Source organism: Coffea eugenioides, chromosome 4 (assembly GCF_003713205.1).
Source record: "Coffea eugenioides isolate CCC68of chromosome 4, Ceug_1.0, whole genome shotgun sequence".
NCBI lineage: Eukaryota > Viridiplantae > Streptophyta > Magnoliopsida > Gentianales > Rubiaceae > Coffea > Coffea eugenioides.
Window position 1 is genome coordinate 1,200,399 of NC_040038.1, and position 139,510 is coordinate 1,339,908.

At 37.9% G+C, this 139,510-nt stretch overlaps 14 protein-coding genes across 27 annotated transcripts in view; 7 read left to right on the forward strand and 7 right to left on the reverse strand.

Annotated features, from left to right (window-relative positions):
- LOC113767698 overlaps positions 1 to 5,186 on the reverse strand; it is a 7,158-nt gene extending 1,972 nt beyond the window's left edge. The window contains exons 1-7 of the mRNA XM_027311876.1: positions 4,709 to 5,186; positions 3,773 to 3,816; positions 3,220 to 3,352; positions 2,385 to 2,511; positions 1,683 to 2,269; positions 599 to 929; positions 33 to 306 (exon numbers count right to left, since the gene is read on the reverse strand). Coding sequence (XP_027167677.1) covers positions 33 to 306; positions 599 to 929; positions 1,683 to 2,269; positions 2,385 to 2,511; positions 3,220 to 3,352; positions 3,773 to 3,816; positions 4,709 to 4,889 — 1,677 coding nt within the window. The 5' untranslated portion in view covers positions 4,890 to 5,186. The remainder of the gene's footprint in view (positions 1 to 32; positions 307 to 598; positions 930 to 1,682; positions 2,270 to 2,384; positions 2,512 to 3,219; positions 3,353 to 3,772; positions 3,817 to 4,708) is intronic.
- A 2,993-nt stretch (positions 5,187 to 8,179) lies between these two features.
- On the reverse strand, positions 8,180 to 12,032 carry LOC113768786 (protein Brevis radix-like 2). The gene is made up of 5 exons (XM_027313271.1): positions 11,892 to 12,032; positions 11,350 to 11,747; positions 9,487 to 9,622; positions 8,859 to 9,253; positions 8,180 to 8,505 (listed from the first exon to the last, which is right to left on the reverse strand). Exons 1-5 carry the CDS (start codon positions 12,030 to 12,032, stop codon positions 8,427 to 8,429), a joined length of 1,149 nt encoding a protein of 382 aa, XP_027169072.1. The 3' UTR covers positions 8,180 to 8,426.
- Positions 12,033 to 20,782: 8,750 nt separating this feature from the next.
- LOC113768067 lies at positions 20,783 to 23,459 on the reverse strand. 4 transcript variants are annotated; one of them, XM_027312298.1, is made up of 3 exons: positions 23,254 to 23,459; positions 21,249 to 21,705; positions 20,783 to 21,093 (listed from the first exon to the last, which is right to left on the reverse strand). In XM_027312298.1, exons 1-3 carry the CDS (start codon positions 23,259 to 23,261, stop codon positions 20,938 to 20,940), a joined length of 621 nt encoding a protein of 206 aa, XP_027168099.1. In that variant the 5' UTR covers positions 23,262 to 23,459; the 3' UTR covers positions 20,783 to 20,937. The 4 variants fall into 4 exon arrangements, with proteins under 4 accessions (XP_027168099.1, XP_027168101.1, XP_027168098.1 ...); XM_027312300.1 differs by having other exon boundaries at positions 20,783 to 21,090; positions 23,254 to 23,401; XM_027312297.1 differs by lacking the exon at positions 23,254 to 23,459 and adding an exon at positions 22,602 to 22,740.
- A 9,561-nt stretch (positions 23,460 to 33,020) lies between these two features.
- LOC113768835 (phospholipid:diacylglycerol acyltransferase 1-like) lies at positions 33,021 to 39,467 on the forward strand. The gene is made up of 6 exons (XM_027313341.1): positions 33,021 to 33,715; positions 35,484 to 35,706; positions 35,815 to 36,098; positions 37,173 to 37,506; positions 38,014 to 38,273; positions 38,485 to 39,467. The coding sequence occupies exons 1-6, from the start codon at positions 33,264 to 33,266 to the stop codon at positions 38,969 to 38,971; spliced, it is 2,040 nt and encodes a 679-aa protein (XP_027169142.1). The 5' UTR covers positions 33,021 to 33,263; the 3' UTR covers positions 38,972 to 39,467.
- A 932-nt stretch (positions 39,468 to 40,399) lies between these two features.
- LOC113767921 (polyadenylate-binding protein-interacting protein 4) lies at positions 40,400 to 49,322 on the forward strand. Of its 4 annotated transcripts, none has more exons than XM_027312124.1 (15): positions 40,400 to 40,596; positions 41,804 to 42,010; positions 42,075 to 42,230; positions 42,325 to 42,458; positions 42,689 to 42,879; positions 43,457 to 43,634; positions 43,724 to 43,951; positions 45,079 to 45,203; positions 45,311 to 45,356; positions 45,476 to 45,509; positions 47,250 to 47,572; positions 47,698 to 47,844; positions 48,145 to 48,237; positions 48,330 to 48,395; positions 48,796 to 49,322. In XM_027312124.1, exons 2-15 carry the CDS (start codon positions 41,872 to 41,874, stop codon positions 48,823 to 48,825), a joined length of 1,890 nt encoding a protein of 629 aa, XP_027167925.1. In that variant the 5' UTR covers positions 40,400 to 40,596; positions 41,804 to 41,871; the 3' UTR covers positions 48,826 to 49,322. The 4 variants fall into 4 exon arrangements, with proteins under 4 accessions (XP_027167925.1, XP_027167926.1, XP_027167927.1 ...); XM_027312125.1 differs by having other exon boundaries at positions 42,084 to 42,230; XM_027312126.1 differs by having other exon boundaries at positions 41,804 to 41,962.
- A 3,272-nt stretch (positions 49,323 to 52,594) lies between these two features.
- On the forward strand, positions 52,595 to 58,975 carry LOC113767497 (nuclear transcription factor Y subunit A-6). Its single transcript, XM_027311615.1, has 6 exons — positions 52,595 to 53,102; positions 54,501 to 54,799; positions 56,971 to 57,074; positions 57,164 to 57,235; positions 58,242 to 58,409; positions 58,524 to 58,975. Exons 1-6 carry the CDS (start codon positions 53,044 to 53,046, stop codon positions 58,893 to 58,895), a joined length of 1,074 nt encoding a protein of 357 aa, XP_027167416.1. The 5' UTR covers positions 52,595 to 53,043; the 3' UTR covers positions 58,896 to 58,975.
- Positions 58,976 to 61,560: 2,585 nt separating this feature from the next.
- On the forward strand, positions 61,561 to 65,919 carry LOC113768642 (PHD finger protein ALFIN-LIKE 4-like). Its single transcript, XM_027313082.1, has 5 exons — positions 61,561 to 61,915; positions 62,045 to 62,077; positions 63,380 to 63,608; positions 64,980 to 65,115; positions 65,363 to 65,919. Exons 1-5 carry the CDS (start codon positions 61,825 to 61,827, stop codon positions 65,606 to 65,608), a joined length of 735 nt encoding a protein of 244 aa, XP_027168883.1. The 5' UTR covers positions 61,561 to 61,824; the 3' UTR covers positions 65,609 to 65,919.
- A 1,008-nt stretch (positions 65,920 to 66,927) lies between these two features.
- On the reverse strand, positions 66,928 to 68,745 carry LOC113768087 (solute carrier family 25 member 44-like). Its single transcript, XM_027312322.1, has one exon. It carries the CDS (start codon positions 68,130 to 68,132, stop codon positions 67,083 to 67,085), a length of 1,050 nt encoding a protein of 349 aa, XP_027168123.1. The 5' UTR covers positions 68,133 to 68,745; the 3' UTR covers positions 66,928 to 67,082.
- Positions 68,746 to 69,787: 1,042 nt separating this feature from the next.
- LOC113768428 (midasin) lies at positions 69,788 to 103,521 on the reverse strand. The gene is made up of 51 exons (XM_027312778.1): positions 103,417 to 103,521; positions 102,971 to 103,314; positions 100,506 to 100,590; positions 99,215 to 99,486; positions 98,600 to 98,794; positions 97,676 to 97,836; positions 96,478 to 96,587; positions 96,283 to 96,402; positions 95,835 to 95,913; positions 95,031 to 95,153; positions 94,870 to 94,954; positions 94,668 to 94,764; positions 94,452 to 94,580; positions 94,317 to 94,373; positions 94,045 to 94,221; positions 93,841 to 93,966; positions 92,002 to 93,753; positions 90,474 to 90,623; positions 90,179 to 90,283; positions 89,783 to 90,088; positions 88,624 to 88,817; positions 88,478 to 88,532; positions 88,165 to 88,315; positions 87,889 to 87,962; positions 86,858 to 87,011; positions 86,342 to 86,440; positions 86,085 to 86,185; positions 85,878 to 85,967; positions 85,741 to 85,797; positions 85,432 to 85,596; positions 85,082 to 85,289; positions 84,104 to 84,999; positions 82,487 to 83,995; positions 79,082 to 82,386; positions 78,808 to 78,964; positions 78,453 to 78,619; positions 78,253 to 78,344; positions 77,947 to 78,167; positions 77,584 to 77,838; positions 75,711 to 75,926; positions 75,464 to 75,622; positions 75,162 to 75,386; positions 74,741 to 75,046; positions 74,499 to 74,639; positions 73,982 to 74,185; positions 72,201 to 73,871; positions 71,592 to 71,873; positions 71,188 to 71,367; positions 71,001 to 71,099; positions 70,771 to 70,896; positions 69,788 to 70,640 (listed from the first exon to the last, which is right to left on the reverse strand). Exons 1-51 carry the CDS (start codon positions 103,519 to 103,521, stop codon positions 70,608 to 70,610), a joined length of 16,170 nt encoding a protein of 5,389 aa, XP_027168579.1. The 3' UTR covers positions 69,788 to 70,607.
- Positions 103,522 to 112,147: 8,626 nt separating this feature from the next.
- LOC113767445 (threonine synthase, chloroplastic-like) lies at positions 112,148 to 114,426 on the forward strand. The gene is made up of 2 exons (XM_027311547.1): positions 112,148 to 113,873; positions 113,974 to 114,426. The coding sequence occupies exon 1, from the start codon at positions 112,252 to 112,254 to the stop codon at positions 113,845 to 113,847; it is 1,596 nt and encodes a 531-aa protein (XP_027167348.1). The 5' UTR covers positions 112,148 to 112,251; the 3' UTR covers positions 113,848 to 113,873; positions 113,974 to 114,426.
- A 3,699-nt stretch (positions 114,427 to 118,125) lies between these two features.
- On the forward strand, positions 118,126 to 126,554 carry LOC113768854 (aminopeptidase M1-like). Of its 2 annotated transcripts, XM_027313360.1 has the most exons (19): positions 118,133 to 118,611; positions 118,714 to 118,859; positions 119,116 to 119,218; positions 120,187 to 120,376; positions 120,460 to 120,553; positions 121,038 to 121,191; positions 121,377 to 121,481; positions 121,585 to 121,701; positions 121,782 to 121,895; positions 122,800 to 122,982; positions 123,088 to 123,409; positions 123,754 to 123,875; positions 123,951 to 124,048; positions 124,510 to 124,687; positions 124,759 to 124,873; positions 125,193 to 125,260; positions 125,359 to 125,436; positions 125,734 to 125,811; positions 126,188 to 126,554. In XM_027313360.1, the coding sequence occupies exons 1-19, from the start codon at positions 118,384 to 118,386 to the stop codon at positions 126,368 to 126,370; spliced, it is 2,676 nt and encodes an 891-aa protein (XP_027169161.1). In that variant the 5' UTR covers positions 118,133 to 118,383; the 3' UTR covers positions 126,371 to 126,554. The 2 variants fall into 2 exon arrangements, with proteins under 2 accessions (XP_027169162.1, XP_027169161.1); XM_027313361.1 differs by lacking the exons at positions 125,359 to 125,436; positions 125,734 to 125,811; positions 126,188 to 126,554 and having other exon boundaries at positions 118,126 to 118,611; positions 125,170 to 125,252.
- Positions 126,555 to 128,941: 2,387 nt separating this feature from the next.
- On the forward strand, positions 128,942 to 131,619 carry LOC113767331. Its single transcript, XM_027311383.1, has 6 exons — positions 128,942 to 129,449; positions 129,550 to 129,597; positions 129,660 to 129,717; positions 129,857 to 129,994; positions 130,773 to 130,940; positions 131,046 to 131,619. Exons 1-6 carry the CDS (start codon positions 129,379 to 129,381, stop codon positions 131,118 to 131,120), a joined length of 558 nt encoding a protein of 185 aa, XP_027167184.1. The 5' UTR covers positions 128,942 to 129,378; the 3' UTR covers positions 131,121 to 131,619.
- Positions 131,620 to 131,919: 300 nt separating this feature from the next.
- On the reverse strand, positions 131,920 to 134,250 carry LOC113767473 (protein enabled homolog). The gene has a single exon (XM_027311580.1). The coding sequence runs from the start codon at positions 133,984 to 133,986 to the stop codon at positions 132,235 to 132,237; it is 1,752 nt and encodes a 583-aa protein (XP_027167381.1). The 5' UTR covers positions 133,987 to 134,250; the 3' UTR covers positions 131,920 to 132,234.
- Positions 134,251 to 134,882: 632 nt separating this feature from the next.
- Positions 134,883 to 138,730, reverse strand: LOC113769542 (60S ribosomal protein L18a-like protein). 7 transcript variants are annotated; one of them, XM_027314017.1, is made up of 6 exons: positions 138,558 to 138,727; positions 138,379 to 138,432; positions 137,546 to 137,616; positions 136,292 to 136,418; positions 136,090 to 136,207; positions 135,214 to 135,693 (listed from the first exon to the last, which is right to left on the reverse strand). In XM_027314017.1, the coding sequence occupies exons 3-6, from the start codon at positions 137,553 to 137,555 to the stop codon at positions 135,589 to 135,591; spliced, it is 360 nt and encodes a 119-aa protein (XP_027169818.1). In that variant the 5' UTR covers positions 137,556 to 137,616; positions 138,379 to 138,432; positions 138,558 to 138,727; the 3' UTR covers positions 135,214 to 135,588. The 7 variants fall into 7 exon arrangements, with proteins under 7 accessions (XP_027169821.1, XP_027169818.1, XP_027169817.1 ...); XM_027314016.1 differs by adding an exon at positions 137,868 to 137,908 and having other exon boundaries at positions 138,379 to 138,727; XM_027314015.1 differs by adding an exon at positions 137,833 to 137,908 and having other exon boundaries at positions 138,379 to 138,727.
- Between the last annotated feature and the right edge of the window lie 780 nt (positions 138,731 to 139,510).

Genomic DNA, 139,510 nt, shown 5'->3' on the forward strand with positions numbered 1-139,510 from the left:
TCCATACTAGACTGTATAAAAAATAAACTCACCGAGAAATTTGGCAATTCAGAAGTATCTTGCTGCTGTTGTGAGTCTGGTGGAACATAAGATGCACTGCTGTCTTGGACCAATCCAACATCTGGATAATTTTCCAAGTTCTGTGCATTTGAAACCTCTTTCTTATCAAGGAGTTGATGGTCAGACACTGAAACTGATGCTGGTGAACCAGATCCTGAATTTCGAACATGGTCATCTATCAAATCTTGGGGCCTGCTACTTGCAGAGTCATTGGTCGATGATTCGGGAGCAGAAGAGGCTGGTAAACTGCCATTGACATAATCAAGTAGATTTAGGCATGAGGAAACTTTTCACAAATCTTTCCATAAAAATAAACAATTATACTGAAAATTGTCTTTAAGTGCCATTACTGCTTTCTACCCTGCAGTTAACTTACTTGAAAGTTGATTTTCATAAGCAACTCTAGAGAAGTTTTTCCATAATAATGTTTACTTTTCAGAACTATGAAGACAAAATATATGTATATTAATTTCAACTTGTAAGGCTAAAGCAAATGAGAACATGCCGAAAATATATTTAAGTGGGTATAGAAACTAACCATCCAGAAGGCTCCATGTTAGTTTCTTCTGCACTTGGAACTGCTTGAAAGCCAGACTTTGTGGTCTCAAAATCAGCCCCCAAGCTGCCAAAGGTAAGCCGACAGCGGTCAGTCTCAGATACACGAATATGAGCAGCTATGATGACATTCTGGTTGTCAGACATGTTTACATGTGACAGCTTATCTTCCAACTGAGCTGCTTCACTTCCCACATCTTTGGAGCTGTCAACTGGAGAAGCAGCAGCACTAGTAGGCATTCCAATAATTCCAGGATCATTAACAGTTGGTTTCCGGCTTGATTTTGGTTTCCACTCCTTATTAGGCTGAGGGGCTACAACAACACAAGATCAAGAAAGTTTAAACATTAGGGCAAGGCACATCCAGTACTCAAACAGTAACATGTGACAAACATAAACCAGTGGGAGCTCAAATTACAAGCAACTTGAAACATGGAGGAGAGACAGGGTTCTCAATCTTCTAACAGCAACATCTTAGAGAGATTAACCATACTTGTATGACCATATGACAGCTACCATATCAAGATTTATAAGCAATAAGCATACAGGAAACAATAAACATCCACTGGAATACATTCAATAACACAATACTGTCTTCAGATAATTTATAAATCATACCAAAAAGACAACATAGTCAAATTTAAAGATGTACATTCTATGCCAATTGTTGATAACAGATTCTTTTAGATTTTAGAAAGAATAAACAAATAGTGAAATATAGTCAGACCTAGTATTAAACAAAAAAAGTAGTGATAAATAAAATAGTGAAAAGTAGCTGCCCAAAGAAAAAAAAAACTAAACAAAGATTGTAATGTTCAACTTTATAAAATTACTAGTAGTAAAATACTTTCCAACAGATGTCTTTTAGTGTATTTGCTTCTAGATTGATATTTCATTTTAGTTGGAAAAGCTTCTAGATGGATGAAAAAAAAACCATAATCACCACAAAACATGAGATTTTAACACATGATGTCATTATAAAAGTAACAAATCAGCACCAATTACCACTTAAATATAAGTATAACCTCTGAAATAAGGCAATCAATTATGCTTGTAAAAATGCATACCTTTTTGATGACCCATAAGTTGATGGCCCCTGCCAGTATATTGACTGTTTGGGAATGACCTAGTCATAGCTGCCGATTCAGGTAGTACATTTTGACTAGATTGGTCACCTTTAGATACATTACCAAAAGAACGTGGTGATTCTCTTGAGGAGGGGCCTTCCCGTCCCAGATGCAAAGTTGAAAAGGAGCTGTTCTGGGAAGATGAAAATCTAGCAGAAGGATCAGAATTCTGACGCTGAGCACCCACAGCACCAACTTCACGTTTTATAGCCCCAATCTTAGAAGCTGCTCTGGAATCAGGAGATGGCACATGAACAGGGTCCGAAGAAGAAGAATAAACCCCAACTACAGAATTATTCAGTGATGCTGTAGAAGGTATCTCGGAATCATTTGGCTTCACAGACAGCACCTGTAGAGCAGTATTAGGAACTGTTTGCTGCCTCTCCCCAAACAAATCTTTCTTCACAGGGACACTCATAATACCATCCTTGGATTGCCCAGATTGTAAATCAGTAGGGCCATTCGAAACTTGAAATGCTTGGCGTCCAAAATGTGGCTTTTGATTCATAGAAGCTCCTGCAGAGGTACTGCATTGCAACAGACATTAAAGGCTTGGGATGACACCAAAATTATTTTTCCACCTTTATGAAGTCACTATGTGAGAGAGTGTGTGTGTGTGTGTTCAGTAACACACAACTTTACCTCTTTACAGAAGCATTATTAACCGTTGGATCACTGATAGAAGTTGAACTTTGCACAGGCTTTGAATCTTGGTAAGAATTCTGATTAACTCTGTTGTCACGTACAACACGAAACTCACGACTGAATCCTAGATGCAGGCAAGTCCCAATGATCAAAAAGCAGACCACTTAAAAATCTTTTAGTTGTGACAACCCACAAAGAATATCTCAGCTTTAACATGAAGAATAAAAGTGAGATATAGCACCTTGCATATACAAAATGATGATAAATACATAATCAAAAGCGGGCAGAACCATGTGAACAAGTGAACAAGAAGACCAAAGCTAACCATGTAAACTTAAAGGAGCACATTAACTTGAACCAGAAAATATATAAACAGCTACCAGTTAAGCTTGACCAAAACAGCCGTAGAATCATATTATCTCCACATGGACGAGCAACAGCCTATCTAGTAGTAAATGAACAGCAAGATTTATACATTCTACAGGAATTAAAATGAATGTACGACTCTGTCTGACCCCAAAACCTGGAATAAACAATATGAACCCTCTCCAATTTCCATCAGACACAGAAGGCTAAATAATGTTTTGAGTGAGATTTCTGGCACTATTTTTACCCCCACAAAGGGAAGATAAGAGAAACAGATGGATCTTAACATGCAGTATCAGTAAATTACAGAAGAAGAACACACCAAAAATTTTTGAACTAGATGTACCATATGATCCTCATTTAAAGAAACAGGTAATCAAATATGTGAAAATCATACATGGTACAAGCTAGAATGACAGAAAATTAAAAATTCAAGTAAAACTGGATCAACTTAAGCTCATATTACCCGATGAAGTATTGCGAACATGGGTAAGTCTTCTCATATTGCGGTCGGAATAAGTATTCAATTTCACTGCTTGACCTCCATGCTCAAGATATCTTTTTGGTTCTGCAGCTGCAGAACTCGTGTATCCTGGATTCTGATTAAAAATGCAAAGAGCATCCTAATTTCAGTGGTTACAACTCAATAATAAAATTCAGCTGATTTGAATAAGAATTAACTCAACTAGGATCCTGACTTAATCATCAAGTCATAAATGGCAAAAAAAGTCCTTTCACTTTTTCCAAAGGAGGTCTAACAAGATTTAAACGTGCTTGGATAGGAGATTATTTGAAATAATTACTGTAGCACTTTGGTGGTTTAATGTATGTGAGATAAAAAGATGTGTTGGAAATTGTGTTTGTGATGCAAGCAAATAATTTTTTGCCAAATCATGGTTATCCAAAGAGAAGAGAGTGGAAGACGAAATATCATATAGGGAGGGGAGAAAACTTCTCCTGTTTTAGCCAGCAAAGATATTCCTGTTATATTCAAAAGAAGCAATGTGAAAAATGCACACCTCTTTCTTCTTGTCCTTTTTTCTCTTCACTTCATGAAATGGATCTGAAGAAGAGATTTGACAAGTTAAGCAATGTTTTTAGCAATAATCAAGGAACAAAAAACCTTTACATAAGGCAAACCCACAAAAATGGATTCATAATTGTTAAAAAGAAATGAACCAGAAGGTCATCAAAGAAAAGAGTTTGAGAAAAATATTAATAACCACCAACAGAGTGCAGCACATCAACCACAATGGAAAAGCACAAAACAAAAAATGTGTATAAAGCAACTGAACTGTGGTGCACAGGAAGAAAAATAAAAAATAAAATTAACATTTAAACAAAAAAAACTGTTTATCTGCAAATTTCCATATTTAGACCAGGAATTACTAACAAAGACTTTAGAATTGAATTGTGCATAAAACACTAGAAACCAAAGAACCAGGCAATAAAAAAAAAGAAAAAAAAATGCCCCACTAGATATCTTGATCATCCACCTAACATGATTATAATGCCTGATACTCCAAACTCTTTCTACTCATTTGATCAGATGAAATTTGACAAAAGCTGGGGACGAATAGCTTTTTGGCATCTTTCAATTGAACATGGATTTTAGCGTTTCGACACCCAACTGCTAGGTTGCCTAAAAAGCAATAGGGCTGCACAAGCTCCCCAAGTGCTGCGACCAAAGGGGCCTTAAAGTACATATAAAATTGACACCGCAAGTGTCAATATTGCTAACCGAAGAAACATCAAAAAACTGAGAAGAAAAAAAGGGCCATAAATTCACTTCAGCAACTAATTTTGCCAATGACAAAATCACTGCAAACTTAACACTATTAAGAAAACACAAAAGAAAAAGGAAACAGGCAAAAAAGGGTAAAACAAGCCAAAGAAAAGGTAGAAGAAGTATAACACAATGAGGGCATGATTAAAATAAGCCAAAAAGAAAGGACCTTGATAAAGCAATTTTTGAGCAGCGTCGTTAGGATCCATATTGGTCTCTTTAAGGGCAGCATATATGTCACCATCAGTGTGATTGCCCACTATTTCTTTGATTGATTGAATGGTTTTCATCAGCCCTGCCGATACAATTTGCGTCGTCCCTCCTCCATCGATTCTCGCACCGGAGACCATCTCAATCAAATTATAGAGTCAATATATATATGTATACTGTTATAGTATTTTGTAGTAGTACGAATTAGAAAAATGTGCGTATAGGTACGATATGACAAAAATGAAAACCCTAGATTATTTCACCCACTGGAGACAGAAAGGAGAACGGATGTGGTTTTAACTTTTAATTGAAGACGAAGGGTTTTGTGTTTTAAAAGATATATTGATGAGTTGAGAGAGAGAGAGAAGGGAAAGGCAAAGCTGAGAACGGCTGATTAGATGACAGGGGCTGGGGCTGGGGCTGGAGAGAAGGAGATACATAGAGACGGAGACGGGTGGGAAATAAGGGGGTTTGGGAGCGAGGGTTTTGGACACGTTTTCATATTTTCAGTTCTCAATTTTTAGGGCTTTACAGTAACAGCATGACACTGCGTTGCTTCCAATCCAAAATTGGCCATAATTAGTGCCAAAAGAAAATTACGCAAATACAAATTCAGTTGAGAACAGAATCAAAACCAAAAGCTTATTCGAGCTTGTAAATCAAAAATTACCAAAGTGGTGATCTTTATTCATCCTCGGTCATTGTTACATGAGGAAATATGAATTAAATTGATTAAGATTTATACTGACTGAATTTCAATTTTCGAAAAATGTATGTTTGTATTGATGATTATTTGTAAAAAAAAATATTTTCATAGATACGCTTTTTAATCATTTTCTTTTACGCTTTTTGAACCACATTTTTGTCTCGCATATATCATATTACGAAAAGTACTATCATATTATTCTGAATAAATTTTCTAAATAATCTCTTATCTAAAAATTTTGGAAAATGTAATTCTACTTAATTATAATTTTTACAAATAATCTTCTATCCATACAAATTTTTATCTCACAAAATTATGACTTTATCAAAAAAAAAATCTAGATACATGTAGGGCTGTCAACAGGTCAGGTTTGGACCTGGACCCAATAGTTTTTTAGAGATATAGATTAAGCAATAATTTCATTACCCGAACCCGAATCCGGACCCGTTTACTCTCATAAAAAAACAGGTCTGATACAGAATATATGATTTCGATTCGTATTCGACTCGGACCCGTATATCCGTTTGGATTAGCTGTTTTTGGGGATATTTTTGAAAAATTTTGCTGTAGCAAAGTTTTAAGATTATATTTTGGGATACTATAAGAGTAGAAGAGTTTCTAAAATATATTTTGAAATAATTTTAAAAATTTTAAACAAATTTTTAGATTACCTTTTAGAGTACTTTTTAAAAATTTTTATTGTATTTGAAAAACTAGTTTTTAAAAAACAGTTCCATCCAAACAATTATCCTTTACCAAATTAACAAATCCTAATCTTGTTGAGGCCATATTTTTAAATACAATAATATTTCTAAATACATTATTTTTGTTGGGTTTTATTTTTTTAGGTAGACTCGGATCCGATCTGGGATCCGTCGACCCGATTCTGGAACCCTAAGCACAAGATTCATTGTGTATACGGGTTGGGTACGAATTGGCACATTATAACGAGTCTGGGTTCGGAATTTTTAATTTTGACCCGTTGACAACCCTAGATACATAGTCTCGTTCATATTGCAATTTTTTTATAGTTTTTATTTAAAAAATACATATGTGAGGTAGAAGAGGTTGTTGAGAAATGTGTAAGGAAAATTTTCCAAAAAAATGTAGCAATCCAAATATGCTGATTTTCTCTTGAAAATAATAAACCTACTTAATAGGTGATCATGCAAATACGTCTCCAAACCTTTGTGCAAAAGCAAAAGAAAGTCGAAAATAATTTTTAAAAAAAGTGAAAAAAAGGAAACGCTCGTTGTATGCTTACAGAGCGATCAAAACTTGCATGGGCCAAGTGGATCCTGTTGGTTGTTTTACCAGTCATTCAGGCAGCGAGGACTACAAAAACAGACTTCTATTGGAGCAAAGAGCCTGGTCCAAAATCCACTTGCCCAAAATGGACAAGCCCTACGTTAGAATATGCGTATATTGGGAGAGTACAGAATTACTGGCGGAGTCTTCTTATATTTTTCCTTTACTTGGAGAAGCTTCTTGCGGTCTGCTTCTGCCTACTATAGTATCAGATATTTCTTCAAATATGGTAGTAGTAATTACTCCGTGAATTTTCATTTGATTTCAAATCTTTCTAAATAGAGTTTTTTTTTTTCCAATAACGATACATTGTATAACCTACTCTAGGATTAGTGGGTAAACAGACCCAACTAAATTAAGGGAATGCTATGACACTACCTTTAGATTTTTTTTTTGCTGCAGGTGAGGTTTGAACTCTCACCTACAATCCAATGAGGGATTTAAGTCTCTCTCTTGTGGCCACTGAGCTAAGCTCAATGATTTCTAAATAGGGTTTGCCTTGACAAACCATTATAGCATGACCCGCCTATTTTAACTTTCACGAACTCCTTTGTCCTATGACATTTTGCTTCTCAATTTGAATCTACCTCGCTGTTAACTCTAATGTCTAATCTAAAACAGCAAGAAAGTACAAATGACACAGATGATTGTTTTCACTGAAAAAAGTACTATGAAAACAGTAAATTATACTTTTCATTTATATTTATATGTGAAAGTTAAATTTTAAATTTAAATTTTGCATAATTATTATTTATCCAACACTTACACCGTCAATCCAAAAAAGATTAATCCTTATATTTTTATATGTAGTAGTTTATCCGAAGTATTAATCCTTATATTTTTATATGAAGTAGTTTAACATTAACAGTGTAGGTATAATATTCGACCAAAGCCTCTAATATTTTTCACTAATTTCTTTATTTATCAAACAACTCCTTTACTAAATGCATAATGAAAACTGGACTACTTTTGCATCTCATTCGTTGTATATAATTAATAGATAAGAAAGCACTGCGTACTATTATTACTTGTGATCATTGTTGAGTGATTAGAAAGTGCTCCTTCTTGGGAGCTTAGAACATTTTTTTTTTTTTAAGGCAAGAACATGAGAAAGATGAACTTGTATGAGCCACGCCAGAACGCCTGTACAGCTTGGCCAAGACGTCAAGAGACCACGAGGTCATTTTGGAACTACAAAAATGTCCAGAAACAAAATTGCATAATGCCATCGCCATTGCTGAGGTACATCCCGCTACTTGCTAGGCTTGCGGTTAATTATTCGCCAATGTGTTTTACTTTTCTTGGCGCAACTTGTTGGTTTGCAGATTGAGAAATTACCGTGTTGGCGAGATACAGCATTAGTAAAAGTACAGCCAGAAACATTTACTATGAGTCGACTTCTAAACCACTTTTTCTCATTATACACATTGGCTTCTATAAACCAACCACCACTTCAATCATTACATAAACCAATGAAATTAAAAGTAGCGCAGAGGAGGGGAAAAAGAAAAAAAAAAACAGCCGGTGAAGAGAAAATCAATCGCATAGACACATAACAAACCTAATTGAAGTGGCAGCATCACATATATAGCAATTTGTAGATAGATTTGACGACCAAGCAGTAGAAGAATGTAATTGTCTGCCCTCGAGGTTTATTGCTAAATTACAAGTATTGTTCTTGAATCCTGGCTCTATTTGCTTCCCACCACAATCTTGCCTGCATTTCTCCAAATCTTTCTCGGCTGCACGCAAAGAATTACAACCAAATAAGATTACAACGCCTGATGCTTCTGAATGTGAATTGTATCATCACAACCACCAGATAAATGTCCAATATTTGATCAGAAAACATATCAGGAAAAATTTAAGCCCAAAAGATTGTCCAGTCTGAGGGATGGTTCCTCTTCTTATGGACTTGTCAAATAGTGTAGTTGATCTAGGTATGCACAGCATTTGCAATGACTTGTAAGTCATCCGGGTGTTCTAGTTCAAAAAACATGGCACACAATGTTCCAACGAAGACATTTTGTGCTAAAGGCCGATTGTTCTGACAAGCAGTTCAATGTGGGTGAAAGTGTAGAGGAGAACCACTTACCTAAATCGGACCCGTCTAAGTTCTCTGTTTCCACCTGGCAAGGCCCTGATTGTTATGTAAACCCCAGGCTCATCTTGCTCAACCCACTCGGATTCCATATCACTGGCATTGCTAACTGAGAGCTCTCCCGAGCAGTCAGCTTCTCTAGATAAACTACTCCGTGCAGAAGCATCGATGGATGATGTCTCAGTTCTTGCAGCACTGATGCTTGAAAGTTTTGGGGTTGAAGTAAGCCCCGCTGACTCGTAGTAAGTACGAGGATGCATAGGGTGGTTTTCAAGTGAATCTGACGAATAATGGCCCATCCCAAGTGCACGGTGGAAATTTCTGGGTAAGCGTTCTTTGTTTAGTGGTGGTGTTGCAGGGCTGTCTTCAGCAGATTCCATTTTTGAGATCTGAATCAAAAGAAATTACTCAACAACCAATGCCATAGATATTACATACATGAGTTGCATGCTGTGAATGGCACATAATTGCTAATGTTTACAACTGCGAATAAAAAACTGTTCAAGTTTTCATTTTTTATCTTTAACTCAATATAAAACCAAGCAGTTATTAAGCTCTAAAATACACATGTCCAAGAATACGAGGAACACGGCAAGATCACTAATAGGCCGAAAAGATGCACCTCATCTTCAGATCTTGGTGGAGTTGGCAGCGGTACTGCTTGCTGATTGAACTTCTGGACATTGTATAGCTCCATTACCTTGTCATAGTTCTCCGCCCACCATCGTTGAGCTTGCCATTTGTTAAACATCTCACGACTGACACCATCAACAAAGCAATAAGATACCATATCAGTTACATTTGACATCAAAGAATCCAGAATGTTTACCATGCAACTGATCATAACTTTCGGTCCCCAGAAAGCAAAATGATAAGGAGAAGGAATACACTATTCTATTGGGAGGGGAAGTAAAGTAACAACATTCAAGGATGTTGTGGTTGATGTCTGAAAGGTACCAAACTAGCGAACTTTACTGTCCATCACTTGAGATTCAGCAAGTCAGTTATTTGACAGTTAAATACATTTCGGTCGAATTAGGACCGTCCATTGGAGGATGTTGGTGTATATGACATGCTACATCCTCTAAGATATCTAATTTGTCCTTATTTATTGATTACGCTTATTGCCTATTTCATTGATCATAGTTGACCACTGCATTTATCAAGCCAGTTACGGCAAGTCTTGGAAGGAAGCAAGCTGCTGCTTTGACCAAGAAATAAAGCCAAGAGCGAGCAAACTAGTTAGAGTGTTTGCAGTATTCCTTTTATTACGGTAATCTAATAGCTGAAAAAGGGGGGGGGGGGGGGGGGGAACCAAGGAAATGAAAATACTTAAGAATATATGAAGCTACGCAGCTTGGCATGATGAAAGGAATTAACGTCCTTAGCAGAATTTCTTGTTCTATTTAGGCCTTAGGGACAATACGAAATTAAGCAGGATCAACATAAGCTCAAGATGGTCACATTCATCAGGATCAGCAATAATAGGCTCCAGGTGTCACCATTATTGATTGGGCCTTTGGAACCAGGATCGGCAATAATTGGCATCAAGGCCGACATTTCAAATCAGAAACTTGTTTATGCTGCATGGTTTAACACGAGAATAATTTTTACTACAAATTCTGTTCATAAACAGGACAAGAGTTTCATGAATGGAACACAAAATTGGGTTCTGCATTTGATTTATGACTCTGTTTCTTTATGATTCACTCGATTAATTCAACTAAATAAGCTGCACTGAGCGCAGCAGTTGAGGGAAGACTTTAGTTACCAGTTGACCTCTTCCTTTTTTAAGCTTTTGGTGCTTACAATAATGTAAAAGTTAACCTCTTCCATTAGGAATGAGACTTGAGAGCGAGAGACTGGTCCCCGATGCTTTAAAAGTTTCCTAGCTTTAGGATTCAATGCCGGCAGATTTCGAAAGTAGGGCAGCCGAAGAAGTGAATTTTTATATGTCCAGTCATAGCCCCTTACCCCCTAAATTAAGGGTTAAGACCCACTTCTCCGGGGGCCGGCCCGCTTTCCATAAAACCGGGACTGGTGGATCACAATAATGTGCCTTCACATGCCATATTATTCGATCAACCGCATCGCTGTTAAAACAATTAATACAACTTCCCAGTCCCCTCCACCCCTGACCTTCTCTGAAGCGAATAGTAATAGAACCCGACAATATTTTATTGACTGCCCCAACATAATTCATGCACTATCATCATTATCACCGCCAGTATGCATCACTCTCCAACAAATAACGACATTGATAATTAGATCCAGAAAACTTTTGTTACCCACTTTTATGACACCGGTGAACCAGGGTTCTGTTCCCGGGTTCCGTTCTGTTCTTCGCAATTATTGACCGTAGACGGGGATTTCCAATGTTGCACCAGACGAGCCTAAACTATATATTTGGAAAAAAAAAGAAAAAGAAAAAAGAAAGAGTAGAGAAGCTAAACAAAGAAGAAGGAAAACTGAAAAGTTGCAGTACCTGAAGCGAATTCGTTTGAGATCATTCCCTCCTTGAGGAAGCGAAACAAATGTGATAAGGACGCCAGGCTCGACCTGAGCGACCCATTCCTTGGGCTCGTCTTCTTCCATAAACACGGCCGACTCGGTCCGGCCGCTGACGGAGGCGGGCGTGGTTTCGCCGCTGGAAAGCACTTTCAATCTGGATTCCATTTCCCTCCCCCAGGGCCGCCTAGGCGTAGAATTGGAGCTACCAGCAGCAGCAGCTGCTCTAGCGTAGGAGAAGTGATAGCGGCCGGAGACAGAGCCGGGTTCGGAATCGGCGCAGTCATCCCCGCGGTTATTGTGGTGGTTGGAAGAGCCAGAACAGGGCTTGCAGTTCTTGTACGCACCCGAAGCCTTTATTGCAATGTCCTTGATCTAAAACACAATAATAATAATAATAATAATGCCTAATGATCAACAAATGTAAAACTGGAATGAAAATATTACTCCGTAGAGAATTATGTAGCAGAATGAAAAGGGCAGAGTAATGGATGGATTATGGATATCAGACTACAGTACTTGAGAAGTGAGGGCTTTGATGGCTTGTCTAGTGGAGGGAGTGGAAATAGCGGCGGCGGCGGCGTCGTCGTCATCATGCTGGGGTTGGGGAAGAGATGCGGCATTGAGGTGTTGCTTAGAGCAAGCGATACAAGTCAACATTATTTATTTGCTGCTTGATTGGACCAGAGCTGCGCGCCGAGGAATTGAGAATGTAGAATAGTTTTGCCTTTTGGGTGGGGGATCTCCCCTAGTAAATCAAAGTTTAGCTTTCGCCCCCGGGGCCCGGCCGGGGGGGGGGAATCTGAACAAAAGCAGGCAGCCAACTCGTGGTACCGGGGGAAAAAGTGGGTCAGCAAATCAATGGAGGAGTACATGTACTCGGGAATTTGATCAGGGCATGATCAAGTGCGAAGCAAAAAAGACGAGGACGACTCAAGTTATGTTATGAAGCATGAAGGGTCGGTTCAGAAAATTGCAGTAGAGGTTGGAGAAGGAGAAGATTGGAGAGAGAGAGAGATGGCGGAGGCGTTAATTGCCGGGGAAGTAATATAGGAGTAATAGTAATACAAATAGAATAGGCGCGGAGATTAAGAGGGGAAGGGAGGGGGTGTTGGATGGATGGTCTGGGGCGATTAATTTAAGAGAAGAAGAAGAGTTGTTGGGTCAAGAAGACAGGAGAGAGAGAGGAGTGAGATTAGCATTAGACATATAGACAGTCTTAAGAGAGGTGGATCGAAGTTGCCGTTAGCTTCATTTGCTGCAGGATTCCTTCCATTTATTAATTATTATTCTATTCTCTGTCTGTCTACTCTCCCTCCATCACACTGCCTCGTTGGATATCATCTCATCATCTTTCATTAAAAATCTAAAACCGAATCAAATACTACTAGTTACTGGCTGGGAGGAGTTCATCACAACTACATGTATACGCATAGAATTGTTTCATGTGATTCTTTTCTATCTGCTTCTACTTCCACGTTGTTGACTGCTTTAAAAGAAAAAAGAAAGAAATAATAATAATAAATCAGAGCTAATAATACTAATAATAATAAAGAAAGAAAGAAAAGAAGGAGAGAATGTGGAAGGGCGAAGATGCAGAGAGAGAGAGCAGTGTGAAAGAAAAGCTGTTGAGATTTGTGGGGTTTTGCATGCTCTCTCCGTGTGGTACTGGTACAGTAGGGAGCATTTCTGCAAGGTTAAGATCATAAGAGAGGCGGCAACGGGTTCTGCTGCAAGCCGCAAGTTTCGAGTTTTTCGCGTCCGTCTTTGTCACAGTTTGGGTTTGAGTTTCCGAGGGAAACACTTCACTCACTCGTGGGGGCATGGTGGACCTGCACCCACCAAAGTACGTCTCCCTTCTCCCCTCCCTCCACTTGCGTAACTTCTATTTTCGAACCGAATTCGAGCCGCTTGCGGTCTAAAAAAAATAGAGCGCAACTCAAGTTGACGATTCAAATTTCGAGCTACTTGCGACCCAAAAATCGAGATTCAGACAATGAGCCTTTTGACTCGAGTTCAATCCTGTCTTTTCCTTGATCGAGTCAAGATTGAACCCTAATTTTTTGTTTTGCTGAGCTCGATTTCGGACTCAATTCAATACATAAACAAGTCAAGCTAGGTTTAATAATGTCAAAACTAAACTCGATTCGCTTTGTTTTGCAATCCTATCCCCAACCCCTATATAATTCTCTCCACAGATTAGAAGTAAAAAAAATTTTTTTTTTTTTAGATTTAGGCATCATCTAACGTTTTACTAGTTATATATATGGGTTTGATTAAATTAAGGACTTCGTCGTCAACGGACGCTTTTTGAGAGGAATTTAATTTTTTTAATAAAAATAAAATTGGTTTACAAAGTCTCTACATGCAAGGAATGCATTAAATTTGAGTGTAGTTGCGAAATTTAGATATACTAAAGGACACCTATGAGAAAAGAAAATTATATTTTTAATGCATTTCTTAGAAACAATAATATAAAGTGCAAGTACGTACAAGAGCTTTATTTTTATTTTTTTGGGGGAAAGCTCCATTACACATTTTAATCCAAATTATGTATGGATTGGACAGTAGCATCGAGAACAGATTTTTCACTTGTTATTGTATTAAATTTAATCCCCTGCACCGAAAAGATTATTATTCAACAAAAACGAGATATTAATTCTTTGAAAACAAATCACGAATCATGCGTTGTAAGTAATTTTTGGTTAAATGCGCTCTCTTTTTTAACTCAAATTTTTTTTTAAAAAAAAAAATGACACTTCGCGCCTTGCACACTTTTCTTTTTTCCTTTTCAAATGAAGGCAACCTCTATTGAAATTGAAATTGTAAATAACGACTAGGTAATGTTGCAGTTATCGATATGCAAGTTTATAAAAGCATGTTCTGAAGCATGACAAAAAAATTAATAATATCCTTGTGTAGAACTAGAATTAAGATTCTTTTTTTTTCCCCAAAGGATAGAAATACGATTCTTGTAACTTAATCGAGTACGGTCATTTTAATTTCCCAATTAATTAATATAGTAAGATATGTATTGAATAGTTCAACTTCATCAATTCTAGTAGCAAGATTTATACTATTATGCGTAGAGACAGTAAAAAATCAACCGTAACAAACACATTCTTCAATTCCATCAGGGCCAGGATCTTTTCCTCTTCTTTCCATGCAAAAGCAATTTGCTTTTCAGTCCCAAAAAAAAAAAAAAAAGTAAAAAGAAGAGAATAGCAAAATCAGGCACTTAATTTTAGCTAAATCTGAGATTTTTAGAGGGGAAGGAAAATGGCATGTACAAACGGCTCTTATAAATAGGCGGGGACTTCTCCGCTGAAGCTGCATACCTGAGGTGTCAGTCGTTACTACAAAAAATTCAATTGGATCACAAGCCTTAGTACCCTCTCGATCGAGAAGCAGATACAATGAACAACCGTCCTTTAATATAGCTCAAGGTACTCACTCACTCACGCCGTTCATCCACATTCCTTTAAATGATATTTTGAAAAAAAAAAAATTTCCAATAAAGGAGAGGTTAGATTTAAAAAACCAGGAAGGAAAAGGGAATTTTAAATTCAGAGCTTTTATGTCTCGAGATTTGAACCTTAGTCACTAGACAAATATCCTCTCGACCTTTTTAAACTAGTGTGAATACCCGTACGCACGGTACCTACATTATTAAAAAAAATTACAATGTATGGAGGAATTTAAAAATAGTAAAATATTATAATCACGGGCACATGAAAGTATATTTAAAAAAATGAAACTTTGTAACAATAGTTCAATATATGATAAAAACATTTTCATTATTTATAAACGATCATTTCGATGAAGGTTGGATCTTGAAAAAAAATAGAAATCTATATCATAAATTGAGCGACATAAGGGTCCAATTAAATATAATTGAATATTTAATTTGATAAGTAAATGAGATACTTACAGACATTTTGCCTTCGATTTGATAATCTTCTACGAAAGTGTGAACATTCTTCACACTAGTCAACTCTGAGTACGAACGCCAGTATTTGGGGTTTAATTAATTCTGTTGTTTTTTGTGGAGTTCGCACTATAAATGAGAATGCACGATTTTTGCATGAATTAATGGGCCTGTTTGGAACCTGAGTTTTTAGGGAGTTTGTCTAAAACTTTGGGCTTGTTTGGCACCCTAGTTTTTTACCAAGTTTTTTAGCTACTAGTTTTTTAACAACTTTTGCTACAGGAACCCCAAAAAATTTTTCAAAATTTTTTACCTATACACTTCAAAAATCTATACACAAAAAATTTCTCAAAAACTTTTCTTCCTCCCTCACCCAACCCACCACACCAGACACCGCCTCCACCACCTCTCCCGGCGCCGGTAACCTAAAAAAAAAATTTTTGAATTTTTGAGTCCCTCACCCTCAAAAATTTATTATTTATATATATATATATATATTATATATATTATATATTTATTTAAACATATTATAAATATTTTATTTTATTTAAAATATTTTTTATATATTTATATAAATATTATATACCATATAAATTAATATTAATTTAAATATGTAATTATACATTTATATAAATATTATATACAATATATTTAATATATATAATACATATTATATATATTACACATTTATGTATATATATTTATGTATATTTATATACAATTATATTATGTATTATATATAATATAATACATTTATACATAATATTATATATTTATATATTTATAATATATTAATTTATATATTTATATAATATAAATTTATAATAATATACAATTATTACATTTGTAAATATATTTATATTATGTATTATATATAATATAATACATTTATATATTTTTAGATACCTATATAAATATATTTATTTATAAATGTATTATAAATGCATAAATATATATAAATATTTAAACAATAAAAATTATAAATTATAAACAATATTAATTATACATTTATACATTTATATTAATTATATTAATACAGTTATACATAATCATTATATATATTTATAAATTATAACTTATACATTTATATAATATTCATTTATAATATATACATTTATACATTTATAAATATATGTATATTATGTATTATATATAATATAATACATTTATATATTTATATATTTATATATAAATATATTTATTTATAAATATATTATAATGCATAAATGCATATAAATATTTAAACAATAAAAATTATAAATTATAAACAATATTAATTATACATTTATACATAATATTAATACATTTATACATTTATATTAATTATATTAATATATTTGTACATAATCATCATATACATTTATAAATTATAATTTATACATTTATATAATATTCATTTATAATTTATACATTTATATTAATTATACATTTATACATTTATAAATATATGTATATTACGTATTATATATAATATAATATATTTTTATATTTTTATATAAATATATAAATATATTTATTTCTAAATATTTATAAATGTATTATAAATGCATAAATGTTTAAAAATATAAAAATTATAAATTATAAAATACTCAAAAATATGTTTTAAAAATATCTCTAAAAATAATCCAAAAAACGTCTACAGTAACATTTCAAAAACTTCTACAAAAAAGTTTTTCACCTTACAAAAACTTCTACAAAATTTTTTCAAAAACTTCTAAAGTGCACTACAATAAAGTTTTAGACAAACTCCCAAAAAACTCAGGTTCCAAACAGGCCCTTTACTGTAGTGCACTGTAGAAGTTTTTGAAAAAATTTTGTAAAAATTTTTGTAAGGTGAAAAACTTTTTTGTAGAAGTTTTGTTAAGATAAAAAATTTTATAAAAGTTTTTGTAAGGTGAATTTTTTTTCCTTTTTTTTTTTTTTCTTTCTCTTTCTCTTTCTTTTTCTTTTTTTTTTTCCTTTTTCTTTTCTTTCCTCTCTTTCTTCTTCTTCTTCTTCCTTCCCCCTCCCGCCACCCCTCTCCTCCTTTTCCCCTTCTCCTCTCCTCTGCATTTCCCCCCCCGCCTCCTTCTCCCGCCAGCCTCTCTGCACGCCACCCCCTCCCCCCGCCAGCCCTGCCCCTTCCCCTCCCCTCTGCACGCCACCCCCTCCCCCCACCAGCCCTTCCCCCGTTGCCCCGCTAGCCCCTCTGCCCTGCCCCTTCCCCTCCCCTCTGCACGCCACCCTCTCAGCCCTGCCACCCCCTTCCCTATTCCCCTGTTCCCCTATTCGTCCCAGTTCTTAATCATTTGGAGGTCAGCACCTGCGGAGTAGCGGACCTCACTCCATCCTTTGGAGATGAACGAGAAAGCCTTCTCCGCTGTAACGATTGAGCGGGACGGCGATGATGATGAAGACGACGTCGTCCGGGCCTCCGGGGAGGCTTTCATATTAAGCATCATCTGGAATTTTGGAAATTTAATGCAAAATTTGATTTTTTTTCCCGCCTGGGGGTTTGCATAGAATTGCAGGATTGAGGTGCTTATGACTTGTGAGAGAGAGCAGAGTTAAAGGAGCAAAGGAAAAAAGTTTTTTTTCCCGCCGTTGGCTAAGATTTTGGAAAAAAGTTTTTTGTGTATTATTTTAAAGTGTGTAGGTAAAAAATTTTGATAAGTTTTTTGGGGTTCCTGTAGCAAAAGTTGTTAAAAAACTAGTAGCTAAAAAACTTGGCCAAAAACTTCACTTCCAAACAAGCCCAATGTGTTGGTCGAACAATGCATCTTCATTTTTCTGACAATTAAAAGCATACATAGTTCAAAATTATCTTTTGTTTTAGACAGTTTGTAAATAATATTGTGTAAAAAAATATACATATAAATAATGTATACCTTTGTTTTTAAATCTCTAAGATAAGAAGCATCACAACGAAACATGAATCGTGCATGTCTGTCTTAAAGAGCGAAGTATAGTACCGAAACTTGTAAACAATGGAAACAACAATCATATTATAATATTGAAAATATTAGTAATAATTGAAATTACAATGAAAATGTCAATATTCAAAGAATAAATAGTACCGAAACTTCTATTTTGATACATAAGATTACTGTCCATAAGATTACACCTAAAAAGTATATTAATTTTTAAGTGCCATTGTCTCATATGTTCTCGTAAGCAATGTTTTGCAAGATTCTTAGGTGTCATTGTTTCATATGTTTTTGCAAGAATTATTTTTTGAATCTATTCCCTTTTTTTTTTTTTTTTGCTCTTTCTCTCGATCGTCAACATTTTTGTCTTGCACGATTCCAACTTTCCACAGCAAAATTACAGCATAATCCAGATTTAAGCAGCCCAAGGACATGTAATGCAGTAAGACACAAAATCTGCCAAAAAAAAAAACCAAAACACAAAAAACGAACCTACCCGCTAGTAGTAATCTCTTAATGTCAACCTTCAGAACATCTTATTTCAAAGAAACGAAGAAACTCCAAAGATCACAACTCATAATTAATAGTACTACTATTTTTCGTGATCAGAATTAATAGTACTACAACAATATGCTATCATATTAACAGTTTGGGGGGAAAACCTACATAAGTCACATCATGAGCACAGCTCATGATATGATCAGTTTTTCAGCCATAATGTGGGACGTAGTATATTTTTGGGAATTACTCATTATCTTTGTCAAATTTAAAGGGTTATAGTGAAGCACTAAATGCCTAAACTCACATAAAAGCCATAGTACCATACTTTGTTGATTGAGCCAGCAAGGATTAGTATGAAAACAACAATAATATTACAATGTTGAGAATATTATTAATAATTGAAAATACAATGAAAATATCAATATTAAAAGAATAAATAGTACCGAAACTTCTAATTTGATTGGCGCGGCGTTTGAATCGGTGTAGTCGAGATTTCATCCATCGTAGTTGATGTGAGATTTCTCTTTCGTCGAGGCAAAGTTGTTGAAACTGTTCCAATTCTTGTGCGGGACCGTTGTGGCGTCCTTTTCGTTTTGTTAGCAGATGTTTCCTCCTTTGCAATTTGCGAGTTTGAAATTTAGGCATTGTTGGCATGCCTGTAAACGGGCATGTTCCATTATGAAGTTAATTTGAGAGGTTCGAGAAGGAAGTTGATTGGAAGGGTTTTAAGAGTAATTCCCAAAAGTAGTACCAAGTATATTGTTGCTCCATGGCAGTTGGAAAAGATCATGTGCTATCTTCAATTCCGTTGAATTATGGGCTATCTTTATTCTCGTCAATGCTCTTCAACTCGCTGGGAAATGGGAATCAGTAGTGGTACCACAACCATCTGACGCACGGGTAAGTGGAAACAGTTTTAATGTAAGTGGAAGTTAAATTTTTGTTTGAGGGAACGTGGGAGTGTTAGAGTTTTAATGTAAGTGGAAGTTAAATTTTTGTTTGAGGGGACGTGGGAGTGTTAGTTGAAGTTAACTCCTTATTTGAAGGAAACGTGGGGATGTAATGTGCCCATGATATTTTTTACAAAATAAGATAAATGTGAAATGCTAGGAAAATAGGGTTGAGAGTGGGAAAGGTTGTGGAGGCTTGTTCCTAAAAATCCCTTCTCAAATTTATATAGATATAGATGATACACATGCATTGTTATTCATCACATTTTTAATGTATTCTGGTTCTATGTATATATGTGTGTGTTTTGTTCTGATGTGAACTGGGGAGTTCTTTTCTAAGGTCCTTTTAGAAGGAGAACTGTTGTATGGCGAAAAACCTTGGATAGGACATCAAAATTAATGCTTCAGGTCAGTTGCAGAATTAAGGGTGGGGACGGATGCAAGTCTGCCACCACAGCCCCCAAAAAAAAAAAAAGTCTGAATTCGTGTATTTATTGACAATTAATTCATTATTACGTGAATTTTGAGAAAATTAACATTTTATCACCTGAAAGTTGCTTACCCGAAATCGAGGGAATCTCTAATAGCTAGTTTGGGAGGATGGAAATGAAAAGAAAAAAAAGGTTTTGAAGGAATAAGAAAATTTTTCCATCGTTTGGGAGTTAAAATGAGAAGGAAAAGAAAAGAATAGGAAAGATTCCATTGCCCTCAATCTTTTGGAAAACTTTCCGCTCAAAGGAAAGGAACGGACAGAAGTTTAAGTAAATTTTTTAATATGACCAAATTACCCTTAAAATCCTATACAAAATATTTTAATACCCTATGAATCCCTCTCACATTTGTTTATAGAAAGGGCATATTTGTAAAATAATTTGTTTAAGTATCTTTTCCTTTCCTTTGCATTCAACTCCCAAACAAAAGAAAATTACTCACTTTCTTTTCTTTTTTAAAACTCCCAAACAACTTAGATAGAAACTTTGATCCTTTCTTTTCTTTTCTAACTTATCATTTCTTTTCTTTTCTTTTCATTTCCATCCTCCCAAACTAGCTATAAGAAAATAACACAACTATTTATCTCTTTAAGTTCCTTACCTTACTGGTTGCAACAAACTACCAATCCAACAATAAGCACAAGCCTGCAACTAATCTAAGCTCTTTTAAGATTGCAGTGAATGCCAAATCACCTCCAGTGACAAAACTTATATACAAAACGAAGCGCAAACAGCATATACAGCTACCACAAATGTTCACATGCTAAATCAAATTGAAGAGGAACTCTTTCAAGCATCTGAAAGAGGTATCCTGTATCGATCTGCTAATTTCTTGGCAGTATTGTCAGATAGGACACCATCTATCAACTCATATTTCTTATAGTGCGCTTTCAAGGTCTCCAGCTGCTGGTTTGCAAGGTTTTCCTCCTCCTTGAGTTGATGCTGCTTCAAGGAAATGCCACAAAAGAAAAAAAAAAGTATTATTCAATTGGACTAATGGAACAAAGTGGGCTTAAAATTGAAGACTGTAATACGTGTCAGCTCAATGTAGTACAAGGATAAGAACATTTATCAAAAAGGCAATAACATAAGAATCTTACATTGAGCAGGAATTCGGTTTCAGCAGCATGCTTTCTGGTCAAAACCTTAATCTTCCTGGCAACCTCAAAATCAGGATCTTCGTGGTCCAGCCACTTGTAAGTGATCTTCCTGCCAGGTTTCTTTGGACGACTGTCAAACATTTCTACTTCTGCAGCGCATGCTCTGACAGGTCTTGGCATCCCAAGAACCATAAAAGGGGAATCAGCAATCTCAGCAATGATCGCAGAGGCCTGATTCAGAGTTTCCATCTCCACCAAAGCAGCTCGTGGGAGGCTCTGTGGGTTGATATAGTTGGGAATGAATTGGACATTTACGACATTGACAAATTGATCCAAAGCGGCTTTCAGAACATTCTCTGTCACCTGAGGTGACAGGTTATCCATATAGACTGTTCTTCTCACCCTTTCTTCAAACGCCGCATATTCTTCAGCTGAAGCTGCCATCAGTAATCTTCTCCTATTAAAACAGTGTTAAAAACAAGTCAGACTATGCTTAAGGCATATAATAGTGAAATCTGGACAACAGGAAAAAACAAAAACCATCATCCACACACCAAATGCACATGGCATCATCTATTATCTATTGATCTAATTTAATATTATTATCTTGCAGTAACATCAGCCCCTGCAGCTAAACTAGAATAACAACATCAACAGCCAATAACTTCACATTCCATGAAGCTAGCTAGAAAAAGGTTTGATAATTTACATCCACAACACTCAATATCTTTTTTTTTTTAAGAGTTGTTCCACTATGGTGGGTTCCCTTGAAGCATTAAAAGTTAATACTCTTCCACAAAAGTGGTTACCTATGTAATTTTTCTTCCAGCAAATTGAAATATGAAAATAGTAATAAGAAACAATATTGCATAAGAACCCAATAAAGTTATCAATGTCATACGTGCTCATTGACAAGCAGCAATCTGAACAGCCAAAACTATTGTCATCAAATGATGGATGTTATCATGGGCTTCACTTAACCTTTGGCATGTTAACTAAGCCAAACCCCTTCAACCAGCTTAGTCTTCTATTATCAGAGCAATTTTGTCATTTGGCAACAGAAGTAATGTCTCCAATAAAACCATAAAAAATTGACACTAGTTCTTACTGATTAAGAAGCAGGTTGAAACAATATATATGAATCTCCTTCTGACATTATCTGGAAAAATCTTATTCAGCAGAAAGCAAAAAAGAATAACTTATGCTTTAAGCTTGGTATAAATTTCTATTCACAGAAAGTCAAAAGGAAAAGAACAGAAGTACATTTCCTGTAAATTCTAATATTAAAAATCTGTATTAGGCAGGTAGCTATGTAGCTTCAAAAGAAAAAGGAAAGAAAAGAGGATAATTTGCCTAGTCAAGCACTAGTTCCCAAGTGAAGGAGAATTCATTTCTGAATACCACAGGGTATGATCGAATCAACATTTCTTTTGAGTTCCTGTGCAGCTGAAATCATCTCCACATTGATTATATTAACAAGCATTGAACCTACAATCCAGAACCTGACTACTTCCTTTTCTTTTTGGGAGGGTCGGGGGAGGGTGTTCCTTTTCAATCATTTCAAAAAATATCAGCTAAACACCAGGAAACATGCAGAAAGCAAAAAAGTGCACAAGCAAAGTCTCCAGCAGAAAAATATTCTATTGAATGCTTTGCAGTCAGTTCGAATCTAGCAATAGAATTGTACTTATTACAAGACTCTAATTATGTCAAGCATCATTCACTCCTTGTCAAGTTCCGCAAAAAATACAAAAACCTGACTATACGTACTTGACACTAACTGGACATGAATGTAGACTTTTGCTTCTTATCTTAACAATCGTCTTAAATCTATCAACAGAGTCCATGCCTAACTTGAATACAGTAAGAAATTAGCATTTTGAATTGTTGAAAGAATACACACACACACACAAAGACACATAAACGGTGTATACTCATTAATTAACTAAAGTAGAAGAACATTTAGGACAGCATAATCTTCACATTCAATATAGTAGCAAATTCCCAGCTCATTCAGCAGCAAATGTTCAAGTAAAACAGCTCGAGCTCAACTTCATTTGTTTGAGTACTTCAAAGTTCAGCTTGAGCTCATAAGCCACAAACTTGACTCGACTTCGCTTTATTACACTGCTGTTCTTAATGAAACACCTGTTAACACTTTGTGATATAAAAGACACTATAAATTCACAAGGAGCTTCTCCTTGTAATGTCAGACAAGAGAATAGCAGCAACTCATAAGCTTACACTAATTGTTCAAGTCATGGCGTTGCAATTTTTATAGGTTTTCAAGTCGACCACCTTAAAAGGCAGCTCCCACCAGTAAATGGTTAATTTGAAGATATCTAAAGTATTAAACCACTCAGGAAATGCAAGACCAACGAACCAACATTAGAAGCAAAGATAGTCTCTCAGCTATTCATTTGAGTCTAATACTGGCTGAAAATCATTGTAAACACATAGAATAAATGTAACAGATATAATCATTAGAACTGTAATCAAATCAGAAGGAATACTTTGGATTACACAAAAATAATCTAATCCTATCTATGGTTCAAAGACTAGTCCGAGCCGGAGTTTGTCACAGGAACTTGGCTGGCCGTTCGGGGGAACGATACCGTACAAGTCGGAGACTCCATAATCAGCAGTGACTCCAAAAAAAAAAAGCCCAATCTCAAAAACCTTTATGCTTTAATAACATTAATGACAACAAAATGACGATCCCCCGAGAACATCACGAAAAGAATTGATGACTAAAATGCATTGGACAAAATCAATTTGAAATAAACAAACCAAAAATAAGAATAAGATGCTAATTTTCACATACCTATTTCTCCTCAAAAAGCCTATAAACGAACAGCGGAGGGGAGGATTGTGTTGGTGTGAGGAGACGGAAGGTGGCCGCAGGGTTCGAGTGCGGTGCGAATTGGGATTGGGGCAGTGGGCTTGTTGTTTAAAGAAGGTTGTCAAAAAGGCATTTTGCTGGGCTTCCGGTTAGGTGGGCTTAGTACTGATTTTTTTTTTTTTTTTTTGGGATCTTTTTAAAGTACCCTTTTTTTAAAAAAAAAATCTTCTATTGTACTTACCAACTACCCTGTTAAATTGCATATTATTATAGTTAATGATTTTATAATGTTGTAAAGACAATCTCTTTTTCTTTTTCTCTTGCAATGAGGGTGGGATTTGAATCCTGGACCATTAGACCAAGCTCACCTCAAAGTTGTAAAGAGAACTAAAAACATATAACATTTTGGCGTATGTATAAAACATTTGTTTGATCTAAACATTTGTATTTGCTCTTGTATATGCTCTAAACATTTGTTTGATCCAAACATTCCTCTTGTATATGCTCCCATGGGCAGGACTCAAGTGGTGTTGTGGGCATTTTTAACATGAATTTTAAACTCTCCTGCGTGTGGTATCATACTATTAATGAATGAGAAATTTTTGAACTGGTAGATTTCGGTGAATCTGCCATTGTTATAAGACTTTGATTGGAGGTGGCCCAAGTTAAAATTTATTATGCTCCGCTGCTGCTTCGGGTCTTCATATATTTCTTCATGTTGGATTCAGTTGAGAGGAAACTTGCCTAGTTTATCTGGATGCATATTTTATTGTCTTTCTCGCCTACTCTTCCAGATTATATCGATTGTAAACAGGTCCTTTGGGGTTGTTATTCCCTATTATTGATGAAACGGACTGTTTTCTGTCTTCTTTTGTTTTCGTTCATGAGGAATTTTGTCTGTGTTTGTAGAATTCTTTTCTAGGTTTTCTTGAGTGCATCTGAAAGAGGAGATAATATATGGGTCCAGGTTTACTGTCGGATGGCGCTCTGAATTTAATTTTGTCAGGGCAGATACTATACTGTAAACAGCGTTCCAAGCTCCTGTTACTCGTTTACTTTAGTGGCTCATGGTTTTACAATTTTTTTTTTTTTTGGTAGGAAAGACTTGCATAAAATAATAAGGAAAGGTTACAACTTAGCAATGTATCTGGGGAAACAGACTCCCCTCAAATCATCAGACAAAATAGATCCTAAACTGGGCGGACAGGAATCTAGTAGTGAAAAGGGACACAAAAGCTTTTCACCCAACTTTGCTAGTGCATCTGCTCCTCTATTCGCCTCTCTGTAGATGTGCTTTACTTGCACTTGCTGGAAATTAGAGAGAAGGTGCCTGCAATCATTTAAGATAGGAGCAAGGTCATGACCTTCTGGAATTGAATTGTTTAGCATGTTAAGGACAACTTCACAATCGCATTCAACAATCAGACATTGAGTATTCAATGATCTTGCGATTTCGAGTCCATCTCTGATGGCCCAACATTCTGCAATCAGGTTGTTGGTGTGGCCGAGCTTTCGAATCGACCCTTTAATCCAAGTACCAAGATGGTCTCGTATCAGGGTCCCGCATCCCCCGAGACCAGGGTTGGGTGAGCAGGATCCATCAGAATTCAATTTAAGCCATCCTCTGGGTGGTGGAGTCCATCCAATGAGGACCTGGCTTTTGGGTAGGGGAAGGGGAGAGCGGCTTGGACCAATTGCGACAAATTCAGCAGCAAGATTTAGAGCCTGAATGTGAGGAAATTTCCATGCTCTAATAGGTTCGAGCAAAAGTTTGTTTCTATTGTTCCAGAGAACCCAACAAGAGAAAGCAAGAATAACGTTCCAAGAAATGGAACCGTAAGGGGAGGGGGAGGAGTTTTTGCAGTTCTGAAGGAGCCAAATGTTGAAAGGTTGCCAAGGGTGGTGAAGGAAGGGGGCCTGGATTTTATCCCAGAGTTCTAAGGCTCGGGGACATCCTCTCACCACATGTTCAGCATCTTCTGAGAAATGGTTACAGAAAGAACAAGAGGTGTCAGGGATGATATGTCGATCGAAGAGGTGTTGCTTGGTGGGAATCCTTTGTTGAGCTAACAACCAAAGGAAGTGTTTAATTTTTGTGGGGACGTGCAGAGACCAGATCCACGAGAGATTAGGCACGGTTGGGTCTGGGTATTTTTGGAGAAAAGCTAGGGAGTAGGCAGATTTGAAGGAGAAGCTACCATTAAGGGAATGCCCCCATCTAATGGTATCGGGAGTGGGGTTGTAATTCTGCCGTGGGATGGCAGAAATCCTTTGGCTAAGATCCTGGGGAAGCACCATAGATAAGGCTTCCAGATTCCAGTCATCAAGGGAATTGAATAGGTCATTCACAAGCATGGAGTGGTCTTCCAAGGTCAAAGGCCCTTGGATCAAGGATCTGAGGGTACCTTGGGGGAGCCATTTATCATGCCAAACAAGTGTATTTGCTCCACTTTTGATAACTTTAGAGCTGCCAGCTTTGAACAAGGGGAGGCCTTGTTGAATGCATTTGAAATTTACCGAGCCTCTGCGTCTAACAGGATTCCAATCAAGGAATGGGGTGGAATGGAATTTGGGAAGGTATTTGCGGGAAATGATTTGTGCCCAAGGCTTCTTGGTTTCTGTTTGAAGCTGCCAACAGAATTTTGCCATTGAAGCCTTATTAATTAAGGCAGTTTGCTTGACTCCCAATCCTCCCAGGTCATTAGGTTTGGTAATATTTTTCCAGGAGACCAGGTGAAGCTTCCTTTTTTGGGGAGTAGAGCCCCAAAGGAAGTTTCTTTGCTCCTTGTCAATGTCATTACAGAGAGAGGCAGGTAGGGGGTGCATTGGGAGTAGAAAACAGGAATGGCAGCAGTAGTTTGCTGGATTATGGCTTTCCTTCCAGCAAAAGAGAGGAGGCTTGCCTTCCATCCTGCGAGTTTTTTTTTTAATCTTGTCTAAAATGAAATTTAGCTGGTTCCTGCTAACCCTATCCCCGGAGATGGGGAAATCAAGGTATTTTCCAAACTCATGAGATTCAGAAAAGCCTAAATGATTGACTGTAGACAGTCTAAGATCCAGGGGGGTATTAGGAGAGAAGAGAATTTTTGATTTCTGACGATTGATTGATAAGCCAAATCGAAGGGAAAAATCTTCCAGGATGTTGTGGATGGAAAGAATGGATACTGGGTTGGTTTCAGCAAACAAGGTAATGTCATCAGCAAAAATGCAGTGAGATAATAGGGGAGTGTTGGGACCAAAAGATAGAGGCTTCCATCTCTTTTCAGAGATAGCTTTGTTTATGGATAAAGAGAGATATTCCATGCACATAATAAATAAATAAGGGGAGATGGAATCTCCTTGCCTAATACCCCTTGAAGGAGAGATCCAATCAATAGGCTTACCATTATGAATGACAGCAAGCCTAGGAGAGGAAATGCATTGGAGGATAACTTGAGTGAGAGCTTCAGGGATGCCAAAGAAGACCAGGGTTTCCCTAATGAAGTGCCACTCAAGTTTGTCAAAAGCCTTTTCAAGATCAATTTTTATAGCACAAAGACTCTTTGTGCCTTTTTTTGATTTAATCTTGAAAATGGCTTCCTGAACTAATTTGACATTATCGGAGCAGCTCCTTCCAGGCAGGAAACTGGATTGAAAAGGGGAGATAACCTTAGCCAGGTAAGGTCTGAGTCTGTTTACAATCACTTTAGAGAGGATCTTGTAAAGTGAGTTGCACAGACTAATAGGCCTAAAATTTTGAATGAGTTCAGGGCAATCAGTTTTGGGGATTAAGCAAATGAAAGTATCATTAATACCTTGAGGAAAAGGTAAAAGGTTGAAAGCATCATGGATAAACTGAACAATAGAGTTTTCCAGTAGGGTCCAGAATTTTTGGTAGAAGAAGGCGTGGAGTCCATCTGGTCCCGGAGCCTTAAAGGGCTTGAAATCTAAGCAGGCTTTCCTGATTTCTTGGCTGGAAGGGATACGGCTAAAAAGCTGGGTTTCACTAGGCGAGAGGGTAAGAGGGGGTGCAGGAAATGGTTCAGGGTAGAGGCTGACTTCAACAAAGTCAGAGGTGAAAAGGTTGGTGAAAAAAGAGTGGATGTGACGTTTGATAGCAAGATCTTCAGAGATCCAGTTACCAACAAGGTCTCTAATAGCAAGAATTCGGTTTGTTTTCCTCTGCACAATGGTTGTGGTCTGCAGAAATTTAACATTCAGGTCATCCCAGATGAGATGATCAGTTCTTGACTTAAGAAGCCAAAGGTCTTTTTCCATCCTTAAAGTGACTTCCAGCTGGGCTGTGAGAGAGCTTTCCAAAGTGGATAGAAAGACGGAAGGGTGATATTGAAGAGATTTTTGGATCCCTACTAGTCTATTGAGGATTTTCTTTTTTTGTGGAAGATGTTTTCAAAAGAGACTCTACTCCAAACCCTGGTGGCTTCAGTGAAACATTTAATAGACTCAGTAATAGGGCTTGGAGGGGAAGACCAGTTATTTCTGATGATATCCGGAAAAGAAGGGTGAGAAAGCCAAAATTTTTCCAAATGGAAAGGCTTAAAAGAAAGGTCTGGAGGTTGAGGATAGAGGTTGACTATGAGTGGGCAGTGGTCAGATCTAGTGCGGGCTAGGTGCTGGATCGACGCTTCAGGAAAAAGGTTTCTCCACAAAGGGTCGCAGAAGGCTCTATCTAATCTTTCATAGATGAAAGAATTATTTTTCTTACAAACCCAAGTGAATCTTGGGCCCACAAAGCCCATATCTAAGAGATTACACGCTTCAATCACAGAGCAGAAAGCTGAGGCTCTAGATCTGTTAATAGGGTTACCTCCTAATTTATCTTGTTGAGCAAGCAGTTCATTAAAGTCACCAATACACATCCAAGGCAAATTATTTAAGGAAGACAGATTTTTAAGGTGCTCCCATAGAAGCAAGCGTTCCTCGAGTCTAGGACTAGCATAAATGCAACTAAGCAACCAAGGGGAGGTGTTAGGAGATACCTTAATGTTTGCATGGATGACTTGGAAATTGCTGGAGATAGGCTCGACGTTGACCTCAGCCCCGTTCCACAGGAGCCACAGTCCACCCTTGAATGTATTTGCATCTTGGATTCGGAAGTTGGTGAACGGGAGGCTTTCACAAACTTCTACAGCCCTGCTTCCACTTAATCTAGTTTCCACTACCAAGACAATGCCAGGTTTGTGAGTGTTAATGTGTTGAAGGAGATGGTCACGAAATGCAGAGCTACCTGCACCTCTCACATTCCACATTAAGAGCTTCATTTCTTCCAGACTAGGGTGAAGGGGCAACAGAGGGCTCTGAGGGAGTATCCTTTCTGCCAGGTTCGGAGTGCAGCTTGCAAGGACGCGTTCTCCGTTTCTGAAGTACCTGGGTTGTATTTCCACTTCGAAGTCTAGACTTCCTGGTTTTGGACTCGGAAAGGAGTTGATGAAAAGTCTGAATCCTGTGAGATCTCTGGGTGGTGGTAAGACCACCACGGACTCTTTTACGGCGAAGAGTCTTAGAGGCAGCGGGTATGGGGACAGACGCTCCAGGACTACTTCTATTGGTGGCTGTAGGAGATAGGCTAGCTCCATGTCTCTTTCCATGTTGCCCTCCAAAGGGTTTTTGGGGAGTGCTGGGGGAGCTGGAGAGGCTGTCGGTCTCCCCATCATTGGTATTGGGGGGATCCAATGATCTCGGCAGATGGGATATCTTAGGCCCAGGAATGTTGTTGGGTCGAACTCCATAGTCGTTGCCATCCCTGATGGGTGGCTCCAGACTAAGAGGTTTCCCAAGATGTTGCAGTCCCTCAAACTGTTGAAATCCTCTGTAGGAAGATGGTTCTGATACGTGAGAAGAGGGTTGTAAATTTTGTGGGAGCTCACCTTCTTCCAAGCCAACGAAGTGGCCGGTGGAGTCGAAAGTGGGTCGCTCATGTCGGTCTGGTGCAGCCTGCGGGTAGTTCTGGAGAGGCGGGGTGTCGATCTGGATCGATGTATTTGCGGGGTTGAGGAGGAGTTTCGGGAGCTTGGTGGAGACATGGGAGGACAGCCTTTGTTGCTTGCGGGGGGAAGGAGGATTTTTAGTGTGAGGACTAGGTTGCACGATTGGAGAAATAGAGGGGGAAAGAGGCTTTATCATCTGAGGATCCAAAGAAGCTGAGGGATGATCACGGGTTGGTGCAGTTGTATTTTCTGGGTTCATCTTTTTAGGATTTTCCAATATGGTGAAAGGAAGAGAAACCAGAGAACTGTCTTTGGAAGGTCGTTCCTGGGTTGTATGCAAAGGGGGAATAGGTTGACCTCGGGAGAAGTTTCCAGAGTGGGGTGGCTCATGGTCTAGGTCTGCAAGGGGTTTAAATGCATTGTCTAGGGTCAACGATTTGTTCGAGAGTAACAAAGAAGAGGAAATTTTTGGGTGTTGGTCTTTTCTTGGTGGATGAGATGTGGCAGACAGGCTTGAAAGGTTTGAATTTGAATTTTTTGTTGAAGGGGGTTTGGGCCGAATCCGGTCAAAGGGTCTGCCTTTGGTTTTTGAGTGGTGGTTTCGAGGAATGGTCATCCAAGGCCCGGAGGAGCTGTCATGAATATGGGCATCGTCTGGCTTCTGCGGCGGCGCGGAGCAATTTCGATCAGCTTTCCCCTGTTCGTACTGATGAGAAGAGGCGGATCGACGAGCAAATTCTTGACATTTCCCGGAGTCATGCCCCACGTACCCACAGTCAAAACAAAAGGATAAGCCCTCAAATTGTAATTCTTGGACATACCTGCCAAATTTGAGAAAAGTGGGGAGAGGTTTGGAGAGGTCAATTTCTATACAAAATCTGGCATAGCGCCCCCTTTCCGATTTTGCTGTGCGTGCATCCATGGAGATTAATTTCCCGATTTTATTTCCTGCTCTGGCAAGGATTTCCCGATCATAGTATTCTAAAGGGAGTCCCGGGAGACGAACCCACGCTGCCGTAGTAGTGGGTTGACCATTCTTGGAGTTGAAATTTGGTACCCATTGTTGAATAGATACGAAATACTTAAGAATGTACCAAGGCCCTTCCTTTACAACTTTGAGGAAATCTTCGGGAGAATCAAATTTTGCTATGTAGAATCCTTTTCCAATGTCTATAAGAGACATATTTCCACACGGTTTCCATAGCTCTCTGATCTTTTGATCGAAGAATTTGAACTCTAAGTGCTTCTTGAATACTTTGACAATCAAAGCATGTTTCCATGGTTTCCTCATTCTACGCTTATCCGATTTGTGGATGGGGATAGCTAAGTCTTCTGATGATTCATCTTCTGAATCCGAGCAGTCATCATGACAAGAGGAAATGAAGGATTCATGAAAAGAGGAGATGTGGTCAGAGAGGGATTTGTCAAGGCTATCTTTGTAGGAGGTAACAAGGGAGGTTTGGAAGGAGGTTTTTAGTGTGTTGCTAAGGGGGGGTGGGGGTGAGGTTGCAGCGGGTGGTTGAGGGGAGGAGATCAGGGGGGGCGGCTGCAGATCTTCAGTCATCTGCAGTGGCTGTGGGGGTGGTGGTTGGGGCGGTGGCTGCGAGGGTGGTGGCTGCGAGGGAGGTTGCGGTAGCTCCATGGAGCTACTAGTGCGGTCGCTGTGTATCATCTGCAGTGGCTGTGGGGGTGGTGGCTGGGGCGGTGGCTGCGAAGGTGGTGGCTGCGAGGGAGGTTGCGGTAGCTCCATGGAGCTACCATTGAGGCCAATTTGCTTCCAATAAATCCTTATGTGCCAATGGTGAAAGTAAACTGAAATATCTGATTGGTCGAATTGCCGCAAGTGAGAAGTGTCTTTTTTTTATAACCTCTCATCCTAAATTAATACCCACAATAAAGGGGAAAAAAAACCTTATTGGTTAATAAACATAAAAGTGGCAAAGTTTATCTTTCAAATCGTTTACTCAACTCAAGAAATTGATATTCTGGTGGCCATTCCGCTTTTTTTTTTTTTGGCTGTTGCGTGTTTCATCTCAATTGAAGCTCATATATTTATCAAGTCAAATTTGGACGAGCTTCTATCTAACCGAAGTAGGGCTGCAAACGAACAGAGTCGAGTCGAGCTTTGAGCTAATCGAGCCGAGTTTCGACTGAAATTTACTAAGCTCGAGCTCGAGCTTGACGAGCCGGCAATTTTCAAACTCGAGCTCGACTCGAATCACTCGAGTTTGAGCTCGAAAAAAAAAATAATTATTTTATTTTTTAAAAAATAAATAAAATAATATTTTTTTCTTAATAAATAATAAAATATTAAGGATATATACGTAATTTTACTATAAAAATAAAAAATAAAAAATATAATATACGTAATTTTATTATTAAATAAAAATAAATAAATAAATAAATAAATATATATATATACTCAAGCTCGCGAGCTAACGAGCTTAATATTCTGAGCTCAAGTTTGAGCTTGAGTTTGACTCGAGTCGGCTCGAACTCAAGCGGCTCGCGAGCGGCTCGATTCGTTTGCAGCCTTAAACCGAAGTAACATTATGCTAATTAAGCTAAGCTTGAATCGAGGTTAAAACTTCAAACTAAATCCAATACAGAATGTAACCTTGCTTAAACTTTAATAAAATCAAGCTTGAACGAGTTTATTCATACACAGATGAAATCATCATATCATCTAATGAGTAATGACTCTCCGGGACCTTTTTCTGTTTGTCTCTGTCCTGTGATCGATGATCCAAAAAGTATTACTAATTCATTTTTTGATTTATCTATTTATACTCATCTAATTAAATAAATATAAATAAATACTCATCTTATTTATATTCATTATTCATTTTAACCGATCTAAACTCGCTCAAATCACCTATTTTGACGGCTCGATTCTTGATACTCACCGTGTAATGAAATCATCAGGTCATCTAATGACTCTCCGGGGCCTTCTATCTGTCTGTCTCTGTCCCGTGATCAATAATCCAGAAGGCAATCGTCAAGTAAGTCAACCGCCACCCACGCGGAAGACTCTTCCACTCTGGGCCCCACATTAGCTCCTGGGCCAGCCAATCAACTGATCAAAGCATCCCAAGCCCCAAAATTCCACAGCCGACCTCCCTCACTCCCATTTCCGACCACGACCCTTGCTCCTCTCCCCGCCACCAGCGGCCACCTTCCCCAACTCTCTCCAGTCCACCCTACGGATAAAAAAGAAAAGAAAAGAAGAAGCAATCCAAGTAAACGATGTCGTTTCTTAGGAGGAGAAAACCACCAGAAAACCAAAAGCCTACTCATCCTCAGCCAGAACCAGAACTGGAAGAGGAGGACAACAAGAAAAAGGAGCTAACACCAAACAAGAAAATCCCCAAAAAGGCTGAGGAAAGGGTAAAATGGTCGTGCTTGGACAACTGCTGTTGGTTTGTTGGCTGCGTCTGCACGGTGTGGTGGGGCTTGTTGTTCTTATACAATGCGATGCCGGCGTCCATCCCGCAGTTCGTTTCGGAGGCAATCACAGGGCCGTGGCCGGACCCACCTGGGGTTAAATTGCACAAGGAAGGATTAAAGGCCAAGCATCCGGTGGTTTTTGTACCCGGAATCGTCACCGGCGGACTCGAGCTTTGGGAGGGGCATCAGTGTGCTGAAGGGTTGTTTCGAAAGAGGCTATGGGGAGGCACTTTTGGAGAAGTCTACAAAAGGTATGCTTGGTAAAGTTTGGCATTTTACCAGTTTCTATGACTTGATTTATTCTGTTTTCCCATCGGTTTAGCTTCAGCTTCAGTGGATGATGAGTGGCACTGTTCTTCTCGTGAATTGTTGTAGTTGGCGACCCTTTTTTTTTTTTTTTTGCAATTTGCTCTGTGCCTGTGAAAAGGTGAACTTGGATTCAATATGGATGTAGTGAGGATCTTGGAAGTAAACTTTTATCCATTTTTATCTTATTTTTACATGTTTGGAGACTGTACTCGGTTGAGCTTGGAATATAGAAATGCATAGTTCATGTACTGATTTGTGAAGTAGTTTGACTGATAAGGTGGATTGTCAACATCTGTCAGTATTATGCATAGTTAGGTCACACTAATTGCAAATTTCATATAGGTGAGTATTTTTCCTTTCTTTGTTTATTAAAAAAATTATTAAAACGAGGTCTTTTATTAACTGGTTTTATATACAAGCTTGGTCTTATTTACTGCTGGAGTTGCCATTCTGGAATGAAGCAAGATATGAAAGTCCAAGGAAGATTTAAAATGTTGAAAATTTAGAGTACCTTTTCAGTGTCATTCTTTTACAGTAGGCCTGGGATGACTTTAGCTTTGAGTTTGCTTTTCAGGTTCTGCAAATAAGACTTTAAGGCAATTAGAAGTTGTAGTTTAATCAATCTAGGACACCTCACTGGATGAATTCGAGTGTCAGAACCGTTAAATGTAAATCCCCATTCAACCTCCTGTTGATTTCCGGCTTTACTTATGAAAAACTCTATATATATGTATGTATGTATGTGTGTGTGTGTATATATATATATATATGGATCCATCTACTATAACTGCAACAAACTTAATGCACCTCCCTCCATCACAAATTTCAATTTGCATAATCCACATTTTTGCTCTTTAAGATCTGAGTTTTGACTTGTGCAAGTATTTTTTTTGGCATCATTGTTGAGTCATGGCATTAAGGATGTCTTTAATCTTTTGTGGAAGTTCAGAACTTCCAAACAAGACAGATAGTCTGTTCCTATCTATTGTTGAGATAGTCTGTTCCTGTACTCATTGTCATATTTTTTTTTTATTTTTTCTCAAAATGAATAGTGTAGAGGTTCTGCTGGGAATTGCCGAGCAACTAGAGCCGAACTACCTGCAAGACAAAAAGGACGGGGCTATCCCCCCACTGTCTCTCCAATGCTTAAGCTAGCTCCGGTTTAATAAGTGATTGTAGCAAGCTTTCTAGTAATTTTCGTACCTGAAAATGACAGGGAGAATTCCCCTTTTATAGGAGGAGAGAAGCGCCCCTTTATTGGGTCTCGTTCTGTCATAGGGAAATAGGGGAGACAGGTAGGTCGGCGATTGGGTGGCTCGAGCGCTGTCTGTGATAATAGGGAGGACAGTCGTATGTCAGAGACCTCGTTATGTGTGCCAAGCACGTGCTTATCATGTGGTACTTCCCAAGCTACATGTATTCGGCATCTTGCAAAAAGGGGTTGGGAAATACCCTGTCCCCTACACAAATAGCATTACATTTTACCCTAAAGTACATAAGATATCTACTGATTTAAATTTCTTAATGCAGTTTCGGAAGCAAAGCAGTGGTAAATGACTTCTATTTTCTTTAACTTTGTTTATTTATGGCTCAAAATATTTGTTGGTAAATTTATTTCTTTTCTTGTGAGGCGTTGGAGTTGCTTAAGGAGTAAATTGCTTTCGCACCAACAATCCATGCTTATCAGTCTTATATTTCTTTCACTTCCAGACCTTTATGCTGGGTCGAGCATATGTCTCTGAACAATGAAACTGGTTTGGATCCTCCTGGTATAAGGGTCAGGCCTGTCCCTGGACTTGTTGCTGCAGATTACTTTGTTCCTGGATACTTTGTCTGGGCTGTTCTAATTGCTAATTTGGCTCGAATTGGATATGAGGAGAAAACCATGCATATGGCTGCATATGATTGGAGAATCTCATTTCAGAACACCGAGGTACACACTTATCTTAAGGTTTGAGCCTTAGAATGCAAAATCGAGGTTTGACTGGATGAATTGTGTGGTTAATTCTGATTCTGAAGTTTGGTATTTAAACCTGATCAGGTGCGTGACCAGACACTGAGTCGGATTAAAAGCAATATAGAACTAATGGTTGCTACAAATGGTGGCAAAAAAGCAGTTGTAGTTCCACATTCCATGGGCGCCCTATACTTTCTGCATTTTATGAAATGGGTAGAAGCACCAGCTCCAATGGGTGGTGGTGGAGGACCAGATTGGTGTGCCAAGCATATAAAGGCTGTCATGAACATTGGAGGACCATTTTTAGGTGTTCCTAAATCTGTCTCTGGGCTTTTCTCTGCTGAGGCCAGGGATATTGCTGTTGCCAGGTATATTGAAATGTTCATGTTACATTTATTTTTGACAGACTGAACACTGAGAACCGCAACCAGATAGATGGAAGGAATAGTTCCAGCTAACTTAATCTATTTATCCTTACAAGTAAGACAGATAAGGGAAAAATCCTTTGCTTTTTTGCTATGTACAAAGACGATATCTTTTGGAAGGCAAACTTTGTCACAAAGTTCTGATGGACTGCATCTTGTTTGCTGTATAATTAGGTGTTAGTTTTATATGTGATGTTGGTTGGCTTAGCCCTTCCGAGAAAGCATTCTTAACCATATCATTCTTGTCTTTTTGGGGTTTCTGATTTTTCATTTCTTGGGGACCTGGAAGGGTGGGGGGAGGAGGGGTGGAAGAGAAGACTGAGATTTCCTTTAACGCTGACTCACAAAATTGGAGACAGCTAAGCTTCTTATTTTAAGTATCATTCTAAGAGAATACTACTATTTTCTTTATCATCGCAGACATCTATGAATTTGTTTCAAATGCATTCTCACATGTTTTTACTTCACTTGATTGCAACACATGATTTTAATAAATGCTTTTGTATTTGTATTAATGATCTTAAGAAACCTGTAATAACAGTGATGTGGCATATCTGAGCATTGGATGGTGCAATTTGTGTTTAGCACCTGCTGTTAGATAACCACAAATTTGATTTAGTCTTACTAACATTAGTTGCACATGTACAGAACTTTGTGCATTTTGGGATGGATAGTGATTGCTTTATGGACATCATTAGATTTTCAGTCGGCTACTAGTTGTATATCAATTTGAAGCTGCTTCTGCTAGTTGGTGACAACTGAGGACATCTTTTCCTTTTCTTTGCTGATTTTTAGATATCGTTGAAGGATTTGTGCCTCTACATGACATTATCAGTGTTTTGTTAGGGTTTACAGAATGACTCGTATGAGTGCAATGGAGATTTTTATACATGCCAGACATTCCAATGACTTCATGTTCACATGCCAATAATTAATCCCATAAACATCTTTGCTTAGTTATTTGTGCGAATACAAATACAATGATGAGACTTACTCTTATTGTTGCCTAAAATGCAGGGCCATTGCACCAGGTGCTCTTGACAAGGATTTATTTCACATTCAGACCTTACAATACATAATGAAGATGACACGAACATGGGATTCAACAATGTCAATGATTCCAAAAGGTGGTGACACCATTTGGGGTGGCCTTGATTGGTCACCTGAAGAAGGCTACCGTCCCAGTAAGAGGAAAAAGCACAGATCCAACGCTGCTGACTGCTCAGCTGACAATGAGAATGTCAGCACAGAATCTAAGGCAAGAAATATCGTCAATTACGGAAGGATAATATCATTCGGAAAAGATGTGGCAGAAGCACATTCTTCTGAGATCAAGAAGATTGACTTTAGGGTAATCTCTCTTGAGTCTCCATGATCTTTGTGAGGATTCCTGGTCACTTTGTTTCATGCAATTAAAGTTGATATACAATTTTCTTTCTCCAGCCCTTAATATCAATATGCACTGCAAGTGGTAATTGAAACCTCGTCTTGTTCTGTACAGATTGTTGCAAGCTTTTCAAATTAGGCAAATACTTCTGTTCCATCTTAAATTATAGGAGTTAACGTGATTCTCATCCCAACTATATTAATATAAAAAAGAAAAATTACAACATCGTATGTAATTACATCACTTGGAGATCTAGAGATGTGTGGTCTGTGAATCAACATTTCATCCAGATAATCAGAATATAATGAATGGAGTAATTTGTCTTTTCAAGCCACAGGTAATAATTAGTAAGATATTTTCATTTTTTGAACTTGTATCTGTTCGAATTCTGTTAGTTAGTGTGCTTACTTGGTTACTCTTGCCATAAAACTAGTCTAGCATTGAACTGCTCACATCGTTGTTTCCATGCAGGATGCAGTTAAAGGTAGCAATACTGCAAATAATACTTGTCGTGATGTCTGGACAGAGTATCATGACATGGGTTTGGTTGGCATCAAAGCTGTTGCAGAATACAAGGTTTATACAGCTGGAGAAGTTGTAGATTTGTTAAATTTTGTTGCCCCCAAAATGATGGCACGTGGCAATGCGCACTTCTCCTATGGAATAGCTGATGACCTGGACGACCCTAAGTATGCACACTACAAATATTGGTCAAACCCATTGGAAACAAAGTAAGAACACATAATATTTTCTACTCTTCAAACAAAGCATGTCTGCTCTTTCCTGAATGTAACTTGCTTCTGGTTTTATGCCACATATTCCTTAAGCAACTAGATTCAGGAAGTAGCGGAAACTTGTTCAAGAATATTGTTTTGCTATAGTTTTAGCGATTTCTCATTATCCTGGATTTTTGGCATTTTCTTTCTTTTTTGTGTCATCCAGGTTGCCAAACGCTCCTGAAATGGAGATCTACTCAATGTATGGAGTCGGTATCCCAACTGAGAGAGCATACGTTTATAGGCAGTCCCCTTCCTCAGAATGCTATATTCCCTTCCAGATTGATACGTCGGCAGATGAAGATGACAAAGATAAGTGTTTGAAAGATGGTGTTTTTACTGTGGATGGGGATGAGACAGTGCCTGCTTTAAGTGCAGGTTACATGTGTGCAAAAGGGTGGCGGGGGAAAACTAGATTCAATCCTTCAGGAATCAAAACTTATGTAAGGGAGTATGATCATGCTCCACCGTCTAATCTTCTTCTGGAGGGTCGTGGCACCGAGAGCGGTGCGCATGTTGACATAATGGGTAATTTTGCTCTTATCGAGGACATTATCAGGGTTGCTGCCGGGGCTACCGGCGAAGAGTTGGGAGGTGATCAGGTGTACTCAGACATCTTCAAGTGGTCTGAGAAAATTAAACTACCTCTATAAGATGACATATATATGAATGCAGGCGAAGACGAATTTAAATGCCCTTAGCATCTGTGGTTGTGATTTTACACTGGAATTCATGCAGCGGTCTTTCTGAGATCAGGCTGCTCCGTGGCGGCATTCAGATTATCAAGTCTGAATTGGCAAGTCTCTTGCTATAGTCCAGAACTTAGATTCACGCAAGTGTTTAGACTTCGCTTGGACAGGCACCAAGGCTTGGATGTGAAGATTCAATGTGTGATGCGTGATTAAATTGTGGGGTTTATGAATAATTTGATTGGTTTGCATGAAGAATTCAAGGGAAAGAAAGGCTTAAGGGGGAATATCAAAAGGTTTGTAACTTCCAATTGTTTTTAAGAGTTACAGACTTGTGCAAGTGGGTAACTTTTTCTTAGCCATTTTCAGTATATTATACTTTGTAATATTCTGAAGTAATTATTACAGTGTCTAAATTATGAAATTTTACAGTTTTTGTGGTAATCCAAATTTCTTCCAATTTGTATGCCCAAGGTACTTTTTCATTCAAAGCTTCACACAAATATTCAAAATGTTATGCAACATTTATTTATTATGGTCCTTCTTAATCTTGAGTCGTTTGAAAAAATTAGTTTCAGTATTTACTTAAGTGTGTACATATTCAAAATATTAGCATTTAGCATGCCTTTTGCAAAAAAATTTCCCTATCAAGTATAATAGTTAGGTAATAAAATTTAGCGATTAGACATAAAGAACGGTTTAAAAGTCTTTTAGAGCGCGGCACCAGTTAAATTCAACTTGTGCTTTGAAAATTAGTACCTCATTGGTATGGAGCAAATAAGCTGAAAAAATCCCAGTGTTGGGTAAGAAAATGTAAATTTGAAAACTTAGAGAATGATTCACGTAATTTTCATAAACTCAAGGGAGGCATGTGAAATTATCCTGAGATAAAACAAAATTCGACCATTTTTAAGAATTATTTTCTCGAGAGCAGAATAGCAGCAACCCACACCAAGCAATAAATAAGTAAATAACAGATGCATGTTTGCAAATTCAATTGAACCAATCTTAGGTTTAAAATTTTTTTTTTTTTTTTTGGCTTCTCGACTTTTTAAAGTCCACCTTTCTTTGTTTAATAAATAAATACATAAATACATAAATTTAAGTGAACCCATTTGGATCGCAATGATCTTCTCAATTCGACGACTAAGCAGAATGCCGCATCATTTGGCTGGGGGTGGGGTGGTAAAGAAAGGAGGGAATTGTGAGCGGAAAATCTTACAAAAGAAAATTGTTTTTTTTTTTTTTTTTTTGGGTTTCGGGTCCTTAGTTTAGGATGTACCGTGTACGTAGCTTCTTTTGGGTCCGAACCCGAAACTCAAATTGAATTCAATTGAATCCAGCCTGACAAACCCATTTCATTCCATTTTCGATTACCAGAATTTGGAGTTGGGAATTATATTTTATCATTATTATTAGCACATAATAGTAATTGAAGAGGAGAGTGGCGTCTTCGTTATTGCGGGTCGCCTTGTCTCTGATCAAACCCTTCTCCACCTCTTCGACTGCTCTTCTACTTCTTCTTCTTCTTATTGTTTATTATAATCCCAATCGACCAGATCGGACCTTTTTCCTGTTTCCTCCGCCGAGTAAGCATCCTTGTCTCCCTCTCTCTGTCTACACGCACCCGCAAACACATGCACAAAAAGTGTAAAGCTGCTCCGTAGATCATAGGGTTTTAGGGCATTTATTAGTAACCAGAATTCTCCCTAGGGTTTTGAAATTCTTGCTGCAGTAGCAATTTTTTTTTTAATTTTCTCGTACCACTATGTATTTAATGTTGTGAATTCATGATTGCCTGATGTTGTTTCATGTTTAGATACTTCTTCATAACATGTCTGGTGCTTTTCTTAATTTTGCAGCGATGAAGTTACATCCTATGCTTAGATTTTTTTTGGTTTTTAGTCTTGATTTTTTGTGGCATTGCTCTGTCCTTTAGATAACTGAAAGTTGTTATCTGGTATGGAGTCTTTTTTTTTTTTGTTGTGGGGATTGATACAACTTGTGGGAGCTTGTCAGGAAGTTTGATAATGGAAAGAAGCGATCGTGATTTGGAATAGCCAGAGAAAAAATGTACAGCGGTTTGAGAGGTTTGAGTGATTAGAGTTGGTCTTTTTACTTGGTTGTTTGTAATTGCCTGTTTTAATGAGCATTTCCTTTCAAAAGAAGTTGGTGGGGGCACGAGGGGGCACATTTTGTTATACTGCTGTTGTTATGTTGGACCTGTGCAATTGGGCGTAAAGTGGTTTTTGGCTATTGTGATGTCTAGACTGCAACTGATATACTCGTCCTATACGTACGTGTATTATGTTTATGCTTGAGCCTTAGAGAACTTAGTCCTTGTGCCTTAAAGAGCCTAACCTTTTGTTCATAAATCAGCATCATAGACATGGATGTATTCAAGATTGAAAGGGGTAGCAGTATTTCTTGCAATAGTTGCATCATAAGGTTGAACTAATAGGAAATGAGCTTACTAAGTGGATAACAATGTATGACGGTGCTATGCTTGCTTATGATGATCCCTTTTTCAACCTTGCCTGGAAGCATGGAGAAAATGATTGCTTAATTGATGTCATGTCTAAAAGCTGCTAAGTAACTACTGTCAAACGGAAATGTGAGCCAGGCGGAATATTGTTCGAGTTCAGTATACTGGTCTGATAAATATCCTTTTTGGCTTCCCACCACCTTGCAAACTTACTACACGAGGAATTGTATAATTTGTCCTTAAGATTAGCTAAAGTGACCTTCTTTTTACAATAAGAAGTCGTCTATTCATGATATTTTTCTAATTTTCAGCACAATCACTGAATCTAAGTTAAGGGCCTACTGATCATCCTGCACTCGTTAGAGGACATATCTTCAGAATGAGTTTGCAGCAAGCTGTTCAGCCTCGGTCTGCTGCTAATGGTTTTGGCCGTCGTAGAACTGAGAAAGATGGTGGCCCTAGATTAGATAGTAAGTTGCAGACTGTGAAAGCAAATCCAAGTCGCTCAAGTAGTGTAGGTGAGAATGCTAATTTAAATTTGTGTAGATATGCTTTTTCTCCTTTTTTAGCTGTTAGCTTCAGTTGTTTCAGGCAAAGAGGGAGGATATGCAAGCCCTTCACGGGAACGTCTAGTTTATTTGACTACTTGTCTTGTTGGGCATCAAGTAGAAGTCCAGGTGGTGGATGGCTCAGCTTTTTCTGGAATACTTCATGCGACGAATGCTGAGAAAGATTTCGGTACACTCCCAGAATTATTAAATTGCTTTTTAGAGTTCCACTTTTTGGTTTTATAGTGCTTACTTGATTATGCTGCTTGCTCCATCTTGCATAGGGATTGTTCTGAAAATGGCTCGTTTAGTTAGAGATGGCTCAAGAGGACAAAAGAACATGACAGATTCTATTAACAAGCCACCTTCAAAGACTTTGATCATACCTGCCAAAGAGCTTGTGCAAGTTATAGCAAAGGTTTTCTTCATTTATTTGCTCTTTTGTTTTCGATAACTACTGTGTCATCTTCCTGGGTGATAACTCTTTCATTAATTAGAAATAGCAGCAAGTATAAAAATATAATGCGCTTTCCAGTTGTTCTGGATTTCTGGGTGACAACTGACTTGTTGGCTTTATCCCTGCGTGGTTGATATCTCTCGTCCCAGCTCCTACGATGTACTGACCTTCACCGGTCTTGTTGGTAACAGGGTGTCCCTGTGACTAGGGATGGATTGGGAAATGAGCTCCAACGTGAAAAGCATCAGGAGATTCTGATAGATTCGTTCATATCACAATCACGGCGTGCTGAAAATGATAGGGAGTTGGAACGCTGGGTCCCTGAAGATGATGATCCTGTCTGTCCAGAATTGGAGAACATATTTGATGGTCACTGGGATAGGTTGTTGAATGACTTAATTCTTTGTTTTCCTATAGTTTCTAACTATCCTCCCCTTTCCCAAAACGGAAAAAAGTTTTGTCATCTATCATGGTTTGCATTGAATCCAACATCAGTTGGATGAAATCACGCAGTTAGAACGATTAATTTTGGGCGGTTGGAATGGGACTAGGATAAGCTAATAGTAAAGGTTTTCACTTTTGCTTCATAGTGAATTGTACAAAGGTGCCCATTTATATCTTCTGTTTGGATGACTGCGACATTGTTATTGATTAAGTTATGTTTGATGAATTGTTACAGTTTGTTTGAAATATGCTTTTTATTTTTAAAACGGAATAGTTGACTACAAGACATTCTGACATCCATTTTCAACTTCTTTCCTTCTACATAGCCTGATCCAACTCCAAGTTTGTTGCGACATTGTTATTGATTAAGTTATGTTTGATGAATTGTTACAGTTTGTTTGAAATATGCTTTTTATTTTTAAAATGGAATAGTTGACTACAAGACATTCTGACATCCATTTTCAACTTCTTTCCTTCTACATAGCCTGATCCAACTCCAAGTTTGTTCTTTTTAGGGGCTGGGATCAATTTCAAGCAAATGAAACTTTATTTGGAGTGAAAAGCACTTTCAATGAGGAACTTTACACAACAAAACTTGAAAAGGGTCCACAGATGAAAGACTTAGAAAGGGAAGCTTTAAGAATAGCTAGAGAAATAGAGGGAGAAGACACCCATGATCTCCATTTAGCTGAGGTGGGAATATTCTTTCTTGATATTTTGTCTTTTCTTTCTGACTAGTCCATTTCTTGCTCTCTTCCATCTAAAACATGTTTTCCTAATAGGAAAGAGGATTACAACTGCATGAAAAATTTGAAGTTGACGAAGAAACCAAATTCTCGTCAGTTTTTAGAGTGGTTGACGACAGTGGATGTGATGACATTTTGTTGGATACTCACAATAATGAAACATTTGGAGGTGGCTATGTTTCTGGAATTGGGAAGTCATTTGTTGACTTGGCTAGTGTCAATTCTAGTAATGGAGCTCAACTGTCCACAAGATCTTCACCTTTGGTAGGTGTCCAGTTGTTAACATTTCTCTCTTATTTGGAGCCTCTCTTACACTTGCTTCATATTTGGAGGCTATCTTCACCTTTGTTTTACTTTTTGGAATCTTTTTTTTTTTTAATAAAACTTCAGGAGTTTTGTGCATTAACGGATAGCTGTGGCCTTGATTGTTGAAACATTCTTTAAATATCTTGGAGGTGCATTGTAATGCATAGTTTGGGATGCGCTGTGAAATTATATTAGTAAATTGGAAAGCTAATTTGTTGTCCTATTATTGCCTTTTAGTACCTACTTTTTTTTCCTTGTTTTTGTTTTCAAACCTGTACTCAAAAATATGCGTTTGGATGGTGTGGTTTTTGGGAGTTTGTCTTACTGTAGTTTACTGTAGAATTTTTACAAAAACTTGTGTGTATTTGTTGGGGAGTGGTTGAAAAACTTTCCTATTTTTCTTTTACTTCTCTTTTTTTCTTTTTCTTTTTTTGTTCTTTCTTTCCTCTCCTGCCCCTCCCTGCCACCCGCCTTTCCTCTCTCCGATCGTCCCCCGCCCCTCCTTTCTCTTTCCCTCTGTCTCCTTATCCCTGTTTCCCTCCCTCCCTCCCTCCCTTCCTTCCTCCACGTCCTCCTTCACCTGCCACCCCCTCTCCCTTCACTCTGCCCCCCTCTGTGCTGGTTGCGTGACCAGAGCAAAAAGAGGGGGAGGCGGCAGTGGATGTGGTAGCAGGCTGTGGTGGGCTGAGGTGGGGGTGGCAGCAGTGGAAGTGAAAATGGTTAGGGAGGGTGTGGTAGAAGAGGGAAATGGGTGTGTTTTTTGGGTATTTTGGGGTGTGTTTTATTAAACTTAGGGTGTTTTTACAAGTTGCTGTAGCTAAAGTTGGAAAAAAAATTGTCTTTGGATTAGCTGTTTTTGGGGGTGTTTTTGAAAAATTTTACTGTAGCAAAGTTTTTAGAGTATATTTTGGAATATTTAAGAGTAGTAGAGTTTTTAAAATATATTTTGGAATATTTTTAAATATTGAAAAAAATTTAGATTGCTTTTTAGAGTACCTTTTAGAGTACTTTTGAAAAACTAGTTTTTGAAAAAATGAAGGATCCAAACAGTGATATTTTTCTGGTTTGTTTTGTCGACTCTCCAGGAGGAAGCACACTCAGCTCAGTCAAGTACCAGTAGGGAAGTACATCAATCTGGTTCGGATGATCATTTTAGACAGTTATCAGCTGGACATTTGTCTAAAGATTCTTTAAATGTCGGAGATAGCAGGTCTCTGTCATGTCTGATGCCTAACCATTTAGTGTTATACTGTGGTTGATATAGTTACAGACTTTTCTAAATAATATGAAGTTTGAATTGAGAATACTTTATTTCAGGGCTTACGAGAACCAGTTTGCTGACCATGATGCAGGAAATGAAATGGTAAATGTTTACTCTCAAATGCTTAGGAAATCAATGTTCACCATTGCTTCATGTAATATCCTTATGATGTTGCTGCAGAATACTTGTTTACAAACACAATCCTGTCTACTTACATGCAGGTGTCTGAGGAGGCTCAAAGTTCAAAACCTGAGGGTGAGTGGACCTTTGTTTCTCCAAAATTATCTGGGGATGGTAAAGCTTTGTAGTCCAGATATATAATTTCCTGGAATTTGATTGCTGTTTAGGAGAAAGGTTCTAGCAGCTAGTTTTACATTTATTTCTCAACTTTTATTTCATTATCATGTTCACTTGGATGCAAAATTCTTCTTGCATCAGGAGTGTTACTATATGGAGCATCTTACAAGAGGTAAATAGGGTAGGTAAATCCTGCTGAATTTAAATAAAAGAGGAACAAGAAGGAAAATTTTATGCTCTGTTGTTTCTTCCGGTGTTGTACAGTCTAGAAAAACCAATCTAGTCTATGGAGCATGGGGTTTTTACCTTGGTGTTACTTGTAGGTTTACTACTTAGTCTGCGAGCTGGCATAAGTCATTGTAGAGGTTTGTAGGCAGCACGGATATGGATGCTGCTTTTGGGAAACCATTTTTGGTAGGTTTTCCTGTTGAAGGCTTGATGCTAGAACTAGAAGGAAGAAAAAGAAGTCTGAACTGGTAAATGATTTGCAGTAGTAGTTTTAGACCTAGTTTGTGAGTTTAATAGAGGAAACAAAAGAAAAGAAAAGAAAACTTAAATTAGGAAAGAAGATAAGGGAAGGGAAAGGGTCATGTTTGGGAGTTGTAGAAGAGAAAATATCATTATTGTGTTGGACTTTGCCCATTCACCATCAAACTTCAAAGTTTTTGGTGTTTTTGATGGTGTATGTTATACAGCAAAACCTTTTAATGAAGCAAACCAATTTTGTCCTACTTATCTCCACTTCTGGAGAGAGTTTCCTACGTTTTCTTCACCCCATTTCTCTCCACATTCTCTTTTTTTTCTCTCCACTTGAAACTCTGAAACAAGAGAAAGCCTCAAATTTCCTGTATCTCATAAATTATGTTCAACCTTGAGAACATAAAATTACAGATGGATCACAATTTTCATGAAGGGGTAGTATGAGTTTTTCCAGAATTTAAGCAGGAGCAAGTGTAGTGTTGTTTTTGTTATCTTGGAAGTCCTTTCCTAGGGCTTTTTGGTGTTGTGGTATTTTAACACATTGACCTTGTTTCCCAGTTCACTCTTTGGTCTACATTGGCAAAATTGCATGCTGCAGCTTTAACGTTGAAACTGGATACTTCTGAACGTCACATATTTTTTCATTTTTTTAATCATCAGACTGCCTTACCCTAGTAGCTTTTTGCAATGGAGATTGGTTTTATCTGTGTTGGGAGTTTGTTAACATATGATTGAAATGTTGCACTATATCATGTGTGGACATCTAGCGAGGAATAATAAAATCTAATTTTTGAATGCTTTTGACAGACAATACCATACATCCCTTGTTCTTCCATGAACAGTAGAAAGGTCCATATGTTGTGGCTGCTCTAAACTTATCTTGATCATTTGATGTGATTCCTGAACTTGGTGACTAAACTTATCTTCATCATTCCCCTGTGAAGTGTATGGCTAGTTGGAATAGGATCTTGCCTGTTCCCAAACTCCGGAAGATGATCTCTCCATCTTTTTTTTTTTAATTTTCCCCACTTTTTTGTTAGAGAGAAGGGGAAGTTTAATGGGTTGCTGTAACCTACTAAAAGGCAAAACCTCCTTTTCTTCAGGGTAGACTTTTTTGAAAGTTCATTTCCTTGGAAGCCATGTCTTCGAATGCTTCTTTTGTCCTTTTTGTGTGTGTGTGTGTGTGTTTGAACATCTAGGAGATTTGTTGTTTTGCAGACTCACGGTCATCACAAAGGTCAAAATTAGAAAGCAGTGACAAAGGTGGCTTATCTGCAAATGCCACTGCATATGCTCCATCACGTGTATCATCTAAAAATCAGGAAAAGGCAAGTTCTAATGAACTCTCAGATGTTATCAGTTCTTCGATGGCACATGGCACGGTACAATCTGTCAGCTCTCGGGTACGTCCTAGCAGTTCTGCCTCATCCAGTTCAGACTTTGGAGGTGGTGCGTCTGCTTCTGGTGGTCCTGGATTATCTCCCAGCTCATCAATGGGTTCACTGTCCTCTGAAAAATCAACACTGAACCCACATGCTAAGGTAGTAATGCTCTATCTTTCTAATTTTCCCTGATATTTTTGCAGCACATATTGTTTCTGTCTTTCTGTTTCCTCTCTTTGTTAGTATATTTTAACTTTGTTCCTTAAATCCATTTCTTATCTCAGGAATTCAAACTAAATCCGAATGCAAAGAGTTTCATACCTTCTCAGACGCCATTGAGACCTCCATCTCCGGTATCTGATGGTTCATTTTATTATCCAACTAGTATGGCTGCTATACCGAACATGCATGGCATGCCTGTTGGCATAGGGGTCAGTGTCTTGTCTTTCTTGATATGAATTATGATTTTTGTACTTGACTTAGTAGCATTTTTTTCGTTAAGATATCCTTAAGACGCTTACCTTATGCCATTTTCAGTGATTTCTCCATTTATTACTACTTTATGGCATGGCCTCAGACTCATAAGCCTGGTTTATTGCATTGGTTCTTTTGTTTTATGTGCATAGGTGTTCTGAATTTTGCTCCTTGTGTTTTATCCTCAGACTAGTTTTTGATTGGGTTGAGAAATGATAGTCATGTTTTTTATCCTTGGAAATTTCACAATCTTGCAGATTGGCCCCACATTTACTTCACACCAGCCTGTTATGTTCAATCCACAGGCTGCTCCAACACCGCAACCGTATTTTCATCCAGGTGGACCTCAGGTGCAGTTTTGTGGTGATATTCCAATATATAATGTACTTTCACTGTTTAATGGTTAGTAAAATGATTTTTGTATTGTCTATTATCCTTGCAGTACGGACGACAAATGATGATTAGTCATCCTCAGCAAGTCGTGTACATGCCAACAACTTATAACCCTGTATGAATGTTCTCAATTTATCTGTTCTTTAGAAGAATCAATTCTTCAATAACAATAGTTTATTATTTGCTATAGTAGGAGAGGTATTGTCTTTGGTGTGTGCTGTTTACTACTCTGCTTATTGAGCGCTTGATCTAGTGTCAAATTTGTGTCACAAGACCCCTTGGTTCATGACGTCCTCATCATGTTTTTGCTGCGGTTAGCGAGGTGCAAAGTTTGTGCAATAACCCAGAGTCATATTTTACTGTTGCAATACAGTATCAGATTGGTGTTTTGGATATTTGATCACTTTTTCTGTTTTTGACTTTTGGATATTTGATGATATTCTTCTCTGTATTTTTTGAATTTTGGATAGACAAGATCAAGCAACTCATGTTACTTAATGGTCTGCATTTGACAGGAAATGCCGTACAAAGGAAGAGAGTTTTAGCTTTTTGGTTGAAAATTTGTTTGAAGTTGTTCATCCATCTGATGATAGGGAATAAATTTCTGACACCAGTCTGCTTGGAACTAAACTTTTTTGGAAAATGAGCCCGGCAGCTGACAAAAAGATCCAGTAGCCTATAAAAGCACATTACTGAGCAAGGAAATAGTAATCATCTATCGTTTCCGGGAAAAAAAAAAAAAAAAAAGAGAGCAAGGAAATAGTAGTATTAGTTACGAGGATTTAATGCAGTCTTGTATGACTTGTCCTTTTACAGTGTCTGAAAGTCGTGTTCTTTGACCCTTTGTTTTCCTCTGTTTTGGCTAGGTGCTTTTTCTGACAAATTTTACTGTCTTCTTTGTTTCTTGGCTGAGACTTTGGCATTGTATTACTATTACGTTCTCATTTTTTTTCTCCCGCCTTTCAATCTATACAATGTCATGACTGTGGTAGATAGGGAATTGATGATCGTGGAAGCATTTTTTCTGTTGCTCGGTGGGGAATTTTGCTTGTTGATTGATTGCCAATACAACAGTTGAGGGTAAAGTGTAGTCCAGTGATAGTTGCTCGTTCTAAAACTAGAATTTGATTCTGTTCATATTTTTCTTTCAGCCTTCCCCTTTGAAAAAAAAAAAAAAAAAAGAATAAAAAGGGACTGTAACAGAGCACGCTCGACACAGGCAGCCTGCTTTTACATCACTAACTCTTGAAATTAAACTTCGTAAATGTATGACACAAGAAAATGAATGATCTGAGAATAAACTGAGTTTGTTCTAACTCTTCTTCCCGTGCAACTAAAGGTTGTGTGTGCGTTCTGAAGATTCTCAACCAATATTATTGGTGGATCTCTTTTCTTTTTTTTTTAATAGGTATAAGAACCTAATTAGATCAAAGAGGTGTTTTGAGCCTTTTGCATCTCATTTGAATTTTTTTCACTGTAAGCGGAGTTCGAACCCTCAATTTATAGTCTAAAGAAGGATTTAGTCCAGTTTTGGTGGTCTCACTCAATGGTTCTATTGGTGGTTCTCGCATTTATGTTTGACCATAATTGAGAATTAAAATTGCAGTCACATACGTAACGTCTCATTTTCAGGTAAATGAATTTAGGGATAATTTCAGAAACCTTCCCTGAGGTTTTTGACATTTACACTCACCTCCCCTGTGGTTTGAACAATTACACTGACCTCCCCTGAGGTTACTAATCCTTTACAAAATCAGTTCAAATGATTAAAATATTTTTTTAGAGAGTGAAATTAGAATTTTGTACCTGATTTGTCCTTTGTGCTACATGTTTAAGTTAAGGAGTAAAGAAAGATTTAGTCCAGTTTTGGTGGTCTCACTCAATGGTTCTATTGGTGGTTCTCGCATTTATGTTTGACCATAATTGAGAATTAAAATTGCAGTCACATACGTAACGTCGCATTTTCAGGTAAATGAATTTATGCTACTTTAGAGTAGAAAAGGGGAGTATAAAGTTCCTACTTTATACGTACATATATCTTTATAAATGGGCTGGAGAGCCCACGAATCAATTTATGGCTTGAGAATGGGCCACGTATAAATATAGCTGCCGTCTATACGAGGTTTTGGTTGGCGCAACTTGGACGCATACAAAGATCGACAGCACAGCACCCTTCCAAAGTGATTTGCCGCCCCCTTTCCCTTTGTGGATTAGCGGGAACCGTTAAGCTCTCTTTCCTTTCCTTGATAAAAAAAATTATTTGAGATTAGGTGCTGTGGCTCCAACGCTGTTCTAACTCTGTACGTATCCAATGATTGATGACTACAGTACAGTGCAGACAACCTCGGAGAAATTAATTGCGACGGCCTCCATCTCCATCACACAGATTCCAGTTGTTAGGGCCGTAAAAACTTCATAGTATTAGTAGTATTACAGCTGAATTCACTTGTCCGTCCTCATTTGTTTGTCAATTAAACTAACGACAAGAAAAATTAACGCTACTTTAGAAGTTAAAAGCTACTATAAAAGATCTGGCGGTTTAGCAGCGGCAGTTTCTAATTCTGCTTCTCTACTAGCACGAAACACGCTGCAAGCGAAAAGTAGCAGTAAATATCAAATTTCGATAAACCAAGAAACAAGCTCGCAATTCACAATTGAGTGGATGAAAATGAGTTCATCAACATTATCCCCCGGGGTCCCATCATCTCTGCTACGGTCTTCTCCTTTTTAATTCCTGTGCCTCTCCAAATAATTGTTTGTAATTTTGGACTATTTTGCTTGTATATGTTTCGCCAGATATGATGCCTGAAATTAACCCATTTATTTACATTAGCTTTGAATATGAATGAATCTGTGTGTTCGAGTCGTTGCATTGCATGTAGATTCTAACGTCGTCTGACCTAGTTTGTTTTCATGTCTTTTCACCTCAAAACATGAAGAAAAAAACCCATAATCCAAATGCTGACGCAGTCTGTAAAAACTTTTGTCGCTGATCCGGCGGATAGCAAAATTGAAAGCACTGCTGTTATCGAATCAGGGAGGGATTCCAATTTCCATGGATTTGACGACGAATTCACTTCGCTGAGAGAATCAGCAGTCGATACAGTTTTGTTTAATCCATTAACAACAATGGAATGGAGTTTATTGCTTGTTGTTCGCTGATGCATTTTCCCGATACCTACAAAGACTAAAAGACAGCAGCGAGACGCTGATATATGTATATATGCATGTATAACAAACACATCTCCCAATAGATAATTGTTGTATACTTCTAAATATGAATGCTATTAATGGTAAAAATGTAACTAATCACCACCTTAGATACGTTCATGGGGTCCTACGATCGAGCAAGAATGCATGTTATGATGCATATTATAGAATTCAAAGGATAAATTGTCAAAAAAAAAAAAGAATTCCTAAATTCACACTTTCATATTAAAGTTATAGTAATACCAATCGTACAAATGAATGAAGGTGTAGAGCAAGGCTGAAAGGATGTGATGATTTCAATTCAGTGATAGAAGAACTTGATCATATCTCTTCTGGCCATGGCCATTGTGGGGTCCAAGAAGGAAAGGTGAAGCAAATCAAATTCTGACAACCAAATCAAATTCTGACAACCAAATCAAATTCTGACACTGATCGTACAAGATATTATTTAAAATAATTACTATAACACATTTTATGATGTGACGAGAATATAAAAAATTGTGTTGAAAAATGTGTTTGTAGTACAAGTAAATAATTTTCTTACTAATAAAACACCACGTGTGCGCTTAACATGTAGGAAGTATTGGTATTTAGTAGTACTCAACCCCATGACCCCCAGAGATGGAAGCAACCATTCATGAAGGTTCATAGCTAAGATTTGATTATTAAAAAAAAAATGTAAAGTTCAGATTGCATCTTGTACATCATTTTTTCGCATCATGTGTGTAGTTCATAAAATTTTGTTCTATAATTACACATTGTTAAAAGTAAATTACATCACGTCCATGCAAAATTATGTCTCGTGCATTTCACACAAAATTGACCCAATCGGTTTGCGACAGCCGTTCGAACCCCATTTCCCCGAGAGATAGACACTGCACTGCAGATTTGGATAAGAAATCTAGTCCAGCACTAAGTACATTTTAATAAATAAACAGAAACTCTTTCCACAAAAGTAGTAGTACTACGCCTACCAGCAACAGAGTGCCATGGCTGTGGTGGTAGAATTAATTATGAGGGTCGGCGGCTTAAGGGTAATGTCACAATATATTACTACTAGCAAATTCACCTGCGGGGCTTTTGAACTTCCATGTTTTAAATATCCATACGTCACAAAACACGACAAGAAAACCTGGACACCAACATTAAACTAATAACAAAAAAAATAAAAGAATCCTAAATTCGATCTGATAATACGTCTATTATATTATATCCCAGGCAAGAAGTTACTGCTATAGTACTATAGTAGTATAATCTTGGGAGTTTGGTGGTGGTGGTGGTGGTGCTGTGGTGGTGGGCTGGTAAATCGAGCTTCACCGTTTGTATACCGTATGGTTTTTTGCTTTCCGGATGCAGAGAAGGACGCAGGAAGGAAGCCAGGAAGCCGTGGTTTTAGGCCGTTGAAACAGTATAGAATATTGAATTCTGGTCTAGTCTAGTCTACTAGTACCAGGCAGCAAGGCCGAGAAGATAGGAGTAAGTAATTACAAGCCAAAAGGAGGAAGAAAGAGAAAGCCAGAGTAAATTCGTTGTGCGGTTTGAAGAAAGGAGACATGCCCGACTCCATCACAACAGCAGCAACAACATCTTCAATCTTTACCAAATCCCAAAGGTTCTTCTCCTATCATCTCAATACTAGTGGCGCTACCATTACTACTGCCATTAACTCTTTCCCTCTACTTCTTCAACTACTTTTCTTTTGCTTTTGCATATGGGTTTTCCATTGTTTTAAGAAATCTGCACGACTTAGTTTTTTTTTTTTCTTTTTATGTTCACCCTTCATTACTGGCTATTGTGGTTGTGGTTTCTGTGATACTTATACTACCGCCGTTACTGTGATGATATTAATGGGCTAGTAGTTAAGTGCTGCATGTTTCATTGGTTATCTGACTCCTTTGTTTTCGTTTCCTTTTTTTGTCCTTTTCCTGCTTCTTGTTGTTTAACTCCTCTGGGAAATATATTTTCTGGGTTTTGGTTGTTTGGAACCTTTCAATTCAAAGCATCCACTTTTAAAATAAAAATGGTACCTTTAGGCTTTCTGTGCCATCCCTCGAGGAGTACAAGAAAAATGGAAAAAATAAGTCTTTTTTTTTTAATTTTTGATATATCACTTACTTCTTTAGGATGGTTGTATTTATCTTTCATCTGATTTTTTCTCCTCTATGCTGTAAAAAGTCAGAACTTATTTTTCTTTGGGGGCACTATGCTGCTTCCTCTCGTGCAATGCTGGTTTCAGACGGAGTTATTCACTAGTTCTCTTTAAATCTGATGGTTGGCGTAGTGTCTTGTTTTCAATAAGTTCGTTATCTTGTAAATCCTATGTGGTATCTTATAACCTCTGATTTAGCTGACCAATTTTTTTTTTTCCTTTTGGGGGAGGGGTTAAAAAAAATGGGATATGAAGGATGAACCTCTACCGTGATACATGTCATGCATTTGCATTGTCTAGAATTATCAGAATGTGAACTTCTGCTGATTAGCATTTGTTTTGTGTAGTTTTACTGTATGGCTGCAAGAATTAGCTTTTCAACGTGTGGCCACTCTCGTATGAAAATATTGAATGCCTTTTGCCATTTTCTGAAAAATACGTATTTCAGCCTTCAGGAGGATTCTGACAGCAACATTTTGTGTGTGTGTGTGTGTGTGTGTGTGTGTTATTAATCTCCCTCTTTATATTAAACTGAATCTTTGGAAAAGGAAAAATGCATTATCCATGATTCAAAAATGTAGAGGACAGGCATAGCAGGTGATGGTCCTAATTGTAATTGTCTTAGGATAATGTAAATAATCCTTGCTTGTTGAATCAAATACTTGTCATTTGGAATGTTATTGTGGTTAAGGCTGTTGAGTCTACTACTTTGATTTAACTATTCTAAGGAAATATTTGCTTGGCCTTTTTTAACTTCATCAGCAGGTAAACTGGTTGCAGTTAGTACCGTAAAATTAACATAAGTTGAAGATAGTTTATTTAGCAATTTTGGTGCACTAAGTAACATTCGCAATTCTGCAGAATGCAGGACTTGCTGAAGGGGGATGATCTTAACAATGCTCGCATGATGGCCCCATGTGTTGATGATAGCCAGTCTTGGTGGACTTCTACTAACTCACAAGGGCAACAGTCATCTCTGTCAAGAAATTTAACTTTTAAAGCAGCATCTCCAGTGGAATGCTTTCAGGGTAATAAGCAGTTGGGTTTTCACTTTCAAGATCAAGAATCGTCTTCCACTCAGTCAACTGGTCAATCTTGCCCGGAAGTTGCTAGTATGGAAAATGAAAAATACAGAAAAAATATTACATCGGTTCAGCCAGGTAAATTAATTGAGCTTTTACTTTTTGTTTTGTTGAAGTTTAGTTCTACATGTGCTATCTAAAGCTGAATAGAGATGTTGCAAAGGAAGACAAATTGAATTTGTAAAATCTGCTGTAGTGTAGTACATATTCTGATTGGTCCTCTCAGTGATGTTAACTAGTATATTAGCAAGTTGTGAATCCAATTGATTTAGCAAGGTTGGTACTAGTTTAAATATCAAATCACAACCTAAAAATTGTTGAGGATAGAAAAGAAAAGAAATAAACCATATTAGGACCATGCATCTTGCTACTTTAAATATTGCCTAAGTCATGCAAATAGAGAGGCAATTTCGTTGTAGTGAACTTGTGGCCAACTTGCCATCAGTCTCTGTAAAACAATCTTAGTATGCCTGGCTGCCTTTTTGTCGCAACATATGTCAAGAGAAACAAATTTGTCATAGACTAGTTCTAGTCTATGATTTGGTGGGTATTACCAATTTTGCAGTATTCTTCCTCTTCTTCTTCCTTGGAACTAAGATGCTTTTTCTTTAAACCATGCTGTTTTTTTTTTCACTAGAGGTTTGATGAATGTGATCAATATGTAAAAGCTTTGTTTATGTTTGGGACAACTCAACGAAGCATTTATCCCATGTATATGAGATCATATACAGAATATGTTGTTCTCATTTAGCTCTTTTTCTGGCTGGTCATCTAGATTCATTAATGCTTGCTCTATAGAGACAAGATCATATGTTTGCTTGCATTCTCCTTTTTCAGAATTTTACCATGTTAATCAGGAGGTCATTTTTTGCCAGCCAGCTTATTCCTTGAAGTTCTTTTGCAATTATTTTTGTCATCTTAAGCCATATTTTTTTATTCTCTACTTATCTTACTCTTAGTTGTGAATGAAATTAATCATTTCCTTACCTTCTCTTGCTAGAATGCAGACAAAATTCTAACTTGACTGTCACGCTCTTGCACCATTATCATTCTTCTATCCAAGCTTGGGTTTGGTTTTCTCCTAGTAACAAGCACAGAAAGATCATCAGACACTGTGCATATTATGATGGCATTATCTTACTTTGGTTAAACAATGTGTTAAGCAAACTGTTTATGCTCATATACATGTGCACAATATTAACTAAATCTTTTATGCATAGAAATAGATCACCATCCAGTGTTGTGCTAAAGCATTTTGAGAATTGACTTATAAATTTACACTTTAATGAGGAAACTTGGGAGAAATTTCCTCCCATGCACGTCTCACTTTATGGTCTTTGTGCATAGAGAATTGGTGCTTCATTTTATGCTAATAGCTCATTTATAAAATGATTATAGTCAGATGAGGTGATTACTGTTTCTTGAGTGGTTTTAGAAATGATCGAAGTATTAGATACAAAACATATGTGCTTGTCAGTGTTACAATCTATAAATGCTTTTATTGGATTTTCTGCTATTGCTTGATGAGCAGGCAAATCGGATGTCCAAAGTCATACAAGGCATGTTTTCTGTCATTTAAATCTCTTATGTTATATTGCTTTATTCTTCCTGATGAAAACAATTGTAAATCATACCTTTTGTTTTTGTGAACATTCCGCACTTTCAGACATGCTGTATTATCTTAGAGGAGTTAATTTCATACAAAACTTAATGAACAAGATGTTGAGCTTCCGATGTGATGTTGTCTGTCTAAACAAAATATGAACATACTTGTGAAAAATGTGAGATGGGAAGTCTTTTGTTCATTTCATATGGATGTTTTCCTTTGACTACAAAGGAATACTACTCGCAGTTGACAATATATAATGTTTTGAAAAGAAAGGTGGAACCTCTGGAATCACTATATTAGGTAAATTTGGAAAGAAAGTAGAGAATGTATGACAGTGAGACACCAGTACTTTTTAAATTTTTTGCATATAATCCGTTAGTTTTTGTTTTTGTCTTTGTTTTTTTACTTTTTTTAAGTTCGGGTTGAGGTGCAACTGGTAGGTAAAAGCATTCTATGAAAGTGGATGTCATGATTAAAAGATCCCCTCTTGAAAATAAGACATTTAATTTGTAAAAAAGTGAATAAATGGAATTTCTTCAAATGATAGCTCTCTATTTATCGTCTTCCACTTTTGCATTGATCTTTAATTGCCTGGTGTGTAAGTTTTTTATTTTTTGTTTTATATTTTTGGTTTGTGCAGGCTGGTGTGGATTGCATGCAAAGCCTGAAGAGGACCCAAGTAAATCAAGTGTTTTATTTCAGGATTACATTTTTCCTTGTTCATCAATTGATTACAGGCAACATGTAAGTCAATTGATGTAGTTTTCTGACATTTATCTGGAGTATTGGATGAGCTTTCAAGTAGTGACAATGTGCTTGTATACTTTCTGTAGGCAACCTATCCTTTTAATTACACTGATCCATACAATCATGGGCTAGTTGCTGCTTATGGCCCTCATTCTGTGGTAAGTGCAACAACAGACTATCACTCTATCATTGATTTTATGTAACTAATTGCAGATTTATGTGTTAGTTGGCGTGAATGTTTAAGAATGCATCCTTTTAATTCAAACAACTATAATCATTGTGGACAAGAAAGACTCTCCTCCCTTGGTCCTTTTTTTCCTCAAACTTCATACCTTTGAACTTACAAAATACATACATAATAAAGGAGATAAAGCTTTCAGATTCATGGGGAGATAAGGGGTGGCAGTAGATTAGTATTGGAGCTTGATTCACTATCTTCTTTTTTTTTTTTTTTAAATGATACTGTATTCTTTACACTGCATCTTTCTTCCTATTTTTGTCCATATTCTTGTTTACCAGATGTGTGTTGCCTACTGGAAAGCATGGGTGATAGATAAATGGGGAAAGTTACTATGGTTGATATGATTCTTCTATTGGTCAATGCCTGGGTCATTTTCAGTGGTAGTATAATTTGCTTCTTAATTCTTCTTGGAGGTGGAATATGTGTTGAAGTGTTGCACTAGCTCTGCAAAATTTTCAAGGTTCAGCACATAGTCTACATTAGTGCTGTGCCATTTCATTCTTTTTTTAACCTTTTTTCCCACTTTGCATCTCCTTTCTTTTTATGCTTATGCTTTTCCTGTCCAAAAGATTCTCGTGGAACAGAAAAGTGCTATCTTTGATATTATTCAAATTAATGGTAGCTTGTTTTTTAGGATCTAGACTTTCACCAATACTGCAAAATTAATTGTGATAAGATGAGATTATCATTGTTAACAACTTAACATCACGAGCATTTAAGCAACTAGGAAGTTGCCTATTTTTTTTTATCAAGTGGGCTCTTTGGTTCTGGATTCCCCAACCCAGGGGCTTGTCCTAATGATACTATTCATCTTTTGTGAAATAGTTATTGACCTGCACTGCTATATGAGATGGAGAAAATTTTTTGACTTACTGCCTAAGCCGTGTTTCTTGATGATATACTTTCCATTTATAACTGATCAGGTACATTCCCAAATGATGGGCATGACACCTATTCGTGTGCCGCTTCCTCTCGATGCTGCACAAGATGAGCCTATATTTGTGAATGCAAAGCAGTTCAAAGCAATTATGAGGCGTAGAGAATCGCGTGCCAAGCAAGAGGCTCAAAACAAACTGTCAAAAAATCGAAAGGTTGGTATACAATAGCTTCTATTTCCTCTCTGCATGGGGGCATGGTTCTACCACTGGTTGACCAGATGCATCAAAAATTGGCTAATAGTTTCTATTTCTGAAAAATGTGTTTAGCCTTATCTCCACGAGTCTCGGCATCGTCATGCTTTAAATAGAGCAAGAGGTTCTGGCGGTCGTTTTCTGAATACAAAGGAACTGCAGGAGTCCAAGGCCGTTGCCAAGACCAATGACAAAGAAACCTCCGGTTCCTTGCAGCTCCAGTTGAACATGGAAACAACGGAACCTGAAGTTTGTCAGACAGGAAATAAAAAGGATGGGATCTCCATCACTGCCTGCTCGGACATCACAAGTGCTTCAAATGGTGATGATGCCCTCCAGCGTCAAGACTTCAGGTTCTCTGGGTATCGACCTCATGTTGGTAGTTTCGTAGCCAGTGGTGGGAGTGGTAGAACTGGTGGCGTTCAGCAGTTCCTCTCAATCCGCTGATGAGATTGGGGAGTCAAACTTACAGCTGTCCATGACTCGGCACTTCTCTGAGGATATGGCTGCTGGTAAAAGTGGGAAGTCATCCTTGGCTGTTTGGTTTGGTAATATTGTAGTGCATCTTCGCGTACAAAAGTAGCTTCATTGCGTGCATGGTTTCTGGAAGTTGTTTTTAAAACAGGAAGGCTTCATCAGAATGATATGATGAGTGGCTACTGTTATAAATTCACTCAACTATTTGCAAAAGAGCACTTCAGTTGCTAATGGGTGGTAATGCTTTCTGTTCAGGGTTTGAGGTTGAAATGACGTAGTGGCTTTAAAGGCTTAGAGCCTGTCTGCTTACTCTCCCTGTTGGTTGGTCGTTTGGTATAAAGATGCGGCTTTCAATAAATGATAGCATGAAAAAAGAATTATGGCACCAAAAAAAAGGAGAAAATCTAATAGATAATCAATAAAAATTTGGCATTGTTACTGTAAAAGATTGTCATATTTTTGCCGTTCTAATCATTCAAATTTGGTATATGGCTTGCTTGGGAACTCCTTTTTTGGCGAAAAATTTCTCATCTGTATTTTTCAGTTACTTTTTTATTTTTACAACAAACTCTTAATAAACTCACATGCATAAATAGTATTATAAAAAGTGCTACAATGTTATCTTGAAATAATTTTCAAATAATCTTCTATCATAAAAAGCAGCCAGCGTGCCATTTTTCTTCTAAAATGATAGTTGTGTCAAAACTTGAAAAGAAGGGCAGAAAAAACCTACATCACCCTTGAACTTTAAGTTTGTAATTTTTAACCTTCCCACTATTGAATGAATGCTTTTTCAACTCAACGACTACGGGTGCATTTTTTTTTTTTTTGTGTTTTGGTAATAAAAGGGACTATATACTGAAAAAACTTAAGTTATAGGTACAAAACGAGGGAAGCAAATTCTTTTAATATCTGCATCTACTAGATTTCTCAAATGAGGAAGGAAACTTTCATAACACACAAGATTGGTATCTTACTGAACATCCAGTTTAGTCAATCTGTCACTATATTGGTTTGCTTCTTGATAAGCAAGTCTAAGTATGACTTTCAGCAGAGCAAAGATCATGAACCTGCAATCAGAGATAATTGAAGCATACTCATGAGTTGAGGTATCATGACGAAGTACTAGGAGTAGCTCGTTTAAGAGCAAAATGCTTCAATGACTCTCAAACTATTATGAAATTCAACTTTTAACCCTCAAACTATTAAGTGATAAGTTTTAGTCCTCTAATTAATTAAAACATTTAATTCTAACCCTTTCGTCAATTTGAGTCGTTATGTTTAACAAAGATAAAGGATTCATGAGATGTTAGTTGCCCTCAAACTATTATGAAGTTCAACTTTTGACCTTTCAATTATTAACTAATAAGTTCTAACCCTCCAACTAATTAAAATATATAATTCTATCGTTTCTATCAACTTGAATCATTATATCGAATAGAAACATCTATTGATAAAGAATTTGGACTATGTCCAACCAAGTGTTTGATAAATTAAGAAGGTTTAGATACAGTGAGGTAAAGTTTAGAGGAATTTCATCAGATAATTGATTATTTGAGAAATTTAGAAAATTCAAAATTGAAAGTGAACCAAAACTTGTTGGAATATTCCCAGAAAATAAATTGTATGCTAGATTTATGCCATTAAGAGAAGCACATGAACCTAATGATTTTGGAACAACATCAAAAAATGAGTTAAATTCCAAATGAAGACAAATCAATTAATTCAAGTTGCCTATCGTTACTGGAATTTCTCCATTCAGGGTTTTGGGTTTTACATTTTCAATTGATTTTGGTCAAATTCAGTAATTGAAGATTTGGTAAATTACTTTATGAGTCAAATGGGGTAAAATAATTTTACTCTAACACATGTTCTGTGAACACGAAAACACTCGTCAATTATGCCCTTATCACACATGTGGTGATGTTTCTGTTTGACGTAACGACTCAAATTGACGGAAAAATTAGAATTATATGTTTTAATTAGTTGAAGGAGTAAAATTTATCAATTAATAGTTGGAGAGTCAAAAGTTAAATTTATAATAGTTTGAGAGCCATTGCTACACGTCATACTATTTTTGTTAAACACAGCAGCGCAAGTTAACGAAAGGGTTAGAATTATATGTTTTAATTAATCAGAGGACTAAAACTTATCAATTAATAGTTAGAACCAAAAGTTAAATTTTCTAATAGTTTGAGGGTCGTTGGAACATTTTGCCCTCGTTTAATGTAACGTAGTAATATGTGTCTGCTGTTACCTTTTTCCTTCTTCTCTCTCCTTAAAAAAAAATATATAAAAAACAAGGACTGTGTTGTGCTAGACCGACTTACGGGAGCTTCGATACTGTATTTTGCATTGGGTTGGCAGTTTGGGCCACAGGAGGATTCATGGACCTGAAATCTCTAAGAAAACTCAAACCCACAGACACAGAGGGACCGCATTCTACGTAAAGAGAGCCCAAACTCCAAACCTCATAGGAAAGCGGGTTCTGGACTCGGACTCATCTCTCGTCCCTCCAATCTAGTTAAACCCGACCACATTCTTCAGATTCAAATCCGCTGGCTCAGCCGTCAGCTCCGCTCCTCAAAAATAAAAAATAAATAAACAAAACAAAACAAAACCTCGCTTGAAAGACCACCTGCCCTTCCTTCATTACGCCATTTCCTTAATTACTAGTAACTGGTGCTTCTACGAAAATTTCCAGCTTTAGAGCCTCCTACTTTTCTTGCTAAAATTTTCTTCTCATTTTCCATTTTCTACTCTTCTTTAAAATCCCAACAACAAAACCCTCCCCACTTTTCCCATTTGCTTCTAACTGCTACTCTGGAGTACTAGTAGTAGTTTTCGGGGAAAGAATAGAAAAGGTTGAATTTTGTAAGTGTGTCGTATATTCTTGAAAATGGACGGAGGCTACAATCCGCGAACTGTAGAGGAGGTGTTTAGAGATTTTAAGGGCCGAAGAGCTGGTTTGATTAAAGCTCTTACCACTGGTTCGCTCCTTCTGCCTGCCTCTCTCTCTCTCTCTCTCCCTTAATTAAGTATGTTTTTTTTTGTAAAGTTTGCTTCTTTTTTTTTCCTCTCTTTTTAACTTTCCGCGTGTTGTTTAATTTTTGTCGCAGATGTTGAAGACTTCTACCAACAGTGTGACCCAGGTATGAGTTCTTGCTTCCTCTACCTAAAGTTGGTTATAAATGCGAGAATTTTCAGGTTTTTGCTGTCACGGTGCTATGTTAAAATTCATTAGCTGGGGTGGGAAGGGGAAGGAGAATTCATGCGATGAGGCTTGAACCCTTGTTTAGACACGAAGAATAAAGACTTTTGACGCATGTCCGCTTTCTTACAGTTTTATGCAATTTACATATCCCGCCAAAAGGAAAAAAAAAAAAAAAAAAAAAGGAGAAGAAGATGTTATACGCTCAGAATACGCATTATGGACTTCGTCAGAAATGTTAGAAGTTTAAATTTTGCCATTGAGCTGGAATCGGTTGTTAGAAAGGGGAGGCAGCAGTGGAAGAAAGCAATGAATTTAGTTTTTGGATGGTTGTTCTTCCCTTACCCACCCCCTCCCCAAAAAAAAAAAAAAACACATATGTGTGTCGATTGTATTTCAATTGTGTGTTGCATGTTTTCAGGAGCGTTTTTCTCATGCTTGACTCTTTTATTGGCTCTTGGTGTCTTGTGGGAACGGCTGCTATTTTGATTTTTAGTTGTTGAAATCTCCATGTGCAGTGGCATATCTAGTTTAAGAACGATGAGCTTGGAGGAGTAACTCTATCGATTAGCCTGTCTTTTTCAAAATTTATGGTGGTTCCTATCGTGGCTGATGTGTTAGTCTTCTTATTTGAAAAGTAGAAATTGCTAATGTCAATTATTCTTTGACAGTAGTGGAACTTAAATCCCAGTTGTTGTATTTATGTTGTTAGGCATGTTTATGAAACAATGTCATCTCCTTGTTACTGTGTGTGACTATTCCCATAGAAGTATTGAGGTTAAAGATTTTCATAATTGTAGCCTTGTCTGTTCTTTTGTGCTTTTTCTTCATATTAGGTGGTCTGTTGCTTACTCGGTATTGAAGAGGCTATGACTTGAAATTGCTCAGCCACGATGACTGCCAAACTCAATTTTATAGGTCCCTTTTATCTGTGCATGGGTTTTTCTTTCTAGTTTTTATTTGTTGGATATAGACAATCATATCTTGTTCTTCAAAGGAACTTATCTATGCGCGGCCCTAGTCCTTGCCTTTATGTTTTAGCATTAGGTTTATGTTTTAAAGTTTTAATAAATGTCTTGTAATTAAAGCTTTGGCTTGTTACCTTGACATGGAGTCTACTATTCTTCTGTGTATATTACACGGGATAGTCAGCCGTGTAATTTGCATTTGGTCTATTTTTTTTTTCTTGGTGCATGAGAATTATTGTAATAGTAAGTTTAACTTTTGAAATGTATGGGTGTAGAGAAAGAGAATTTGTGCTTGTATGGTTTCCCAAGTGAGCATTGGGAGGTCAATTTGCCTGCAGAAGAAGTTCCTCCTGAGCTACCTGAACCAGCTTTGGGGATCAACTTTGCTAGAGATGGTATGCAAGAAAAAGACTGGTTATCTTTGGTTGCTGTCCACAGTGATGCATGGTTGCTGGCCGTTGCCTTTTACTTTGGTGCTAGATTTGGGTTTGATAAAGCAGACAGGTACGTGTTTATTGACTTCTTGCTTTCATCAAAGAGCTTAAAGCTTTTGCAAATTTTAACAGCTAGCAAATTCATAGATTTCAGACTTTCAAAATATTTTAAGTGGTTCATGGACTTTTAGTTTCTTGGGGTATACAATAAACTCAGTAATATTTCAGTTGTTAGCATCTAGCTGTATAATATTGTTTGGATTTTGTCAGTTTAATCTTCTAGCATTTGAGTATCATTCAGCCAATGGTTATTTGCTGACCTTAGCTGCTTATCCTGCAAAGATTCTAAACTCGCAAAAAGGCAACCAGTGAATTTTGTTGAGCATAAAGAATTTTAAATAGGCTAAAGTTTATGCTCATGTCCTGATTATAATTCAGGTCTACTTTGCAATGCCACAGACAATATCGTATTTGTTTGATGTAGACAATTGACTACCTTCTGGTGGATTCACTTGGTTTCTCATAAATAGCTGCTGGGGGAGCAAATTCAAAATGGTACATTGCTCTCCACTGTCTTGAGTTTGGGCGCTTCATTCGCGGATGCATGTCAATTTTTTATTCTCTGTTTTTTTTTACAAGGAATAAGTTTTCATCTGTAGTTAGTGTCACCTGGGAAGAATTTCTATCCACTGGATTACCACCTTCTCATGGCTGCTGTGTTATCAAAGGGCCAAATTTTATTTTTGGACTGTAGGTGAGAGTGGTTACCTCACACATTCTTATTATCTGAAGGGGCTAAATAGACAAGGACAAAGGTGCAGTTCGTGGGTGATCATTAATTAAAAGTTCATGTAGATACATATTAGGTTCCTCGAAGATTTGAATTTTGATGCTATATTGCTCATATCTTCACTTCAACCACCTTCTCAGCCAAGTCAGCATGCCCCTTGCTTGAAATGTTAAAATTCGTTTGACATAATCAGAGAATTATATTAGAATGTTCATCTGAAAATGAAACTAAGCTACTTATCAGATTTCTTGTAAGTTCCTCATTATAGTAGGTTCTTTTGAGGTTGCATTGCATGTGTTGCTTGAAGGACAGTAGCAGTTTTGCTTCCTTAAGTATTGACAAGCTGTATTGCAGTCTTCCTGATCTTCAGAAGCAGCAAATTTTGCTCTCATATTCTTGATCCTGTACTCGATGCTACACATCATTTCAGTTTTGACACATTGAGTCTCTGCTGTAACCAGCAAGAAGCCTGAAATAGCATGAGAGACAAATGTGAAGGATCAAATAGTGGAAGTTGAAACATTTCAGTAAATTGGGATGACACCAGTTGTTGGATATTGAAACATGGGGGACTAAGTTGTGATTGGTTTTAACATGTAAACTAATATCCTTTGACTGATTATTTTTATCTATCCATGTCTTTTGCTGTAGGAAACGGCTTTTCAGTATGATAAATGACCTCCCTACTGTATTTGAAGTTGTCACTGGTGCTGCCAAGAAACAACAGAAAGAGAAATCTTCGGCACCAAATCACAGTAGTAGCAAACCCAAGTCAAATTCCAAAATGGTAGAGTTGGATTTTCTGGTGATGGCTTTATTTTATTTTATTTTTGGATGTTTAATAGCATCTCCATCATTTTCCTTTTATCTTCCTGTCACTTTAACGTTCTTGACCTGCACTCTAAGTACATTCCTTTCACTTTGAAATAATGCTTTGGATGCTGGATTCTTAATCCTTTGCACAACCATTTCTCACATGTCTGAAATGCTCTTCACTTTTTATGTGACACAAGCTGCTGGCATCTGTATCGCAGGGAAAATATTCAAAGTCACAGCCTAAGGATGAGGAGGAGGTATTAGACGGGGAAGATGAAGAAGAGCATGGTGACACCTTGTGTGGTGCCTGTGGTGAGAATTATGCATCGGACGAGTTCTGGATATGTTGTGATATGTGTGAGAAGTGGTTCCACGGCAAGTGTGTGAAGATCACCCCTGCTAGAGCTGAGCATATCAAGCAGTATAAGTGCCCATCATGCAGCAATAAGAGACCTCGCACTTAACGAGTGATGTAACGTAGTTTTCATCTACTTTCAGCCTCTTGATGTGCTCCGTCTTGTCTAAGCGGTTAGGTTTCTTCTGTGTTTCGGAGCTGTATGTAGAGCTAACCTGTGAGTTCATACTTTTTTCTCCAGGAAGACATTATTTTGTGCTGTGGTGTTGCCATTTTGTTTGTACTTCGGCTAATTTAGTCCCCGTTTTACTGCTAAAAAGGGTTACATTCTCCTAATTTTAGTGCTAGGGCGGCAGGAACATTTTGTTGATGTTCTCCTGTTGGGAGTTTTGACAGTCTCTCCTTGCAGATGTTAGATCACCATTTCTCGACTCTGGAAACGCGTGCCGTTAGCTATTAGTCTTTTTCTCCATAACAAATGATCGTACCGTGTCTCAGATTCATGTCCTTAGCTCTTAGTCTTCTCTCCATAGCTCTGGCTTCCGTTGGTTAAAGCGCACATTCTAGACAGATGAAAACTGGCCGAGTAACTTGCCAATCATTTCGAACTCACCTGAAAGGATCGACGGACAGCGAAGAAATACATGGCATCGAACTAACAAAATCTTTTTCATCTGGCAATGTACCTCTGCTGCATGCCCGAAATGGATTGTAGTGCAAAATTGGAATTAAGCGAGTCTCGCATCTCTGCTTGTAATTATGGTTTTACCGAATGTTTACAAGGTTAGAAGAATCGGCGCGGGAGATGATGATCCCGGTGTGCCGGACGAAAGGAGGCTCAGTGGTTCCATAAAATAATTTGTGGATTGTTATGCCTGGGACAAACATAAGACGCCATACTGGACCGTACAAAATTCTTTTTCATAACCCTTGATGCCTTGTACAATATCGATCCAAATAAAAAGCTAAACATTTAACCAACGTAAGCAACAAAATACTCTTTAGCCATTTATTTAAAGCAAGCATCTTGATCTGATAAGTGATCGGTTTCGCAGTACAGTTCTGTAATCAGTGCACGAAAGAGATTTAACCATGGACTAATCAGTGCCCAACTCCATTCTATGGTTTTAGTATTTGGCTATTATCCATGAAGACTGAAAAGAAGCAATCCCTCCACGCAAAAGGAGCTCACATTTTGGCAGCCACTTCCGATCGACTAGAGCGAAGCTGGAAAATCCGACTTTTAGCTAATAGAGGGGACCTCCCAATAAAGAGTTTCGAGTTCCAAAAAGTTGTGGAATATACTCCAGAGTATGCATCATGATGCAGGAAGGTATGTGTGTGGGAGTCGAAGAAATAGAATGGTATGTACATTAAAGTTGTACGCATAACGAAACTAGCAGCTGCACACATAGACTGCCATTTTGGTTAGGGTGAAGAGTTCTAGTTCAAGCAACAGCAGGAAATAGAGACAACTTTAGAGTTGAAAACAACCAAAAGATTTAACATTGCATTAGTTGAAAGAGGAGAAGACAAAACTAAGCTTATGCCCTGTTTGTTTTATTTCGTAATTCGTATGTTCATCATGTCAAACCCTCTTGATTCTTGGCTGAGAGCCGTTTCAAGAACTCATAGGTAGTTATCATTGTGGTGGCAGACATGGACATTGAAGCCCATCGTGGCCACAGCCCTCTGTAGCAAGCCATCAAACCACCTTCTCTTACCAAATTCCTGAACGTGTGTCCAATGGTTGGCCCCTTTCGGCCATTTTCGTCCCCATCCAGAACCTGCAATCTGGTCTTTATGGTATCCAAAGGCATAGTAATCACCGCGGAAACTCCTCCAGCCATGAATGCACTGACCCCTTGAACAGCTATTACAGTTTTACAATCAGACCTTAAAGCACTAACACCGTTTTCAAACATATCATCATCTTTCTTGCACAAGTAAAATCCAATTCCATCCCAAACTAGCCTCTGAGCAACAGAGTAGGATGCCCACCAAACTGCATTAGAAGGAGCATAAGTCAAGATCGAAATCCCAAATCCCCTGTAGAGTCCTCTGAGTCCATCCGAATTTAGGATCTTCCTGAAGGCATCAAATCCATTCAGATACTTGGTCGAAGATAACGAATTACTAAATTTGTGTCGATTACCACCTTGCACCATAAGGCGCTGGCTCACCACATCAATTGGGGTCCAAACCATTTGTGCAGCCACTGCAGCACTTAATCCAGCAGCAGCATTAGCCATAGCAGCTGCAGTCGAGTCTGGAAAGCCAACTTTAATGGCAGTAGTCCCCACATTACTCTTGGTAATCTCCAAGACGGCCATGTATAATGCCCTGGCGGGGATTGTACCCATTAAAGAAGTCCCAAATCCTCTATACAAACTGCGAAACCCCTCGAGTCTAACAACCCAAAACGCAATCCTAATGGTAGAAACTTGAGATTGGGCCACCTGTTGCCTGGTTTTTAACACCACTATAGGATAAAGAGTAGCTGAAACACCGGAAAAAAAGGCAGCTCCGAGGAAGAAAAACTTGGATTTATCCAGCATTTTCCAATCTATATCAGCTGGAATTTTTACTTCTTGGGACGATACTTCTTCTTCTTCAGCAGCATCCAAACTCATCTTAGCCACTTTCAAAAATCCCACTTTTTTTTTTTACTGTCAACTACTGTTGCTCAAGAAATTTTCATTCTACTAACTTCACCTCCATCTCTAATATGTCTATGAAAACAAGTACAAACCCATATCCATTAGATCATCAAACATCTTAAAACCAACAAAAATATTATTGTTACTATCACACAAATCCCAAAAAGTCTGGTCTTTAAAGATTTTTTTGGAACTGCAGTTACTGCAGGCTCAGAAAAAAGATCAAAACTTCATCTGCTGCTAGAGCTACTACTATTCACAAGTGCAGGAGAAAGTTGAGGTAAAAATCCAAAGAGGGCCCTTTTTTTTCCTCTTGCGAAGCCATTTTTGGGATCTAACGTGAACAACAGCATACGGGTCTAACATTTTTGGATGGCTCTAACCGGCAAAAGGTACATCATCTTCGACGGAAACGAAACGGTAGACCTGATTATATCAATACTACTGGAGGTATCGGATCTCGGACTTGTTCAGAAACTACAATGGAAATAAGCGGCTTAGAGGAGGAGAGAAAAATCGGCAAGACCGAAAGGCCTGTTGGCGGAAGGTAGTGAGAGCGAGACGGGAGTGGAGGATGAAGAGAAAGGCTGAGGATTTTACTTTTTATTCTTTTTAATTGTTTGCATCATTGCATGAATGATGAGAGAGGGGAATGAAGTCTCAAGATTGCCACGTGCAGATGTCGGATTGGTGGAATAAATTTAGTTAGACGGTTGGTTTGGCCTTTTCAATGAGATAGTGGGTTTGTTTGTCTGTACTGCGATCTGACAAAGACCCGCGGATGACTGGCCCACCACTTCTGACGTGTGAACCTTATCCGCACTCACACCTGGTGGCGGTGGGATCATGCGTTTGCCGGTACGGTAGAGTATTATTTACCGACTCAGCTACACCAGCGTGTCATTGTCAAGGTTCAGATTTACCGTACGTATTTTCTTGTTCTAAGTACATGCAGAGTATAATTCAAGAAAATTTGTAATTGCTCGTAAAACTCAAGACTAATTTCAAAAAGCAAGAGCTTCCGCCCAGCCGGAGAAGATCCAATCATCAGGGAGAGCTTTTTTTTTTTTTAAACTTTGTTATATACCCTATTTGTTTAGTGCATCACACAAGAATTGTATTATTTCTTATTTTTAAAAAATTCAAAGAATAGAATGATGCTGTTGTCTGATTTGATACTCTGTTTCCTAACCTCCATACGACCCTCTTTAAACTCTCCATAAAGTATATTTAACTCCAATATACGCCTCCTCAGGCTCCCTCCCTATAAACTTTCCCCATAGAGTGCATTTAACTCCAATATAGAAGTCTATTTCAGCTCCCTCCCCATAAAATAAGAATACATTACAGAAAAAAGAAAGAAAAAAAACTAGAGCCAAAACATAACCATATTGATCAATTGAGAAAAGCTTGTAATATTTGGTTTAAGTATATGTATTGCAGGAAGGAATTTTTTATTACAAGCCTCAATATGCCCAATCCCTTTGTTTCTAGAATTTTAGATTTATTTTAATCCATAAATATTTGATTCTACAATTTCACTACAATCAACCCATTTAAAACTATTAGTAACTTTTCTCGATTTCCAATTGCTATGCATGTTTAGCTAATCCTTATCCCTTCTCACCATTTCAAATTTACGTGATCCTTATCCGTTAATCTTATGAACTAATCTGGATCACAGAAAATTGAAATCACATCTACAAAATTTCAGTTTAGAACTCCATTCCAATTACAATTCGTACAACTCTATAATAACCAATTGATAACACAAATCCTTCACATCATCTGACGAGTAATAACTTAACTCAAAAGCATGTTATTTTGCATATCCATCGGAAGAAGCTTGATTCTACCCTGCCAGAAATTTGGTCGGGGTTACAAACAAAACCATTCAGCCTTTTTTTTTCCAAGGAGACGGCAACACCGAACTTCTTAATTGCCTTCGATGTGCATATAGCAACTCTTAAACGACGACTGACTCAATGTGAAACCTAAAATGTTAATTTTAGGAGGACTCCTCAGAGATAGAGGTCGGAATTTCTCGATGACCGTATACGTCAGGAGTCCATCCAGGAAAGTGTGGTACATCCTCTTTCCCTCTCCCGTTTGCAGAAGTCCCAAGTATTCTGAATGAGCCTCACGAAGCCCAGACTGCGCGGGGTGGTTCATGCTAACCACCAGACTGACCGAACCACATACACAAGGAGGCACCCTTAGCTTCGTCTTCACCTCTGCGAGCCACTGCATTTCCGCCAGTGGACAGCATCATGCGGAACAAAGCCCATTCACTATCATTAGTTCTTAATCGTTCGTCGACTGCATCGAGCCAGCAAGATGTCTCTCCCGAACCAGGTAAGAGGAAGAGGGGTGCTGGGTAGATGACGTTTGTATGATCTATCACCGATCAGCACCAGTTACTATCACGACATTGGCAGTCCCATATATTTAGTCCCTAGAATATTGCATAAGCTCAAACCACTGCACGTAAAATACAGAAAAAATTGGTTAGACTCGGATCATAATATATGGTATTCCATACCTTTTAGGCCTGAGAGTGAGAGAGAGAAAGAGGGGGGGGGGGGGGGGAACAAGGAGCACATGTAATTACTTGTCTCAATAGATCAGCAAGTGTTCTAGGTAGTGCCTCAATGTTCTTCAGAACCACATAATACGGGAAAGGAAAGGAATCTAAATACTTGGAGAACTTGACATTTCCACCTTGAAATGTTGCTTCCTGGAGGAACAAACAAGTGAGTCATCCTTGAGACTGAAGAGACTTTAGTTCCAAAAACTTGAAAAGACAAAAATACAACCAAAATATAAGGCAAAAAGAGTTACCATCAGGTCCATGATTGACTCTTCAGGGCTATCCAGTAACAAAAATGCCACCAAACGTTTTCTACTCAAGATATCTCTCACACAACGTTTAAGGTTTTCCTAGAAATATTCGACGTAAAAAGAGAATAAATGAGAATGAGAGGATAAGTGACAAGGTTGGATATTTGATGAATGAATTGTGAAATACCTTCTCATGGAACCTGCCATCTGCAATTATCAAAACAAGTTGCTGCAGGGGATTATGTCCTGAAGGTAGTCGTGCATTTGCTACTGCAGCATCCAGCATATTGTTCAAATATTTCAATAGATCAACTACTGGTTCATCAGCTATTGTATTCTCTTGACTAAATGTCAAGCTTGAGATCATCTATTCCCAGAAAAGGCAAATATCAGCCAAAGTAATCCAGTTTCACAACAATTATGTGCAGCTTAGATCTCATCTAAACAATTTTTAACTTGAAGCAATCAAATAGACCATTCAAAAGCATGATCTACAGACAGTTGATCAAGATTGGAAAAAAAAAAAGAACAAAAGATGGACTGAGATGTAGTGTCAGCTTCTCATTTACTTGTCAGGAGGAAAAAACTGACCTTTATACCAGCTTCTCCAGTAAATGGCTGATCAAAATCATGGAGCAATCTTATGTTGCCCTTCTTCCCAAAGCTTGCAACAGCTAAGTTACCAACTTCCAATTGAGACATTGCACGACAAACTGTGACCAAAGCTTCAATAGCTACATCTCCGCAACGACTTTCCTGCATACTACGGGAATCATCCACAGCAATGACCACCTGGTAATTGCGTTTATTTGGCCGTGTCCTCCTTAGCCATATTTTGTCTTTACGGTAATGACTTGCAATATAAGGAATCACCTGCCAATTTACACACGTTGTAATCGTATACCTTTCAGGTTTAAAGTATCTACACCATGTAAAGTCAATAGGTATCATACATGCTGTGTTTTCTTTTCTCAGTTTATATAATATGCCAATCAAGTTCCAGTCTCCCACCCACCCCAACCCAAAGAAGCACAGAAAAATGGTAATGTGTATCTGTCCAGCATTCTTCTTGTCATCTTCTGAACACAAGGAAAAATTTTTTTTCCACTTCCTTCCTTCTCTTCCAGAAACAAGGTATTTCATTTGAAAAACCACAGAAAGTGAGAATGAGTTTAGAAATATAAGCACTATAATACGCACCTTCTTCATGTTAATCCTTTTGCCAGTCTTGTAATCACCCTGGAGCTTGCTAGCTAAAGTGGGTTCCATGACAAGCCGGAGCTGTTCAGCCAACTCTTGTGACAATCTTGTAGTGAGTAGTTCATATCTTCTCCACACTGTAGCAGCATTATGTCTCACATCACTGGAAATTTCTTCAAGAAAATTGGCCTTACCAAGCTCGTCATCACTCACAGAAAGCTTGCTGAGTTGATTTATGTCCTCAGTCAAGTAAGACCTATTGATAGACACCAAACTCTGTGATAACCTCGTGTCCTCATCATGATTCCCATGAAGTCCTGAAGATTCCTCTGAATGCTTCCCTAAGTCCAAGCTTTCTGATTGTCTTTCCAAATCATTTCCATGATTCAAAGCCGAACTCAGCATATGTTGTCTGTCAGATGGCTGATTTTCAAACTCCATATCAATGCCATGGTCTACTCCTTTAGTTTCAGTATCTTTTTCCAGATCCTTTCCACTCATATTTTTGTCAATCTGGTCATTTGTTGCTGGTCCAAGTGTTTGGGCTGTTCCCTTCTCAAATTCAGCAGTGTATCCATATTCATTTGCATTTTCCTCATTGAAATCACCAGTGTCATTGACATTTTCCTCAAGATCCATAGACACTTTAACTCGTTCTTTCCATCCATCAAGTGCATCTCCAACACTACGCAAAGGATTTGGTTTTGTTTTCTGAATTGAGTCTTCCCTTAGTGGCATAGGCGCATCAAAACGACTATTGCCTAGTTTGCTACCATTTGATGTGTCAGTAACAGGAAGTTCAATGGCAGAGGAATCAGGTAAGCCTCTGATAGGAGCAAGATCATCTTGAACATCACTGGCATCTGACCATTTTGCTTCTGGTACAACATCACCCAAACCTACAGCACTAGATTCTGCATTTGGTTTATTTGCAGATTGCAAAGTTGAAATATCATCATTCATTTGCTCAGAAGTTCCCATTTGCAGAGGTTCCTTTGGCTCCCCAGAGCCCATTGTATCATTTTCATGATCACTTTCTTGGCTGTCTGTCAAATTGTTAGAACCTTTCTCATCCAAAGTTCCATCCATTTCAACATCCTTTTCCTCCTCGTTCTCACTGTCAGCTGGATCTTGTAGTTCTTCCATTACATGATCTTCCATGAGTTCAGTTCCGTTTGCTTCATCTTCATCAAAATCTTGGTTTGGCTCATCAATCTTCAACCCACTAGGATCTGAGTATGCATTGTCTTTGTCCATCATCGCATCTTCCTTGCCGTCAGGAGCAGCTTCTTCTCCATTTTCCACATCTTTTTTGTCAAATTCTTCAGGATTGTTCTCCCCAGCTTCATCAACAGAAACTGGATCTTGCTTAGCTCGAAGCTCCCTATCATTAGTTTCATAGTCTTCCACTGGTGGCCCAGACTCATACTTCTCTTCCATGCCCATGGGATTTTCATCATCACTCTTCTCCCAGGGTTTCTCTTTAGCAATTTCACTATCAGCACCAGTTTCCCCCATTGCAGATTCCAATTGCTCGTCTCCACTGCCACCATAATCATCCATAGGTTCCTCATTAACACTAAGGACATCAGTACCAAAATCATGTTCCATCTCTATTCCTTTATCACTTCTACTTGGAGGATCACTTAAACCATCCTGCCCCTCACAATTCTGTGGAAACAGGGAAAAGAATGTCATGAAGCTTGCGCAAGGATCTTTCTTGAAGGAAAAGAATAGAAGAGAGCAACATAGAAAGTTCTATAACCCTGGGGCTTCCATACCTTTTCAGAAGTCCCAAGAAGTTGATCTTCATTATTTATCTGATCACTGACATCATTTAGTCCTGCACCCTCACCCATACCGGTTCCACTAGCATCTTGTCTTGTTTCACATTCAGATTCCTTAACTTGGTCTTCTGGAATGCCAAATCCTTTTGCAAATAACAAAGCAAAAATCTCTGCAAGCACATAAGTCATGACTGAGACCTGCATACAAAGTAGACCCATTTAGGTAACCAATGTTAATGGAGCATGTATACAAAGGGAGAGAAAAAATTCAAGAAAGAGACAAAAAAGGAGACTCGATTGCTTAATCCAGCCTATCCTTTTACAAGAAAGGCCTTAGGCCACCCATTACACCTACTCCAGATCCCTCTGTAACTAGAATGCGGCACATAAAGGAGACTGGATTGCTTAATCCAAGAAGGCAGAATACATTTCATGTAGCTTAGGTTCACTGCTTTCTAACAGAAGGAAGATTATAAATCAATTGAGATCAGAATGCATTTGACATTCTTACCATCCTATGCATATTGAGAAAATCATGCAGAAGACCATCACCAAAGGCCAAGATCACGTTTAACAATGAGTATAGAATCCTCAAATGTGCTTGAAAAAGAGAGCATGTATTTGTCTTACTGCAATGGTTCAGCTGCTCTCCCTGATAAAGAACTTACCAGTTAGAATTCAAACAGAAATCTGAAAGATATCTTATGAGATCAGTTTTTAATTTAAGACCAGTGATTGAACTGGAAAACTTACAGCATTATTAGTTATCTGCACCAATTTGTCACAGATAAAGTCCAACTTCAAGCGTTGAGTATCTGCTTCGAAAAAGCTTTTCCATTCACTAATATTGCTTGGTGACTCTTCACCAAAAACAGGTCCATTCTTCTGTGAGAGCATCACATGGAATGCATCTGATATACTTCTATATATTTCCTTAAATGGATCCAGGAAGCCCACTCCAATAGTGTTTTCTATATGAAGGTTGGCATCTTCAGAAACATTTTCTGATTGCTTTCTTGCTTTCAAATCAGAACTATACTGTTCGGCCATGAAACTAGCCTGAAAATACATAGCCAATAAATTGTTAAAAGCAGACCACTCTCAAGAAATTGAGAAACAAAAATTGTAATTAATTACGCATATCCATCAATTTACAAATGGAACTTAAAAGTACCTTCTCAAAAACCTCTTCGAAGTGTCCAAGTAATATTGCTTTAACTGTTGCTCCCTCCCTGTCTTCCCTGCTAAAAGCACTGAGGTTGTCCTTAAATGTTCTTATCCACTTGAAGTTGTCATTTACCAATTGTTCCATTTGTTTTGTAACACCATATGGAAGCAGTAAAGCTTCACAAGTGGCTTTAGCTCTGTTATCGCCAAGAAGATGAAGATCCAGCAGACCCTGTTTTGGAAATATCATTAGCTTAGATATGCAAGCATAACATCAATGGGAAGAAAAGTATGAACAAGAGTAAGTACCTTAGAGCTCTGAAGCTCCGGGACAAATTTCTCAATGATGCAAAAAATCTGCTTAGCTGTATCTTTGACGTTGGAACAGGAGTTTAAGTGATTATGCTCTACCTTTTGTACCAACAATTGCACTTCAGATATCATGGTAGACAAATTGTCAAGAAGTTGCTGCAATGAAAAAGGTGAAGTTACAGCAGTCATCAACAATGCAAAAATGACATTTTAGACTATACTGAGCCACAAGTCCAATGTCTACCTTCTGCTGCCACATGCAATTAAATATGACATTTTGGTTCTCAGGAAAGGACCATTCACAACTGGCTGGTCCCAGAAAAGAGTCTGGGAACAAATTTGCTAAAGGCCAAAGACATTCTCTCAGATCTTTAAGTTCCTCCGAAAAATGATAGGCAGCAGCACGTTGATCTTGTTGAATTGCAATGAGGTGATCAAGGAAAGAACAGGACCTTTTAACCTATACAAACAATAGGATCTGAGATGATCAAGAAAAGAATAGGACTTTTAAACAATACAAACAACAGGATTCAACAAAATAATGTGCATTTTAAAGGTGAAAACTCCAGCTCAAACACATAGGAGAAAAAGGTGTAGGTTGTGCTGTTTAACCCGATGCATAATCTGGATCAGAGACGTGTGATACATGCAATACATGTTAACATTTTCGTTGGTCTAAACAGGTTTCAAAATTGTATACAAGCTGGGTTGTTCGTTTCCATGATGGCTCGAATAATGTTGTTACTGTATGCAAGCTCGGTTGTTCATTCCCAAGTTAGTTTGAATGAATTACTTCATTAGAGATGTATAAATCAGTCCATGTACCCGAAACTTTCTTATACTTCATTGCTTGAAAAGATGACAAGTTGATGAATTTGAATGTTCTCAAGCATGACATTGCAATCGTATGAACCAATCTTTGATAAATTTTATGAAGCCAACTCAGATTGAATTGGAATTTCCTTAGTTTATTATTTCCAGGCTAGTCTGTAAACATAACAGTCAAGAACCCAATATTATATGCCTGTGCCAAAAACCGAGCACATATCATTGCGTATTCTCTCGTTCTTTTGTATTTTTTGGGAAAAGGAGGACAAGCTCCAGATGCTTCCTTCAAAGTAAGGCCAATTATTCTTGAGCAATTTCATTGCCCTGCACCTCCCTTAGGAGCCAATGAGTTTGTATCTTTAATTTGATTTAATTGTTTATTTTTTTTGGGGGGGGGGGGGAGAGGGAGGAGGTAGCACAGTCTTTCCAGTTCTTTGTCAAATCTAACTTCAGTTGTGTAGCTTTCCAGGGACTACCAGTCAGACAATATTGCTTTTCCAAAAAGTTACAAATGTAACATAATCTAGTCAAAACAACATAGTAACAACACACTTAACTTGTCAATTGAGCAATCCAAACAGCCTCAAAGTTAAATTACTTCTGCTTTTGAGCCAACTCTACCTCGTCCCTTGCAAGCAAAACTAGTTCCATTTTTTAGTCAGTTTTAATATGATTCTAGATTGTCTTGAATTGGATAAGCAACTATTTCAACTTTTAAAGTGCAACATTCATGTGAAAGATGTGTAGAACTTGATCTGATTTGCAACAGAAATTAACCAGGAGTTGTGAAATTAACTTCAACCTGGATTAATTCAGAAGAAGCAGCAGGACAAAAACACTAATGTTCACTATAACTGGATAAAATCCATGCTACTACTTGGTCCAAAACACTACCAAAGAGTATGCTTGCACAAGGGAATGTCGTTGATCCTAAGATGACTACAGTATGATATTAGGCCTCATTCTGTTTCAATTACCCTTGAAACAGACGTGTTTTCCCTCTCAATCATGGACTAATATCATGGTACTCATCTTGACTTCAGCTGACTGTACTGATCAAAGTTTAAAAAAAAAATGCAATTTCTCTCTCCTAAATAATAATCTCATATGGTTAGTGGCTTAAAAGAATCCTTAGTGGCCTAAAGGATCTATATACTACAGGTCCCAGTGCTTTATCAATGTTTAAGTTGTACTCCTTGAACTTCACTTCTGTTTCATCAAATTGTAGAACCAAACAAACTACACATAGATTATAAGGAGATATCAAATATCCATTCATTGAGTTATACCTGCTCCAGAGTAAAATCTTTATGGAAATTCAGGCAAATTTGCTCCACAACATGCATTGATGCAAGGCCACTGAAGTAGAATTTGTTAGCTGTTTTCCATTCGCTCTCTAAACTTCCAGAAGACAAACTCTTAAGGTTGCTTGAAGCTGCAATGTTCACATCCCCATAAGAGGCACCGCCTTGCATTAGTAGATGCTGCACATCATAGGATGGCTGAAGCAGCCAATATCTGAATTTTTTGTCATTGAACTGATCCTATATTTTCCAGTAGAAAAGCAGAATAAATAACCAATATTATTATTTAGAGTAGCACACTAAAAATCAACCCCTAAGGGCTATAATTAGGATTTGCATGCTCTTTACCTCCATGAAAGTTGACCTATGCTTTGATAATCCACAACTTTCTAAGAGCTTTAGAAGATCAGAAAAAGCTCTCCTCTTCCCGAAATGTTTGTTCTCATCCTTCCAAAGATCACCGCAGTGAATAACTGAGCTGCAAACTGTCCAGATTGTATCCAGGATTTGGTTTCCCTTTTCCAGCAGGAGCTGGGAAGGCAAAATATTTTTGATGAAGCTTGTTACCTCTGCATAATATTGAAGGTCATAATGAGGAACAAATCAACATGCCTATATGTTAGTTGAGACGCCAAAAAAGAAGAGACAATCAACCTCTGATATCCTCCAGTGAAACATTTGAGATATCAACCTCAATCTTCCTCACAAGATGTGAAGCTTGTAAAAGCAGCTTAACTTTCTTTTGGCTATTAAGAAACAAAGACAACGTTCAATAGAGGAGCAGATTATCAGAAACAATTATCTTATTGTACTACAAGACAGCAAGTACATATCAGGATAAGAAAATAATAAACCTGTCCTCATCTCTAAAATTGGTCTGATTGCAGATAACATCGAGAAGCTTTCTGTTACTGTCGTAAGAGTAGACTGGGCTGAGCTGTGGGCCTTGCACTGGTTGGCTCACACCATTTCTTGCAACTTCTTGGATGAGGAAAAGTGCAACAGGTTGATTTAATAGGTCCTGCACAGAGAACATAAAACACCATTATAGCCCACACAATTCATATGCCATCAGAACCCATGCTCTGGAAACAGGCAACAGACAAGTGAACTCCTGGTTTAGTGCCAAAATTTGACAATAAGGAAATAAACAAAATGGTTTACAATCTCATAATTTGTTTAAGGTAAGCAACGGGAGAAATAACTCACAGTGTACTTGTCTACTATCTTCCTCAACTTTTGGCGGGCTCTTCTTGAGTTTTCTATGCTAAGATAGTCCTCAGTGTGCTCCCACCGACACAATTTCTGGTGATCTTTCAACTCCGTCTCAATAGTTCTTCTGTTAGCTCCAATATGTTCCAAAATTCTTAGCCAAAAGGGGGGGGGGGGGGAATGAAAAGAAGAAACACCTCAGCTTAACTGATCAATTTGCAAAGCTCCTGAAACATTCAAATAAGTCAAATGCAGATTATAAAGAACTTACTTTGGCAAGAATTGCACATAAAATCCAAATGTATTGTACAAAATCTTCACAAGTTTCACTTGGAAAAGACTTGAATACGATCCCTGACATTGACCATTATGGAGTTGGCCATGAAAGGCAAGCAATAGTTGGAGACGTCTTTTAAATTCACCAATGCTAGACATGTGTATAAAATCGTCCAAACTCTGTATGGTTTTTCCATCATAATCATTATCTACAGCTGAATAATGACGCTGAAGAACAGAATATAATGGAAACCACAACCTCCCAGCATTAACTTCAAACTGTACTTGAACGTCATCAAGCAAGGCAGGCCAAGATTCAAATTCCAACTTCTGCAATGAAGAGACCATAGCAAATATTGGTTTCAGATAATCTGAAAGAGGAATTTTTGCGACAGTTGCCTGCAATGTCCACACCTTGTTCAGCAAAAATTGCAAGCCTGAAAGAACTTTGGCAACAGGAGTACTTAGAGGTATAGACAAAACCATATCAATAGCATCCACAATCTTCTGAAAAGCAGGATGACCATCCCACTCGTGTAAAAGCACAAGTATGCGCTGCTTAAGCTGTGCAAGTGGCTCCACCATTTTAGCCATCATAGAGGGATTTGAATCCTTGTAAAAATTGTATGAACGACCAGGTTTATGGGGAGTGATAAACAGGTTTTCTTTCTCCAAGCAGATGCGAAGTATGTGTTCTGGTATAAGCTTAGAATCAAAATTAGAAGAAATTATACCCTCTAAACTTCTGATCATTCTTAATCCCAGTGAGTAAGAGTCAATGAAGGCAGATAATTTTTGCTCATCAGCTACCTTAACAATTCCAGGATTTCTACAAAGATCCACAGAGCCAAATAGTTGATTATGGATATCAACTATGTCATTTAAAACCGATTCCTCTAAGATGTTCCACTCTTCCTCCAAACTCTCGTGAACCTCATCAAGTCTGTTCTTTTCTGTTGATTCTTCTCCAGCAAACAATTCCTGCCACTCTGTGAAACTGTCACTTGCAACAGAACTTTGTAGAGTCGATATATCAATCTCAATTATGTTCTCCACCTTAATTGCACGGGGTCTGAACTTGAATTGTTGAGCTTCATCATGTTCCTTTTCCTTCAGTTGAAGTTTCATATCCATCCAACAGCTTGCAATCTCACCAAATATTTTATCCAATAGTCTAAAGGATGCATTATCCAAAAGATGGACCTCAGAAATGAATTGTGTAATCCGAACAAGAACATTCTTATAGATGGCAATTCTGAAATATATGACAGAGATCACTCTCTCTGAATTGAAATCCCTACTGATAGTAATTAGATTTTCAAGAAGCTTCAAATCCAATGCCCCAATGTTAGAAGGTAATTCAATTTTACAGGAAGTAAGCTTCTTTTGCCAGTTCTGAATCTTAACAGCTTTTGAAGAAAACGTTCTTGGGAATCTCATAAAAGAATAAACTGTAGACAAAACGAATTCCATATCTTGCTGCCCTATCCTCTCTAGAATCTTTTTAGCCAAGGCAGTTGAAAGAACAAGTGATAAGCCTAACTTCATTTCATATATTGCAACCTGAACTGGTTCAATAACATCACCATATGCAGAGTACTCATCTGACAATCGCTCAATAAAACTTGAAGCCTTTTCCTGCCAATTCTGAATTTGGTCAATTATTTGTTCAACATGCATGCTCAAGATATTGTTTATCCAACTAACAGAAGCTGTATCATTACGAAACTCATCAAGCTCATGTTTCAACTTCTTATACTTTCCAGGATCAGAGCGGAATATCATCCGTCTTTGCATCGATTTCTGATCAGCACGAAGATTTTCCAACAACTGTTCTCTATAATCATCACATTTTCTCAACTGGAAGGATCCTGCCAAAAGGACGCACTCCCTCCTTACCCCAATTTCAAGCTCAAGTGAATCAATTTTTTCCATCAATTGTGAGTACTTTATTGAATATTTAACAGCAGGATCAGGATCATTACAAAGAGTTAACAGATGATACCTTAAACCCCCAATCCTTAACCATGCACATCCGAGAACATAATCTGAGTTATGGGCACAGGGAGTATAAAGTACACTGAGAACTGGCTGGATCAAAGCGCCAAGCAAGGATGTGAATATGCTGTGATTTGAAGAAGCAAGGAGAGAAACCACATTATCTATATCATCTAGGGTAATGGTCTTTGCCAGAGCCAAACTGAAGAAGTACTTAATTTTGGTAAAATTATCTGTTGAGAATGACTTTCTATGAGAATATATAATCTGCTCAAAGAGAGACTGGGCATTAGATAGAAGGAGATCTTTTATGTCAACTGCACTGGGACCACCTTGCCATAGATCACGTGAGGCAACTCTAAGTTTCAAGCTGTGCAAAGGATAATCTCCAACAGAAAATACATTCCGCAGAATCCGCTCTACAGTTTCACTTTTCAGAGTCCGGGAAAGCCTACTAGGTAGTAAAATACCATTAGCATAATGTCTAGCAGAATCATCAGCCAGAGCAGGATAGTGCATCCACAAAAATCTGTGCCACCTGAACCACATCTCAAGTACAAAACTAGCAAGTTTAGCATTTACAGCTGGGACAGAGAACCATGCATCCACAGTCCATAAAATCTTCTGGTGTGGTATGAGGTCCATCGGAGACCGTGATGAGAAGTTCAATGAAAAATTTAAAGCACGTTCCATATGGCCAGTCAAGTTGGATAAAGCCTGATGCTGTTCCTTGACATCAAGTATGACAATCCTTGCTAGCTCACTAAGTAGCACCATATCGTGGTAAAAACTTGTGTCATCGCGTATAGGCAGCTCATCCAACCAACTATCAAGACCTGACCTCCTTCTGCATAACAAATTAGGAGGGAAACTACAACAGATGGACAAATTTTCCTGCCACGATGCGTCCTCAGAAGTCTTTACATTCGCGTTCAACTTGCATTTCTCAAATTCTAATCTTCGCAAAAGCAACTGATATGTTTCCTCCAAATGCTGAACAATATGGAAGTGTTCTTCAGCATTGCCAATAATATATGCTGACATGGAAACACCTTGCATAGCAAGGAAGCGAAGTTCTGAGTTGAAATATAAAACAGCTTCAGCAGGTATATCACTTCCAGTTTGCTCCCAAAATTGTCTCTTTCTTGGCCATACCATTTCACAGAGGCTTATAAGTTGACACTGCTTCTGATATACATCTTCAGAAGGGGCCATATAGGGATGACCACCATGCACCCAGAGTAATGACTTTTGCGATCTCAAAGAATCAGAGAACGCAGGATCCACATTTCTTATTTCCTTCTGTAGGATGAAATGAAAGACATTCATGTTAAGATATGCTACCAACAATTTACAGAAACTTTAAAAGAGGAAAGAGGAGAGCTGATTCAGATAAACTCACCAGAAAATTATCCACTTCTTTTGGGAAAAATTCGTGCATTCTTGAAATACTCTTCAACAAAGATCGCCAAGAAATTAAAATGGACTCAAAATGAGAAGATATGATGCCATTCCAGAACAGCATGTGATTTTCAAGGAGGCCATTGTATAATTGGAAAAGCACATCAAAAGACTGTGAGACAACAAGTAAATTAAGGACTTGCTTTTCCACTACTTGCAAAGCAAGCAACAGAGGCTCAAAATACTTCGTTCTCTGACTGTGGACATGCTGTCTCTCCAGTCTCCACTGCTCATAGGTAAGTCTGACTAAGCCCACACACTTAATGGAATTCATCAGAAATCCAGCATAAGATTTTACCTCGTCATTAGAAGCTGACAAACCAACCAAATCCACTGAAAGAATTGGGATAGGGAACGCTTCCAAATTGACTGAGTTACGAGACAAGAGCTCCCGACGGCAATGGAATATCCGGTCCCAAACAGGGTGCTTTAGCTCCTCTTTTAGGGTATCAACAAAAGAACTAAAAAATGTACAAAATGGTTCTACATGAGAACCAAACCAACTGAACCAGCAAAGGTATAGCTCAATATCACTTTCCACGGCCTGCTCTATTGTCCAATTAGCTGCAAAGAATAGCATTTTCCTGGCTAAGTCCAAGTTGAATTGTTTCTGCACCACCTGATTTAAAACCATATCCATTGAGGCATTGGGAAACATCATATAATACAATCTTCTCACATCCATCAAGTAAATTCTCTCTGAGCCACTAGCAATTACAGCTTGTTCTTCTGAACATGTACTAAAACAAAAGGAATATGATGCCTGAACCCCCAGGAACTCCAAATACATGCAATTTCGTCTCACACAAGTCTCCTTGGAATAAAGTACGAAATCCCTCGTATTCATGGGTGATGGCCATCCACCAGGCAGACAGATTAATGAATCTTGAAATTTATCAATCCTAGACAAATTCGTCTCTGACAAATAAGAGCTGATTGCATGAGTAACAACATCTTTCCCTTCAACCTCACCCAAAGAAGAAAGATATGTATGCTCCCAACTAACTTGGAGACTCCAAATAGGTTGATTGCCACTTGTAATAAGCCGCTTGAATAACTGCACCCAGCGCGCAAGTTCCAGGTATGTAATGTGGACATCAAACCTTGCACCTTCATTCTTAGCATAACTGTGTGCTTTAGCCATCATGTCTACCAGCTTACTAAATGTAATGCCAGAGAAGATAATAAACCTTTTCGCATCTCTAAGCTCAGCCTCATCAATATAGCTGTTGCATTTCCCTTCATGCAACCAAAAGGGCTTCATTAGATAAATTTCAACCCCTCGATTTCGCATTGCTCGGGAAACCTCACCAAAGCTGGGATTGACGGTCAGGAACATTCGAAATTGAGGATGAGGATGGAGAACCACTGGATTCCCATCCACAGTTCCACACTCGTTCACAGTGATAGATCCTGACTGCTCAACCAAGGAGTTAATTCTGTCAAGAACCTGTAGGCAAGCAAGAGATAGATAATGTTACACTCAGCGCTTCAGAAATCATACAATCACAAAAAAGAGAGAGAACCAATCAAAGTAACAATTGATAGAATTACCAACCGTTGGGTTGCAAAGATTTGCATTCTCCAGAACTATCCATTCTCCATTTTCTATAGCCTTAATAAGTACTCCAGTTACCCACTCAAACTTTGCAGAGTACTGCCTTCTCAAAGAACTTTCTTGCAATTTTTTGATTGCCATAAGAGTTCTATCAAGATCCCTACATGACCAAGATAATTGTAATTTTTTTTTCTCAACTTCAAACTTAAGATTCTCTATAATCTCAATGAGCAAAGGAACAGAATCAAAGCATTTAGTTCTCCAAGCTTCAATATTTGCAGATGCAGAACTTCTTGTAGGATCATAATCAATGCTTGATAAGAAGGCAAGCCATTCACTATAGAGGTCTTTTTGTCTGATAAATTCCCCGGTGGAAGATTCTAACTGCAGGCTGGAATACTCGCTCATGTATCGTTCAACCACAGCAATAATTGTACGATAATTGCGTAAGGCATTATGTTGCTCAAAGCATCCCAGTAGTTCAGATGTATCAGTTGCAGACGAAAGATTTAACTCGTTAAGCACATGGCCCGTGAGCTCAGCAAGTAATCTTATCAAAGAAGTCTTGCCAGACGAAGGTGGACCAACTAATATGCACAACCACTGATGCCCTATGCAATGAGTGATAGCCTCCAAACTACTAAGAAACCCAGGCAAAATTTTGAGTTCACCATTAAAAAATCCACAAGCATGATAAGGATTCCTTTGGATAGAGATGTTTCCAATGACTAAATACTGAGGATTGATTTGCACTCGTGGAAATGGATTTATGCAAGGTTTAAGCCCAAAAACCTGTTCATACAACTTTATGACTTCTAATCTATCAGTTGGAGTGCGCATTCTTTGCACATAAATTGTATTCAAGAAGCAATCAGATTGGAAATTCTCGTGTGCACCTGAAAAGTTTGGCAGCTTTTAGAATGTAACCATCAACTTTAATGACATAAGTTAACATCATAGAATGGAAAAAATGGGTACCTTGTATCAACTCGCATGAACGAATAACATCTCTGAGATTAAACTCCCACGGAGAACCATCTTGAGCAAATTTGTGATACAACATTGTATTTTCATAAAGTTGTTTATTAAACAAAACCAGCTTCCAAAGAATAGATCGAGGGATTGATGGGTACAGTGAGGTACATATGGATATGTAGTCATCCTCAATGAGCTCATCAATGTAAACCTAGCCAATTAGTGAAGGTTACAAATCGAAACTAATAAGCCTGACTCAGGAATAGAAAGATAGCCCAGTATGAAAAACATATCCTTTACTAATTAAGCAAAAGTGACATGATACAAAAGTTAACAATTCAATGCCGCCATACCTTGGTAAATCGGTTCAGGAATGACTTTGGTAGACCTTTCCTCCCTCCACCCTGATAAGAAGGATTCTGACAAGCAAAAACTCTAAAAGATGCAGGGCATTTGAAAGTCACACCTAACTCAGGGATGAAGACCTCAGCCCGATGGTCCAGAATAGCATTCAAACCCTAATTATTACAAATTATTTTACGAGTCAAATGGTCACTCCACGTTAAGGATCAGTATAAGAAAGAACAGTCACTCATGAAAGGAAAGGTTACAACTAATTAAAGAAACAAAAGAGAAGAGATGCGAGTCAATGCCTCCAAAACAGATTGCGGTGCAAGGTTTAGCTCATCCAGCAGGACCCACGATCCCTCTTTCAAAGCCTACAACAAAGCAACATCAATAGTTGACATTTTATAGAAAGAAATAATAGCCTAAACCAGCAACAAGGATGAAAGTCCACCTGTAGTAAGATTCCATCAGACCATGCAAATTGCATTCCTTCTTCACTTTCAACTGGCAAATCTGACCCCAGTAGATCCATAATGTCAGTCTGCATATTACAAAGTTAGACAATTCAACTCAGATCACTGTTCGAGGAAAAGAATACTCCAGATACATTTGCAGCCAAAACTGAGAATGTAAAGAACGAAAGGACTGTATACTACACCTGTTCAGACAAATTTATTCGTACGACCTTGTGCCCAGAGAACTTCCCTATGGCAACAACTAAACTGGTCTTACCAACACCCGGACTGCCTTCTAACAGAACTAGAAAAGCACAGATAAAATGATACACAATCAAATTCTGATAATACTTTATTCTTCAAAATACCAGGTCTGGTGTAAATATATGGATGCAAAAGATTACGCAAATACATTAAAAGAAAATACATGATTTTTGTCACTAGAGGGAATAAAAAGTACCTGGCTTAGCAAGCTGCAAAGCACGGAGCACGCGCAGTGCATTTCTTCGAGTAGTTGGTGCAAGAAACTCAAATCCCCTTACTTGACAATTATTGTTACCTGAATATAATAATATATTACATTCTTGCAGAGCAACATGTATCCTGAATCAATAGGCTAAAACTCAATCTAATTTCCCCTCTAGCTTAGACCAACCCATCATGTCTATACAATTTTAACAATTTTACTATACTCTTGTATGCCAACTCAACACAATTGTACAGCTTAGAACAATAAGAGAAAATTTTAATATTCTTGAAGAAGACAAAGCAAACAACAGAAACGACCGAGGATTAAGATTTAGACCAATATTAAAGTCACAGACTAGGAATATCAGAACATTAACAGCATATGGCATGCAACTCGGAACCTTAAATAGTGAATAGATTGCATATCCCTATCTTCTTTACCCTTCAGCACTTCACCACGAAGATTTTATGTTTGTGACTTTGGAACGTAAAAGGAAAACACCATTACCTATTCCAATGTAGAACGGGTAGATGCCGAAACGATTGTCGCATTGCATGCTATCATTTTCTGGGACTGGTGTATCAGCAGAATTACCAGGATCAGCCCACCCATAATACTCCAGAGAGGAGAGATTAGGGTGGTTCAAGCTGCAGTTGAATTCCTGTAGTAATTAACCAGCAACTTGAGTCATGGATTTTTTGAAAAAAGGATTCCAAGTATGCATAAGCTCTTCCCATGAAGAAACATCTAGATATTCAGGAAATATTCAAATTTGCAAATTTATAAACAGCTTATCCCAAATGGGAAACGGTGACTTGAATACTTAGAAGCCACGTACTACTGAAGTAAATGAACAAATGAACTCTTGCCTCTTTTGAAGGGCAAGACGAGAGCAATAGCTTCAAGCCCACTACAAAGAGTAGCATCCAATAGAATTGGTAATTCCTCAAAAAAACCACTATTAGCAATAATGATAGGTCAGCCTATTAGGAGACAGTGCACGTTTGGCAAATGCAAACAACCGCTTCCATGCAGAAGTAAAGCGTGCATGTCCAATTCTTCACAAAACTGTGAAGCAGCAGCTGTGCTATCCTCTCCTCAGAAGCATACTAAAATATAAGAAAACCTCTATACAATTCTTCCAAACATATCAAATGATGTGATTGCATTTTGCACAACTCTTGACTTATTAAATTTACAGAGAAAAATTGGTCCACAATACAGTTCAACAGTCACCAGAATTAATTAAAGCAACAGTTTACAAAACAATAAATGTCAAAACAATATAAAGCAGATAAATTTTCCTTTCCTATATCTTGGTGGAGAAGGGAAATTATGGCACGAATCACACCACCCTTTGGTAGTTTTTTTCTGTATATACGTACAAAGGTTAATTTTTGATAGCCAGAGACACAAGATTCATACGTGACAACATAAGTAAAAGACTTCCGGTTATTACCCTTTTATGATTCACAAGTATAGATCATATGAGTCAAATATCAGAAAGAACTTCACAGTCCATTAAGATAGAGAACCACCTCTAGTTGTTTCAGAAGAAAAGAAAGGCATTTCTTCCTCAAGTCCACAGCCTCAAGTTTTGATAAATTTGTACCTGAAAGGAAACAAGAGATAAAGCATATGGTGGGATGTTAATAAATCCAAAAAAACACCAAAAAAAAAGAGTGCATAAGAAACAAAATAAAAATCAGTTTCGTCCATCCAAAAAGCATTAAAGAACTAGGTCTTAAGTTTAGTTTAGTTGTTCAAACCAAAAAATTAGGATATCACATGAAAACCAAGATTGAAACAAATACCTAAACTTATTCCATCAAGCAAAACAAGGAATACCCCATGTAACAATGCATCCGCATGTGGTAAAGATTCCTCTCTCATGTTGACAAAAGCTACCCAGGATAAAAAATCTCTGACTGTAAGCATTCTCCCAGTTTCAAGATGATTAAACCACTGCAAGGCACGAGAAAGAATAATGTATTCAAAAACTAATTTCAAGAAGATATTATGTAATGAGAAAGTAATCTAAACTGCAATCACAGGCCAAATATCAACTTATTTGTGCAATACTGTGTAGAACACACAAATATGCATGTGAACATTGACTGAACATACTTCCCAAAAATTAAGCATGACATCCACGATCCAAGTTAGTTGTGGATTTGAAATTCTGCAAAATCAAAACAAAGGAAGTAGGAAAATTACAAGAAGCGCTGTATTATGGAAAATTAATTTGTGAATGAAAAGTAGTGGTCATTTACCTCTCAAGACCGATGGATCTAAGCTCATTTAACTCACTGACAGAAGGAACCCATATTTCAGTAAATCGGTTGCGAAGGGCAGGTGATAATTCCTTCTTACCATAGTCACCGCCAGGATTCATTGTTGCAAGCACAAAGAAGTTTGGATCAGCAGTGATTGTTTCCAAATTACAGCCTCCTTTCTCGGCCAATGACTGGAGAAGTCAAAGGAAAGAGCCAATACATTATATATCCGAAATGAAAGTTAAGAATACTGAACCTAAAACTCCCACCAAAACTTTTGCCTAACTACAAAGGCAATTATGTCAGTAAACAAGTACAAAGATATCCTTTCTAATTCAAATATATGCTTATATCAGAAAATATCATAGAATTGGATAAAAAGGAGAACGGAGAGCAAAAGATCAAAATAAACAGGGCGTTGGAAAGACCATCACAATACCGTTGACAATTATTCTATACAGACAAGTGGAGCTGAAAAAATGATCAAAAAGTTCAGCTAAAGGCCAGTATATATGGAAGGAATACTCTTTGATTATCTAGGAGTATCCTACTCCAGTAATGAAGTAAACCTATTCTGTCAACTGACTCAATGATCTTGTCTCGGAAGCCAAACTTCATATGCAAGAGCTTACAATTGATACAAGGTTCTGTTAGGTGCACAAACAGAATGCATAATTGGCTGACATGGTACAACAACATTAAGGTCCAACTAAAGCGAACTGAAATTAGTATAAAACAAAGCTTCCGCCTATGGTCTCAAATTCTGTAAAACCCCACCAATGGACATGCAAGAAATGAGATGTCAACATAATTTGTTGGGCCTACTACATCTTCAGCTTTCGTAAAGACTTGGCACTTGGTCCTCACAGAGTAAGCACAATTATGGAACTTTTAGACTTAATTACTAACAGCCTACATACCAAATCAACTTAAAATCTATTGAAAAAACTGCAAGATGAGCAAGATTCACAATGATAGTGAAATCTACATGATCTCAACTGATTCCCATAGTGAACAATTTAGAAAAAACTGTGACCATAAGATCATTTAACAACCGACTCAAGAAAAACAAAGCCATCGCACGAACAAGTAGGAAGCCATATAGTAAATCAAGTGCATTATCTGGAAGAATTATTCATTGAAGCAAACCACCCACCAGCTTCCTTTCTGGTTCTAAAACACTGTTCAATCTCTCAAGCACACTATCATCAGCCAAAGAAATTTCATCCACAAGAAACAAATCGCCATTCTTCATTGCTTCTACTAGAGGTCCATCTTGCCATATAAAGATGGTCTGCCACTTATTATGCAGCTCAGCTAAGCCTGCATTAATCTTCACTATGTACTCAAGTTCATCTAGGGTGACATGAGGATGGGAAAATCGACCTTCTCTGTAACCATTGATAATCAGAGAGATTTTATCCAGAGTCAGAGAAGCTTGATTAATATCGGAAGAAATCTCCTGCACGCCAAGACAAATAAAGAATTCTATTATCATACTCTCAGAAAAGAGAAAACCAATACATCAGTTAAAGAACCGAAAAGAACATACAACTTCACCAGAACAACTGACAAAAGCCTTGGAACAGATTAACTCATGGCATAGAGCTTTGAACTCTGTCGCAATTCTTGACCTCTCACGTACAGGATAGAAGCCCTGCTCAATTAGAGGATCAAGAACTAAGCAATCAAACAACAGCACAAGCAAAACCAAAAAGCAAACAACAAAATTAACTACGCTCAATCTGTGCCGAAGCATCTAATACTTTTTGGTTACCTCCATATACACACCCTCAAGTACCAAGATATAAATTAACAAAAATAAGAAAAAGAAAAAGAAGACAGACCCCAAGAAAATCAGACGTCTCTGTATATTGATGGCAATTCAAAATGTGTAACTTGGACTGCAATAGAACGCTAAGCAATTGACAAACAGTTGTTTTCCCACCACCAGTTTCACCGACAAGGAGAACAGGTTCACGCAATTTGTAGCAACGCTCAACCAGAAAATATAATCTGCACATGCTACGAGTCCAGACAATCTTCTCTCCATCTAGTGCATCCTGAATTATTATGGCCAATAATGTGAACAACAGTAGTGAATGATTAACGAAGTTGTGTATAGGCATAAGGAATGTACAGAAAAACCACTTAAGGAATGCATAAAGTTCATTTCTATGTGAATGATCAACAAAATAACAAAGCACTAATCAGAAAGCAGAAGAATTAGAAGTGAAACAGGTACAAATAGTTAGAGATTACAGATTGTAGAACTTTGAACAACACTTTGAGCAACAATTTACTGAGCAACACTTAAAAATCAGAATAAAAAATGATGCAACGATCTGTACATGAGTGATTGAGTTCAACCAACATAAGGAAAGGGAAAAAAAATAATTCACCACACGTCAATCAATGCCTCATCCAAGCATTTTCATAACCTGATGTGTCACACCGACCAATCACATCAATCTACAAAGGCATACATCGGTGTTTTGCTAAGGAAACGAGCATATATGACAGGCCATTGTAACTTCAAGCCCTTTCAACACTGCAATATCAACAAAACCCCAAAAAACCGTGGCCAAGGCTCTGACAATGAATGGATAGTTATAGTAGATGACTAAAAGATTTATACAACCTACCTCATGCTAAACACCATGATTAACATTCTTTATCAAACAATATGCCAGACTCAGAAATACCTAAAAGACTTTTACTTTTCATCCATAACAGTAAGTATTAACAAAGCTAGTACATCATCTGTACACATCATATAACTAGACAATAGCCAAACAACCAAATATAGCAGATTCATAAGGTCCAGGGATAGAGGAAGGGAAAAATAGCATGAAAAGACCTTGTATTTCTATTGTTAAACTCATGCATCAAGTGTGAAAGGATTAAAGAGCATATACAAACTTAAAAGAAGACATGTTAATGCCCATTGCACTTCATGCATCACAAATGGACTGCATAGAGAGCATATTAACACTTTAAAAGGAGTCTTTCACAAACAGGTTGTATAATCAATTTACACTTAACAAAGCAACTAAATGTAATCATTTAAAAATCCCAAAGACAACTTATTTGAACATGCATACTCAAGAATCCGTCAAGAAAACAACCCACCATTTCATTATAAATTTAGCAGACACGCTAATCATCTTAACCTAGTAAAGGGGCTTGGAGATAGAGAGTTTTCTGAAAGTGTCCACATTGGATTATTCTAGATCAAATGGGACTAGTTCACTAGATAGAGGCCATTAAAAAAAATTTTGCCAGATAATTTTAGGGGTTAGATCCAAGAAAATCCAGTTAGCAAACAGAAGTTCTCAGAAAGGCCTCATATTCAGGTCCAGAAGGAAAATATACCAGATTGTACATCTCATTCTCAGCAAGGTTAAAAGGTAGGTGTCTTTCCAAAACTTCTTGAACAACTCTCCTCTCCTTCTCATCGCGTAGCCTTTCAGCCAGTAGATAATAACCATCACGGGCTAGATCTTCATAACTGCTTCCAAATACTCTGAAACGATTTGCCCACCTAAACAAGTCACGTGGAGTGATATATCCTTGTTTGCCAGCAAAAACCTTACTACTTTGCCTGTACAATTGCAACTCCTTCATGACGTCAACCATTTTCTTAGCATAGCTTGCAGGAATTTTGCACCTCTTTTCCAGTATTGTGCTCAACTCATCCTCTGGAATTTCATCAACATGGATCTCCACAAAACGGTTGCGAAATGCACGAGAAAGCATTTTACGCCCACCATAGATATTAGGTGGATTTTGAGTAGCAAAAAGCATAAAACCTGGATGTGCACGGACAACTTCACGTAGCTCAGGTATATAAAGTTCCCTGTTGTCATCAAGCAATCGGTTCAGTGCTTCCAATACATCAGAGGGAGCCAGGTTAAGCTCATCCAGAACTATCCATTGACCATTTCGAATAGCCTTAACAAGTGCACCCTCATGAAAAACAAGCCTTCCATTAGAATCAGTGATATAAGATCCTAGGTACTCCTGAAGATCAGTATGCTCGTGATTGTTGATCCTTACAAATTCATGTCCAGTTATTGCAGCTAGATACTGAACTAGGCTGGTCTTCCCACTAGATGTTGGTCCTTGCAACAAGACAGGATATTTTCCAACAAATATGGCACGGGCAAGGTTACTAAGATGCTCTTTGACACTCTTCGTCAGAACATAGCTCTCCAACAAAGGATCTGAGCATGAATTTCCACTAACCATCAAGTAAGCATCAAAAGGAACATGTTGAGGTACTTTTCCTCCTAATAGGCATGACAATATCAATTGGTTCATCAACTTGGCACTAGGTTCATCCAGCAGAGACAGGAAAAACATACAAAACCCATCATATAAAGCTTTTTGAAATCCAAATTTCCTTCTTGCCTTCCTGGTGTATTCTAAAGCACGGTAAAGAGACCTCAAACTGTACTGTGGCTTCTGGTTGGCACCATCCTGCAGCCTTTCATCAGATTCCTTCCTTGCTGCTTTGTAAAACTGCACTATCTTACTTACCAAAGCACTATTTGAATGAACATCATCCATATACTGACTTATAAACAAGACTAGATCATCATCATCCAACACATCATCAACGAAATATTCTGTAAATCTGCCCCTCAATGAGAATGGTAAATCCCTCTTACCTGCATCAGTTGCAGGATTCATGCAGGCAAATATCCGGAAGTTGGGATGCCTAGGTATATAGTCGATGTCACCTCTTTCAGCCAAACACAATGACCCTTTCTCTTCTTCAAGAACACCAATAATTCGCTGCAAAGTTTCTGGAGGAGCTAAATTTACCTCATCCAGCAGTATCCACTCCCCATTTTTAAGTGCAGTCACAAAAGCTCCTTCTACAAATGAAAATATCATTCCACCTGAACCACTAATTTGTGCATAAGCTCTCTCGAGTTTCAAAGAAAAGTTTTCCCAACCTCTCAACACTTCCTCCCCTAAAGGCCTCTTGCGTTTGTTACCCGACCCACATCTTCCTATTTCAACAATTTTTCTAACCCCTTTCTGGAAACCATTTACTAACATCTTCCAGTTCTTGTCAACTATAAATTTCCTTAAGCGCGCCAAAAATTCTCCATTATCCTAAAAATAAAGATTCAAAAGTAAATCTGATTAGCAAACCTAGGAACTTCAAGGAGCAAGGAGAAAAAATATCTTTTTCAACAGTACCTTTGATGGAAATGTACCAACAAAAAGATTCTCGAACTCTTTATATAGAGGAATCAGTACAGACTGAGCATCAATGGGTCTGAAACCCCCTAACAAATCTGCAACGTCACTTTGCTGGCTCAAATTCTGAAATGCAAGGAAAAATAATAATCAATCTATATCTCTTGAAGCATATCTCATCAAAGAGGCCATCAGTGAACTTACCAAAACTGTAAGTTTCTGACCAATTCTCGCAGCCAGATTTTGCACAAGGGTGGTTTTCCCAGCACCAGTTTCACCAACCAAAAGGACAGGCTCATTAAACCTAACAGAGCAAGCTATTCTCTCAAGAACATGAACTGAACTGCGAATCTCAACAAATGGCTTCTTATCATGATCCAACTGCAGATGACGGATTAAAAGATTAGGAAAATTAACAAAAACTTGACAACATAATCATGTCAAAAAAAGTCAAAGAGCCATATCCTTCAACTTACTCCCATTTGCATACGGTTAAGGGTAATACGCCCAATACGTAAATCAATCCGCAGATCCTGCAAACAATTTCAGCTCAGGAAACAAGTGATTCAGATTGAAAACTAAAATGAGCTTACAGTAGGAAAAGAACAGACTTGGATCACGGGTTTATTGACAGGATACAAAGTCTCCACAACGGGAACTGTCCACAATTTTGCAATCTCTTTCATCAAAGCTAACCGGTTTTCAGTGGAAGTTACGAAGGCAGCAAAAATATCTACAGCCTAAAAATATGCAAAATGTCAAGTTACATCCACATCCAGATTATCTAAATTAAGTTACAAAGAGCAACATGTTTAATCATTTTCAACCTCTTTATAGATGCTACTGCAAGCAAAAGATGACAGACCATCTCCAAGAAAGGTTAAACCCAACCCTGCAACTCTCCTGCACCATTTCAGAAGATCTCTGCCATTGCGAATACATGACGTACATTAAGAGGCGATCTTCACATACAAACCACAAAACTTACTGATTTTATTTGTTTTGAAGGTCACAGGCATAAGCAGCTACCTCAACGAAAACCTGCCATGAGAACCAGAAAAGGCAGTAGTCCCAAATTGAAATCCTGCTAGGTGGTTCATCTTTGCAAAGGTTTCTGCAGAAAATCTCACGTCAAGGTAGTGCTTATGCTGCTAGGACAAATCATAATTATAGTACAATATTTGACTGACCTACAAGTTTTCCAGCCAGCGGATCCAATTCAGGATACCATCCACTCACAATATTTAGCAAATCACTTTCTCCTGGGGCTCCAACCATCACTCTATGCCAAAGAGCAGCAACTGCGTTCTTTCCTACCAAGAGAATAGATAAAGGTAGTTTCGTGAAAATAAAGACATCCCAAGAAGAATATACTAAAATGCACATCAAATACCTGAATATTACCCATGCAAATTGCCAGTAAATTATCTATTTAGAGACATCACTTAAAAGCAAAATACCCTGTTAATTTATCATCTCAAAACAAAACTGAGAAATAGGGTTGGACTTGTTGGAAGTCTTAATTAGACAGAATATAACTTTTGAGTTCTACAGATGAAAGCAGAATTCAGTGATTGACTAGCTCTCAAACAAATTGATCAAATAGAATACTTGTTGCATTTAGCATGCTTCGTGCACATGAAAGGCATATGGTGGCATTTAATCAACAATAGCAAAAGCAATGCAAGAAACCTACTATAAGAGGACCAGCATAACATATGAACACATAATTCCATGACAAGGGAAACTGAAAAGTTTCACTTCAGAGAGAAAGAGAGGGAGGGAAGATGAGACAGAGAGACAGAGATCACAAGCAACTTCTTCAAAAATGAAAAAGAGCATAACACATGAGCACATAATTCCATGACAAGGGAAACTGAAAAGTTTCACTTCAGAGAGAAAGAGAGGGAAGGGGGAGAGGGAGAGAGAGAGAGAGAGAGAGAGAGAGAGAGATCACAAGCAACTTCTTAAAAATGAAAAGGAGCAGCGTGAACCTTCTGTGATTGATGATATGTCCAACTTTGAGCTAGTCACAGTGGCGAACAGTCGAAAACCCTCATGCACCCTTATTGCCTGCAAACGCCCAAAATTTTTCAATGAAGTTCCTCCAGCAGAGATAAGTTACAAAATTCTTTTAGTTATACAAGGATATGCCAGCATGACAGCATTTAATTAACTCTACCAGCAATAGATGTCCAAGACTCTCCACTTTATCCCTGTTACTAGTAGATCACCAATCGACAAAACCATATGACCAGTAAAATAAAACTAAAAAATACAATCATGTGTTGAAAAATTGCAAAAAATGGTCATCAATGCTAGACAAGCAAACCTAAGCTATGATAGATTGCTATGGAAAAAGTGCTACTGATCCAACATCAAATTTCAAACTGTTCCAAAGAGCAATTTGAATATCAAAAGCAAACTAGAAAAGAAGCATACCTCCCCATGGCCAGTAATAAATGAACTTGCGCCCTCCAATAAAGGCAACAAGATGGATTGAACATCAGGAGGCGCTTTGTCAACATCCTCAACAACAACCCAAAATCCATTGCAAACAGCCTGGAAAACAATTTTATGCAGCTTATAAGAACGTGGAGCTGATCAGTACCTTAAAGCCCACAGAGGAAAACAAACCTGTGTAAGAGAACCTGGCTGCCATCTGAACTCACCAGGTTGCTCTGTACAAACATAACTTCCAAGCAATGTTTTTCCATCCATTTGCTCATCCATGTGAATAGACAATACTGCAATTCCAGGCAAGAAAAATAATGGGCTAATCAGCATAATTGCAAATAAATATATGTATACAGACATTTTTTGCTTTCTGGGTAAACATGAACATGGTAAAACACTGATATCCCTCTGAACAACCCCCCTTTTCCAAAAAATAGAAAAAATAAAAGGAAAAAAGTATGATAATGGGCCTTTAGAACTAGATTTTGGCCCTAAACCACATACGACTGCTAAAAAGTTCTCAAGTCCTCTCTACTAAAAACAATGGAAGTTGCGAATGCTATACTCTGCCTAGCAATGAAATCCTGATATATAAATGCAGACTGAAGGCAACACATGCTTCAAATCATGATGCAACACCATACTCATGAAACCATTCAAATACATCGGGCAAACATGCAGGGCAATGGAGAACCAAGAGAAGAAGATTTGCTCAAACACTAAAGAGAAATAAAATGAAAAAAAGGCAAACAGAAACCTTAAACAAAACATCGGCTGACAACATCCAAAAAGCATTTGGAAGTGTATTTCCAACTTCTGGCATCTATTTTGTGCCATCTATCTCCCAAATGCAACAGATAATTTAATGACGTTAAGAGATTAAAAAAATGACTCTATTAAAGCTGGCTACACTCATTTTCCTTTTTTATTTTTTTTTTGCCCCGGGAGGGGGGGTGGAGGGGGCGGGGGAGCAGTACCGACGAGTTCAGAATACAATAAAAAAATTAAACAGACTCCAAAATGTAATGCCAGGCTGGCGTGCTGTCTAAAAGATGTTTGCTTTCAAATTCTGAAAGGTAAAAGCAGGTTTCAGAAGCCCTCAAGGGCTGCTGCTAAGGGATTAACTTTTTCCTCATATAAGCAACCTAGAAACAGGGTCAAAGGCAAATGAAAACACCTCGAAACAGCAAACCAGATTCAGGCCCTACACAAATATTTAAGTAAAAATAAAGAACGAAATGAAAATAAGACCCTATGTCCAAGTTGCCCTATTCAATCAATTTTTTACTTTACTTGTTATGCCAAATGTTTTCAACTCCATTGATATAGGCAGGCCAATCAAGGAAAAAACTTCAACATTTGAATAGGAGGACCATACCTTGGATTCCCTGTTCCTGGGCCAACTTGTTAATAAGTGCAGTTTTTCCAGAACCAGCAGGGCCATATAAAAGAACAGGCCATCTCTGACTCACAGCTAGAGCTACCATCTCAAAACTTTTCTTCAGTGCATCTGTCAAGACGAAAGGCTTTGTATTTCTCCTGCATTCACTTCTAAAGTTCAGAATAGCACAAAATAAGGTTCCGAAAGCTTCAAGTGGGACAAACAAAAGTGGCAGAAGAGACCAGAGCAGATGAGGATGGGAGGGCTAAAACTTATCATCATAGCTATACTTTAAAGTCCTATTCCAAGTTAACAGAGCAAAAATGAGACAGTATGAAAGGCAGTTATAATCTGCGACTGCATTTATTGTTTCTAATATGTGCATATACCTCTAGCTTGCTAAGCATAAAGTGAGAAGTTATCCACAATCACAAGCGTGCAATGATAATAGCCAAGTAAGATAAAGTGAACATCTAATGAAACATTTGATATACATGATTTTGCATAGTTTGTCTCCACAAGTTTCATACTATTCCACGACTCTGAAATTGGATGTATGCAATTCTAGCCCGGTCAAGGGTGACATGTATGAAATGCAAAATGTAGCATCATACCTCTGTGCAATGATTAGATCACCAATAACCACAATTGCATCTGCTTAAAGTGCACAAAAGGAAATCCTTCCCTATTTCTTATCAATAACATGCTTTTGCATAGTTTGACTCCACAAGTTTCATGCTACTACACTACTCTGAAATTGGATGTATGCAATTCTAGACCAGTCAAGGGTGCCATGTATGAAATGCAAAATGTAGCATCCTACCTTCGTGCAATGATTAGGTCACAAATAACCACCACAATTTCATCTGGTAAAAGTGTACAAAAGGAAATCATTCCCTATTTCTTATCAATATCTATTACCATGTCACGTTGCTGATGCTCCAATTTGCTGGTAAAAAGTCATGAAATTCTGAAGCAAATACAGGCAAACTATTGCTGAAATTCTTAAGATCAGGACTAAGGTTATCAGTCATTGCATCCAGTTGTCTTCCAGCAGAAATTCCAAGATACCAGCCCGCTCTCTCCAATGCTATATCTTGACAAAATTCTTGCCAGCTGCCAAACGAAGAAGCAAATAAAGACATTAGGGACATGTTGAAAACCGGATAAACACAAGAAAATAATTTTTACATCACAACTTTAAGTGCACAATCGAAAGAATTTCATGCCCCCTCTAGAAGAACATTCCCCACATTCACTGAATCCAACCAAAAGCAATTAAACTATTCAGACTTTGATGAGCTGAAGATGAAATTTTGATATCATCGCATTGATTTCAAAGCTCAATCTAGCTGAATTTAGTGACATTATTATCAAATATGTCCCGTCTCCAAGCAAATAACCAGAACATGCCTAGCCTAAAGATTCTAGTCAATTAGTTTAGTTTGCTCTGAGCTGGTATAAATATTACTTGGTCACAATAGGAAAAAGCAGCAACTTTTTATAGTCAAACACTTAACAGGTAACAGAACAAACCGCAATAAACACAAAAATGCTTCTCCAGAGCGAAGCCCAAAGTTTGAAGATGCTCTATCCCTTGTCTTTAGAACCATGGATAGTATTTGAACACTGCACCACCTCAGGTCCTGTAGGTTCCTCTTCAACTCCTCATCCTCATGTTCAATATCTGCAAGCAGTTGTACGATGTCCAAGAAAGAGGACCAGTCCCAAAATGTGGTGAAAACTCCTGGTGCTGCTAAAAGGAGACGATATGAAGCTCGTACCACATTCAGCAATTGGCTTCCTCCCTAACAAAAAGCAAGATGGATAGTTGCCAAAATGCAAACAATATCCTCAAACACAAAAACAAGAGGAAAAAACTACACAAGAAGCAAAATGGAGCTGAAATCTTAAATGGAAAATCCCTCCAGTCAAACCATTCTTTATTCTGAAATTCTTATCCAAATAACACTGCTGAATTTTATCCTATTCAAAATAAAGAACCAATACCAAGACATATTATAATGTGGATCAGTGGAAGGAAAGCAAAAGAAAAAAGACTGACAGAAAAGAGACATCAACAGCAAGCCCCAATCTTAAACAGCTATCTACTGAGGGAAAGAAAGGAACAAATAAGTACATTCTTTATACAAAATAGAGTATTCCAGATAAGCAAGTTGTGGAATTTATGCAAAAAAAAGCATACGCAATGACGAAGAGCAGAAGGGTAATGTCAAAAATTTTGCTAACACTGCAAAGGTAGAGAAAATACTCTGAGAGTGATTTGCCAACGTGCATCAAGGTTGTCCTTTACTTGAATGATTTACAGGGTAAATATGCACAAGGTACTTGACACCCGATCAGGTGCATGTTTCGAAATCAATAAGAGGTCCATATGTGTTTCCAATTATTTAATAAGCACAAAACATTTGCCATATACCACAAAATGTAGTATAATGTTAGAATTGTTGATGCACTCAGTAATTGTTGAAAACAAGGTAAACACCATAGATACTCAAAATCCATAGGGTAATGTTGACCACCATCTCAAAGTTCAAAAGATAGCAGAAATTTGACTGACACAAACTTTCGAATATTCTCCAACTGAAGCCATGAGAAAATTACAAGAATGGAAGGAAGTCACAGAAGCTTATGAACAGAAGGGAAGAAAGGGAAAACTAAACAAAGAAAGAACAGAAGACAAAGAAGCAAAGAGAATAAAAATCACTACAAATCCCATGAAAGATTTCAGACAACAACAATATGAATTTACACTGAAACACAAAATCAAAGTAGTTAATGGAATTAGCAAACACTAAGAACATACCATAGCCAGTTCCTTGAAAGAATATTTTGTTAACTTAATCCTTTCAAATGGCGGGGGTGCAAATTGAAAATAATCCAACACAAGCCTGCAGCAAGGAACAAGGCATGTCACATGGCTGCACAAATGCACTAAAAATAAAAAAGGTTGATTTATTAATTCCAGTGTTCCAGCCTACCAAGGATGAAATGGCAAGAAAAGAATAAGCAAAACCACAAAGGATATTGATCAAGCAGCAAACTTGTTAATCTAAAACAATGGGAACAACAGGAACTGGGAAGTAAAACAAAACAGAGACACTTTTCCCGTAATGGAAATTAAACTTGCTCTAGGAATTCTATGTAAACAATGATCTATGAAATGACAGTCAGTTTATGGAACTGCCAAACCTGCATAAGCAAATGACAATATAGCCCAAAAGTTTCCATTTTCACTTTTTACTATTCTAGGAGGGATATTTGTAAGGACACCAAAAATCCACTAAAAGTTGTGAACTGGCTGATAACAACCTTTGCACAGAGTTCACCGAATCTGTTAAACAAACTTCACAAACAAAATCCATATGGATACAGCATCACTTTATTCGTCTTGAAACATGTTTTCAAAATCAATAACAGATTAATTTACTTGTTATTGATTTACTCCAGGTACATAAAATCCTAGACAATGACACTAACATATAACAAAATACGAGAATTAGAAGTTGCTTCAATTTCAGCAGGTTGCAGACTTATATGCTTAGTCACAGACACGCTAAAGGGAGAAAATTTCTGGAACATGTCCAATGCCGGTAGTGATTACTGAATGGATACCCAACAAGTGCTTAAAGTCACTATTAGTCCCCTTTTATTTCTAGTGACAGAAACTGGCATTTCAAAAGGATACCCAGTTTTACTAAAAGGATGCTTCCCAAGGACGCATCCAGATGAAGCTAATATAGTACAGAAGAAAGGGAACTAAAGATAGTAAAACTTTCAAAAAGGAGAGGTGAGGTTGCCAAGGGATAATAATATAATAACCATTTTAGATTAAGGTCATCTTGAAGAGAGTGGTAAGCTGGTACATGGAAAAATTGCAAAAAGCATATTGTCCAGAATGGATCCTAACATATCAGCAAGTGCATTGTGACTTGTCAATGGGACAAATATGACTTCAGGGATCTAGAATTATTTGGACTAACAATAGCAAGTAAAAAACCAGAGCTAATTAGGAACAGTGACAGATTAAGGAATGCTGAATTGATCAAAGCAGAGAGCATCAGCTTTTCAATTGCTAAACAAAGTTATGACAGTGGAATCTGAAAAATGGATGGAAACAATAAGAGTACATCGGAGGATACTCTGTTTGTGGATATCTTTTTTCTCCTCCTTTCCTCCCCACCTTTCTTTTCCTTTTTTTTTTGTTGAAGGGGGGGGGGGGGGGTGGAGACTGTATCAGCTGAAATCTTTATGGGTACTTTCTAGTTACCTATCCTCCCATTTGTATCACTTATATTCAGCGATTAACAGATGAGAACTGGCTAGTCCAGTCGCAACATGAGACTCCTAATTCCAGATCTTTTCATCTCAGACTTGCACTCTGAAGTTTGAAATTCCATAACCTCATAGTAGAAAATATTCAGACCTGTGGCGTAGAGAAGAGTGTTTTGTGCAAAAGATGCAACTGCATTCCTGCTTATCAGAATACCTTTAGGATAAACAAATTTACTTATTTTTTCCCTTTTGGGGAAGAAGGTGGGGAATGATTAATAGCATTGAGTGGATTATCAATGAAGCCATAATTCTTACAAAACTAACCACAATCAAATTTTTCCCATGTCGGGAATTATATAAATAATTATCAGACTGTAGAGAAAAAGAAGTTGAAAATGGAGATCTCTGTTTCTTCTAAGCCAGGGTAAAATATTTCTAAAAATATTCAAAAAAATCCATTAACATAAAACTATAGTACATATCCACGGTGGAAAAGAACTTACCTGGAAAGAAAAAAGGAAAAAAAAAGGTAGAAGAAGAAGAAGAGAGACAGAGAAGAACAGATATGCAAAGAAAATTATCAGCAAAGGCCATAAAGTGCATCCAAATATTCTGATACCAGTCAAACTTTCACAAATCATATGCTTTACTGCAAAAGAGATGAAATTGTCTTCTTAAATATTCTTTTTCTGCCAAAGGATGAACTCTAAACCAAAACTCTATGTATAAGTGAAAATAAGATTTTGTTTAAGTCTTACCAACTGTTTCTTGTCATCGAGAATATGTACGTAAATCACCTATGGATATTTGGACTACAAAATCAGATTCACAGCTGGAGTTTGTAAGTTGGTAACAGTTAAAAAGGGTTTTAGCTTTGCAAATTAAAGCACTAAAATTAGCTTCTAAATGAAGACATACCAGACAGTCATCTGCCCCAAATTTGTCGATGGATGACAAAAAAAAATGAGCTATCAGAAACAAAAGAGTTCAGCTTACCGGAGTAGAAAAGGGACCATATCTAATGCCCGACAAAAAGCTAGACAAGCAAGCTCGTGGAGATTCAAGCCCTTCCCACTTCTTGCATATACATCAACAACATGCATAAACTCAGTATTGTCCAAATCTTCATCTTCTCTAAGGACATTATCCTCGTTAAATTCTACCATGGAATCATCTGAATTTGACCTTAAGTCAGGCACCAAATGAAGCAATGAAACAGTCCTTTCCACGATCTTATGCACTATAGGACGGAAACATCCCACCAACGGGATAGTATAATTTGGGTGCAGGAATATTTCCCCCACTGCCTTCACCACCTCTTCTTCTGTCACCTTGTCTGCCTGCATTCATCCCACTTCAGATCATACAGCAAAAATTCCAATATTACATAGTTCAAAAGAAGCAAGAGCAAATCAGAAAGAACGAAAACAAAACAGCAATACCTTCTTTAATAAGTAGTCAAATTCGGGTATAGAAGCAAGCCTTGGGCATCGAGAAAGAAACCTCTCGAGCTCAAAATGAAGATGAAAGCTCCCGTCAATTGCCATTATTAACAAAATATAGTATCCAAATGAGCTTTCCACGTTCTATGAAGAAAAATCTTTTCTTTTAACAGCTATGACCTTCAAGCTACCTGCTTCCACACAAAATGCAAAGTGGGACCATCAGAATAATACCAAATGATTTCCTAAACATGCAAGTACAAAATCTAATAGTTAAGAATTTTCATGTGTGTTCAGAGTTCTGAGATTATCTGTTGAAAGACAAACAAATAAAAAAAAAAGTTCTTTCTTACTGTTAGTATCATTAAATCCATGGTTCGACACGAAACTAAAAGTGGGTCGATCAAGTTACTAGCAAATCATTTCCAAAATGCAATTTTGCATATACTTGAACGATTATCTTGTGCTTTAACCAACTTTATCGCGTCTTTAACTTTTACTATCAAGCACCAAATTTGAAGCATTAAAATTTTCTTCAGCCCTACTAAAGATCAAGCTCAGCTTTCCAATTTTCTCAGAAAAGTAACTGAGCAGGGCGCCGAGAGATGAAAAACTTCTTATGAATACATATAAAAATACATAAAAATGAATATTACAAGTCAAAAGAACTGACCCAAAATTGTTATACGTCTTGTTTTTAGCTGTGTACCTTTCTGGTTTCTCTGTATTTACTTGTTAAATTGTCGATGACGCGCGCCCCCCAGGGTTTAGGGTTTAGCGTTCGGAACTGCTGTTCTATGACTTATTTGTATGTTTGGCAAAATGGCCAATTTCGTCCCTAAACATTTTTATAGTGTTAATTTGGTCCTTAATTAATTTTTTTGGCTAATTTAATATCTATACTTGTTTAGCGGTTTCAATTGAGAAACACTGTGGCGGCGCCACCATGTAATTTCAATCAACCTTTTAATTGAACAATTAAACAAGGGTATTTCGGGTACTTCACTAATGGGATCGTAAGATAAGAAGTAAACTCGAAACCTCTGTAAAACTTTTTTTCTTTTATGGCAAACTATCATGAAAAAGTATGAGAGAACAATTGCATTTATGTTTACCAAAAATAGAAGTAACAAAGGTAATGAACCCAACTCATACAACGTCGAACGAACTTAATCTCTTGCTTTCGTCCACTGTGATCATCTATCTAGTAAGTGTGGAGACAATTGGGTGCAATTATGGATAACCTCCTCGAGTTAGTTGGAACATTGGCAATGGGTCTTTAGCTTTTGACTCTATAATTGGAGCAACAAATGATAAAAAGTTTTTCTCAGGTATCTTCGAACCTCTTGCTATAATTAGTCAGCTTTACAGGAGCTTAAAATTGTGTTCTTTTGCATTTCTGAATATCTTTGGCTCATCATTTTAAACAAAAAGATTGAATCTTTATAGCCGTTTTGCTAGTTTTAGCTAAACTAGAAATTTGATAATTTCCCACTTGAAATCCTCGTGTGCTTGCAATGGTAGAATCTAGAAATTTCGATCAAGCTTGCAATGGTGAAAAAGAGAACAGGGGAGGATTGGTAGTAGTTCTCTAATTCTAAATAAATAAATAAATAAATAAGGAAAAAGGAAAAAAAGTAGAAGAAGAAAAGGAAAAAAAAATTAGAAAAGAGAACCCTATGATAGGTTTTTAAGGGGGGGAGGGGTAGGTTTCGAGAATGGGTGTAGGGATTGAGTGGCAGGCTTTGGAATGGATGCACATAAGCCCGAGTAGAGTTCACATCTCAAAAAAGGAAGAGCGGATTGCTAAGCAGCAACAGTCATTCCCCTTCTCAATGGGTTCCCTAGTCGAGGTCATCAACAACAAAAATGGCTTCTAGTTCTGGAGTGTCTGGTATCTTGTCACCTTCCTCCGACTGCCTCCTTCCTCCTTTTCTTCTGCAAGAAGCGCAAATCCAAATTCCACCCCAATAGTAAGGCCTATGTCCAGTACCACACCCTCGTCGCCGAGGAAGGCACTAGCGTCCCTCTCCATGAGTACGTCAATGTCGAATACCTCCGCCCTTTGCCTCTTCCTGACCCTCTTTCTTCTGAACCCTATTTCGACCTAGGCGACGTTGTCGATACTTACTATAGGGACGGCTGGTGGACTGGTGTCGTCACCTCTCTTCTTCTTCAACACCAAGACGCCAACCACCACTACCACCACAAAGCAGCCCCAATCCCCTCCTCTTCTGAGGTTTGTCGTCACCTTTCACAATCCACCCAACGAACTTCACTTTGCTTCTTCCCAATTGAGATTTCTCTTTCTCTTGCTCCCACCCAGTCTCAGAGAGCTTTCAGTTGGAGCAGTGGGTTGAATATCATTTTCTTATCTTACGATCCCAGTAGTGACGTACCCAAAATACCCTTACTTAATTTCTCAATTAGAAGATTGATTGAAATTACATGGTGGCGTCGCCGCGGCGTTCCTCAATTGGAACCGCTAAACAAGTATAGGGATTAAAATGGACAAAAAAATTAAGTAGGAACCAAATTAACACTATATAAAAGTTTAGGGGCGAAATTAGCCATTTTCCCTATATGTTTTTATCTGGAGACTAAATTTGGGTCGGCAGTCGGGGGTTGGGCAGCTAGCAAAATGGATAATATATCCAGTACATGTGTATAGTGCGGTTGGATCGGGTTACAAACTTTGACTGGCCTAACTGACATAAGGCGGAGCCTTTTTTTTTTTTTTTTACCTGCCTAACCGAATACAACTTTCTATGCTTCATTTTGAGTAGATCCATCAATCGTGCCTAATTAGTCAGACTTTCATAAGTTTGAGGACTTTCATAAGCTCGAGTTTAGCTCATTTAATTTGTAACATTTTCGAGTTACGAATTAATTAATGTGAAATTCATATTCAATTCACATAATATTCAGGTTGTGAGCTTTATTCGGATTTAATTCAAACTCTCTTATTGCTCTTTAATTTTCTTAATATAATTACTATAACTATTAAGTTGTAAAATTAATTTAACATTTCCAAAACTACTACATAAAAACTAAACATGAATAAATAATAGTTTTTAAAAAATATACAAATAAAAAATTTTCAACAATATTTATATTTAATTCATTCAAAATACATAAAACTGGTAATAAAACATGCAATCATAATCTAATACATTTTCAAAGGTTGAAAATTCTTTATAATCTTGTGATTTGAATCCAAATATACTTAATGATTTGTGTTTCTAGACCAAAAGAAAATTAGCCAATATTATATCAATACAAAAATTTACTCAACCATTAAGAAAAGTTAGAGATAAGTTATGCATTACTAATGTTGGTTCTCAAGAAGTTAGTAGAAGAGTCTTCAGATGTATTTTTGTATTTTGTAATTTGTATATATTTAGTATTTAGTAATAATATATATAGAATTTTGGATATATAATTATACATAATATCAAAATATAAATATTATATATATAGGTAATTAAAGGGTCGCACTTATATTGAGTTTAAGCCTAATCAGGCCCAAACTTAACTCGTATTTAATTTGAACCTAATTTTTAGACTCAAACTCAGACCAGTTCACTAAACTCAGACCAGTTCACTAAAAGATCGGACTCATTGGACTTTTTCTCCCTACCGAACGATCGAAGTCGAGTTGGTCTGCCCCATTGACAATCCCAATTTTGAAGCACTTCTCTTCTAGTTCTGCGAAAAGATAAAAAAAATACCCCTGACTGCCATAGGTAGAGCTTTGTGGCCAGTTTCGACATTTCACCAATCTGACCACGTTTGTTCACCCTGATCCATACTGAATTAGCATTTGGTCAAAACACAGAAGTTGTAGTGCTATATCTTAGCTTTCCAACGGCTCTGAAAACACCTTAATCGGACTTCGGTAGTCTGAGTTATTGTCGTTTACGCATAGTGCAGTTAACTAGCCTGAATGTGAGATTCTGGTTCTGTAATTTGAAATTTTGACTTGGATACACTACGAACTGGATTGAGTGGTCTTCATCAAAATTTTAGGCCTTTGTTTTAGCTTCGAAACGATATAAATTTCACCCTAATCCGATAAGCGTAGTTTCGGTTGTGCCCGTTACGCTAAGCGACGGCAAATCTGTCTTTTATTTTATGACTTAAACTTCATTTCCGGACATTTTCCTAACTTAATTTTGTACTTGTATGACTTTGAACCTATTGAATGGCTATTGAAATGAGATGATTTTTGTGTGTGACTTTGGGACTGATTGAGGAAAAAGAATGAAATCATAAATGGTTGAAAAATAGGTAAATACAAAGGGCGTGCCGCCCAAATTTACGCTTGAAAACTAGGTAGATATACTTGCGACTTGAGTAAGACTTGAGAGTTAATACCACGTGAACCATCTAGGACAATTGCGTCTTCTTTTATCGAGGTATATAAGTTAGAATTTGGTCAAACTTGTACCCTTGAGGAAATTAAAATAACGACTACTTGAAATATGTTTTCCTCATTCTTTCGACTCCAATGGGAGTTCTAAAGTTTTAACCGCTTCCTTACCGAAACTAAACGAGCGAGCATGAATTTTTCGGGATTTGATAAGTATCTTGAATACTACATAACGAGTTGCATTTATTTAATTTTCTTGAACCTATGTTTCGAACTCTAGAAAGGTTTACATTCGTAAATGATATTTTATCGCATATTTGGACTCCAACTAAGAAGTTGGACCGGAACGTGATTTTTTTTTAGAGACACTAGACTTTTGGTGAGTGCTTCCAAATACCTGATTGAACTGGACACTTGTTTTCAATACTTGACCAATGTGATTTAAGGATATGTACTTTATTTGATCGGGTAAGAGTGTACTTTATCGCACTTGCCCTAATGTGATATATACTTGTTTATTATTGCAATTGACTTGATATACTTGTACTTGAGTTGTAAGTGCGGAGCGGCAGTATGTACCACACTCAATCCTAGTGGGAGGTGCCTCTCATTCCCGTCTCCGTACTTTTATTTTGATTCAGTCAATTGGAGATGTTATCTCATCGACATCTTGGGGATCCAAACTCCACTGGCTAGTTAATCGAATCGAACCGGTAAGACTTGGTCGATTAGATAACGAACCATGGGTAGTTAGTGATGTCGAGTGGAGTGCTATCTCCTCGACTAATCGGTATACTCAAGTATTACCACCAGTGCTTAGTTGGTGTTCGGACCCGGTAAGGGGGTTGAATGGTGGACAAATTGGAATTAAACGAAGTACTACTGGATTGGTTACTTTACGTGAAAGTTGACGGAGTGTCAACTAGTACTTGATCAAGCTTTGGTGAAGCAACGGGAATTTGGCTCCTGAGAGCCATCTGTATCCTTATATTTTGATTGTTATGCATAGTGTTATTGTTTCTTTTTAAAAAAAATTTTTACACTCGTTCCTTTTGAAATTGGCTGCTTGAAGTGTATTGTTCACTTTTATGAACTTGTTATGCTCGTTCTTTTGCTACGTTGATACTTGTACTTTTAAATAATGATCAATTTGCTCTTTGGAATCTCACTGGACTTTTAACTCATTCCATTCCATTTATTTTCCTTACAGGGGGTACGAGCGAGGCGTGAGACTTGTACAAACTAGTGTAGTCTAACTGTTTTGAATTTTGACTTGTACTCGCGCTATCACTCGCTTATGATGATTTGTACTTGGATTATATACACTTTGAAGTATTTCGGGTGTATAGAAACTTTGTATCTTGATTTGTGCATCGATGTATATTATAAGGTTGAATTGCGATATTACTTATTGTCTATAGATGTATGTGTGAGATACGAGTGAGTGAGTTCTGGCGAGAGTTGGGCAGGCGGTCCGCCGAACCCTTTGGTACGCCCTAGGGGGAGGTGGGGCCGTCACACTAGCGATGCAGTGCACTATTTGGAAATTACTTGTATTTCGAATTTAAATGATCTAAGTTTAGTATGGAAAACAATAACACAAATGATCAACTCACATTTGCTCACTCTAACAAATGATTCGCATGTCCTTCAACCCTCAAATGTTTCATTACTTTGATTTTATAACCATATTGAATAAAAGGAAACAATCAATGTAAAAATTTAAGTAGACACCAACATAGAAAATCCACATTCACATGTTTCTTATATCATCATCCTAAAGGATATTTTTTCGGTGTTTTTATAATATATGGTCATGTACCATAATGTTGTTGTCCTATTTTGTAAATACCATGTAAAAGAAAAACAGAGGAATAGAACAATTTGATCATTTAAATCGAAATGGTCAAAGCTAATATCTTAGGAGCCATTTGATTCAAATTTTAAAATCACTATCCGTATGTAATAAATTGGGTAATGACAATGAATTTGATAAAAACTCATAAAATGCTTGATAAATTTACGGTAATGGATTTTAGTAATTAAAAACTAGAAAAGTAAAATATTGGATCTATTTGAATGATGTGTTTTTTTTTGGTAGTTTCTATAAAATTTTACTATATAGCATACTATAGAATTTTTAGAAAAATTCATGTACTTGTATGTTTAGGAAATGTATAAAAGACTTCTTCTTTTTCTTTTTTTCATTTATTCCTCCCTCCCCACAGCCGCTACAGTACTCTCGCAGCGCCATCTCTTTCCCTACCTTTTTTTTTTCTCTTTCCTCCTTCCTCTTCGTCCACTCCTATCCACCATTGTCCTTTCCCATATCACCCATTTTTCCCATCCTTTTTCCTTCGCCATCCTTTCTCCCTCAATCTCTTCACCGATCTCACTTTTCTCCCTTCTCTAATTGGTCGCAAGATCAAAACCAGTTGCAACTTTAGTTGCACAACCAAATACAACCAATGTAGAAGGGAGAGGAGATGAGAATAGGTGAAAGAGGAGGAGGTAGTAGGGGAAGAGGAAGAAGAAGGAGAAGAAAGATGGAAGAGAAGGGAAAAAATGGAAAAAGAGAGGAAAGGAAAGAAAGAAGAAGAGAGAGGGAAGAAAAAATAAAAGAAAAGGAAAGATTGTAGGGGCCAATGGAGTAATGATTGTTGGTGGTGGGTTGAGGTAGGAAATGAGGGAGGAGAAAGAAATGGGAAAAAACTTTATATGTTTTTAAAGGTATGTATTTTAAAAAACTTTGGAAATGTTTTTAAAGGATTATTGTGGGCAAAAGTTGTAAAAAAAAGAGCTTATCTATTAAATACAATAGTGCAAAATACAGGGCTTCAAAACAGAGCCAATTATTCTTTAATAGTTAGTTATGAAATAATTATGAAACTATAGAAGGGGTTTATAAAATCCATTAACTTATCAACCTTAGACAAATAAAAGTATTAGTATGTTTAAAAATTGAACCCCTTATTAAGCACCTCATTCTACTTTTGAAAATATATAACAAATTCCTAAAAAAAGAAAGACAAGAAATACATGTAAGCATATTATTGATCTATATGAGGAAAACCTTACCTTACCCTTCAAATTCACATTCCACAACTTTAACTTACCCTTTAAATTCACATTCCATCCATACATTTTAGTCAACATTGGTGGTCCACAATTTGTGATCCTCAATTTGTCAAATTGCACCAAAGTCTATTGGGAGTAGATTGGACGAAAACTAATTTGTTAAACTCATTTTGGTTGGTGCAAGTAATTTAATTTGTCATCTTTTAAGGTTTTTTTTTTTTGGTGTAGGAATCTTGTTTTGGGTGGTGTAAATAATAATTTATACTAGATAGAAGATATTTTCTTGGGATGATTGGAGAAACCTCCTGTGAGCTTTCTGATTATTTCAATGATCGCCCTTTATATTTCAAAAATTACACTAATATCTCTTGAGATTTATTATCTTATAACATCTAGATCCAACAAACAATTAAAAAATAATATCAAGAGAGAGAAAATAACATGATTTCACCATTGCCCCTTATCTATTATATTATTTAGTTAATTTAATACCAACCCACACATTAAAAAAATATTAGAATTTATCATCAGAAATCAAATCACATATAGTATCAAAAAATAGTATATCATTATATATATATTTCATTTAATGTAAAATCCAAATGACTTTTTTCACTCATAGATCTATTGTCAAACATCAGTAACAACAAATAATCAAAAAAAAATCTACAACCAAAATATTACAAAAAATAAATTTTAATACCATAAAAATTCAAAAATTACACTTAATATGTTGACGGGATACTTATGATGTTAAAGTGTACACTTTGTAATGTTTCAGTTGCAAATGTTTTTAATTATTTGCTGTTGATCACATTTGATAGTCGCTATGTAATTGAAAAAATAATTTGAAACTTGTATCAAGTGAAGAATATAGAAGATATACTATTTTTTGATACTATATGTGACATGATCGCTAATGATAAGTAGTAAATTTTAGTATTTTTCTTTAATGTGTGGATTTGTATTAAATTAACTAAATAATATAGTAAATGAGGGGTAATGATGGAATCACATTATCATCTCTCTTCGAATGCCTATTTTTAATTATTGATTGGATGTAAATATTAGTGTAAGATAATTAACCTCAAGGGAAGTTAGTATAATTTTTAAAAATTAAAGGGAGGCCAATGAAATAGTTGGAAACCTTTGGAGAGGTTTCTGAAATTTTCCCTATTTCCTTCTGCTTGAGTTTCACATGCTTAGTCGATGAGGTGGTGTTTAATTTCGGCACTACCACTCGGAAATAGGAAGCCGCTAAATGCTACGAACGACGGGGTTATAAATAGACAGGAGCCCAAGTGCCTACTTCCTTTTCACTTAACAGGCACTAACCTGAAAACGCTATCTCGCCTGCCTCCAAACTCTCATTCTCTCTCCTTACGATGGTGGCGGCGTCAACACTTCTCAGATCCCCCTTCCTCTCTTCTCCATTATATCCTCAACCTCACCAACCCACCGCCTCTAAACACCCCACAACCACCCACTTCACCACAGTCAAAGCCACTGCCTTCCCCACGTCCTCACCTGATCCTTCGGCCGGCACCAGCGCCTCTCCACAAGCCATCAAACACCGGCGCCCAACCAATGAGAACATCCGTGACGAGGCGCGCCGACACACCTCAACCCATAACTTCTCCGCCAAATATGTCCCTTTTAACCCCGACCCGAGTTCCACCGAGTCCTACTCTCTCGACGAGATTGTCTACCGGAGCCGCTCCGGTGGGCTTCTCGATGTACAGCATGATATGGATGCATTGAAGAAATACGACGGCGAGTATTGGCGGGCCCTTTTTGACTCCAGGGTTGGGAAGACCACGTGGCCTTATGGGTCCGGTGTGTGGTCCAAGAAAGAATGGGTCTTGCCAGAAATTAATAGTGATGATATCGTCAGTGCTTTTGAGGGAAATTCGAACCTTTTCTGGGCAGAGCGTTTTGGCAAACAGTTTCTGGGCATGAATGATTTGTGGGTCAAACATTGTGGGATCAGCCATACTGGGAGCTTTAAGGACTTGGGGATGACTGTTTTGGTGAGTCAAGTGAATCGGTTGCGCAAAATGAAGCGGCCTGTGGTGGGAGTGGGCTGTGCTTCAACCGGGGACACGTCTGCAGCGCTATCCGCTTATTGCGCCTCTGCCGGGATTCCCTCCATTGTGTTTCTGCCTGCAAACCGTATATCCATTGCTCAGCTGGTTCAGCCTATAGCGAATGGGGCTTTTGTCTTGAGCATAGACACTGATTTTGATGGTTGTATGCAGCTGATTCGCGAAGTCACAGCTGAGCTGCCTATATATTTGGCAAATTCATTGAATAGTTTGAGGCTGGAGGGGCAGAAGACCGCGGCTATTGAGATTTTGCAACAGTTTGACTGGGAAGTCCCTGATTGGGTGATAGTTCCAGGTGGAAATTTGGGGAACATTTATGCATTTTATAAAGGGTTTCACATGTGCAAAGAACTGGGGCTTGTTAATAGAATACCAAGGCTTGTTTGTGCTCAAGCTGCAAATGCCAATCCGCTTTACTTGTACTATAAATCAGGCTGGAAAGAATTCAAGTCTGTTAAGGCTAATACTACATTTGCTTCTGCTATTCAGATCGGTGACCCTGTCTCTATCGATAGGGCGGTTTTTGCATTGAAGAATTCAAATGGGATTGTTGAGGAGGCGACGGAAGAGGAGTTGATGGATGCTATGGGTCAAGCGGATTCCACTGGGATGTTTATATGTCCTCACACTGGCGTGGCATTGACTGCATTGATAAAGCTGAGGAACAGTGGAGTTATTGGGCCAACAGATAGGACCGTGGTGGTGAGTACAGCTCATGGATTGAAATTTACCCAATCCAAAATTGATTACCATTCTAGGGAGATTAAAGACATGGCATGCCAGTATGCAAATCCGCCAGTACAAGTTAAGGCCGATTTTGGTTCAGTCATGGATGTTCTCAAAAAGTATTTGCTGAGCAAAGATTCCAAGTACTAGACCTCATATTATGACTTGTGAGCATGGTAAGTTTTGCTCATGTATTCCTGTCATGTTTTTTGATTGAGTTTGATTTGGCTTAGATGCTGTCATTGTCGTCATATTTCATTGGCTTACTTCTTGAAGGATTTGGAGCTATTCTGCAGTTCGGTAGATTTACTGCAGAAAAAGGGAAAAAAGAATGCAAAGTTCAGTAGATATAGGAGCGTACGTGAGGTTTCACTTCTAATCTAAGAACTGCATCATCCCTTTGACGTGATAAATTTTTTTCCTTGGGAACTTTATCTTGAAATAGCCGTTGTACTTCATAGTTAGAATCTTAGATAGGGCCATGGTACAAGTTATTGTTGAATTTCTGTAATAAGCTAGCCCTTTTTGTAATAGATTGCTAAATCTTTGGAGTATCTAGTGTACTGTTTTCTTTATTGCCAAAAGAGGTCAACTCTAGCATCTCGTATAGCCAGTTACTAGTTTTTTTAAGTTATTTCAGTATTTCCTGTCAAGTAGGTAGCTTCCACAAAGTGACTTAATTGCAAATGAAATGTTTAATTTCGCTTCTGCAGTGAAGTGCTTTAATAACTTGTGGAACTTGGTTGTATGTTGTGTTTACTTTTGTGTTGTTAATGATGATGATTGGTTGATCCTGCCTGTTTGATTTGATGGTAAAGCATTAAGTTATTTCTACTTTTGTCTTTTTAATGATGACGGGTGGTGGATTCTGCGGTAATCACAAACTCATTGGATACGTGCGAGAAAGACAATCCTCGGCTAAGTAGAATTGGAATCCCTGGCTGCAACTGCTCTGATTTACAGCCTCCCCGGGCTGAATGAATATTCAGGAACTCAGACTTGGTTCCTATCAGGAAGCTATTGTGTAAATGTCTGAGGCCTTTCTACTGGAAGGCAGAATCTATTTGCTGAAAGCATGGGCTTGAAATGGATAACCTGGATGGTCAAGAATCTCCACTTCTTGACATGTCATATCATACCATACGATATTAATATGTAAAAGCAGTTTATGAAGGGGTAGGTATTCTCTGCAAGTGCTTGGAATTTGCAAGATGCAGTTAACACTTCTATCAGGAGCATTTCAGGTTCAGTGAAAATATTATTATCAGGGAAATTGTACATCAACTGCCCATGCTTTGCAAGCTTTCACATAGCCAAAGTTGGAAAAAATTCTATGCGTTGGTATTTGATGAGATTAATATGCTTGAGGTTTTCTGCTGTGCATTCTGAAACATCAATAGCAGCAGCAGAGCTTTTCCGTGGCTCTGGTCAGCCTCTACAACCACTTATTGTGACAGAGAGTTCGAATTGTATGGGAACTATAATCAATTTTAGCTCGAATGGTTTGTAGAGGAACCCTACCCTTTCTAATCCATTCGACGTGTGCAATTGCGCATGACTCTTGAACCCTGAAGTACGTTGTACATGAAATTCTTCGGTAAGCATGGTGGGGAAATAAACTCCATTTCTCCTGTCCATTTCCCCATCTTGGGAATGTAGTTTGATATAACTTGAACCTCAGGAAGAATTTTTACAGTTTTTACTTGATCGTTTCACAGAAACCACTTTTCCGTTGAATTTTCACCAATCTAATTTATTCTTTAAACTTTTGATTTGGCACCACCTTATCAGGATGCCATCTCTGAAACTCAGCATTCGGTAGCATCTTCATTCTTAATCAGCATAATATAACTTGGATCGAAAACAAAAAGCAAAAGATAATCCCATTATCATCCGAAGCTTAAAAACAGCTCGGATTGGTTTGAGTGCTCACTACTTGCCGGATTAACGATAATTTAAACTCGGCAATTGAGAACTTGGATCAATGGTGGAATCGGGCAAAACCAATTACGCATTATGAATTGGACAAGTTGGTGTGTATTTTTAAGTTCTATCATGACAAATATGTGTACGTAATGCTTGGTGATCGCAACACTTACAAATGAACTGGTTGTTCCTACGATCTGGGAATGATGGATTGGACAAAAGCAATCGTACGTACTGGGGAAAGTTTGCGATTCAAGTATATTGAAGGCTAGATATGTAAGAGACGTTTCACCTACATGTAAGCAAGGGTTAATGTTAATAAGATCAGCAACAATAATGACTTTTCGCACAAAATGTAATCCTTCACGTACATAAAGATAAACGGTTGTTCCTTAATCAGCAAATGACATGGTCCACTGCCTAGCTAAACGTTAAACTACTTGAACAATAGGATGGCGAAGGTAGCATGACCGAATCAACCAATGGGCCGGCATGTTGAATTTGACTATTGAAGTACCAATGAAAACGATTTTTATGTAGGTTTAATATTTGTTGGTAATGAATAGCATGCAAAAAGAGGTGGCGGAGGAGGTTTCTAACCTTCTACACCACAAATCCAAGGCCCGTGACTACCAAATTCTGCCAGAAATAAAAAAGCCAATATGCAATCACGGGCTGGCGTTATCCCATGCGTCCCCACCATTTATCTGTAGCTCCACGCTCTTGACAGTAGTCCCACCTTTCCCTTCTTTCATATCATGATATAAACAATGATCTGCTTCTGCCTATAAATATAGAGGATGCTCTAGTGCTCTATCCCACAATTAAGCATTACATTGAGTTTATTATAAAGAATTTCTGAGTTTGCGCAACTGTATCCCCGATGGAGATGAAACCTTATCAGAATATCTTTGTTTTAGTTCTTTTCCTAGTTGCTTTTGCTAGTAATGTCGTGGTAATGCATGGCCAGACAATATGCAAGATGTCGGCTCAGGAGCTGATGTCGTGCAAGCCAGCAGTGACTCCTCCCGAACCGTCCGATCCTTCATCTGCCTGCTGCGCTGCACTTAAACATGCAGACGTTGCTTGTCTTTGCTCCTTCAAGAGCTCCAGCTGGTTGCCTTCTCTTGGAATCGATCCAAACCTCGCCACGCAGCTGCCCGAGAAGTGTAAACTTCCTCATCCAGCCAATTGCTAGGGAGTGATTGGAATGGAAAAGGGCCGCCAATTGACGGAAAAACTGTGTGTTAATGTTGACAAAAACATATATCCAACTGTACTCCTTAAGTCCAGATGCTCCACTGGAGTAGTTCTGCATGCATGTGTTTCTTTCAGCTGCCTATGCTGTGTTACGGTCTACTGCTGTTTATGTTGCCTGAATCAAGTTGGCATGCAGTGAGCCAACACGTCTATTTGTACTGTCTTCATGCTGTCTGCTTAATGAAGTTATCAATTTCAAAGTTCCAAGTTTTTCCTAATTTTGGAAGTTGATCATTACGGACACAGGATTAATTTCTAGTTCTCACCAAAGAATTGGTGGAACATAACATTGCACCTTGTAGCAGGTATTCAAAAGGCATAAACAGAACAGTACCCCAGAGAACTTAGAGCTTTGACAATTGAAGATGAGCAGTCAGTCAAATGCGCAGCGGTTCGCGTGTAAATAAACTGGAAGAGGCAATAACGGTTATCTGAACAATTGTTCCTCAGCTTGTAACACTATTGTTTAAACAAGTTCCAATTTTTTTTTTTTTTTAACTACTTGTACAACTTTACAACTAACATATGATATTTAGTTACTATTACAAAGTCGCAGAACTAGTTGACAATAAACTACTAGTTGTTCAAAAGGTGCTACACTGTTCACAAATAGTTGTTACGGTTATACTCGAAACTGTTATTGCTCCTTTTCGAAAAACCTAACCATTTCAGTTAAGTAGCGGAGGAGTCTAGAAACAACATAACCCTGGTTTGTTTTGACTTCTACCAATCCAGATAATTGTATGTGTTAGAAACTCCGATTTAAAGCCCAATGTTCAAGAAAACACTTGTCCGTGCTTAATTTCGCTAGTTTTAAAACGAGTTGCCATCTTTTCAAACTTGATTGAGGACTCGCGCCATCAAGAAGACGTGGGAGTTCAAAGTTAACTTTGGTTGTCAAATCATGAAAACCAACCTTGGGGAATGAAGTTCCATCAATCACTGGATTTCAAGGAGGAAAAGTATTGCTCATACATTTGGAAAAATTAAAAATTTAACGCATCAGCACAACTATTTGTAAAAGAAAAAGCCGAACAGCTTGTGTAGCTTTAACTCATCATCACTTGTCGTTGACAATGGGGGTTGCCGGAAAGGTGAATTGGAGCCCATGCACCGACAAATGTAGGAAAGCTACAGTCTTTGGTAATGTACAACATAAACACCAACCTGGGTCTAATATGATGGTTCTAACTGCTGTTGATAACCCGTAAAAATTGTTGCCCAGAAAGATGACCCTGAAAGTGATGGACTCACTTTGCCATATATGAGCCAAAAAAAGATACCAGTACTGGTCTTCTTTTTTTGAGTTCTATCCACAGCACATATTACGGCTTCACAGCTTTGGCTTTTAAACCAACAATTTGTTGTACTAGCAAATTATTAATCTTGACTTTTGGGTCCAAGGCGATAGTGACCAAAAGGGGGATCTTTATTATTGTGTATTACTAATTTATTATCATCCCTTCTTTCACTTGCACTAACTGACAGAGAGGCAGGGAGATGGATTCCAGGGAAAAGAAGCTTGAGCAGTTCAAAGGTCAAACCAGACTTCCTAATTTTGCAGTCCCTAAACGCTATGATCTCACTCTCAATCTTGATCTTCAAGTTTGCACTTTTTCCGGTATTGTGTTAATTGACATCTCTATTGTCCAAGCCACAAAGTTCCTGGTCTTGAATACTCTTGACCTAGCGATTGATGATGTCTCTTTTACCAGCTCCGAAAACCATGTACGTTGTGCTTTGACCCAACTCGTTTATTTATGTCGGATATGATTGAGAGTTCTTGACTTTTGTTTGATTGACGTGATTAAGGTGTTCTTTATATTGCAGAATCATATTCCAACAGATATTATAGTTGATAATGGGGATGAGATACTTGTTTTAGGCTTTAATGACTCCTTAGCAACTGGAAATGGAGTTTTGAAGATCTGCTTCTCTGGAACTCTTAATGAACAACTGAAGGGCTTATACAGATGGTGCTCTCTCTTTTTCTATCCTTTGTTTCTTCGATCATTTGAATTGGTTGTCACTCCCATAGACAAATCAGTCATTATCCGAGAAGGAAAGCTCATGAATTTAGTTTTGGAGTCTTGCTAATTGGAGATAACAAGCTTTTCAAATCAGAACCAGAAAATTGAGCTTTGCAGTTTCGCTGATGACTACATCAATGAAACTCATGAGCTCACTGGATTGAATTCTGACTTTCCTAACATTGGAACCTAACTTTTGCAGTACTTATGTGGACGGAGGAGTGAAGAAGAATATGGTTGCAACTCAATTTGAAGCAGTGGATGCAAGACCATGTTTTCCATGCTGGGATGAACCAGCTTTCAAGGTTGATTGGTGAAAGCGCAGTAACTAGTGTGCATTCTATTAGCTGTTTCTTTCTTGAATAATGATAATATAGGAATTTTACATTGAGAATTTGGATACAAATATAAAGGCACTTGAGTTCAGGGGAACTTCATTAGTTTCAAATGATCTTTCACAAATGAGTTTGACCTTGAAGTTCTGACTTACTGATTTGTTGTTAGATGTTGAGGTCTTGATTTCAGCTCACCTGTGGTATGTCCATCATGTAATAAGTTTGATGGAAGTGATAGTTACGGTGTTTCTCGTGGTATTAGTTTTCTTGGTCTTCAGTCCCTAATTTTCAATAAACTCGGGAACTTGAGTCTCAAGCATAACAGGAGAATACTGAAGTCTGACCATTTAGGACTCAGACATGTTATGTTAAATGTGTCTTAGTGTTTCAAGGATGGAGAGTTTCAAATCAGAGGACTGGCGACTCAATTGTATTTGAATAGTTATGTCCAAAGTCAATTGTCAATATGGTGAACAATTTCCATTGAGCTGGAAAACTGTGAATACTGAAGATCAGCTACAAGCAGGATGCATGCTCCGACTAGAAAGTTCTCAATACAGCATGTTAATGAATTATGTGACGTTTGCCAGTCCATTTGCTTTGTGAACTCTATGGTACCAAAAAAGTTGATATAGAAAAGGACTTTTTAACATGGTTTTTGTAGTTAGTAATAACCTCAAATTTTTTCTGTCTTGAAGAATTTGGTTTGTTTATCAAGTCTACTGCAACGCTTGTCTGCATGTTGGGTTGAAGCCAACTCAAACTTTTGGCTAATGACTTCTTTATATAATATAAAAGTGCAACTGGGTGCAACATATTCTCTGCTTGCCTCATCTTTTCCTTGTTAGCTCTTTGACGTTTATGCTGTCAACTGCTTCAAATCGTAATTATCTACGAAACTGATCTTATTAGATATGCTAACTACACATTCTTTCCAGGCTACCTTTAAAATAACATTAACCAATGTACCACTAGAGTTGACAGCATTATCGAACATGCCAGTTTCTCTGGAAAAACATAACGGGCGTCATAAGACTATTTACTTTGAGGAATCCGTGGTTATGTCAACATACCTGGTTGCAGTTGTAGTCGGACTGTTTGATTACATTGAAGACACAACTGACGATGGTAAGCATATAATTCAATTTGGATATTATAATATGATTGTTTTTGTATCCCCACTTTATAAATTCCCTCAATTGTTTCTGCAGGAATCAAGGTGCGTGCATACACTCCTGTTGGTCAAAGTGAAAAGGGAAAATTTGCTTTAAAAATTGCAGTTAAGGCACTTGAATTCTTCAAAGAGTAAGTATCTTATCTATGATGCTAAAGCAAGTAAAATGCACACCAGATGTATTGTCAATGTTTTTCAAATGCTGTCCGTAATCATAAGATGGTCAACTGACTCAGTGACTTCAGATTAGGGTGTTGCATTTTGTATGCCTATCATGTAGCTCGATGTGAGGAAAACCTTTTCGCTTTCAGGAAAATCAATTTGAAAATCTCCAAAGGATTTACATTGCTAACCCATAAATAGTTAAACTGAATCATGTGAAGATAACATTTAGACATAAGAATCGTATGACGTATTTAAGAATTAGTATGATTATGCAAGGAAAGATGTCCATGCATTCTTTGATAAATCATTATCATGATTAGAATTCAACGTCCTTATCTTATATGTTCAGAGAACAGGATTTCTTCATTTGTATTGTTCTTCGAATCATTGATTTTTTAGTTAGATCAACTTAGTATTTTCAACTGCTAATTGGCAAAGTGGAATATGCAGGTACTTCACATTCCCTTATGGACTTCCTAAGCTGGATATGGTTGCTGTTCCTGAATTTTCTGGTGGGGCAATGGAGAATTATGGTTTGATTATCTATCGTGAAAATGAATTACTTCATGATGACTTGCACTCTTCAGTGGCTAACACACAGAGGGTTTGTCATGACTTTGGCTGCATATTCACTTCTCTTTCTTTTTTATATTATTAGCAAATATTTAAAACCAAACACATTATCCCCGGAAATTCCTGATAATGCAGTGATGACATTGCTACCTGGTACTTTGTGGTTTGTATGGTATCTGAAGTCTTTTAAGTTTTACCCTCTTGGACTTATTGCAGATGACCATTGTTGTGGCTCATGAAGTTGCACATCACTGGTTCGGCAACCTAGTAACAATGGAGTGGTGGACTCATCTATGGCTTAATGAGGGTTTTGCTACTTGGGTACTACTTTCAGATTCCATTCTCTTTTATCTGCTTGATAGGTCTCTTCTCAATGTAACAATAGTTCCCTTCTTATGATTCTTTGCAAACGTGATCCTTTCAGGTGAGTTATCTAGTTACTGATATTTTATTCCCAGAATGGAAAATTTGGAATCATTTGCTTCAAGAGACCACTGATGGGCTACAGATGGATGCACTGGAACAATCGCACCCAATTGAGGTTAAAAGAAAAACATCACGATCAACCAAGACTGTTCCATGTGATTCAGTTCTTGTTTGTTCACATAAAGAATGTTGCAGGTGGAAATACACCATGCTCGTTCAGTCATCGAGTACTTTGATGCCATAAGCTATAAGAAAGGATCTGCTGTCATTCGAATGTTGCAGGATTTTCTTGGCAATGAAATATTCCAGGTAGGGAAGTTAGACAATAACTTGTACAGTATTTGACCAACGGAATTAATTTCTTTGAAGTTCATCTCCCTCCAAAATGACATTATATATGGCCATTTATAGTCCTAAACTTATGTACCCAACAAGTTCAAAGGTAGAAAACATCTTTAGTGGTCAGAATTTCCAACAGCTATTGTATCTACCCTTCCGGCTATCTTGTGCATTTTAAATCCACAACAATGCTACTCCAGCACTATTAATTTTGATGACAAAATCAACCCTGCCACTCACCTACCACTTTATCCTACTCCTAGGCTTGTTCTGTTTATTTGCACCTTTGAATGTCTATCAGAGGCCTGGAAAGGGAAAGAAATACCAACTTCCTGATCCTTCCTTTTAATAGTTGTGAAAATTTTGAAGAAGGAACTTAACAATAACTTGTGCATAGAATTCTCTCTCTTTCTCTGTTATCTCTATTCTCCTCTATTTCTATTTATCTCATCTGGATATCGATTATTTGAGACCAAAAACGATACTCTTGAGAGTCAGATATGCTGGCCAACCAGAAAATCCAAAAGTAAAACAGAAAATATTGATTATTTAAGTAATAAGAACTCCTTTGTTGTTTAAGAAGTGACGTCTGCTCATTTCATGGTATAGTTGCTATGGAACAGCTAAACTCCTCCATAAAATTGTTGTGCTTAAATACAATTATCTATATTATACCAACGTCCAAGCATCCCTTAGAAAAACTTCCCTAATTGGCACAAGTCAACTCTATTTGATTCGAGGAAATGGAACCTAATGTAGCAGCTGTTGACTCATCCTCATTCCTAGCTCCTTGTGTTTATTGATACTATTGTTAAACAAATAGAAGACTAAAACCAGCCTCACCTGTTAACTGTTGTATGCTTTTTGGAGTCAGAAGTCTTTGAGTTCATACATGGCAAGATATGCCTGGGGGAACGCCAAGACAGAAGATCTATGGAGTGTTCTGTCCGAAGTATCTGGTGTTGGAGTAAGCAAAATCATGAGCATATGGACAAAGCAAACAGGCTATCCAGTTATCTCACTATCATTAAAAGATTGCAGTCTGGAATTTAAGCAGGTTTTCATCTTCAATGAAAATCACAAGTATCAAAGTTTGGATTCACTGTTGATGAGACAAATTTGTATTACTGGAAAATCTTATATATTTCTTATCTGTTTTCAGACACAATTTCTGTCTTCTGGATTGCATGGTGATGGCCGGTACTGGATCATTCCAATTACCTTGTCCCTTGGTTCATATGATAGGCGCACAAATTTCCTCCTTGAATCAGAATTTGGAGAACTGGATATATCGGATATTTGTCATACAGGAGGCAGCTCAAACATGCATCAGAAGGAAAGTGCAGAAGACTTTCAGGAGGAATTCTGGATAAAAGCAAATGTCCACCAAGCTGGATTTTATCGGGTGAAATATGATGATGGCCTCTTAACTCAACTGGCTAAAGCTATAAAGAGTAACTGCATATCAGCAGCAGATGAATTTGGTTTGTAAAACCTCTTTCACAATAATCTCGAAAATTTTGATGCAGCAATGCTTTTGAACTGACTCACTCTCTTGAAACCTGATCAGAGCTAAGCGGTGGGCTTCACTTTTTTTATTGATAGATATCAAGCAACTAACTTGAAACTTTCACAGTAAACTCAGTTTTGTGTCAGAATTGCTCATTTAGCATGCATGAATGCGTTTGACAAATGATTGTATCTAGGGAGAAAAGTAGTGACAGCTTATTCTTTCCTGTCACGTAAGTAAATTACCTGTCAGACAACATAGGTGCAGTCTTTTAATTTTTTGTTTCATTTGCACGGTGTTGAATAAGTTCCTGTGCAGGCATTTTGGATGATACATTTGCTCTTTGCGAGGCTTGCGAGATTCCATTATCATCTTTGCTTTCACTGATTGAAGTATACGAAAAGGACCTCGAGCAGATCACATTGTCAAGACTAATTGATGTACTATTTTCTCTTCAGTATGCTAATTTTTTACATGCCTCAGAACACAACTAATTCCCGTGATGTTCATGACAGGTATGTCAAAATGTTGCAAAAATCGCTCATGATGCCATCCCAGATTTGCTGGCCACTCTGAAACAATTCTTTATCAATCTTCTACTATTGTGTGCAGAGTAAGAGTGGCTTACATAAATGATCATAAAGCTTGTCTTGTCTATTCCATTTGTCTCCTGAGTACTATTAAGAACTGCTTAAATGTAGTTGGTTCTACCTGTTTTCTCTGAATGCATGTCAAGGGAACCATATTCATAAAAAGGATCCATCAATCGAAAAAATGTTAAAGATTTTCAACTCTGTAGCTTTCACATAATTAACATGGTTTATTTACCATAACATCGATATTTTTACTAGATATTAATGTTGATATTTCTATTCCCTGTTCCTGAATTATGGAAGTCAACCTTAAGTAGATCAACTCCAGATTCATAGCCAGGCAAATTGATCTCATAAAGCTTCTTGCCTGGACCCCCTTGCTCCTCCAACATTCTTCTCCTTAACAATTTTTTCTCCATGGCTACTCTTCCATATGCCCCATCTCTTCAGCCTTCACAAGATTCACTTGCCATACGTGCAGAAGTTTAGGTTGGGATGTCGTACCTGGGGAAAGCCAGTTAACTGCCTTGATGAGAGAAGAAGTTCTGATGGCTTTGGTTCGTTTTGGTCATAGAGAAACTTGTGAAGAAGCGTTAAAGAGGTTCCAAGCATTTTTGGATGACAAGAAAACTACAGTTCTTCCAGTTGATACCAGAAAGGTAACTGGAGGACTCAGTTTCCAGATCTTCTTCCCTGTGTTTGTGATCCATTTAATGAGAATGTTCTGCAGGCTGCTTATATTGCTGTGATGAGGAATACCAGCAATGATATTAGGAATGGGCTTGAACATCTTCTAAGGTTATATAGAGAAGTTGACGCAGTGCAAGAGAAGACTAGGATTTTGCGTAAGAACCAGTTAACTTTTTCCAGATGAGGGGGCCAAGTACCTTGTTGATATGAGAAACTTTGTGTTTGGATTGTAAATTATTACACCTTATTTACACACACTAACTTGCTTGTATCATCAACACATTTTTCAATTACCTTTTTATCTCATATACATCATATCAAAAAAGTGCTACAGTATTTTTTTCACAAAATTATCTCAAATAATTTACTATCCAAATACTTCACCTCCTGTTGTTCACCTGTTTCTACGTCCTTTTCCATGTTGGGTTATGAAAGTGCTTGTTTTTTCTAGGATCTTATGTTTCAAATCTGTAGGCTGCTTGGCTAGTTCTTCAGACACAACCATAGTATTGGAAGTTCTGGATTTCATGTTTTCTGATGAGGTTGGTATATTTGGTTGAGAACATCATGAATATTAAGAAGAACATTTCTGTTTCCAGTTCAAATTACAGTCACTGATGACATTATTCTTCCATTATAGGTTCGCAGTCAAGATATAATATATGTTGCTTCGGGAATAAGCTTGGAAGGCAGATCAACAGCCTGGACATGGTTGAAGGTAGGCATCAGAGAGTTAAGAAAGTTTTTCGATAGAACCTTGAACAGCAACATCGGAAAAGTTGCTGCCTGGAAACATTTCTCTGTCAGGAAATTCAGAATCATAAACGCCTTGGAATATTGACTCTGGATCTTTACTCAAAATCTTTTGCATAAAAAGTATATGCATAAACTATCCAGGATAACTAGAGATGGTATTTCAGGACTTGTGGTATTTACTTTCTTTTGCACACATATATATATGTTAGATTCCAGATATTGTGTTTCACTGAGTCATATATGTCTGGGATCAATGCAGGAGAGGTGGGATATGATCCTGAAGAAATGGGGAACTGGTCCCCTACTCCACCCTCTCATTAGAAAAATTGTTACACCTGTAAGTGACCGAGTCTGTCAGAGTTAATTTCTACCTTTTCCTCAGTGTTTCACTTTCCTTGAAGTCGAGAAGGCTAAAATATGGAAACGAATATGCATGATTGCTTTTAGTCTTCATCCGTCATCTCCCCCTTACTTCTGGGCTCAATAGAAAAGTAAATTTTGTGGATTATACTTGGCGAGTAGGCATCCTATGTGGGTGGGTATGCCATTGTAACCACTGTCATGTGCATCAGGAGTTAATGATAAGCACCGCAGTACATTAGGAAATAAGAGAGAATGATTGAAAGAAGGTAGCAAGAGGAGTTATGCATGTACCCACCCTTGTGTTCCTTTCCAGAGGCATCAGCCCGTCTAAAAGCGTCTTCCCATTTCAGTTTTGCAGCCACGAGATGGCAGATGAAATAGAAGCTTTCTTTGCACCCCGAGTGGATCCTTCATTCGCTATGAACGTGAACCAAAGCCTGGAGATCCTTCGAATTAAAGCGAGGTGGGTTGATTATGTAAAGCAAGACGCAGTTCTTGGAGAGGTAGTCTCCCAATTAGCCAGCCAGAAATGATTGCCGTTGCCTTGGTAGTTACAAGTACGCGATGTCTGTTGAAGGACTCTAGAGCAGCACCTGGCTGTTTTCTGTTTTCCAGGAATTCAACTTCTCCACATGCTATTTATCATTCTCGTCTTTAATGGGAATAAGGGGAAGTCAGGTTTTTGGACAAGTTTTTTACCTACTAGTTTTTTAACAACTTTTGCTACAGGAACCCCAAAAAACTTCTCAAAATTTTTTACCTACACACTTAAAATATCCAAAACACAAAAAAAAATAAAAAATCCCTTCTCCTTCTCTTCTTCTTCTTCCTCCCCCACCCCAACCCACCACCACCTCTGCCGCCGCCAATCTTCTTTTTTTTTTTTTTGCCCTTTTTCCCTCTCCCCCTCTTCCTCCCTTGCCATCCTCCATCTGTCTTGTTTTTTTTCTCTCTGCGTCTCCCCCACTCCTCCCCCCACCACTTCCCCTTCCCTTTTGGCTGATCTGATCGCTAGACCAGATCGCACGGGGGAGGGTGAGGGTGGCGGGGGAAGGGGAGGAGGGGGGAGAAGGAAAATTGCCAAAAACAAAAAATTTCATTTCGCTGCTTCATCTGCCGGCAAGAGCAAGGAGAGGAGACGGGAGGAGAAGGAGAGGAAAAATGTGAAAAAAAGAAAGGGACAGAGGGAAGATGAGAAGCAGGAAGGGGAACGGGGGAGGGGGTGGCGGGGAGAGGGGAGGAAAGGGATGATGGGCATAGGGGGTGGGGGGAAGGGAGTGGGAGGGATGGCGGCCCAAGAGGGGCGGGCAGAGGGGAATGGGGAAGGGAGGGAAGGGGTGGCAGGGGGAGGGGAGGAAAGGGTGGCGGGGGAGGGAGAGGGAGGGGGAGAGGAGAAAAGAAAAAAAAAAAAGAAGAGAGGTGGTGCTGGCGGTGGGAGGCAGAGGTAACGGGGAAGGGGAGGGGGAAGGAAGAAGAAGAAGAAGAAGAGAGGAAAGAAAAGAAAAAGGAAAGAAAGAAAAAGAAAAAGAAAGAAAAAAAAAAGGAAAAAAAATTTTCACCTTACAAAAACTTCTACAAAATTTTTCACATTACAAAAACTTCTATAAAAAAGTTTTTCACCTTACAAAAATTTCTACAAAAATTTTTCAAAAACTTCTACAGTGCACTACAATAAAGTTTTAGACAAACTCCTAAAAAACAGGTTCCAAACAGGCCTTTAGTAGTGTAGTACTCTTTTTATCGAAACGGCAAGACTTTTGCTTATTAACCTTATCTCAGAAGACACCTCAAAAACCGGCAACTCTTGAGGAGCTCCCAGGGACTAATAAATCCAAACCCAACCCCCCCAGAAACCGATGTGGGATGGAAACCCCACAGGGACAAGCCAGTAGGGCCGCCTGACTACCCAGTTCCTCTAGACCCCAGTATAACTCCCCTGCGTGTCCCCATCGTTTGTCTTTTTACCGAAACGGCAAGACTTTTGCTTATTAACTTTATCCCAGAAGACACCTCAAAAGCCGGCAACTCTTGAGGAGCTCCCAGGGACTAATAAACCCAAACCCAACCCCCCCAGAAACCGATGTGGGATAGAAACCCTACAGGGGCAATTAGTAGTGTAGTACTCGACCGACTAGTAGTTGTTCAGTTCCAACTTCAATTTGAAAGTTGTGAGGGACACTTTGAAGGCGTGGGACTGCTACTCTTTGTGGAATCCCCGCCTTTGGTATTGGGACTAATTAGGATTAAATTGGGTTGTTAATCATGGTTAACAAATAGTTTCACAAAATCTGGTCCTGTTTGATACCTCTATTTAATGCTGAAGATTAATTTAGTCATAACTTTTTGAATTTAGTATATTTAGTGACATAAATGCATCATCACTTAATATACTATTAACCACTACTTAATTTGCGTAGACAACTTTTTGAATTTGGTATATTTAGTGACATAAATGCTTCACAGTTTAATATATTGAGCATTACTTAATTGGTGTACAAAATTTTAAGTGAAAAAAAAATTGCATTGAAATCTTCTTGAATTGACTGCACACTCACAAAATATATATTTGTCCTCTTTTAATTCGATACTTAAACACATCCTAATCGACACACTCATTCTCTTTTAATTCGATACACGCATATTCAAACACATCTTAATTATTCATTATTTTCTTTTGCACATGCGCACCCTTTTCTTTACTTGTTTCTCTTTCTCAAAATACACAAACCTAAGCAATTTATTTTTCAATTCAATGCTATAATTCAATTAGTTATCAAACAGATATATAATTTTATCAATTCAGCAACTTTTTAGATTTTAAACCACTAGCCCAAAATCTGGTGGCCACTATCAAAATATTAAAGTTTAGTGGGGTGGAAGACAACCTTATCTCCCATCAATTGGCACGTTAAAAAGTGGTTTTGCTTAAAAAAATTTAGGCGGAAGCATAGTGCATCCATTTAATTCGGTGATAGTTTAATCCCCTTCGGATTATACTTGGGTGTCTTTATGTCCGTCATTCCCTTTGGTATAGGGTATATTAGGTTATACACAGTCATCGTCTCTGATAAAAAAAAAAAAAAAAAAAAAGCAACTGTTTAGATTTTAGACTTTTGAGTTTACCAAATCAATATCGGAAGGGAAGAGTTGGGAACGCCTATCATACGGTAACTGAAAAGGGTCAAGGTCAAGTCAATGACCCGTTATCGTAAATGGGAGGATAGGGAGCATATATATTCTGACAAACTGCGGTGCGGCCGGCGGGAGAAGAATTCCCGACTTTGCTGTTCAGAGCGTAATAACTCCAGTTGAATTTTACTAGTACGAAAAGGGGAAAAAAAACTGATCTTGGAGTTCTTATATCTGCATAAAAGCTTCGTTTATGACCTTTAACTCCTGCAAAAATCGTTGGTGAAATATTTTAATTAGGAGTTGTCTGGAATTCTATTTTGAGCTAGGCTTGGTGCATTAGATTTTGAAGCTTCCCATTTAGGGTTTGTCACTGGGAAATTCCGAAAGGCAGTAGTGTATTTACTAGCAAATGAGGAGCAGAAATAAACCTAACAAAGCCTCCACGGTCGAACTCAGCACTTCTGATCCTAAGCAACAACTGTAAGGCTTCTTTTATTCGAAAACTGTACTAGTCGTAAATTTATTTGGTGCCAACTTTTATTGTGAATTTTAATTATTAATTTTCCTTTTTTTTTTCCAGCTGCTATGAAGGAGAAAGTCTCCTTCGTCTCCTTGAGTTGATTCGGAGGTGAGTCTTGTTGTACATACTATGCCCAAAGATTATATTGATCTGATAGGCTTTGATTACAGGGAAATAGAATCTGCAAGAAATTTGGATAGAGCATTGCCTGAAAAAGTTTGGCTCAAGGTTGGTTCTTTCCCTTTATTATTATTTTTTTTTAAAATTAACTTTCTGCTTTTCATACTAAATACTAGTACTTGCTAAAGAGTTAAGGCAGTGGAAAAGCTTAATCTAAAATTGTCCATGGTTTCATTGGTGTGGGCAGCAACAATTTTCCGTAGGGGTCAATGATGTCACGCGTGTGCTTGAACGAATGCAATCTCTTTCTTCAGTGAAAAGCTCCCCTCAGGAGCAGTCTCTTCACGGCAGCCACAATATGAAGATGCCTTCGGTGCAACTCCAGGTTACTTTCTTCCATACCATTTTTCTCTCTATGTTCTTGACTTGTTACTCTGTGATATTATCACCATTTACATTATTTGCGTGATTTTTTATTGCAATTGCTTATTGGTCCTATTGGTTTTCGGATGTTTCATGCTACGATTACTTGGACTAGGTTTCGGTGGTTTGTAAAGCATACACGTAATTACATAGAAAGCGTTGCTGTCTTCCCTTTTCCTTCAGAACACCAAATCTCTGTGACATGTACATGCAATTAGAGGTCAAATTTCTTTAAATATAATTGAAACCTGATTAATGACTAACTATGTCCCAAGTGATCAATACTTATAATATGGTATGATGTTTTCCAAACCTTCAATGCCTTTCTGAATTTCAGAGCTCAGGGCGAGATGTCTTTCTGTTGGAAAATCCTGTGATATGCTCTTGCATGATGTACTTCCAGACTACACTTTACTATTGTAGCTCTAAGAACTCTCAGGCTTCATCTGAATCCAATCTGTGGCTGACTAGAAGTCGTTAAAACACTGTATATTTGCCTCAAAAACATATGGAAATAAAATCATGAAATCATAACATGTTGATGGATGTAGAAGACTATTAAGCTGACATTGTTAGTGTGGTAATACCGTTTAGACTCACATTTTGTTGATTTCTCTCAGCACCAAAATTTTTTGATCCTGGATTTTGCATATCAGACAAGTTCTCGAGATAGCATTTGGTTTATAAGCTTGAAATTTTGTCAAGGAATGAATAACTTTGATGCTTGTTCCTCTCATCAGGCCATTCTTTTAGCATCAGATTGCAACCCACGGTGGCTGTCAAAGCATTTGCCGAACTTGGCCCATTCTAGAGGGGTACCAATCCTGTTTGTCAGGGATAAGAAAGGGGGATCTTTAAGATTAGGTGAACTGCTCAAGCTGAAAACTGCAATTGCTATTGGAATTAAGGTGCATTTCATATGACTTCTATTTACTTGCACGTATCTCTCGTTTCACGGCATAGTTGTGAGCCAGAATGGCCTTTCACACCTCTCATTGTTGCACCTGAGACAGGCTAGAGGCAATGTCATCAATCAATTTGTTGAGAAGCTCCTTGACAATGAAATCCAGGTGGCTGTAAGCACTTGAATCGATTGATCTGCCTCATGACTGGAAATCAACCTTATCATCAAGAATTATGCTGGACGCACAACTAGCATCCATCCTTCCATAGACTAACAAATAGTTCGCTTGTAAAGTTTTGATAGGTTCACCAAATGAGTTGCAGTCCACGGGAATGAGAAATGATGATGTTAGGAATTTTGCAGTTGGGATCCTAAGTGCCACTATTCCATGTCAAATACAGTGTTAATCCCACTTATCATGTGAGGCTAGTGAGGGTAGAAAAAATTTAAATAAACAGCATATGACAAGTTAAATAAAGCGGATACTTAATATAAATATGGAAGTGACACTGAGTTGCGATTGAAAAAGTGGTACTGAGGATTTCACGTGGAATTTTGTATGCCATAAATTTTGGTAGTAGTTTATTCACGGTTTAGGTATGAAACAGGTTTTGGCAACGTACCAAGTAAATCTTGAATTGGTGGCTTTAAGAATTTATTAGCATGATCGCCGTTTATGTTTATGGATCAAATTGGACTTGGCTGGTTGGAGCTGAGCTTGTAACCAGCTCATGCATCCTAAATTGAAGTTAACCGTCACAGTTGGCATATTGTCATATTATTGTTTGTAAAGCTTCAACATCATGGAAGTCTTCCAAGTCTCAACTAATACCAACTACTACCATTTTGTCACATGTTGACCAATTCCCAACTCATCTTTTTGTTCTCCCTCAAAAATTTTCCGCAGAAAGCAGCTTGCCCCGGTGAAATTGCACTGGGTGACTAAAATATCAAAAAGGATGCTGCCGCAAATGGCCAAATACACTTTGCTAACTACATAGTATTAACTCGAGAATGAGATATAACTTATGTTTTTCATCTTTGTTTGAACTAAATAATCCGAACTTGTTAACTTCCTCGTCCTTCGCCACACTGATACATTTGTTCAGAGATAGCAATCTCATTCTTGACAGCAGACTCTTGTTAACATACAAATACACGCTATCAAAACACCAGTTAGTTGGCTTGCTGAACAAACTGCTGGTGTGCGCTACCACGCTTTACGCCCCCAGGCAAAAATAAATCAATCAATAAATCAGAATTTAATATATTTTTTTTCCATGAAAACTTGAAAACTTTCAAATATCAGTTGGGCCTGAACCTGGGCCGAGGTTAGACAAGCCCACTCCGTGTCTTTTGTTCATGGAATCTATCTTCTCAAGCTTCAACCCGGCCCGAAATCTGCTGATGAAGCTCTCAGCTTTTGAATCCACGTCCGGGCTCGGACAGAACAATGGTGACGCCGCGAAGGGCGTCATATCACCTCCGTCAGCAGCAGCTGTGGGCGTGCCATCCGATTCCACGTCATCAAGATCCGGAGACCCACTCCGTGAGCTCAGGTTGCTATTTACCCGCACATAGTCACCTTGAAGTACAAACTTCCACGCCGGAGATTTGAAGAACGGCGGAGGAGGCGGCGGGGGAGGTATGGGAACTAGTGGAGATTCTCCGCCACTATTTGAATTACCTTCCTCACTGTCAAAGCTTCTCACTTTCACTGGTTGCAGAGCTTTTTGCGTGGGCTGGTGTCTGGAAGGAAGCTGCGGAATGGGAACTGAAATGACTGTATGTGTTGTCTTTCCTTTGGATTTCTTCGATGCGAACAAATTCTGCAAGACGGAGGGTGGCGGCGGCGGCGGAGGAGGAGGAGGAGGAGATTGTGGTGGTAGTTGAAGATGGAGAGGTGGCATTTGAGGCTCGTTAAGCAAAGCATCAAAGTTTTCAACACTTTTTTGCCTCTGCCTTTTCTTCTTCTTCTTATGGTAAAGAGAATTCAAGAAATCCTTGGTTGCATTTCCCCCAGTTCTTTTCTTCTCACTTTTGCCACTCTTTTGATCCACAAATTGCGGCAGCGGCGGCGGCGGTGGAGGAGGAGGAGGCGGTGTGGCTGGTTCTGAGATGGGTTCGTTGTTTTCCATCTGACTATCCCTTCTTTTTCTCCTTCTCTCCCTTCGATGAGCAACACTTTGATGGACTCGCTTTGGCTTTTCATTATCCAGTGGTGGTGAAGCAGGCCGCAGTAGTGGTGATTCTGGCGGTGGAGATGGTGGAGCTGGCGGAGGAGAAGATGGAGGGGGAGTAGCTGGAGTGTTTGAGGGTCGTTCCTGAGGATGAGGGTACGCAAATTTATCCACATAAAAGTTCTTGCTTTCCAGCTGGGAATCATCAAATGTGTATTTCCAGCTTCGTCGACGATGAAGCTCGCCGGTGCGGGAGTACCGGGGAGTTTCGATTATCATATCATCATAACACATCCACGGATCATCCCCGGAGGCCAATCTTGAGGAGGCTACAAGTAGATCAGGATATGAGCTATATGTCCTCCTCAGCAGTCCACCTTGGTTATCAGTACTAGAAGTACTGTTGTAGGCCGTCTGATCTGAATATCCATGCCATTGAAGAGGATTTGACTGATGCGTTTTTTCAGCTTCAATAGGGGAGTAATTATACCATCCCTGTGCGGTTGATGGATTTGATTTTCGGGTTTCAGTTCTGGTAGTAGTAGGAGTAGTATCATGATACTCCTCAAAGTTTCTATCTTCATTCTTGTTTCTACTGAGGAATCCAAAGACTAATGCAACTAGAACTAATACCAAATTAAGAGAATCCCAGCTTTTCTTAACATTATTTGGCCTAAAGATTTGAGAAGAGAAAGAAATGGTTGCAGGGACTACCAAAACCAAGAAGGAAACAGCTGTTATCAGCAGAACGGAGACTAAAAGTCCAGAGCTTAAGAAGAAAGAGGATAGGCCGTGGCGAAATCGGCGGACACGGCCGCGATTGCTGGTGCTTGGTACCCAAAAGGGGGTCAAGTCTTCCCCATCTTCCATGGTTTTTAGTTGCTTGTGTTGCTTTTGATAAAAGATGAAGAGGAGCGCTCTGTGAAACAACCTTTGTTCCCTCTTTATTGCTTTTGCTTTTCCTTTGCCTTCTTTGCTTGTACTTGTAGCAGCGCTAAGAAATGTAATGTTCGGCTCCTCGTTCTCTTTTGTTGCTTTCGTTGCCCTTCGAGCAGTTGGTGCTAAAAAAATGAGTTGCTTTATTTGGTGCTGGGGAGGGCTATGGATTTTAGGATGGAAGGAAAATGGATCAGTGGTAGGTATATTTTTATTCTTGAGTTGTGTTGAGCTAAGAGTATTCTAATTTTTTTTTTTTTTACTTTTTTGATAATGAACTAAGAGTAGTATTCTACTTGAATGGAATGGAATGGTGGTCAGTAGCGTGTGGATCAAACTACTTGAAGAGTGCTAAGAGTAGGCGACTCGCATGACGGCTTTCACGCATTTGGCTTTTCTGGCAAGAAGAATGACAGCCTAATCAATGACGCGTATTTTGTCCATGTAATGTAACTTGAACTTTGGTCTCACGCAGCTAACATCTATCTGCTCGTAACAAATCCAGGGAACTTTTAGCTTTAAAATCAATTGAAGATTCCTCCCCGAGATTGCCGATGAACCAAGCGATCCACAAATGAAGTAAACAATAACGTGCTTTAATTTTTATAACGGCCAAAATTAGCAGCCGACTAGGATGCGCAGCCAGGCAGAGCAGAGCAGAGCAGCTCATTCACTTCACTTGGTATCGTTTTGGAATTCTCAATTCTTTAGTATTCTTTCAAAACCATGAACGATTTGGCTGAATGCGGAAAACCATGAGGGGAGAGGAGACGAGAGTCTTGGTCATCCTTCCGCGTTCAGTCTAGAGCAAGCAGATCTTACAAAGGAGGAGTGGTTAAAATTCGGGACAATGAAACGGAAAAACGCGTACTTAATTGGTAACAAGTCCTTTTCAATCACTTTGCAGAGAACGACAGAGCAGAATCGCTCCAGTCTTTCGCATGATTGTTCTGTCTTCAACTCCCTAAACAGAAATTACCCTTTTTCTTTTTTTTTTGGTCTCGTCTCGTGGGCTGTTTGCGTGCGCATACATCTGTACACCGGGAAATTTGTGGTTGCTGCCAAAACTGAGGCGTCTATCAAAAGTCATGACAAGCACACCGGGAAATTGCAAGCTACCATGGGTGTCCAAATACAAATAGTTAGTGTTAATTCTATACAAAGCAAAGAACCTCTAATGGGCTACATAGCATATGGCTAAGATAATCATACATTTCCCAGCAAGCTTCTTCATTCATACATAATCATACTAAAAAACTGTACATGTTGTTAAGGCTGCATCAGGTGCAATTGAACTCGAAGAATACGCCAAATATTGCTAGCTTCCAATGACTTTAGCTGAAAGTAATCTAATTTGTTATGACATCAAACTATTGCTTTTTCCACCCTCTAAAGTGTAGAAACCTACTTGAAAACCCTTTTTTTTTCCTTTTTTTTTCTTTTTTAGGGAGGCGTTGGACCCAATTGTACTGAACTTCAGGGGCCCTATGATACATGAGTTGTATACTACATGACAAACTGAGAGGATGACCAGGATCAAGCAAAACTTGGAAAAGCCCCCATAGTAGGATGCTGTTTAATCACAGGTATCCATCTCATGCCATTGTCTGCTGAAACTGATAAAGCCTGAGAGCCTAGGGACTAGAAGAGAATAATAGCCACAACAATCAGGACAACAACAGTAAATATCAGAGCCTGCAATCGTTGTATACATGATATTAGCAAGCAATAAGAGAATGATGAAAGTGCAGAGCATCTTCAAGCATTAGGCAAATGCAATCCATGCCTACATGTCATACCATGGTGCAGGCTCTAAAGAAGACATACTTGCTTTTCAATATTTGAAATAGCGAGAATCCTAGAATATAACGCAGGGGTAAAGGTCATGTCACCTCAAAGGGACACAGTAAATCACTAATGACTCAATAATCGTTTTTTTGGTTTATATCCCTGCAAGAATGGAATCAATCCCCATACCACAGAAAGAGTGAATATGACAACATATAGAGAACTGCATGACTGCGAGATAACACTTACAGCTATTGCATTAGCAGCGAGCCCAGCTCGTTCTCTGGGATCCTTGTGGTAGTAATTCCCAAAGTAAAGAATAGTAGCATAGTACCAGAACAAGGGGCAGAAAAACCCAAGCAGAAGACTGCAAGAAGAATTTGAATCCATAAGATGTAAACCCGGAGAAAAACACCATTAAGGAAAAATGTATAAAAAAGTAAGGACATACGAAAACCATCCTACTCCACAACCAAAACAAGGAAGGGGTTTATCAAACATTCCCAGCTGGGCATGTTCTATGTCGCCAGTAAGGGCATAGTCTCCATTCTGATGCTGCTTGGCATCTTCTAAAAGTTCTGTATCCATCCAAATGTTTCAGCCATCAATGCAGCAATGTATGGATCAAACATACCATGTTCAAGCTGATATATGAATAACATATAGATGTCCTCAAGAGGATAATAAGGGAATGCAGTTCAGTCATTTTAAATTTATAAACAGCACTTATTCAACAATTAGTAGCAAAGTTCTCTTCTATGAGATTTATCTGTCTTGCTGTGGAAACAACTTTTACAGTTAACACTCCTTATGAATTCTAACCCTGTTTGCCAGATATGACAGAATCCCAGGCTCAGAAGTACATTAGAACCGATTTAAACTACTGGAAAGTAAGCTTCTAGCTGAAGATACAGAGGGCAATGCTGAGACAAGCAGACAACAGCTAAGTGAACAGAAGAACTTTCCCCAGAAAAGGGAAAAAAGAAAAGGCAGCCAGAAGAGAAATTTCAATTTTTTATGCAGTTCAAAAATGCTGGCAAATCTTAAATCAGCCCTTATTCGAAGCCAACAGCACCAAAGAGAAATTGGAAAAATTTTGAGATGTGGTTTAACAAAATCCGGGAAGGATATCCTAGCACTAGCTATATTATCTTGCTAAATTCAACAATGACAAAACTGAATCCTTTCCAATATTAACCAATCAAAGCGAAAGGTAAAAGCAATACAAAAACCATATAAAGAAAGGTATCACTGAAAAGAAATCTCATCCTGAGATAAAAGCAATTTTTAGCCAAATTTAATAATATACATGTGGAACATTGGAACAATCACATTCAAGACAAGCAAGACCACAGACCAACAAAACAAATGACCAAATATATGATGAATCACTTAGCCAGAATAAATCAAGAAAATTCATACTGATTAGCAAACACACTGCCCCACCACTTCCAGCACAGATAAAACACCCAGCACCCAATTCAACAACATGAATATACATATTGCAGCATATATGCAGTTTTGCATCAGAAAATAGGAACGATGGACATTTTAGGGACTACTGCAATGACACAAGAGGAAATATCGTGACACAAAGCTACGGTTTTGAATTTGCTGAAAAATTTTCACTGACAGCAAATTAAAGCCATGGCCATTAACAAAATGAAAAGAATGAAAAATGAAGGGATAACACAAAATGAAATACTTTGATCCATATGTTAAAAGAAATCAACTCTCTGATCCAATATTCAAACTGCTCCGTCTTCTCTGTAACTCCTGCAACATATACCATGCACCAAATTAAAGAGCCAATCGAAACGTTCTGCTTGTTAAAACGTACAAGGTAAATAATCTTTAATTGCAGTAATTAAGTTACAATTAACCAATTGAAAGCCCAAGAAATGTTTAGCTGGTTGCGTTCTGACATGAAATGTAAGCTGTAGTCCAGTTTCAAATAACTAAATAGCTCGATCCAAAATGTTAGAAACGTACTCCACTTTCAATTAAAGATCGAGCACCAAAAGTACCAGGGCTACACTTAGATCACTGCAGAAGCCTCAGTAAGTAGCTACAAAAATCCGTGAAAATAAAGGCAATTGTAAGCAGACAGTCTTCAACTTTTAACATTAATAAAAAATAGATTTCCAATTTCCGTTACCTGACACCAATAAAGTCAACTACAGTCCCAAAATTAAGCAGATCGTCACACCCCAACCCCCCCCCCCCCCCAAAAAAAAATCAATCCTACGCAGATTCTTAATCAATTGTTATGAGGAAAATAATGTAATCTTCAGCTATAATTTTCTGAACCCAAAACCACAGTTACAAAACAATAAGAAAGCTCCAATTTTTTCCCCGAGAGAAACTGTACTTGATATCCAAAACCCACCAAAATTGGCTAATTTAGACTGTTAAAGATAACGAGCTGAATATTAGAATTATCAGCAGATAAAATAAAGCTAAGAAACATAGAAAAGACAAAAAAGAAAGTAAAAAGAATAAGTAAATGATACGGAATGGGCTTGGCGACAGTAATACCTGAAAGAAAAATGTTGGAGAGATGGAAGATCGGTTGTGGGCAGTCGCAGGAAACTGACGAACAAAAGGGGCGAAAAAAAAAGAAGAAAAGAAGAAAACTGGAATATGCTTCAGCGTAAAGAATTAAAGAATGGATTAAAGCTCAAGCACAACAAGAGTGGATGGGGGTAATTTTGCACCTCCTCCTGCTTCTTCTCCTTTGAATGGGATGATTTTACTAATTTGACTACTTGTTTACCAGCCAGTCTCTTCTTCTTCTCCCTCACTCCACCCTCCACACTAAACGGAGGGTGCTGGACAACTCAATTTTTTTGCTTGTTAGTTTTGTAGGTAAAGGTCCAAATCAAAATGCTGTATTAAATCCACTACTATTTGTTAATGACGGGACGGGACAGGACGTCATGGACGGCGGATAAACGGAAACGTTAAATGGGCTGCGTATAAATCGACTGACGGGGTCAGGCGTGCGTGCAGTTGAATGCGTTTTTTCTCCAATAAATGAATGCTTTTCTCTATCTTAATGCACGAGATTTGATTTTTTTTTTAATTAGTTGTTAAACTTGGGCACATATGAATAATTCATGAATGGGATATAAAAGTATTCGTACTTTTTAATCACTCATATTTATTTTATAAAATTAGTATTATTATTACTACTCATAATGATTTGTTTCTAAGAGCTTTATTAAATTTACAATATAACAATTCAAATTCACTAAGTAAAATCACTCTATATGAATAAAAAACAATTATAGTATCTGTATTATATGAGAATATGGACTTAAAATGGTTATGTTGCAAGATATTTCACATTGGTTATTTAGGCATTAAAAATTCTTCTTGGCAAAAATTATGCTTTAATGCGCGAAAAATACATTAATAAATCTTTTTCCAAAGTATGGAATGAATACAATGAGTGAAAGGGATGAAGAGGGGGAATGGGGGAGAAGGAAGGAGGAATAGAGAGGAGAAGAGAGAGGAGTGAGAAGGAGTGGTGTCAGTGATTAGTGGTGGGGGGTGAGTGATGCTATTTTTAATTTTTAAAAATATTAAAAATATTAAAAATACTCAAAATGCATTATAAAAACATGATAAAAAACTTAAAAATATAATAAAATTTCACATACATTTT

What these genes read in the sequence shown, in the direction of transcription:
- LOC113768786 (XM_027313271.1), bottom strand. Translation starts at nt 12,032, where the DNA reads ATGTTGACTTGTATCGCTTGCTCTAAGCAACACCTCAATGCCGCATCT. An exon ending in CTCAAACGAATTCGCTTCAG is followed by an intron (nt 9,623 to 11,349) that starts GTACTGCAACTT and finishes TGATGGTGTCAG; the next exon opens with TCGTGAGATGTTTAACAAAT. An exon ending in CACCAAGATCTGAAGATGAG is followed by an intron (nt 9,254 to 9,486) that starts GTGCATCTTTTC and finishes CTTTTGATTCAG; the next exon opens with ATCTCAAAAATGGAATCTGC.
- LOC113768067 (XM_027312298.1), bottom strand. An exon ending in AAACCGAATTCCTGCTCAAT is followed by an intron (nt 21,094 to 21,248) that starts GTAAGATTCTTA and finishes ATTTCCTTGAAG; the next exon opens with CAGCATCAACTCAAGGAGGA.
- LOC113768835 (XM_027313341.1), top strand. Translation starts at nt 33,264, where the DNA reads ATGTCGTTTCTTAGGAGGAGAAAACCACCAGAAAACCAAAAGCCTACT. An exon ending in TCAAGAAGATTGACTTTAGG is followed by an intron (nt 37,507 to 38,013) that starts GTAATCTCTCTT and finishes GTTTCCATGCAG; the next exon opens with GATGCAGTTAAAGGTAGCAA. An exon ending in TCAAACCCATTGGAAACAAA is followed by an intron (nt 38,274 to 38,484) that starts GTAAGAACACAT and finishes TGTGTCATCCAG; the next exon opens with GTTGCCAAACGCTCCTGAAA.
- LOC113767921 (XM_027312124.1), top strand. Translation starts at nt 41,872, where the DNA reads ATGAGTTTGCAGCAAGCTGTTCAGCCTCGGTCTGCTGCTAATGGTTTT. An exon ending in ATGATCTCCATTTAGCTGAG is followed by an intron (nt 43,635 to 43,723) that starts GTGGGAATATTC and finishes TTTTCCTAATAG; the next exon opens with GAAAGAGGATTACAACTGCA. An exon ending in TGCCAACAACTTATAACCCT is followed by an intron (nt 48,396 to 48,795) that starts GTATGAATGTTC and finishes TGCATTTGACAG; the next exon opens with GAAATGCCGTACAAAGGAAG.
- LOC113767497 (XM_027311615.1), top strand. Translation starts at nt 53,044, where the DNA reads ATGCCCGACTCCATCACAACAGCAGCAACAACATCTTCAATCTTTACC. An exon ending in TATTACATCGGTTCAGCCAG is followed by an intron (nt 54,800 to 56,970) that starts GTAAATTAATTG and finishes TGGTTTGTGCAG; the next exon opens with GCTGGTGTGGATTGCATGCA. An exon ending in CTTATGGCCCTCATTCTGTG is followed by an intron (nt 57,236 to 58,241) that starts GTAAGTGCAACA and finishes ATAACTGATCAG; the next exon opens with GTACATTCCCAAATGATGGG.
- LOC113768642 (XM_027313082.1), top strand. Translation starts at nt 61,825, where the DNA reads ATGGACGGAGGCTACAATCCGCGAACTGTAGAGGAGGTGTTTAGAGAT. An exon ending in GATTAAAGCTCTTACCACTG is followed by an intron (nt 61,916 to 62,044) that starts GTTCGCTCCTTC and finishes TTTTTGTCGCAG; the next exon opens with ATGTTGAAGACTTCTACCAA. An exon ending in GGGTTTGATAAAGCAGACAG is followed by an intron (nt 63,609 to 64,979) that starts GTACGTGTTTAT and finishes CTTTTGCTGTAG; the next exon opens with GAAACGGCTTTTCAGTATGA.
- LOC113768087 (XM_027312322.1), bottom strand. Translation starts at nt 68,132, where the DNA reads ATGAGTTTGGATGCTGCTGAAGAAGAAGAAGTATCGTCCCAAGAAGTA.
- LOC113768428 (XM_027312778.1), bottom strand. Translation starts at nt 103,521, where the DNA reads ATGGCAATTGACGGGAGCTTTCATCTTCATTTTGAGCTCGAGAGGTTT. An exon ending in GCATTTTTGTGTTTATTGCG is followed by an intron (nt 98,795 to 99,214) that starts GTTTGTTCTGTT and finishes TTCGTTTGGCAG; the next exon opens with CTGGCAAGAATTTTGTCAAG. An exon ending in AGATCCATCGGTCTTGAGAG is followed by an intron (nt 88,533 to 88,623) that starts GTAAATGACCAC and finishes TTGATTTTGCAG; the next exon opens with AATTTCAAATCCACAACTAA.
- LOC113767445 (XM_027311547.1), top strand. Translation starts at nt 112,252, where the DNA reads ATGGTGGCGGCGTCAACACTTCTCAGATCCCCCTTCCTCTCTTCTCCA.
- LOC113768854 (XM_027313360.1), top strand. Translation starts at nt 118,384, where the DNA reads ATGGATTCCAGGGAAAAGAAGCTTGAGCAGTTCAAAGGTCAAACCAGA. An exon ending in TTGGCAATGAAATATTCCAG is followed by an intron (nt 121,896 to 122,799) that starts GTAGGGAAGTTA and finishes TTTTGGAGTCAG; the next exon opens with AAGTCTTTGAGTTCATACAT. An exon ending in CTTCTACTATTGTGTGCAGA is followed by an intron (nt 124,049 to 124,509) that starts GTAAGAGTGGCT and finishes CCATACGTGCAG; the next exon opens with AAGTTTAGGTTGGGATGTCG.
- LOC113767331 (XM_027311383.1), top strand. Translation starts at nt 129,379, where the DNA reads ATGAGGAGCAGAAATAAACCTAACAAAGCCTCCACGGTCGAACTCAGC. An exon ending in TCTGATCCTAAGCAACAACT is followed by an intron (nt 129,450 to 129,549) that starts GTAAGGCTTCTT and finishes TTTTTTTTCCAG; the next exon opens with CTGCTATGAAGGAGAAAGTC. An exon ending in CTCCTTGAGTTGATTCGGAG is followed by an intron (nt 129,598 to 129,659) that starts GTGAGTCTTGTT and finishes CTTTGATTACAG; the next exon opens with GGAAATAGAATCTGCAAGAA.
- LOC113767473 (XM_027311580.1), bottom strand. Translation starts at nt 133,986, where the DNA reads ATGGAAGATGGGGAAGACTTGACCCCCTTTTGGGTACCAAGCACCAGC.
- LOC113769542 (XM_027314017.1), bottom strand. An exon ending in TGTGGAGTAGGATGGTTTTC is followed by an intron (nt 136,208 to 136,291) that starts GTATGTCCTTAC and finishes TTCTTCTTGCAG; the next exon opens with TCTTCTGCTTGGGTTTTTCT. An exon ending in TCGCTGCTAATGCAATAGCT is followed by an intron (nt 135,694 to 136,089) that starts GTAAGTGTTATC and finishes ATTCTCTTCTAG; the next exon opens with TCCCTAGGCTCTCAGGCTTT.